We start from the raw sequence: 140,925 nt of genomic DNA, 5'->3' as shown, positions 1-140,925 counted from the left end.
TGGTTTTTTCTTATGCCTAAAGAATTTAAACAATGTTTTGATCGGTCAATTGTTTTGTGCCATAAGGGGAGAAGAAAAGAAATTATTCAAGGCTAATGTATGGCATGTATTGGAGATGTTTCTTTTGGAAGAAAAGAATTTTGGTTGTTCTTTATTAATTTGGTATTTACAAGGCTAATGCACGTTTTTTATGCTAATGTTTTAGGAGTCTTTTACTACGGAAAGAAACATATAAAAGGAAAGGAACTTGTTTGACTTAAGAAAACATTTGAGAGCTTTAGCTTTTAAATTAAAGGAATGTATTGTTCTCTCACATTACATAAAGTATTTCTAATATAAGTAATTGACTTCATAATGATAAGTATTGACATTCTTGTGGTGGAATAAAACTTGTTCTATATGTGATTAATCTCTTTCAAGTATGTTGTCAAGTTTTTTGAAATTAATTTAATGTCAAAGGGAGTCATGAAGGAATTAGTGCCATTTGTTGGCAAGACTCGAAGCTCGAATCAGGTTATAATAATTTTGTCACTTACAGTTAATTAATCCATGTGACATCTTGTATTGTTTCAGGGCAGAGTTGATCAATGTCTTGTCAACTAAGCAAGCCGTAACTTACAGTTAATTAATCCATGTGACATCTTGTATTGTTTCAGGGCAGAGTTGATCAATGTCTTGTCAACTAAGCAAGCCGTAACGGCTTAGTTGATGCTGGGACTATGGTTTTTGAGTTATTTCGATCAACATTGCATCTTAATTAGAATAAAAGCAATAATATTCAGCCCGTAGGTGTGGATTTTTTCTTTTAGTTTAATTATGATGGCATAGTATGGGTTTTATTTCGTAAGAGTAGTGAAAGCTTCATCTGCCCATAGGTGTTGTAGTTTTTCATGAAGGTACTCTTGAGAAATAAAATTTAGTACTAGAAACTAGTTAATTTTCTGCCTATAGGTGTAAATTAACCTAGTTTCATGAAGTTCATTGGGGATAAAGTTCCATGCCATCAGTTGCAAATATTTCCATTATCAGCCCCATAATAGATTGTGGTTTTAAGGCATGGAAATCGGTTGCATCATGACGTATTTTGTGTCTCTTCATGAGACTTGTTGATGCAAAGTATTGGACCCATGAAGGTTAATCAAGGATTGCTAAGGTACGCAATGTTTAAATCTTATGCTTGTAAATCTTTTCAATTTGAACTATGATGTCGGTTTAGAGGATGAAATTTGACTACTAAAGTTTCCTTTGGACATCAAAATTGAAATGATATGAAATTATGGATGCATAAATTCATGATAGATGCGCATAATTGTTTCTAGCAGATTACATGACTTAATTTAAATCGTGTGAATGACAAGTCTAATGGTCACCAAATGATCTAAATTTTGGATATGTTCAACATATAAATGTCTACTATGTGTCTGCAAATTTTCATAATTTTCTTCCATGTATGTTAATTATGGTGAATTTACTCGTAACCCATGCTTGTATAGACAGTTTTACTGGCAGATTGTGTTGGTCTTTTTGAGACATGACTTTTGACTACTATTTTGATCCAAAATGGCTCTATATTTTTATTTTATGAAGATTAGTATGTCTATTTTGATAATTATAAATTTGGTAGTAATCAAGCTTATAAATTAATTATGATTAATTCTAAAGTAAGTGTAACTCGTTGCTGAAATTCTATTTGACAACTTTATGTTAGTTGTAATGTCTATTTTATTATATCCAAAATATAAAGCAGTTTTATTCAGGTACATCTTTGAAAGAGTGTTTGCCCAAGTGGGAGAATTAGTGAATGAAAATTGGGCTTCACACTGGTTAACTTATTTGCAAGTATAAACTCTGAAAACTTAGTCGGAGTTGTTCTAAAATTTTGAGCATTAAGTGAACTTGCATGAATCTATTAAAGCGTTATTCTATCTTCCATGAATTTGTGTTACTCGAATGTCTATAATATGTGTAAGTTGCACGAATGGATACTTGATATATGCGTACATTTTTTTTGTTACTTGCAATCATTTGGATTTCTCGATTGATCATTTATTTTGAGGCTCATAAGGACTTAGCATAAATGTGGAATTATTAATACATATAAGATGGTTGTTGGATGCATGTTTTTTGTGTAATAGTGGTGAATGCTTCCATGCTTAGTTGTACCTTTCATTGAGGTAATATGCATTCATTGACTGAGTAAGGCTATTCCCAAAGGCATATTTTGAAAGGTATGATTTAAGTATTGATTTGCAAATTAAGTAATGATGTTGCAAATCAGTGGGAGCTTGAGTTTTGTGTTAGTAATGCCTTACATTTGCAGATGACCATGACCTATAAGGTATGTATAGAATCCATCTATTCAGTTTAATCTTCAGTTGGATTCATTAAGTCACATTTTTGTGTTCTAGTCATTTATCTGATGAAATATATGTTGGATATCAAGTTGTTATCAAACTGCATACTAAATGGCATGGTCTATGTGTCAGTTGTGAGGATTTCCATCTGCCCGCAGGTGTTGGAAATCACCATTAAAGTAATTGGTAAAGTGCATAGATCAGTGTCAAAAACATGTTAATTCATCTGCTTATAAGTGTTGGATTAGTTTGTTTTATGAAGCTTTTGGGTATTTTACTTGGACATGTGCCTATTTGGTACATTCAGTTGTGTTCGTTGGCTTCAAACATTGTCTGAGTGCTTGTTATTGGTCTAATGAAAGTGATGCGTGATTGTTTTGAAATGTATTCACGCCTACATGTTATGGTGGTTTCATTAGATGAAGGATATCTACATTGGTAGATTTAAGGCTTCGAAGAAGCATAAAGTGTAACTTATGAGTTACAATAAGGTGGACTTGAGATGATATAAAGTAAGACATTTTGGTTAATTTAAAGTTTCATCTCTTGATCATAATTTGTGTTTCATGTGAATGAGGATCTTAGCATGTGTGATTATGAAGGTTTCGGATTGTGTCAACCCTACAACCTTGTTAGTTCCATGTTGAGAAATTCATTTGACAGAAACTGCATTAAGGACGAGATGTAATCACTGTTACATGGCCACTAAAGAGACATTAGTCTCCAATCTCAAGTATAAACGTGAATATTACATTTTGTAGACCAAGTGGGAGAATGTTGGATTTATCCAATATAAATCAACCTTTAAGTGGTCTACTACATGTAATAGGAATGTAATATTGGAGAAATAATGTTGATTGTGATTCGATCTCTTAAAGATATTAATCCTATATCATGTGTCTTATATTGGAAATAGGATTGATGGAATCCTTAATTGACTATAATTATGATACTTAACTTAGAGGCTAAGAAAGTAAGTTTAGGTTTCCTTTATGGATGAAAACCCTAGCGTTTAGCCTATATATATAAACACCGGTTCCTATAAACCCTAGAACACACAACATAATACTTCCCATAGAGTAGTTGTATTCAGCTAGGAGTTTATAGAAGACATTGGTGTTGTTGTGCCCTTTCTCCTTCCTTGCTTGAGTACCATGATTACAATTGGAATCAAGTTTGTCACTTCTTCGTTTGTGTTTTAATTGTATAACCTTATAAGGCTAACGGTAAAGTCATAATACAATGGGAATATCTATCTTATTAGGTTATGAATGAATGGTCGTGTTAAGTGTAAATATTAAGAGTCAGTACTTTTTGTATGCATATTATAGATTGGCTAGGAGTGCATAAAGGCTTTTAGGAAAAAAAGAAAAATCGTTGCTACTTCGCCATTCAACTTTGATCATGTAAATCGCTTCTCACAATCAATACTTTTTGTATGCATATTATGGATTAGCTTAATATACACACTTTGACACACAAGCATAAATATACCATTAAAAGTATAAAAATAAAAACTTACATGTTATTATTTGGACCTGATTTGGCATGCATTTGACTCATATATTCTAAGTTGTTGGCTGTGAGAAATATAAGAATCAGTTGGTTTCAGGATAAAAGTTGAATCAATCGCATAATCCATCTAGGTTTACAGTCTTTGTCGAAGGCGGCGAGACTTGGTGGCGATAGATTTTTGGTCAAGAATAATTTCGAATATATTTAGAGAATATCCCAAGGAAATAGAATATTATCAGAATTTTATAGCTCAGCAGGCTTGGTCATCACGAAACTCTTCCCTATAAATAGAAGTGGTTTACTTTTCATTACAAAACCAATCAACCCAAAAAAGATGGATTATTTTGTGAAAGAATTTTTGGGCCTATAAAAAGTGGAATTTGTGCTTTGCAACGCAAAGAACCCTTCAACTCAACAAACAACTCTAAACGCTTTAAGGGGAACCTCGCTCTATGCTAAACCTTCTTACAACCTTGAGAAAGATACTAATTATCCTAACCTTTATGTAAGCACATAATCAGTTCGTTGGAACGTCACTGGAGCCATAGAACTAATCGATCTAGGAGTATCTTCAGTTTGGTTAACAACACTACTTCTAGTTTAGTTGGTTACCTATCCAAGTCTCAGCTAGCAAAAAGTCTTTGATTCTTTAGCCAAAAGAGGTCACTTAATTAGCTTCCTCGTCAAAGTGAAGTGTTCTATGATTGGTTACTCGCAAGTGCATTTCCGAGTTCGATATTCGGACGGCCAAACAACATTCATGATAAAGACACTCATCTCCTTTGAGTATATTTTCCCTTACAGCCTGATACCCATTTGGCAAACTTAAATTATCATGAATATAATTAAGATGTCGAACCTATTGCAGAAGATCTTGACTTGCCTTCAAGTTCTAAAACCCTACGCTAAGAGACATTCCTTCATTGGCCCTAGTTGCTAAGTAAAGAAATCAGCAACGCGTTCAACACCACCACCACATCTACTCTACTCGCCCAACTAACCTCTGTCATGAGTTGGCATGTCTGCGTTAACAAGAATGACGTAATTAGCTCAATATTTACTCAATCTACACGTCACATAGACTTTGTAATTTTTAAAGTCAACAGTTACATAGTTATTGAAATGTAAAAGTAGAAATGACTACTTTCAAGAGAATGATCAAAGTATTTTTCTTTGAATATCCCTTCAAAATCTGAAAAGGAGCCGAAATAGTGGTTTAGAGGTCATATACATTAATTTCGAGGATTAGTGAAAAGTTCCATTGTGACAATCCTTTCCCTTTGTCGTTCATTCACGTGCCTAACCCCCAATTTTGGCTACTAAACAAAAGCCATACTTCTGAGAATCCAAGGCCTTACCATGCCTCTCGGTTCTTGTCTATTCAGATTTTTCAAGATTTGATATGCGACAGTTGATAGTTGAATTTTTTCAAAAAAAATTAATTACTTGAATTATATTTTGTAGAACACATGACCTGGCAGTGATTATTGAATTTATTGTTAAAACATTAAAGAACATATATGATCATCAATCACCACATCATGTAGTGTAAAAACTATGGCTAAAAATATGGTCTCTCTTTGCTTTTTTAGGTACGAATATGAACGGCCCCATGTACAATTCTTTGCAAAACCAACAATTTTATTTACAAAATCTCTAGCCACATAACGATACAGTGCTATGTACACTCTAAATTTTTCATCATGCACTCAACATTCCTTAGTTGAATATAGAACACGATTCATTGTTGTATTAACATTTTATTAGTCCAGTTAGTTTAGCAATACCTCTTTTTTCAACGTTAAAAAATGGGATAAATGTGACAATAAAAACATGATTCATCCACAAAACAAGGACAACATACAAAATTTAATGCAGCAGGACCCGAGGATACGTATTAATTAAATGTAAGAGCATAGAGGATACAGTGAGCCACCACCACAATTTCACAAGAGTTTCTCTTCTTGACTAGTCTTCCTTGAGACATGCGAATGCAACGGTCCAAAACATTAACCAGAAATCATGGACGAACGACTTGACAGCAACTCTCTTGTCTTAGTCACCCACAGGCCAAAGGGGGCCTCTTTCAGTCAAGGACATGAGTCCCTCTCCAATCTACATTGCCCATCTATTATTGGTGATGCCTACAAACTTAGGGCTCCTAACCAAATTTATTTTAATTTTGGATTTTACATGTTTGAAACACTATGAGTTCAATTTGACTTCGCTCAAACTCACAACTCCACAACTCAATTTTAAAATCATCACATGAGTTCCATGTTTAGATTTTTCTTTAATTACGGTGAAGAGAATCGAACTATGTACTTATTCTAATTCTAACTTATTTTCGTAATATTAATTGTGATTTAATATGAACCCACCAATTTACCTATAACCGCCTCATTCATCCAACCAAAATATTCACTTATTGTACGTCTACTATGTCTTTTGGCTTTATCTTAGCCTTGACTCACCCTTTGTGGCTGAACGTTGCGGAAGAGTTTTTGGGTTTCCGAGGATTGGATTCTCACCGGGTTTCAAAGGATTGGGTTCTCACCCAGTGTTTGTGTTACTCAAGCTGCATTCTCGCTTCTACTAGGTCCAGCGCTGCTCATAGATGCTTACCTCTAGGCATAACACTCCACTACAAATGCATTTGTACATCCCACTGCTTTGATATATCATTCAAGAGACTCCAAATCTTTGAGTGTATTATTATAGGCATTGTCGAGAAGCCAATATGAGTCCATTGGGGATTTTTGTGTACCTAGAGACACTAAGTATGTCGATGTTCCCCTTAGCTTAGGAGTGAGTATTTGGTCTGGCCGTCACACTATAACATTAGACACACTAGGGTGGAAGCCACAAGTTCGTTAGATTAGCCACTAACGCCATCAAACTAGTATGATGCTCTACCAAAAGACCTTGACGTTAGTTGCGTGCAAATTGATGACTCCTTGCGAATACGATATGGATTACAAACATGACTCTAATCTAAGCTTACTTTTTCTAATACTCTCTCCTTTTCACTTTGCGGAATTGTGCCTGAAAACTACAAATTGGCATCCTTGTTTGTTTGTTACCCCATTTAACTATACAACACTATTTGTAAATGTCACATCCGAAATCTTTGATTTTCATATCAAAAGCGACCCAAAGTTTTTAGCACAAGTCGCATCAGAAAAACAATAACAACCGGAGAGGTATGAACAAATCATTCATCAATAACGTCAACAAAAAGCATTTCTGATACGCTCCAAAAATATAACAAAAAAAAAAATTCGATGTATTACTTGCAAGAAATCTGTACAAATTTGGTTTACAAACCAACCACAGAACCCTCTCTCTACTCTCTGATCCTCCATAAGAACTTTTATCGCGCAAGGGGAATGACATTGTGATAGTATATTAAGTTAATCAAGCGCTGCCACCGAGAAAGTTAAAACTTACGACAGTTACTCAAGCATCTGCTTGGTCTAGCCCATTAGTGGTTGGGAAAACCTTGCTAGTTTCCGGCCTATTTCTGCTCAGCATTCTCTTCAGTGAACACCCCACCATTAATGGCGATGACGATGAAGACGAAGGAGAAGACGAAGATGCTGAGTCGGAATCAGTACCCATCACTCCAACACTAACAAGACCACGATTTGAAACATACCCAGAATCCAAAACATCAATGATAACCGATTCCTCTTCGCCCGCAACCCGATCTGACGTCGTTTCAACCACAGTCGGAGCTCTGCAAATTGGACAGTTCGTGTGAGAACCCAGCCACATATCAATACACTCGACATGAAAACAGTGACCGCATTTTGGCAAACTCCTCCCCACGTCGTTGTCCTCGAACAGACTCAGACAAATCACACACTCCATCTCCAAAACCCCATTTTTACAACTCTCCTGCTCCGCCATCTCCGGCAACTCCCCTGTTTTGTACACGAACAAAGGAATGGCGGAGATGGTTTTCGAGTCGAGGCCTTTGGATGAACCAGAGCCCCAAATATTGTTAATGTTGGCTGAGTTTGTGTCCAATGTGAAGGTGTGGAAGTTCTGGAAGCGGTTGGGACCGAGGACCTGAGAGACGATGACGGAGCTTCCCCGGCGGCGGTGGTGGGCTTGAGCTAATAGCCACTTGGCGTAGATGTGGAGGATGAGGACGAAGAGAATGACGAGAAGAAGAGAGACCAAGGCGGCAAGCATGACATTGCCGTCGTATGAGAAGATGGTGTCGACGAGTTGTTTGAAGGGGTTGGTGGTGGAGTTGTTGGGACTGAACATTATTATTATGGATTGGAGTTTTTGCTGAGATAGTGCAAGTAATTGGAGGGACCGATGGGTGAGAAGGGAAAACTGAAAAGGTCGATATAATGGGTCATATGATTGAGTCAGCGAAGAAATGAATGAAAGTACCACAAATACCCAAAAAAATAAAAGAGAAATGCTAAGGAGAATATTTTAAAAGCAGAGGATTCTTCGTCATCTCATCTTTTTAACACATTGTTTTATAATATTGACACGGAAATTTTGTCACAAAGATAAGGTGGTAGGGAGTTAGAGTTTTACTTTTGAGAGTCGTCTTAGTATTTTAAAAAAAAAAAGAAAAATGGAGGAGTAATGCTAGACTTACTAGATTTTAGGGTAAATTACACAAAATTACCTCAACTATTAGGCTAGTCACATTTTCATACCTCATCTTTATAAAATGTCAATGTCATACCTCATATATGAATTTATTACAATTTCATACATTCTGTTAATTGTCTGTCAATTTTTCCATTAAATGTTTATGTGGCTTGAGTTGGTACCCACTTTTTATTAAAAAATTAATTAAATATTAAAAAATAAATAAAAAACCAAAAAAACCCACCCACACCCAGATTTTCCCCATCGACCTGTGTCCCCCTCCCCCCCAACTGGGATTAAGAACTTGAAGAAGAACAAGAAGAAGAAGGTTCCCCGGGGGGGGGGGTTTGGGGTTGGGGGTAGGGGGGAGAGAGAGATTGTGGGAGAGAGAGAGAGGGAGTCTTGACCCTCTGCGTCATCTGGGACCGGGACATCCACTCCGCCAACCCTCTTATCCGACGCCAGGAAGGAATCCCGGTCACGCCCTTCTACGACTTGGTGAACTCGACCACCAATTTCGTCCCTGCTGTCAAATCCGCTATCAACTTCCTCGATGACCGTTACTTCTCCAATGTTGACGGAGAGATCGAGGCGAGGAGGGGGACGTCGAGCGGTTACGCTTCCTGATTCGAGAGGGAGGAGATTGAGAATCGACAGGAGAAAGAGGGAGATAGGGAGTCCCGACCCTCTGCGTCACCTGCGATCGTGAGAGTGGGGTGGTGAAGGAAAGGTTTGGGTGGGGGGTTGGGGGGCGGACACGATGGGGAAGATTTGGGTGTGGGTAGGTTTTTTTGGTTTTATGGTTTTTTTTTTAAATTTATTAATATTTAGTTAATAGTTAATTAATTTTTTAATAGAAAGTAAGTCTTGCCTCAAGCCACGTCAGCATTTAACGAAGGAATTGATAGACAACTGCCGGAAGGTATGAAATTGTAAAAATTCGTAGATAAGGTATGAAATTGACATTTTTTAAACATGGGGTATGAAACTGTGACTAACCCAATAATTGAAATAGTTTTGTGTAATTTACCCTAGATTTTATTCGTCAACGATGTGTCATATCAAACACAATTATCTATGTATTTGTGAATGAGTGTTAGCCATTAATGCATGCAAATGAGATTATAAATATCAACGTTTAACAGCTATTTGCGCGCAGAGATATTAGTTGTTACCTCGACTTTTCAATTTACTCAAATTTGGGTTTACTATAAACCATATAGATACGATGCTAATGTATGTCTCGTGACATCATTTGGTTAGCAAACTTTTTACGAACAATGCAGTACTCTCTAAACTTTATGTTTGACTTGGTAATGTTAAAGACATTTCTATAGTTGATGCAAGTCAGTCTCACAATATATCAATGACTAACAATCACCTATGAAATTATTGTTGTCAGCACAATTTAGGCTCGTTAATGAAATCATTATCTTACACATCATTTAATAAGTAAATTTAAAAGAATAAATTTAACCAACATAATATTCTCCGTGAATGAATGTCATATAATTAGATTATAAATACACCCCAACGACTTCACCTTGAGTGACCTTTTGTTTCTATATTTCCGTGAGCTTGAGTAATGAGAAGTTGACGTGGAGATGAAGAAAAAAACCCTTGTGCCAATGGGATTAAAATGGTGGGTTTGCGGACACTTGGCTGCCCTACTCCTACGTTTGCGAGTAATGGTTGGCAAAAGTCTCAAGAGTTTTCAAGTAGATTAATGCTTTGAATACAATAATATTAAGGGAATGGGTGAAGTCGTGGTTTGAAGTCAAAGGAAGATCCCTATGTCCAAGGCCAAGGGGAATGTAAGGAATAGATTTTTTAGAGTGTTCGGAACATGAACACATACATTATATGTTATTATACAAGTGAAAGATACTCAGAAAACACTTCTCTCCACAACTTGATTTATATAATAATAGATAACGTATATGTCTATATTCTTGGTACATTACAAAATCTTTGAATAAAAAGGGAAACTCGATGCATGGTAGACTCGTGAAGGCGACGGCAGCGGAGGTGGGAGAGGATTCATGTGCTATTTCTTTAATGGAGGTGGTGGAATCCCGAGGGCCTTGAGATTTATCGAATCAATTAACCACATTTCTTTCATTTGATTTTTAGTGCTTTCGTATTTTGTTCTTTCGACAATAATTTATAGAAAGTTAGAACTAATTGCGCCTCACAAATGCGTCAACGCCTCGAAATCGCACGCTTATTTACGGACAATTTCTTCATTGTGATTCTGTCACCTAAAAGAGGCCTACTCTTTGAGAGCCTTTATTTAGATGATTGTCAATCGTTAATGTACGTGATTTAGAAATAACGTAAATATTTATTGCTAAATAGATTATTATTGTACTGTCACTTAAGCATTTTAACAGTACATACGCTAACTTACAAGAAATTTGAGTCTTTTGCTTTAGGATAATGTTTATGTTTTCCTGGTTGAGGAACCTACTTGTCCATCCACTAACACTTAACGTATTATCATTGTACGAACATCGTAATCGAAATGTTCCTAAAACATGAATTATTTATACCCTTCCATGTGTACTTGAATTATAATTGGAATCGTAATTGAATTATTTATATTCTTTCTGCGTTTATTAAAACATAAATACTAGAATTACTCGAATTTATGACTTCATATTTGTTTACTAACATATATGGAATTCAGAAAAGTGTGAATATCTTATTAAATTTCATAACCTAATACTTGAAAAATCAAGAATCAAAATAACTATAGAGGGCAAATTGGTCCCCATACACATTCCTTCTTTTCCTTCCTAATTCATGACTTTCTCCATTCTAATGCTATCTCCAATGCACATAGAAAATGACTCAAGTATAACTTTTGACTTCAAATTTGACTCAATTTTTCAACAAATTACGTTGTTAATTAAGTTCATAACTTTCATGTTCCTTGCAAATGTGCCATTAATAGATGGAACTATTAAGGAGATTCTCTCAAAGTAGAATTTTTCATGGACCTTCTGCCACTTCACAGTAATGTCAATCTCCGTGTCGACATTATAAAATATTGTGCAAAAGACATGAGACAACAGAGAGTCTATAAAAAGTCATACTTTTGAGAGCGTATCCTTAACATTTCTCTTGGTACATTAACTTTCAAACTCAACACAGATTCCCTCCCTTTTCTTCTTCTTTCATATTTATAGAAAACCTAACAAAATGAATTTGACTGATAAAATCAACCTAATTATCTCGAGAATTGTTATTGACACTCTAAAAATCTCATTCTACACTCCAAACTTTCTATATTTAGAAAGAAAAATACACTTGTAAGGAGTATAGAATGAGATTTTTGGAGTGCCAATAATACTTTTCATAATCTCAAGATAATCTCTTCCTAATAATCTTTTCTTGGGGTGTTTTTGTTCATGGCAGAAGACTGAGGACTGAAGAACTGGGGAAGAATCTTTCAAAGGGCTCAATTATTTCACAAATCAGGGTTCCCATGTGAAACCAAACAGACCTTTTTTCTGTTGCTTCCCACAAGTACTGTTTTGGGGATGGCTGGTCACTTTTAGGGTTTGGCCCTTTGGAGGTAGGTGCAGGCTCTGTGGCTGGTGACCTCTTTTGAGTCCTTCACCCATACACACAGAGTCACACACTTGGCCTTGTTTCATCATCACATTGTTCACATAGAGCAGGACCCCCACATTGCTAAATTCTGGGCGATTGCAGAGCCAATAAATCTTTTGCTACTAGGGCAGTGAGCCTAGAGAAGAGTGAGAGGGAAATTAGACCCGGTTGAAATCACTGTGTTTCGGTTTTAAACTTTTTTTCTTCAGCATAATATGGATGAATTTTGTGTAGATCCTATTGCTTAAAACCTCTCTTAATTTTTAAAATGCCAAGTTTTTGGACTATGTAATTCGACAAAGTTCCACTTTGGTTCTGGTAAACTATTGTCGTTTAATCCATATTGTTTACTAGTTACTGCAATTCAAGGACATTGATTTAATTTCATCACTTTTCAACGGCATTAGAATTACATCATTGTCTCTGAACTGCAACAATCAGTAAACTACAATCGTTTAATCACAACAATTCAAACCATATGAACTAAAGTGAAACTTCGCTTAAACCGCATAGGCTTTTTTGGTGACTAAACCAAAGACTAAAATCATAATTTAGATAACCAAAGAATTAATACAAGAAATCTTTACATATTTTGGTAAGATGGTAAGAATAACAGGAGCCAATAGTGAAATCACTAAGTTGCTAAGAGTTTGGATTACTTATTATTGTAGGTAGATATACAGTTGAGACATTTCTGCTAAGACTACATTGTGTCAACAGATGGAGATACGAACGGAGATTCGGAGAAAATAATTTTAGGCAAACGGAAATTTTCCGGAACCTTTTAAGTTACAACGAAAAGTTTCGGGTAGCAAATATTCAGTCCATGAGCTTGTATCTTTTCTCCTGTACACCCGTAACTCCCATTTGAATCTCTATTATGGTGTGAAGTGGCATCTGAAAATTGAAAAAATGGCTGTCAGAAAGACCTTCATGAGATCAGTTAAAGCAAACCGTTAAGTTTATGAACGAAGAAAGACAGATCTTTCAGGGCTCGTAGATCAGATAACTCATAAAATTCACGGTATGTCGAAGGTAGAGGTGATTGATTTTTATTTCGAGAGGATTAAAAAGGGATTAGACATGAAGAAAACTTATCCAAGCGTAACTAGAGCACAAAAGGGTAAAGGGCATTTGGCCTTTGGCCTTTTTTATTTCAAGCCGACAATAACCATGTGTAAGTAACTCGGAATGTGGCAATAGAATACAAGAAATGCACGAAACAGAAGCAATAACCTCAATGTGTGGAACCTCTTTCAGAGGCCTATCGGCAAAGTAAGCATATAATGCTCTCAAAACAGCCTACAAAAATGAAACAATAAACAAGCATTTAATTATACAGAAAGAAGAAAGAGAAGAAGACGATCATTAAGCATATATTAAAGCCATGTGTATCACCTACCTGGTGAGATATAACCACAACAGGTGCACGTTGTCGTTCGAGTTCAATGATTACTGGCTCTAGCCTGCATTTGCGGTGGAAGTTAAATTCTACTGAAGAGGTTGGCTTACAAGAAATTGTATATTGTAACTGTAAACTACAAACCTTTGGATAACATCTAAATAAGATTCTCCACGAGGATACCGATACCTCAGTTTGTCTTTCATACGTGCTCTGCAGTCAAACATATTAGCAAGCAACAAAGACCACTTCTAACTTAGAGAATAGTGTAACATACTCATACTCGTCCGGCATATTTTTCTGTATCTCTTCATACGTCATTCCATCACAGACTCCAGCGTTTATCTCATCCAGTGCACGCCATTGTATCTACCAAAATTGTAAAGAACCATAAACCAACTATGCTTAATTATATTTAAATTTCTGGGACAATTGGTAGTCTTAAATGTATAAAACTTGAGAGGCTACAGAATTTTATGACATTCTAAACGATGCACACTAACCTTAGGAAATCCTACAATGGGACTTGCTGTCAATATTGCTCGCTCCAGTGTGCTAGTCCAAATCTGAACAGCATTAAGAAAAGTAGTATTATTCATTACACTCACGTATTATGCATTCAGTCAAGGGACAGTGAAAGAAAAGTTGGAAAACAAATGAACAAAAAATCAAAATGCTAAACTTTCAAACAACAAAAGTCAAGAAGTGATTTCAGGGACATGGCTGCACCCCTTACATATGCTACATACCATGAAGAAAGGAACCCAGACATTAAAATATGTTCACTATTAAGATAATCAGTACGCATAAAATATTTGTTCGCATTAAATCCCAGTTGCATCTCCACCACTCATGGTCAATCCTCAATTATGTTGGTCTGATTTTGAAGTATTTTCTTTCTAGATTCTTAAAACAATAGTTAGTAAATGTACATTCAAAAGCGTACTATAGTTTTCCAATGTTAAACAGCTGATACTATATATCTTCTAATTAACATTTAGCTTTATCCATCACACCACCCATGGTCAAAGCATGTTTTAGTAAGAGAGAGATGTAGACTTGTTTTTTGGGATCAATAGATATATGTAGACTACATGAGAAACAAGGATCAACTCACAGCAAGCATTTACTTCATATGGAAATCAACAAAATTCAAACTGAACATTAGATATTGCTGAAGCTTACAGAAGCAGCCCGTTCTGATTTCAGTCGCTTTTCAACAAAGTTAGCAAGTTTCTTTGCATAAATTTCTCCGGTATCACTGTTGAAACAATTAGGAATATCATTTGGTAACTCACAACCCAGCATTGACAACCATCAAAAAACAAAATTTACGTGGAATTTAAAATGCATTATGAAGAAAGTAGAAAAAATCTAAGGAACATGTCTTATAACGAGGCAAAACCAAATTGTACAATAGGACTGAAATGAAACTGTGGCGGGAGCAACACCATTGTATGTTAGTAAATAGAAACATGAATAGCAGCATACTTACGAGTTATAAAACGAGAATAGAATTGAGGATCAGATAAGTTTGAGCGGTTGAGCGGTTACTATACTAAATGCATATTTTAACATGAATAAACCAGTATTATTATATCAAGATAATCAACAGCAAAGGCAAACCTCAAAGGATTGTCTCCTCCAATTCTGCCTCTAACATTATCCTTACTTTCTCCATGCCTAGTAAGTAATATTGGGCGGGGAGTGAGGTGTGTATTCACCTACAAAGTGTACCAGAAATATATGAATACATGACCAAAGAATGAAGAGACAAAATGACCAAAAAAGAGTGCCAAGGGAGCGCAAAAGAGGTGCTGGGGGTGGGGAAGGCGTTTGGGGCTTGGGGATAATCAACGTAAGATTTTGGTATGGTAGTTAAAGGTGCAATTTAAAAAAGGAACCTTATACTAAGATGGTTAACAGTTAACCACCATCAAGTGCAGTTCCAACAGATTATGGTCAGATTGTTATACTTATTATATGACAGATTGTTAGTTTTAAAACACAAAATGTAAGGTTTTAGAGTTTTTGTTTCAGCAACTCTCTCATCTCTATCTTCTCTTGAAACCTCTCTCTTCTCTGCCTTAAGAAACTAAGGACAATCTCTCTATTTCTTCTTTCTGTCTCTGTAAATCCTATCTTTTCTCTCTATTTTCCTCTCTATTCTCTGCTTTGTCATCGCCTCAATTACTGCTTCGACTCTGACAAAAGTCCCGGAGCTACTATCACAATCTAATGGTTGTATTGTTCATCATGGTGATTAGATCGTTACTTCAAATCTGAAGTTGGTGTTGGCGGATCTGGTGGTTATGTAAAAATATTTAAACATAGGTTTAAATGTCAGATATTCAAAAAGAAGTTTTTGAATAATTAATCTTGTATTTGCGAACTCGCATATTTAAGAATGATCGTAGTCTTTAAGGAGGATACCCAAAGGGCCCTCAGATTACCACCATTGTATAAAAGCCTTGAAAGAATAGGAGTATGAGTTATGCCAATACTGAACTATATTCTTCAGAGAATAACATACCAGGAAGAAAACAATTCGTCCGGGAAGATAGCCACTGATGTTGTTCACCTGAACCAAAATAGAAAGCTTCTGAGTGGATATGAATCAAAAGTCAAAGCTACACGTGCATAAAAATCTAGGCCAAGGATTCTAAAGGGCGAAGAACCTAGTTGCATTAAATTGAATTTACATATATGTAGGAGGTTCAACAATAACACGCTTAATAATTTCAGAAGATGTAGAAATGTCAAAATCCATTAGTTATATCTACCTCTTGAACATACAAAACACGACCATGTCCTAAGAGCATGTTCAGATATAATTACCGCAGTCCACTACTCTTCAAGAAAACAATGCAAAAATCATGTGAACTTACTTGTAGTTGGCCTCCATGTCCACTGACCATATCTATCATTTTGATGTATGACCCTTCTTCTACTGGCTCATAAACCTAGCAGTGGCAGAATAAATGTAAATCTAAATATATTAATAAGAATAGTTACAGACCAAACGTCACCAAACCATTAATAATATATGTTTAGGGAAGTACTTTTTCATAATAAGCCAGTCGATTTTTGAAGTCCTGTAGTCCAGCCTCAAAATCTGGCCTGCAGAGGGGCAACAATTAATGTATTGCAGAATCAATCAAGATAAAGAACTAATGGTACAGGTCTAAACCATACTGTTCTGCATAATCAGGGCTTTGCTGAATTTTAAGACATATATTTCTTTCTATAATGCGTTCATCGTTGCATAACGTTTCCAGAAAAATAATCTGCAGAGAATATATAAACATTAATACACAAACATATACTAGAAGAGCTTAAGAACAAGTTTTTACAATGTCATATGGGAACTGTCACTCCATGCAATACTCATAGTACCTTGCATTTTCCTTCAGCCAATTTCATGAGCATATTTCTCCGTTTCCTTGTACTGTTTGTGGCATCAAATATTCCTACCTATAATCCAGTTGGATTTGTCAAAAAGAAAGGATTAAGCAGACACCAATAGAGATCAATATCACTCATGTAGAAGGACTTACCTGGCCACCTTCTTGCATCCAAGAAACCATGTCATCGAATGCCAGGGCTGCTACCTGGTAGCACGTGATATATTAAAACTATGTACAAAGAAAAAGGTTAATATTGTGTTAACTTAGCCATTTGCCCAATGAAATCCAATTTCCTATAAACAGTACTATTCTCAAGCAGAAACACTCAGAGTTACAAGCATCTATAGACTGTGGTGCACTAAGACCTGACTGAAATACGCTAAAAGTGCTTACCCTCAAGGTGTTTTCACTTCATTAGGATCGTATTCTATTTCGTGTTTCATATAAGACCTCATCTATTTCACTTGAGAAACATCCGTTCAAGATGTGTCTTTTCTAAACAGGAGAATCTATCATGATTTATGAAGTCTAAAAGAGAGTAAATCCAAGGACATTCACCTCGTTACGTGCCTCCATGCCTTCAGGGTTGTCAGGTCGGAAAAAATCAGCAGTCTGCAAGAATAAAATATGGTGAGATTTTGCAGGGCACCCAAGAACTATTTGATTAAATAATTTAAACACTGTTTAAATTTATATCTCCACCCACATCTTCACTATTGTGGAACCATGTCTATTTTCTTTTGACACAGGAATACCACATGACATGTTTGCAAAAGTTTAAACTAAGATTCTAGTGATGAAAAAGTTAGGCAGCGAGACAAATGGATTGCATTTTGTAGGATGACTCATCAGTCAACAGATAACAAGTTAACCACTAATGACTTCTAAAATCTCTGCCAATTAATCAACCAAATCAAACTTTCAACAACCTACAGTTTTACCTGATTAACTCCATGCTTAAGACGGCGGTACTGCAACAAAAAAAAAACAAAAACAAAAAAGGCATGTTGGTGTCCATCTTCATATATTTCCAACAATGAATACAACAAACAATTGTCAGTCATAAAAAAGTAGTAACCTTTCCAACATTGAAGTGCTTGGTATCATGACCCAACCAGCGGAGATACCTTGTAAGCTTAGCTGCTGTAAAAGTTTTTCCACGAGCAGGCAAACCAACCTTAAGTACGTAAAACTTGTTAGAACTGTTTGTTCTAGTGGTCATGAACAAATTTTGAATCAACCAAAATAAAACCTTCTATGTTTCAGGTTTTAGGCTACTAAGTAATACATTCAATTTTACAATTACCAAGAAGCAAACTAAGAAACAACACTAAGCAGATGATTATATTTATCAAGTACTAAGCCGTGTGGCCAATCACCCAAGCAGGGCAATACCAGGACAATTGCCAAATGCCTATCTTCCTTTGGTCCAAGCATTTGATCAGCTACGGCTGCAGCTGCAACGGCTCCAGCAGCTTCTGGAATTGAATTCTGATATAAAACATAGAAAGATAGAGTTTCAGAACAACACCCACTGCAGATAGAAGATGAGTTAACTTTTGATAATCTTCGAGGCAAGATGCTAATCCATACAGACCTTTTTTTCTGTATCAAATCTGGACTCAGAGAAAGTACTAGTACTAGAAGATTTAACTAGCCTAGGAGATCCAACACCTCTATCCACAAAGAGACCCCTGTGACTATCTTGCTTTTGGAAAGGTGAAAACGTTCCCACTGACTTTGATTCAACCATCCCAGAGGAAGAAGACAGATTGGATGAATCTGGGATAACAACCTCCATCTCCTGCATAAACTTTGAATTAAAGGTATGCTTACGGTACAATGTATTAAATTCTCCAGAGTCAAATATTGTCCCAGAACCAAAACATGATTAGAGCCTCCTATTGTAAAAGTTGTTCTGCTCAAAATTGCAATAAAACAATGAGAAGGTAAGAATAGATAGATGTTAGATAGTGGTGAGAGAGAGAGGGTGAAAGAGAGAGAGAGAATATAATTTAGAAATAAATAAAACTAAAAAAAAGGCACACAGGTAATGTGATAAACCTTTTTAGTTGCAGGTCGATCATCTGAAACACCACTATCGTTGAAGGTATGTGAAGCAGTGGTAGAGCCATCTGCATTGGTAAAAACTCCAGAAAGATTTAATGACCTTGGAGTCTCAGTCTTGTTAGCTGCGTAAACATGACCTGAATTGGCAGAAGTTGAAGGAGCTGGAACGACATAATATTCAAGGTCAAGCTCCAAACTAGCTGAAGAGCCATTCTGCATATACAACAACCCCACTTTGAGCCAACCAACGGAAATGGTCAAAAGCTTCTTAAACAGGTATGGAAACAATCTAATAACCTCACTTTGAGCCAACCAGGACCACCATTACAACCGATAAAATGTCAATATAATGAATGAGCAATAAGAGAGATGCAAAGCTTCTGACTTGGAACGCACCTCGGCACCTATCTCTGGCACTGTACCTAAACTGACATCAGGAATTCCACGAACAGCAGAAGGCCTAAGGTTATCCTGATAAGCCCTCCAACTGGCTGCAAGATCAAACGGCGATACCCTATCTGCCTTAATGAACACCCGGTACTCAAGAACCTCATCACTGCTAAGCCTAAATATAGCCAGCCTTTGATCCCCTTGCAAGGCCCCTCCAATGAGTTGGCGGTTCGGACCCTCCTCCACAACACAAGGTGCAGGCGCATTGTTCTTTGGCTTCAAAAGGAACTTGAAGTCCAAAGTTTCTAGTTCGAATACAACAAAACCAATCATATCAGAAATCGAAAGCCAAGATCTTTCCACTCCACAATGGAAACAGAGTTAAACTAAGCAAATACTAGTACAGCAATTCAAGGCTCCGAATTACAAGTCGAAAATCGAAAGCGGAATCATAAATTACCATGATTCGGAGGAACAACAAAGCTCAATTCCCACATGGAAGTCGATTCCCGCTCCATTGAAAGCTAACAATCATTCAATACAACCAATTGCATCAATCAGCAATCAGAAAACAAAAACGGGATTAACTAATAGATAGTCAGCGAACTAATTGGATTGAATTTGTAGAAAGATTACAGCTTTGGAAGCATCCCAAGAGCCAACGAGCGGGACGGAGCCGAAGACGTGAGGGAGGAGCTCGCCTTTCTTGAGCTTGTAATTGTTCTCCATCTTCAGCGACACATAGAGCTGCCCACCTCCCTGGTCCAAATATTCCTCCTCCTCCGGCTCATGGCCGCCGTGTGAGCCGTCGTCCGTCCTCTTGGACGCACCGGTCCCCATTCTCTCTCTCCTCTCTCTCTGCTCAGAACGGCGGTGAGTGCGCTTTGTGGTGCGAGTTTTTGGGATTGGATAGAATGGGAGTGGAGAGTTAGATATGGAAAATGAGTGGGATTGGAAATATTTTGGATTGGATTGAATTTATAGGCTGCCGGCCTCGGGTTGGATTGGATTAGCTTTCTAGTTTGATGATGGGGTCACCGCCGCGGCTAAGGCCTTCCCCGGTACGTTAGAAGGAGAAGTTGCAAAATCAAATCATATTAAGTACACTGAAAAATTTGACTGTGATATTAATATATTGAATATATTATCAATATACTTGTTATCCTTGTTTTATTAAGATACATTCCCTTCTTGTGCGTGATACGTGTTTTGATCCTGGACTAACATATGTCATGATGTTTTAGGTTAGAATCGATCAGATTAGTGATTTGGATTAACGATCTAGCAATGCAATTATCTCAATCAACCATTTACGGAATTTTTTCTTCTAACAACTAGAAGATGATTGAAGTTTAAATCTACTCTTCTTGTTGATAAGAACAATATAGATATTATGTATTGTCAAACGCTTTGATTATGTTAGGCCAACTACTTTTTTTTTTTATCAGTGATTGACTTATTTATTTTCAAAAATAACGATTTCAAGTCAACAAGATTTTATGTTTTGCGAAAGTTGAAAATGAATCGACTTATTTATCTTTAATTTCCATAATTATTAGTTTAGTAGATTTTTTGGAGTTGTTGAAAGAAGTTTGGTGTTCGAATTCTTGTTCTTGCTTCTATATCAAATTTCGTAACAAATATCCTCCACAAAATTTTGATGAACGGCAGATTAATTAGCAACATAACCTTGGATATATGCTTGGGACCAATAGAATATTCAGGTAAATTACACTCCTTTTTTTTGGTAAAAAGGCAATTATATTCCGAGGAATTAGTATTTTGAATTCTCTAACAAGCATATTTTTATCTCATGTTGCGAGTAGTAATGTGCGCTTTTAGGGTCATTAGTATAACAATGAGGTGCTTTTAATGATAAATATACAAGTAAATTCTGAAAAAGTACTTAAAATGAAGTACTTCAAATATTTTTGAAATTAAAAAATAATTTCTCTGAAAGAATTTACAGTCATTTAAAAGCACATCAGTCTATTTAGAAATATTTTTAAAATAACTAAAAATGTTTTAAATTGTGACATCCCACATCGCCCAGGGCAGTGATCCTTAAATGTATATTCTCATCCCTATCTAGCACGAGGCCTTTTGGGAGCTCACTGGCTTCGAGTTCCATCGGAACTCCGAAGTTAAGCGAGAAGGGGGCTAGAGCAATCCCATGATGGGTGATCCACTGGGAAGTTGCTCGTGAGTTCCCAAAAACAAAACCGTGAGGGAATGGTAAGCCCAAAGCGGACAATATCGTGCTACGGTGGTGGAGCGGGCTCAGGAAGTGATCCGTCCCGGGCCGGGATGTGACAATTTGGTATCAGAGCCTAACCCTGGCCGCGTGTGTGTCGACGAGGACGTCGGGCCCCTAAGGGGGGTGGATTGTGACATCCCACATCGCCCAGGGGAGTGATCCTTAAATGTATAGTCCCATCCCTACCTAGCACGAGGCCTTTTGGGAGCTCACTGGCTTTGGGTTCCGTAGGAACTCCGAAGTTAAGCGAGAAGGGGGCTAGAGCAATCCCATGATGGGTGACCCACTGGGAAGTTGCTCGTGAGTTCCCAAAAACAAAATCGTGAGGGAATGGTAAGCCCAAAGCGGATAATATCGTGCTACAGTGGTGGAGCGGGCCCAGGAAGTGATCCGTCCCGGACCGGGATGTGACATAAATTATCGAAACCATTTGTATGACATAAAATGTTAGAAATGCTTCTAGGTTCAAACAAAGTACTTGAAGTTAATATACTTTTAATAGAAGTCTTTTTACTTAAAAGTAATTCTAAGCGGAAATACATGCAGAAGAAGTTGTTCCAAACCAGCTCTAAAGTTTCGATTTCCTCTGACGTATACAGTGATAATAGTTACGGGCCACGGCCCAAACAATAGCATAGGTCTAGCTATTTAGAAGATGGCCCACTAATGCCCTTTAATTCTTACCCGGCTCGAGCCCATGTCCGTCGGATTACATCCAACGGCCCGAAACACAGCTAGGGTTTTACTTATAAACGCTAACCTCCCCCTCACTGCCTCACTCCCACAACACAACACCCATTTCTCACCCGCCGGTTCTCATCGGAGGACCTCCAACAAAGAGCGCAAGGGTTTGCAGTCTCGCTTCGCCGCCATGAGAGCCAAGGTAACAACTCTAACCAGTTCACATTTCTGCATCCAAATTTTTTAGCTTTTCTTGAAAGTGCTTATGATAAGTTATAAGCTTTGCCAAACAAGGCCTTAGTCTCCAATCTTGATAGATCAATCTCATGTAATTGGTGCTGTTTAATTGCAGTGGAAGAAGAAGAGGATGAGGAGGTTGAAGAGGAAGCGCCGAAAGATGAGGCAGAGATCTAAGTGAGAGGAGCAGCTGCGTGGAGCTCGTTCGCATGGCGGTTCTTCTGTCCCCTAGGGTTTTGGATCTTGTCAGACTTAGCGGTTTGTTTAGAATTAATGTGAAACCTTTGATGTTGTTATCTTTTTACCTTTGCTACGTTTCTTACTATTCAAATGAAATTTGACTGCTTTTCATAATTTGGCTGCGAGGATTGCTTTGTTTGGAAGAAATTGTGATTTTACATGTTTGATTTGTTTTTGTTGATTTTTTATATTGGGGTTTATCTGAGTAAAACGTTAAATTTTGGGTAGAAATCAAATAGTTTAGTTAACCCTGAACACCCATTTGAATTTGGTGAAAAGTTTGAGGATTTTTCAAATTTGGGAAGTTTTAGGAAAGATAGAAGAGTTGGTTTTTTATTCTCAGAAAAATGGGGGAGGTTTTAGGGAAAGTTCTGGGTAAAATGTAACAACCCGTCCCCGTAATTTTTGGGGACGGGTCGTTACATAAAATCCATCATTGATCCTTCCTAAATTCTTCTCCAAACTAAAATTTGAAAAAAAAAAAAAAAAAGTCATCCAACCCTTTCTTAAGCTTCTCATTTGTAAGAAATTTCCTCAACTTTTTGTAGTCTTGAGGGTTCACAAATTATTCAGAACGTGGAACCTCTTTATCTTATTGTAGTCTTGCGGATTTGGCTGAGTGCTGCTATGTTCGCTACTTTTCCACCTATCTTATAACCAAAATACAGATCACAAATTCATGTAAGGTTGTTGTGCATAGCAATATTCATTCAGATTTGTTTAGGAGGATTATGTTTATCCAAAGCATGTTTTTAAGAAATGTTTGGTGACCAAGGAATGTGTGGTCATCCACCATTAGATTTTGATCATGGGTGGAGATTAAATGAATGAGCTTTTAAATCTCAAACTCTTGATATAAAATCTAAAGGGTGTTTGACCATGAATCCTTAATCTGTGACCAAGAGAATGAGGCACTTATATTTGTATCTTGATGAACTGGTATGCCTGCTTAGGTTTGGTTGGTGTACCACGTTACTGGTCCAACCATACTCATAAAAATCGAATCCCCTGCATTTGTGTTGGACAAGCATTTGGTGTCTGAGGAGGAAGAAATTCTACGGTTTTGCACCGGATCAGCTCAACCATATGGTCAAGACACAAAGAACCACCCTAACCCACCTCCTTGATTTTCAACTTCACACTTAACCCTATTTTTGATCCCACCCTCTTTCGTCCGAAAACTAGACTAGGACTGAAAAAATGGTGGGGTCAAAGAGTGGAGTAGGGGTTGGTCTAACAATCGAGGGTGTGGTGTAGGGTGGTTGTTCTGTCTGGGACATAGGGGTTCTGGTTTCCCTATGCTAGAATTTCTATCTTTTGTGACCCAAATAAGGAGTTATGCTCTTTGTGAGTTTGTGAGTGTGGTCGGACGGGTGACGTGGTCCACTGGCTTAATCTAGAACATGCACATGGAATTTTGAGAAAAGGTAGTGGATTCAGATTTAATGAAAAGAGGATTAACGATGATCCGCATTATGTTTTTATATCTATTAGTAGAGACATTCTTGTCTATGAGTGCTGTGCAAAGGATTCATTATAAATATTTGGGTCCGACGAGTGAACCATCACCTATTTGGCCACTCAAGAGAACTGAACTCCCTCCATTAGGGTTCCTCAAGTAGGAGTGTATAAACTTCCAATACACCGAATCATGTTCTTGTTAGTCCTTTGGATCCCAGAAGGTCTCGAGAGAATTTGTAATGAATGAGCAATTCTGCACTTCCTGTCTTCCTTTTCTTCAAGTAATGCTAGAAGCACCGACTTTTTTCTTAATTTTTGTTTCAACAATCTTACCTGGTTTGGATCCAATATGGTTCCGTCATGTGAGGGAGTTGAGATAATAGTTGGTAAAAGAGTCGGTGTGTCTAGTATTATTGATTTCGATTCTATGCATCCAGAGTATCGATCAAATTCTTGTTTACTGTTTAAGGACTCGGTGGTGTTCAGTGTGCATGCTAGTTGAGGAAGCACAAATGGTGGAACCCTAAAAGAAGGGATTACGCTCTTTGTGAGAGTGGTCTGACGGACGACGTGATCCTCCGCCAAATCGGAGAAGTTCCCTGAGTGAAGACCTGTCGCACCCAATTCAAATTAAATTAATCTTGTAGTTTTACCAGTATAATACTTTCAAACACATTATATGTTGGACATTTTACAAACACATTTTCTTCTACAACTAATCTGCTGACACCCCCATCGATCAATTTCTGGGTTCATGTACGTATAGAGTGAGCTAAATCGTGCCATTTCTTCTACTATTTGCGCCTATCTTCTTTAGTTCCTCAAATGCAAGTACCGTCTCCGAATCAAAACCACCTGCAAACTGAATTTTCTGTGTGTGAGTACCTGGTACAACGAATTAACAAGTAGGTCAAGAAATTTGGAACGGCGTTTGTGAAGTGCTTCACTACCTGGTGTACCCGGAAAGCGAATCGGACTCCTTGAAGCAGGAGATTTTCTTCTCTTGAGCATTCACTAGACTGCACTTCTCTGGTAATTCTCTTCATGTACTCCTTGGCTAGCTTCAGTGAGCTCAGTTTCATCTGCAAATAGTTATGTGTACAAGATATGCAGTTATTATCAATCGATGGTTTTGGGTGAAATGAGATGTTTTCGAATGAATGTGCGTGAATCCACCCCTTGCTTCAAATCCACTCCTCAGGTATTGTCGTTAGCACTCTGAAACAGTCGTAGAGTGAAGAACGATTATCTTAAGAGTGTTAATAACAACTTTCTTATTCTTCGCGAACTGCTATCTACAGTCTCGTAGAATAGTGTTGTCAATTCATGTTCACAATTTTCAAATTTTATAGCTTCCACATCATTGTTAATCAGTCGAAAGTTGAAACTAGATGGGGGTTTGCTTAGCTAGAAAGTGTTCAAATCTTTTGCCTTTATTTTGTGTGGGCCTTCCTGTGGCTCCTATCGTTGATTGATACGTGTCCATAAGTTTAACTCTCCTTAATTCTACTGTCATAAATTTAACCCTCCTTAACTCTGTTATCATAAATTTAACTCTCCTTAACTCTATTGACATAAACTTAACTCGTATCATTCAATGATAGAGACTACACACAAAATGAGTGCAAAAAAATTGATCTCGGCTAAAAAACATAGATATTTAGTTACTTGAGCTCTAATTAACCACAATTTAGTACCACTTTAATGGAAGTCAAAAGTAAACATAGGATTCATAAATTATTATCTGAATGATTGCCAAATTAAAGTTATTGGTAAAACATGGTTATCTACCTACCTGACCCATCAGCCCTGTGTCCAGCATCCATTCCCATGGGATCTGAAAATCCCTGTACCTCTTGCTGGCACTCTCCCTTGTTCTTTCTGTGCTGCTCACACTTCTTTCCAACCTGCAAAATTGGACTTCTAACATTAAACGAGACGATATTGTAAGCTATTACTCCAATCAACTGACCTGACACACATCTGCAATTTTCTATATCAATGGAATGGTAATAAGCTATTGTACTCCACGCTTACCTGTCTTGTAATGCTTCCATTCTTCTCAGAGCAAGGACTGATGGCTCCTTCATGTTGTCCTCAAATGATGAGGCTTCGTTTTTCAGATTCCTCAGGTCTCTGTAGCTGAAAGCGGCTTCTCGCAGCGTGTCCGCCTTTCGTTCCGGCCACTGCGGGAAGTGCTTCAGCACTGCTCTTTCATCAACTAAAGAAGATAGCTGCCGATCCAGCCAATTTACAAATGCTTCCACGTCTGCGATGTTTGTAAATTTTGCAGACTCCACCTCACTGATCAAGAAATTTATGAACTCTCCCTGCGTTTCGACCTCCGACTTTATCTGTCCATGAATGTAGAAATTAGTATCAGAAAAATTCTGATCGTATGAGTTATGGAATATGAAGAATAGGCTTGTGCGGAAATCATGTGCTATATAACGTACAGCTAAAACATAAGATGAACGGTTTTCGATTTCTCCGATCATGTTCTTAGTAAGTGCAAAAGCATGAACTCCTGCAGGGTTGGCTTTGTTCTCCATGTGTGCATCTTTCCTTGTAAGTGAACGGTACAGCTCAATTACTTCTGGCACACGTCGCACTCCTCTTGACCCGATTAACGATTTTGAGGGCGGAGGAGGAGGCGGCGGTGCTGGTGCTGAAGGCCCTTTATTTTCCTTTACCTCCTTGAACAAAGCAGGAGGAGGAGGAGGAGGCCTTGGTGTTGGTGGTGGTGCATCGGTTGGTAATAATTTTGCTGCCGGTCTTTCCTTTATGGCTTGAGATTCCGTGAAGTCTACTTTCGGATTCGGTCTCTCTTTCGCTGGACTCTGCTCCAATGTGCTTTGAAACTTCTTCCAGAGCAGAGATTTCCTCTCATTGTTGTGTGCTTTGAGGGAAGTTATTTGAGCTTTAAGACGACCAACTTCTTGCTTCAATTCATGGTTTTCTTTCTCCAACGAGCCGTTCTTTTCGAGAGAGGCTTCGAGTTCTTTCCTGAGAAAGATGACGATCTCGGAGCTTTCATCTTCTTCTGGCATCGTCCGAGTTTGCTATGCTTTCACTGGAAGGAGATAGCTAGAGGTGACAAATGAGTTGCTGGCTCGTTCCTCTTTTATGTTATGTTGTCTTACTTTTGATGCAAGGCTTGTTGGGTTCACGTAAACCTGACGATTGATGCTGATCTAGCGAGTCGTTTATTAGGGCATTTATAGTACATTAACATTCGTTTGCCCTTTTTTATTTTGATATAAGCGATAATGAGCAAGGCCCGGAGGGAAAACGGTACACATGACTTCAGATATAGGGTAGATGATTTTTTTTTTTTTTTCTTTTTCTTTTAGTGAGAGTGAGGAGAATCGAACCTAGAGACCTCAAGTGCAAAGCGTAGATGGTTTTCTCACTTGATCCAAATATGTTAACCTTAGTTTAGACAAGGATACTTTTACATTTGCAAGACTTTATACGTTAACATTAGTTTATTCTGTCATTTGTTTAATGGCAATGTTGAATTGTAGGTAAGGGACTTGATTGCAAGTACTATATACTAGTTGGTTTAGGTGCAACATTATATTCTTTGGTCAAGTTTACTATAAAACCCATCTTTTTCTTGAGTATTTAATACAATTATGTTAGAATATCATTGGCAAGGTAGTGTATTCATAATTCCAAAAGCTTGAGCATTCACGTAATGAATTAACAATGTATGTCAACTTTTACCTTAATTTGGTACATACGTCGACAGGTAGATCAATAGCAGGAGAGGTACAAACATATAGGTGAAGCCTAACTCTGTGCTTTGCAAACCAACAAAGAGGTGATCAATGAGAATCGAATTCAAAACCCCTACACTAAAGACTCGGATACCATATTAGAAAGCACTAGTCCATGTATCATGTACCAAACATGGTTATGGCTCCTACTAATCACAAGTGAGTGTTAGGTTTTTTTTTTCCTTCTTATGTCTTCTCGACGCCACTAAAACTGTGCATTGGATGCGTACGAGAGTCACTCTTAAGTTTTACTTGAGGAATGTCATTTCCATCACATTTTACATGTAGATTTGTGAAGCTTCGGCTAAACAACGAATGGTGCATGATTGATTGATTGCTAACTAACAACTTAATGCTCACTAACTAGCTTCTTGGACCAGTTTTTGTTGTCCAGGTGTCAGCCTCAGGCTGGGATGTTGAAATCATTAGGTAAATCTTAATTAGCATACATAAGTCGGTTGATATGCCGATTGATTTAGTCCTCCACGGGATCATGACAAAATTGAATACGAATTTTCAATTCTTTGCTTGCGAAGCAAGGCGAAAGCCATAAAAAAGGGGAAGGGGAAATAAGAGCAACAGAGAAGGATATATGCTGACAGTCGAAAATTAAAGAAAAAGTAAAAGCCTCGACATTTACAGCCTACCAGATTCAGATCTTCCCCTATTCTTGCTTTATTTTTCATGTCCTTCATGGAACAAAGTAAAAATAAAATGGAGAGCGGGTGTCATTTTTCTTTTTGAGGATCACATTTATGCAAAAATTCTTCATGACAACACAAATCTTGCAAGATGGTTGCAGAATAAGTGGCCGGCCATCCAGCTTTATTATGCCCAATGAGAAGCTACTTACGTCACGCAACTATCCAGCAATATATTTGCCGCATTAGACAAAACCCTACACTTATCTTGTGGTAATATAACAAGATCAATATTTGGATGTCATTGTTTATGACAACAGTTTAAATTACTCTAATTTATGGTGAGAGAATTTAAATATCGATATAAGGAACGAATACACTATCATAATCAACTAGACAATATACGTCAAATTTAAGAGGCAAAATTTGTTCTATGCCAATGAACCCCTAAGGAGAAAATCCTACAACTGTGAATAATAAAGCATTAATAGGCTGAAGCTGAAAGGTAGCTCACCTAGACCTGAGGTGTAATTACTTGGCATGAGCATAATCTTTAGATCTTTTTAAAGGGTTTATGTTCTTCTCACTGATTTTAGTACGGAATAGGATCCTCTCCTGACCAAATGCTCTGGATCCTCATGATCAACCAACATGGGTTGTTAGATTTTGATCTAACGGTTACAATTATTATAATTTTTAAAAGAACTTCCTGTTTGTAACCGTTGGATCAAAATCTAACCGTCTGTGTTAATTAATCATGAGGATCCCCAGGATTTACTCAGGAGAGGATCCTACTCCTTTTAGTACAAGTCCACTTCAAATTCAGCTTTAATTTCTAGGGGACCACATACCCTATATAGCCCCTAATCAAAGTACCCTACAGGTAAGGGAACCTTATTTTGGGTGGGGGGTAGTGCGTGTGTGTTTGTTCATAGATAAAACAACTTGAACGTGCAGGACCCTGTATTGATTTGAAGGACTTTAATTTGATGGAGACTGTGTGCAACTTTCTATATACGTGATATTGTATTGTATTATTAGTACGAACACTGTGATGATGACGAATTCCTGCCATGTAAAATACTTTTAAGTAAAAGAGAAAAAAAAAAAATAGGAGAATGACTTACAGGAAACAGGTTCACCATCACGTGATATTCCTTACCTAATAATGCAGTGCTATGTGCAAATTTTGATTCACAAGGTAATGTGTTATTAGATTAGAACGTCATATGATGGTAAAATATGTTCCATATAAATTGCTTTCAAAAGATCAAGGAGATTTTTTATTTGGTCAAAGAAGGTAAGATTGAGAAACTAGGTAGTAGTCACTAGTCAGTGAAGAATTCATTTGGCGGACAGACACGCCCATATCAAGGGAAACAGCAAAAATCAAATTTGACTACCCTACTTGAACAAGATCTTTCATTTGAATGGCCATCTGACATGTTTGGACGTACTTTATAGTACTGGCAATAGCTTGCACAGTAATAACTCAGTCTTCCCTTGGTAAGGAGATCCTTGCATACAACTAGTGACAAAAACTTGGATTACAAACTTATATGTCAACAAGATATGGACGAGTAAGTAATCAAAGTATCGATAATATAAATAATATTAGTAGTCAATAACGTGTGGGTATGCTTTTTAAAATTGAACGGACAAATTAACTACTTAATTTGACAGTCTGACTCAAATTGTTCTCATATTCTTCTAGCACTCATCATCTGAAAATAGCTAAATAGGAAAATACATGTATTTATCGCACAGAAAAAAAACAAAGATAAGAAGCAAGTCAATCATACAGACTTTTTTGCGCATCTTAACTTGCTATGTGGGTTAGTGGATTGGTATGTTAATTGGGTTGACCACATTTCAAGAAGCTTTTGGTGTCACAAAAGCAACACATTTCAAGGAATGCAACAACCTCACAGCTTAAACCTAGCTATACATGGATCTTGGAATTTATAAACATAATTAATTTCCATATCAAAGTCATGAAACAGCCTGACAACTTAAGCCTAACTTAGTGTTTGATACAAAATACTCACTTGAGCATCTCAACGTCCTTGATCGGCACTACTCTAGTGTCCCTTTTAACGTCCTTCAAGCAAGAAACACATAACTAATGCTTCTTGTAGAAAACACTTCAAGTGTTTTTTTTTCAGGATTAACTTACATTTTTACCAATAATTAGTTTCAAAATATTTTTTTCTGAAAACGCTTCAGTTATTGAAGATCATTTCCCAAACGAGCTCTTAACTATCCAACAAAACAAAATACACACCAAACTGCCAAAGGTTCCAAACTACAATGAGTGGAACCCAAATTTTCCTCTTTGGGTCATGGCAATTGAGCTTGTTTGACAAGTATTAAAAAAAAAAAAAAGGTTCAAAACATAGGAAATGATACGAATGAAGCAGAAACTAATAATTCCAAGTAAATGAATTGATTCCATCACGAATAATAGAAAATAGAAACACACTCCTAAGACATAATTTGCTCTTATTCTAATTTAAATAAAATAGTTCACTCTACCAAAGTACTAAGATCTTATTCTAATTTGAATTTCTTGAGATCATTCTAAAGGATGGCATTTTTCTATTGAGGATTTGGCGGGCGGCTATTGGCAGATGAGACCCTTGACCCCCATTCAAGCAGCTCTTTGCTTGTGTCATCCTTGTGAGCAATCACTTCTATGAAGCACAAGCAGTCTTTCTTCTCCTCCGTTGCTGTTGCAATTGCCTCCGTTAGCTCCTCCTCAGTACGAACCTGAGACCAAAAAAAAGAAGGAAAAACACATAAATTAGGTCCTGATTTACTTCTCCAACACAACATATATAGTCTAACAAAGCAAGTCCAATACTATTCACGCTCTCAGTTTGTCATCCTTCTTCTAATATGAGATGGAGAATAGCAGCTGCCTAATTCGTGCATGTTTTTAATCAAACACTAACCTTTGTTGTCCAGCAGTTTCCTTCGCCGTTGTGGATTGCGTCCACCAAACCAGTGTAGTTCCAGTTCTTGATCACATTGTAAGGGCCGTCATGGATTTCAACTTCTATGGTGTATCCGCCATTGTTTATGAGGAAGATGATGCTCTTTTGATTGCATCGAATCATTGTTGACACATCTTGTGCAGTCACCTGTCATAAAAAAAAAGTTATATATATAAGCTTTGAGACCAATTAATTAACCAACAATATTTCTCTAAAATGTTAAAGTTAAATCAAACGCTGGTCGAAGCATTAATTTGAACCTGGAAGCTCCCATCACCGATGCAAGCAATGACGCGCTTCTTCGGAACTGACTGTGCATAGCCTAGAGTTGCACCAACAGACCAACCAATCGATCCATATTGCATCTGGAATTCGTACCTGCAAGACCAACTTTTTTTCTCTAATGATACTGAAAAAATAAAAACCTCAAATCACATAGCCAGGGTTTTGTTGCATGCTCACCCACATCCTTCCGGCAGTTTCAATTTCAAGCAGTTAAACCAAGAATCACCGGTCTCAGCAATAACCGCGGTGTCAGCTGAGAGCATTTTCTGAATGTGCTGGAACAGAATGTTCACTCTAAGAGGCTCATTAGGCTGAGATTTGAGAGGCTGGCCGTCTGGGACGAAGATTCTGGTATAGTTTTCGTGAGCGGTTGTGTTTTTGGTGACACGCTGTGCAAGTGCCTGAAGAAAGTCCTTCATTAGGACACACCCGAAAGAAGGGCCATTGCCAACCACCACACGATCAGGCTGCACAATAATTGCCTTCTCCCTCTTGAGAAGAAGAGAGTATCCAACAGAGCTGTAGTCGTTGAAGATTGGACCAGCAAACAAGTATGCATCGGCAGACTCTACAATCTCACCACAGTAGGCTGTGCCGACTGCTCCCCAGTATGTCCCGATGTAGCGAGGATGGGTTTCGGGGAAACGCCCTTTGGCTGATGGCATCATGGCAACAGCATAGCCACTAGCATCAGCAAATTCAACAAAGGCTTCATGTGCCTTTGCCACTCGGATCTTTGGTCCGCCAACCACAACTGGCTTCACTGCCTTGTTCAAGAAGGCAGCTGCGGCCTCCACAGCGGCTTCTAGCCCCAACTTGTTGGTCATTCTGTATCACGAAATCATCAAATTGTCATAAACTAAATCTCATGTTAAAGAAAGAGAAAAAAATGTTACATTATCAAACTGTCAATCATAAATATCTTATCTGTCAAACTTTTATTTGATACTGGACATGGTGCGGGATCTTTTACATGTTTGACATACCTTACACAACTCAGATAAACCATGAAGATCAATTAACAAATAAGTTACCTAGGTGAGATGGAAAATTTAATGGGGTGTGTGCTAAAAGCTGGATGTGGAATGCCAGGCAAGTTGCAGCTAATGCTGATATAGACAGGCTTGCTTTCTTTGAGAGCAGTAGAAATGGCAGTATCAATTTGTTCATGTGCATCATCCAAGTTGTTTACCACAGCCTGCCACAGCAAATAGCATAAACAAGAATCTATGCATAATTACACAAGGAAAATAACACAAATCCAAATTTTCCCAAAACGCAAAATAACACAACAATATATTATAAGTAATAAATTCAAATCCTAATTAGGTCAAAGCACTAAAATGTTGTATATATATTATTATGCATGGTTCTACACTTAAAATTTAAAATGTGGCCTGCAATTTAACACTCCTATTTATTCTCCTTTTTGTGAGTAAAAAAAATGTCATCAAAGTGTATAATTTAAAGCTCAGATGGTTACAAATAAAATATTTATATTTAAATGTCATATATTATAAATAAATAAAGGCAAATCAAACACTTCAGCTTACTTGATAGCAAGTGACAGTCTGGAAGCATCTGAGTTCTTGGCTGAAATCCGGCAAGCCAATGGTGTGGTGAAGAATTCTGTTGGTGCCATAATCATTTGTGTTTGGCCCTCCAACAACACAAATAACAGGAAGGTTCTCACTGTAAGCTCCAGCAATGGCGTTGAGAACACTAAGCCCACCCACGGTAAACGTGACAACGCAAGCCCCAACGCCACGCTCCCGGGCATATCCATCAGCGGCGTACCCGGCATTGAGCTCATTGCAGCAGCCGATGTTGGTGAGCTTCCGCTCAGCAATGAGGTGGTCTAATAGGGTTAAGTTAAAATCCCCGGGGACAGTGAACACGTCCCCCACCCCTATCTCCACGAGGCGGCGCGCTAAGTGGCGGCCAAGAGTGGAGTCAGCGGAGGCAATGGTGGACGGAGGGTGGGAGGAGTCGTGGATGGTGGCAGTACCGTTTTGAGGAGGGCAGCCGACGTTGTTGTTGGTGGGTTTTGATGAGTCTAGAGAGCCAATGCTGGTGGCCATGGTGGAAAACGGGGAGCTCGAAAGCGGGATTCGGGATTCTGGTCTTGTAGTGGAGATCAAACACACTGTTGATCGAACAAAAATGGGAGAAAAGATTGGATCTTTGTGGCTGTTGGGAGGAGGAAGGAGAGTAAGAAAGATTTATATATAGGTTTGTTTTGTACGTGAAATAAGGTGGTGGGGTTTCTTGGGAAGGGTGAAGAGACACATTCGGGGTTATGCATGGTAAAGTAATAGAGCAAGTGCTAAACTAAAGGAGAAGGAAATAATTTGTCTTTTTATTTTATTTTATAATATCTATATGATTTTATGTTCTGGTAGAAAGAAATAATTTGTTTTGTGTATAGATACTTGAAACGTTACGTAATGAGATTGTTAATCTAGATCGTATATTCAAATAAAAATTGATTGTGTCAAATTATTGTCCAATTTATATTTCTTACCTCAAGTATTGTATTTTATTAGAGAATAAAATGGTCTATATTTCTCTCCCAAAAAACTGGGTCTAAATTTTGGTTATGGTATGTGTTTTTTCTGAACCCCATTATTAGAATCTTCAAGAACATTATATATAATTTGACAGTAATATTTTGGTAATATTACTTGGTATCCATTCACATTTTACCGTTCGAATTATTTTTACCATGTGAAGTTAATTTGATAAGTTAATTAGGACTAATGATGGTCATGAACATGCAGAGTTTGAGAAAATGTGTTTGCCAATGGGAGTATATCTCTGTGTTTATAGAGCAAGTCACGTGATGAGTGTTGTAGATATAATGAGTAATGTCTCAAGTTATAAGCTATAAGTATGCATGTTCCACTGCTAAACGTAACAATACTTTTTAAGATAAAACCCTACTGAAAGAAAGCATTTTAGCATGGCTTTTTCCATAGCTGCATGCTAGGTGAATCAGAATACACAAACTGTGAGGGTGTTAGTTCAAGGTATTTATTCGTTCTAAGATACAGCAATTTAAATTTTTACATTTCTCTGATACAAAGTTAACATAGATAAACCCGAAAAATCAAATCTAACTGTAACAGCTATCAGTTTCTGCAAGTCCCTCTAAACTTCCCACTGCTTAGTAAAACCATTGCGAGTTCGAACAAAGTATGAATTTACTCCGTCGACACATCCCAACATCACACGCAGGATCTTCCGATGGGTTTAGTACGCCTTCTTCCTAGAAGTCAGACGTAGTAAATCATACCAACTTCCAACAAAGAAGTATGCGGCACATTCAGAACAACATCCGGCTCTCTGCAGTTCTTGCTCAGAAAAGCATAGACGATATCTATAACAAGTTTCTTGAAAAAGGAAGATGACTTCTTAGCCTTTGCATGCGAATGCCCGAAAATGTATGTAACACCAGATTCTTTGGCTTCTAATATTCGCAGGGACTCGTCTTTGCAAAGAGAACTTTCCGCTTGCCTGATACCAGGTTTTATCACTTGAAGATCACATGAAAACTGCACCGTGTTTTCTTTTTTGGTCAAGTCCATGAAAGTGCCATCTGGAGCATAAAGGGGCTCGGAATCTGCATCAGTAAACTGTCTAGAGCACCCAGTTATCGGTCTCAAAGGACCTTCTTCCTCTGTTTCTACAAAGTGCACTATACTAGACACCAATATGTTCTCAAAATCACAGGTTTCCTGTTGAAGATCCTTATAACCGTACCTCACAATGCACCGGAACAGTCCATACTCCTTTGGGCCCACCCTACTAACAAGCAATCTTTCATTTCCACTAACATGGGGAACTTGAACAGATTTGACGCAAACAAAAACCAGCACCTTATGGAATGCAGGTAGATTAGTTACAAAGTGTCCGAAAACAGCTGGTACCCCAGTCGCCAAATTAGTGTACATGAGTCCAATTCCTGGGACCCGAACCATGCCAAGGCTCGGACCTAAGCACACTATTCTGTCGATTGAGACCTTGTTTTCAACATCAAATTGGTGTTTCATCATTGTTCCGTAGTTCCATATGTACATTACACCCATAAAGATCATAGAGAGCACAACCGGGATCCATCCACCTTCTGGGATCTTGCTGACGGATGCTGAAATGTAAACCACCTCAATTGATCCAAAGAGCATTAAAAACGCTAATGCAGTTATTATGCTTTTCTTCCAGACTATTATCATCACCAGAGCCATCAAGCAAGTTGTCACAAACATTACAGCGGTGACTGCCAAACCTACCAAATTCAACAACACGATCAAAGTATATTCACATAAATACCAAGAATATCCGAGAGATAGCAGTTAGATTTATACCGTATGCATGACCCATCATGTTTGTGTCCCTCAATCCAATTGTCACGCCTAAACAAAGGCACATTAACATCCAGTTGACCTCTGGAATGTATATTTGGCCGTATATTTTACTCGAAGTATGAACTATCTTGACGCGGGGAAAGCATTTTAGTGCACAGCACTGGTTTATAACAGAGAAGGTAGCTGAAATTACTGCCTGGCTTCCGACAACAGATGCAAAAGTGGCAACTATGAACACTGGCCAAAACACAGCTTCTGTAGCAAACCAAACAATTACGGCATACATACAAAAGATGACAATTAATGATATTAACCATTGGGGTACTATGATAAGTTATTACCTGGTATGCCTTTATAGAAACTTCTTTGGATGTCTTTGTGGTGCTTAGAAAGAAACGCAGCCTCACCCATGTACGAAAGAACTAGAGAGGGATATACGAGTAATGTGAAGGCCATCTGGGATTTGATGCCAGGTACTTTAACATCAGTGTTGAAATAAGAAAGAACTAACAATCGACTGCAAAGTTACCTTTATTGAGAGCGGAGAGAAATGGCCCAAATTAGCAAACATCGCCTCTACACCTGAGATAATATTCCGGAGGAAACTAGTTTCCAGTAGCTCTGTTTAGCAGCAAGTAAACCACAATTACTGCAACAGGAGTTTAGAAGAGATACCTGTTATTGAAAGAACAACTCCCGCCAAGGATACCCATCCTTCAATGCCCGTGCTTCGAAGGAACTTTAACATATAAACTGGAGAAAGGGCATGAAATATACATTTGTTCCACCGAAATATGTTGTATATTCCAATGCCACTAATACACAGAAGCCATGCTGTAACAATCGGAGCAAACATGAAAGCAACTCTGTGTGTTCCGTGATGCTGAAGGGAGAAAAGCCCCACTAAGACGACACATGAGATTATCACAACATAATCTGAAAGAAAGAAGCCAAAGAGAAGTTTTACAAATGGTGATGCATAGATATTTGAAAGGTTATTGGCGGTATGAAGAAGTTTGACGTACTGTCATGGAGTCCTGTGAATTTAAGCTTAATCCCGGAGACTGCTGAAAGAACTGAAAGAAGAAATACAAGTGAATCTCTGTCACAAATAATGTTACAAACTAATCGAGAACTATCAAACTCTAGTTGAATTAGAAGTCTTTCTAAAACACCAACAGATGCTTGTTTGGAGTTGGACTCGTAATTGAACAAGCTCTAAGAAAGGGAGGAATTTAGCTCTGTCATACGTGCTTTAGGTATAATGTGTATTTCTAACCATTCATATGTCACAAAATTATCATATATATCCATGTTCTGAAGGATATTATGCTTACTCAAAAGTCGAAACCATTATCTTGAAAAGTTAAGATGAGCTAGCCTAGGATTTGAAAAGTTCAGGGAACGGAACTTGTATGGGGAAAAAACATAAATATCACTATAGAGGATTTTGTTAGGACTAGCCCACCTGATATTGCAGGAGTGAGTACACCATCACCAATTGCCATACAGGTTCCAAATAGAACAAAAACCAGCAGCCCTTTGCGAAATCTTGGATGCTTGTCAAAGAATGATTTCAGAGCTGAACTCTGCCATGTTTCTGCGGTTCCTTCCGTCACATATTCAGACAACTTCTCATCTGTGATTTCTTGATTTGGCAGAATGCTTAATCTTGCATGACGACAGAGGAGGGAGTACAAAGCAAAGGTACCGCCTGCACCATGTGTACAAAACTGGTATTGAGAAACCGTCTTTTTGCCATCCAATTACATTTTTTTTTTTTCTACAAATCACTTGGAAAATTAGATGAGATCAAGAACAGTAAAAAATGACAAGAAAAAGGAGATCAGCAGAGTGTTTTTCTCAGTGTTGAAAACAGTATTGTAGAATGCAAAGCCGAACCAACCATTCAAAAGTGACTGGAAGGTTGAATGAACAGCCTAATAATTTGCATCATAAGATCAATCGGGTAACTTAGCATTGTCATCAGACAACATCACAATGAAAACAACAAAACTGTACCTTCACCATTGTCATCAGCCAACATCACAATGAAAACATACTTGAAGAGCGCAATTAGAGTAAACGTCCAGAAAATAAACGAAAGGACGCCAAAAATCTCTTCATCATCCTCATAAAGGCTCAACTTTCCGGAGAAGGTGGTCTTATAAACATAGAGAGGGGATGTACTTAGGTCACCATACACCACTCCCAGACTTTGATAAGCCAATGTGAGCACAGTTGTACGGGATACCCTCTGCAAGTCCCGATTCAAGACAACATTATAAACATACATTCGAAAAATTCAACAATTTAGAAACATCAAAGAAGGTCAATTAGTACAAAAGAGCCCATAAAAGTTCATGACCCTATGGTTCAGCAGCTACATTGAAGACTAAATTTATTTTTTCGGGGTTTTATGCGTGTCCCCAATATTTTTTTATCTGGCTGCTCAAATTATGAACAACGACGAATAGCGTAAATCCTTAAAGACCATTTACACTACTTCCCTTCGCCAAGATGTGAATTCCATTGAGAAAACAGTAAAAGATGCAAAATTTGTACAAATTAAAAGGAATTTAATTTACCCAAAACCCAGAAATAAAAAATTCAAAACTGGAAACCCCTCTTCTCACATTCTCAAATGTCCTGGTTCCACAGAAGCTGCTGCTCCAGATGTACATTTTACATTTGCATAAGAATTTGCAAAATCTCAAAAACTCTGAACAGAAAAATTTCACTAAAAACTATTTGTCCAAGAGAAGCTCCAAAAATGGCTGACATTCATAAGTCTGTCGATATCACACACTTAAAGTTTACCAAAATCACCATCATGAAAGCAAACAACTAATTATCAAAGAACAATATTAGGAAGAACAAAAGAGAGTGAGAGAGGATGAAGGATATATATACCCGTGGAGATATTCCCTGTTCCATTAGTTCTTCAGATGGGTTCATTGTAGAGAGAGAGAGAGAGAGAGAGAGAGAGAGAGAGAGAGAGAGAGAGGGAGATGCAGTGCAACTGTGCAAGAGAAGTGACTGACTGAAGAGGAAGAAAGGCTGGCAAAGCGTATATAACGCAGAGAGAGAGAGAGAGAGAGAGAGAGAGAGATGTCGAAAGTGAGGGGCAGTAAGTTGGACTAGGCAATTGTCGTGTTGTGCGTCCTAACTCCAAAGAATTTGCAAAAGGCGTTCAACGCTCCTTTACCTCTCTTCGTTTCCAAATTTTTGACCAAAACAACTCTGAATCTGTATACGTTTGAATGAAGTGTCGTACTCGTGTTCTTTGCCCAAAGTCTTAATCCTTACTCTGTATATTACAATAGTTTAGAATAAAAAAATATATCCGTCCTCTTATTTTTAGTTCAAATTTCTTATTCGCATACTAAAATAATATAAGAGGATGCATTCGAGTGAGATTTTGATGGATTTTAAAAGAGTTCATAAATCTGTTTCCATGCAATTAAGATTTTAAATGAATCTGCCAAATTCTAGTGGTATTCATTCTTGATTTTCAAAGAATTTGTAAAAATTTGGTGGTATTCAATCTCGAGTTTTCTTAAAATGTTCCAAATTTTGGTTGCATTCAAAATTTAATGAATTTAGAGGAATTTAGGAGTCAGAGGATTTTAGTGGATTATAGAGTGGAAAATATAAATATAAAAAATCCTCACAAACCATGCCTCTACCCTAATATTTCATCGTGATTCTTCCCTCTACAAAATATGATCAGACTTGGATATGAACGAACTCTTCTTTGAAGCAGAAATGTAAGGGTAAGACACCCAAAAATCTACAAACTTCTTTTTCCATTTTTCTGTCTTCTATGGCCAAATCTTTATCTCTTTTCTCTTCAAAGAAGACAACAAGTAATCAACAATTTTTTTTTGTCTTCTCCTCATGGCCAATTTTGATTATTATTTGTTTTAGAGAACCCTAAAATCTATATAAATCCATGAACGTCAATAATTCCAAAAGTCTATACAAATCCATTACAATTTATAGACTCCATGAAAGTCTATAATTCCATTAAAATTCATGAAAAGCTCAATTGAATTGCACAATTTGAAGGCCTATTGATTTTAACAACTGATTGCCGAGTTAATTATTTGGATAGTAAGTGTGGAGTTGTAATCCAAAAGGATTCTCTTCGGATCCTTATGGTGAGGATCTTTGAGATCCGTAAATTTATGTTCATCGTACATCCTACGGTCAGTTTTTATCAGATACTGCTTGTATTTAATTTTAAATAAAATATTTAAAATGATTTCTAATTGCACGATATACGATAAACAGATATAATTCACAGATCTCTAAAATCCTCACAAAAAGAATCCAACAAGAATCCGTTTTCGAGTTGGAATTCCATTCTAACTAAAGATTCATGTGGTTTCGGAGGATTCATCTCATAAAACAACGCATTATTAGAACCAATACAAAAAAACTCAAATTTACATCCTTTCATCCAATACTAAATAACTTTATATTTCTTCCTAATATTTTGAAACAACTCACTCTTCTAAACGAATATTTTATAATTTTTTGGCCACAGCTGTATGGATAGCTTAATGCTAAGTGTCAAAATCGGAAAACATCGTAACATGATTAAATAAAATATAAACCCACGAACACCCAAACAAAATATTTAAATAAGCAATGTGATAATCTAATCCACATCCATGGGTTTATTCATATTGGATTCCATACAAATCATTATTTTAATTTTTTGTTTATAAAGGGGAATAACAGACTGGTGACAAGTTACTGTTATCTAATTTTTTTGGATTTGAAGAGGTTATGAGAAATTTTATTATGCTCGTAGCCACAATCAAGCAAATTCACCAGCTCAGAGCATGAACGCGAGACCTTCCATATTTTCTTTGTTTTATTAGGAAGCTATAGTCTGCGCACTTACCATTAGACTACTTGTTGTGGTTCATACAAATAATTATTTAATTGTGTGTTTTAGCTTCAATATGACTAGGTTAGTGAAACTTAACACATATTATACAACCACTAATAGGTGGTTTAGTAGTTAGGGGCGGATTCTAGGCCAATTTTTACACAGCATGTTTTTTGTTCGATTCTTGACCTTGGTGAATCACACAATAACTCTTTGATTCTTCCTAACTCTCAAAAAAATGAAATGCCATCGCAAATCCTCCAACAGCTTATTTTTTTCCTAAAAGAGAAAAAAACACATATTATAGAACCATTAATTGCTTACAATCGTCATTTAGTATTACGGTTTAGAAGTATTTATCTTCATATGTAAGTAAGAGGTCTTAAGTTTGATTTTTGCTAAAAACGAATTTAAACCATATTATTGCTAGTTCATTATAATGTTAAACTTATCTCTTCTACCGACTAAAGAAAATTTCGTTTTTTTTTAAATAAAAAAATAAAGGCTTACAATTATGTGAGCGAGAGTAGTCAATTTCAGTCACCCTGGATTTGACTGACAAATAGCCATCATGATCTCATGGTGTGTACAGTTTAATTAGGTACAAAGTCGATTAGCCTACTTAAAATATATTTGTTAGTCCATGAAAAGTATGTGACTTCAAATTATTGTTGTCCGCATGAGAGTCGATCTTGAAGATAGAACAATCCAACACAACATTTCGGGTGCGTTGACGGATTTAGAATTCGAATATTGGGTGATTCTAATATTAAATATAAATTTTTTTTATAATAAAATAGAGCGTAAAGTGCACAAAAACAAATTTAGTTTATTTAATGACACATTTCGTTGAACACTTGGTGAACTTATTTTTATTAGTCAAATCATGTTGAGCACATGTTAACAAATATTCGCATATGCCGAAGCAAACTAATCAATGATATAAAGAGAATTTGTCGAGTGTTATCAACATACTATCGAGATATACCTAGCAGACATTACATTAAACACTTTCGCACAAAAAGATCCATACCAAATACTCAAAGGATCCTCAAATGATCTTCACGTGTATATTTTCCAAACTGGGTGATCTTGGAACCATTGGTTCCAATATCCATCCGTCCCTACTTGTGTGCAATAATAAATCTTTGGAGTCTCGTGAGCTACAAGCTCCTTGCATCTTCCAGATCACTGAAAATGAAAGATAATTAGGTGGGAACCATAATTGTCAAAATTAGGCATATCAATTTTCCTTGTCAAAATTCCGGTAATATGGTATAAGTAGGAAAATAGTTGGACTTTTATATTTTGAAGTAAAAGGTCCTTAAATAAATTCTTTACACAACCAAGTTTCAACTATCAGTTTAGGCACCTCCCATTGAATCTAAGTTTTGACTCACCAAGGCTAACAAATTAGGTTCAAATTGGGCATCCTCCCATACTCCTCAATTGACATCAACATGCCCTCTAAAAGATTCAAATCTCATGCGAAAGTATTTCACTTCTCACTTGCCAAGTGCATTGGTAGTCAGTTTTTATGAATAGAGACATTGGCAGGGCTAAAACGTACATGCAACGAGTTGTATATTCCTTTGTGTTTGTCTCTCTCTTCATGTAATAAGTAACGTGATAATCAAAATACACGCATAGAATATATATCCCATTCATAAGTCTATCTCTAGTTGGAAGTTGTATCCATTATTGAAGTACATTATCTTCTAATAGCATAAGATGCTAGAACATGATGTTACTTATCCAAAATAGGATGAAAAGGGAGATATGATGCTCTCTCTCTTTCTCTCTCTCAAGTTAAACCCAATGTTGACTAATCTAGGAAGATGATCAACTCCAAATTAACATAATTGTCCTATCATTTGGTGTAAGATGCATAAGTTTGAAGCGAGATATCATCTTTACCTTAACAACCAAATCCGATGGCTTTGTTCATATATCTTCTTGTCCAAAGTAATGGCAAAAGAAATGGATTCTAGCCGTACGATGTCACATTACATGATGGGAAGAAATGATAGTTAAAGCTCTTTTGGATTCAAAATATGAATGATTAAGAACCGTATATGGTCATCGTCTGCATGCCTTTGACTCCACAACCACCATATCTTCTTTGTTTGTTCCTTGCACCATTATTCAGTTCCAACCGTACATTGTCTTAATCATTGTTAGTACATACATTGCATGAGAACGAAATGGGAAAATAATTGGCTCATTAATCATTATGTATCAAGAGCAATTCTTGTTTCGGATAAATTACAATTTGACATATATACGTATCATGGTCAATTTTGAAAATATGCAAGTAGTATTATAGCACAGAACCCCAAATTTGGAAAGGCAGGCAGTTTCGAACCCAAAACCACTGGGTATGAGAAGGGTCTAATCGCCGCACTACACTTGACAGTTGCTTGGAGCTTCGCTCATGGCTCCCAAAATTCCAGGATCAGGCTTCGTATTTGTGATGATTCTATATGTATAGGGGTGTGTTCAGTGTTTGTCAAACTAAAATTTTCATGTAATTAAGCATCCATGATGCACGTAACGTCCCCTTAATGTGACAAGAGTCGTCAAGAATTAATATAGTCGGTAAAAGAAAGGTACAAGCATATGTTTGGTATGCTTTCAACGTCAAGAATTTATAGCTCTGTCATACAATGTGTGTCCCCTCCCCGCAATTGTGATTTGGATTGAAATATGCCATTGCCATGCTTGGCCTTTGGAGATTGGTAGGTCAATTGGCTTCTCCCGACTCGTCCCGTCTTCCTCTTTCAAAGGACAAGCACACGAGAGGAAGATGATGTTGATCTTACAATAATAGTATAATACCCTCATACTCCCCATATAATTACTCTATGTGTCTCAATTCAATGGATTCTAATAGTCATCATCATTCACTATCAAGCCCCACGTGCATATATCCGGCATAACTAAATTGATATTTTTGTACTCATGTTTTAGTGGACAAGATGTGGATTTTCTATCCATGTCTTTCAGGTTTGAAACTTCGCATCCTTTAAATTATTGAAATAATTTTGAACTCTCATTTTTTCCCTAATAATACTAAAATTTAAAAGAAAATAAAAGAACCACGATGCCTTGCATATACCATCGTTTGGTGATTAGTATTGAATTAGATATGATAGCTCATAAAATATAATGTAATTAAGACATGAGAAATTTTAGTTGAAGCCATTTGTCTCGTCTTTACCCCGGCTTCAAAACTCATTTAATAAAATTCCAAATGTGCCTTGAAATAAATAGAAAGAAATTCAAAACAATTAGAATTTGTATACTGTTTTTATCGATAATAGTCAAAATTTAACACCTAATTTCATAAATGTCATTTTTTTATAAAATCTTTCAAAAATAACAAAAAATCCACTTAAATAGACTTAAATACCCTTAGAATTAAAACAAAATAAACATAAAGTAAAAAAGTCTGGGTTAGCCAAGAACCAAGGACCATAAGCAATAAGATCTACCCAGCCCCTAACCACATCATCGTTCCCAACTTCCTTGTCGTAACCACCAGCAGCAAAAATTGCTGCCAACAATGAAGGTACCTATAGAAATTATGGCTTTAATTTGTGATGTATATTTCATATGTTCAATGTACAATGGTTCGGGTATATATGAGGAAGGAGACTAAGAAAAAACAAAAAAACATTCCCCTTAAAACAAGGAATAAAACAAGGAGTAAAACATGGAATAAAACAAGGAATAAAACATTCCTTAAATCAAGGAACTCATTATTTTCAACACTCCCCCTCAAGCTGGATCGAGGAGGTTCACTGAGCCAAGCTTGCCCAATAACCGATGAAACTGAGATGATGCTAGTGCCTTTGTAAAAAGATCTGCTAGTTGATCATGGCTTCGTGTGAACATGGTCCGGATGATTTGCGTTTGAACTTGAGCTCTGATGAAATGACAATCCACTTCAATATGTTTGGTTCTTTCATGGAACACAGGATTGGCAGCAATGTGCATGGCTGCCTGATTATCACACATAAGCGTCATAGGGGTAGAACTAGGAAACCCTAAGTCTGAAAGAAGCCCTTTAAGCCAAATGAGTTCACAAGCAGTGGCTGCCATGGCTCGATACTCAGCCTCTGCGCTGGAACGAGCAATTACCTGTTGCTTCTTACTCTTCCATGTGACAAGGTTTCCACCAACAAATGTACAATAGCCTGTGATTGATTTCCTATCAATTGCATTACCTGCCCAATCTGCATCTGTGTAGCCACTAATGACAGTGGACTGATTGTTATGCATTGTAATTCCTTGCCCAATTGAACCCTTAAGATAACGAAGGATTCTCTTAACAAGGTTAAGGTGATCAACAGTGGGAGAGTGCATGAACTGACTAGCCAAGCTCACTGCATATGTGATATCTGGACGAGTGATAGTAAGGTATATGAGCTTGCCTACTAATCATTGATAGTAGCTTACATCATGCATGGCTTCTCCATCTATGCTGAGCTTCAGTTTACAATCAACGGGAGTGATAGCAGGCTTGCAGTCAAGCATTTTTGCTTCTTGAAGGAGGTCCAATACATATTTCCGTTGATGTAGAAACAGTCCTTTTGAAGATGTTGCCATTTCGATCCCCAAAAAATACTTTAACCTTCCCAAATCTTTGATAGCGAAAACTTGATGTAGTGAGAGTTTTAGTGCCTCAATCTCCACGGTATTATCTCCAGTGATGATAAGATCATCAACATAGATGAGGACCACCAACTTCCCCTGGTGCCAGTTCTTACAAATAGCGAAGAATCAGCATTACTTCGCATGAATCCAGCCTTTTCCAGAACAGAACTGAGCTTGGCATACCAAGCTCTTGGTGATTGTTTCAATCCGTATATTGCCTTGTGCAATTTACAAACCATGTTGCCTTTAATACCATCATAGCCTGGAGGAGGTTGCATATACACTTCTTCCTGCAGCTCGCCGTGAAGGAAAGCATTCTTCACGTCCATTTGGTAGAGTGACCACCCACAATTGATTGCAACTGACAGTAAAACCCTGACTGAGTTCATCTTGGCCACCGGTGCAAATGTTTCCTTATAATCTACACCAAAGGTTTGGGTGAAACCTCGAGCAACAAGTCTAGCCTTGTGTCTCTCGATAGATCCATCAGCTTTGAATTTAGTCTTGTAAATCCAACGACTTCCAACAGCCTTCTTTCCTGGTGGTAGGTGAACTAGGCTCCAGGTGCAATTCTCTTCCAGTGCACGAAGCTCTTCTTTCATGGCTTGGTTCCATTGTGGGAGAAGAAATGCTTCTTGAAAGCTTCTTGGTTCATAGTGCTTATCAATTTCACTGAGAAATGTAGCATGAGATGTTGAGAACTTACTAAAGCTGATACATTCATTGATTGGATGTCGTGAGGCATATGTAACATAGTCCTGCAACCTGACTGGAGGTTTTCTGATTCGAGGAGGATTTCTTTTAATCACCTGAGACTCTGTAGAGGGCGGAGAATGATCAGAGTAGAACTCGTCTTCACTCTCACTGGCAGTAATTTGGTCAGTTTGAACTTCTTCACAATCTGGACTTACAATGACTGATCTATTTTCCAACATCAGATAATTAAAGTTTTGAGGGAGTGGGAACATGTCAACTAAATCCTCCCCCTTACTTGTAAAATAGGGATAGTCTTCTTCGAACTTCACATCTCTTGAAACTGTGCACTTCTTAGTGACTGGATTGAAGCACTTGTATCCCTTTTGAGTGGTCGAGTATCCCATAAACACACATTTGGTTGCCCTGGCATCTAGTTTGTCACGGTTCAAGGTTTGGATGTGAACAAAACATACACAACCAAACACCTTGAGATGTGTCAAATCTATTTTCCTCCCCTTAAGAACTTCATATGGAGATTTAAACCCTAGCACACGACTTGGAAGTCGATTGATGAGATAAGTGGCAGTAAGGATGGCAAACGACCAAAATTTCTTTGGAACGTGCATGTGAATCATGAGAGCACGAGTTTTTTCCAAGAGATCTCTATTTTTCCTCTCGGCTACTCCATTTTGTTGGGGAGTCCCCACACAGCTGGTTTGATGTATGATACCCTGAGAACTTATGTATTGAAGCATGTTGTTGGATAGAAATTCAGTGCCATTATCTGACCTTAAAACCTTAATGTTTGATTGAAATTGCGTTTTAACATGCATGTGAAAGTCTTTGAAAATGGTAGGGACTTCACTTTTTGATTTCATAAGATATAGAAAACTTGTTCGAGAGAAATCATCAACAAATAGAACAAAATATTTAAAACCTTCCATTGATTCAGTTGCAGGTCCCCATACATCGGTGTGTACCATTTCAAAAGGTTTACTTGTCCTAGACATTGAATTACCAAAAGGTAGCCTAGTAAACTTAGAAAATTGACAAGTATCACAAGTAGGATAAGGGTTACAAAAAATTGGAAACAGTTTTGACAAGACAAGTTCAGAGGGGTGAGCTAATCTCCTATGCCAAAGTTGATTTTCATCTATGGACTTTGATTGAGCTTGAAGAGCCTGAGTGAAACATGCATTCTTGCACAGGTAGTAAAGTCCATTTATGAAGACCCCTTCACCAATCATCTTCATGGTGAGAACATCCTGAAACATCACTTTATTTGGTGAGAAAATAGCACGGCAGTTTAGGGTGTTGGTGATCTTTCCAATTGACAAAAGTTGGAAGGGAAAGGTTGGTACATAGAGGGCAGTGGAAGGTGTTTTTTGAGAGAGTAAGTTTATTTCTCCTTTTCCCAAAACTAAGACATTTTTTCCATTTGCAACAGACACATGTGAGGGGCTTGAAAATTTTTTAAAATGATGTAAATTTGTAACTTTGTTTGTCATATGATCTGTGGCGCCTGAATCAATTATCCAACAATCAGTTTCAGTACTAGTTAATAGGGCAGTAGTAAAGGCTTTGAGTATACCTGATGCTTCTCCCTTTGGAACTTTCTCATTTCCAGCAAGAAATCCGGCAAATTGTCCCAACATAGCTGTGTGACTACCCTCTTCATTGCCTTGACCATGTGTGCCTCCTCCGTGTCCCTTACTTTGTAGGTAAGCTGCAAATTCATTGATCAATGACAATGGATTGGCAGTGAACTCCATGGATCCTTGTGAGATAGTAGGAGCGTGAGCATTAGCAAGTTTTGCCTTGAAATGAGGTTGAAATTGTTGTGAGGACCTTGGTATCATCCTTCCATCTTTGCTGAACTTAGGCTTGAGTTCAGGATGAAGTTCCCAACACTTGTCTTCCTCATGACCAACACCATTGCAATATTTGCATTTTAGATGTGTGTTTCTTCCCTTGTATACCTTGGCTTCTGAGTTCTTGTAATTTGATGCATATGCCCGAGTCTCCGTTAATCTAGGATTGGGATCAACATTCATAACCTTCTTCCTTGCTTCTTCTCGTTGGATAGTTGCACAAACATTGTTGAAGGTAGGCAGGTCTTGACTCATCAAGATGTGACTCCTTAGGTCCTCGTACTCAGAACTCATACTCCCTAACAGCTGATAAATTTTGTCTTCCTCAGCTCGTTTTAGGAGAATGGTAGGATCTGTGGTATGAGGGAGATATACATCCAACTCATTCCACATGGCTTTGAGACTCCCAAGGTGTTGAACAAATGCTTTCCCTTCTTGTTGAGCACTGGCAATGTCCTTCTTTAATTGGAAGACCCGTGCATAGTTGTTTTGATTTCCATACATATCCTGCAAAGCTTTCCAAAGATCATGGGCGGAATTGGAGTAGCTAAAAATTTCAGCAACATGTTTCTCCATGGTGTTGAGCAGCAAGGACATGACAAGTTGATCTTTGCAAAGCCATGCATTGTATGTAGAGGAAGAACGATCTGGAGCTTCCACGCTTCCATTTACAAACCCTAGCTTCCCTTTGCCTCCGAGAGCTAGGGAAACAGCTCGAGACCAAGGAAGATAATTGAACTCGTTCAAGAGAACTGAACATAAACGTTGATTGGTGTTAACCTCAACGTCTGAGGAGTTTGGAGAGAGATTGTGCCGGGTTTCCTTATCATGGTTGACAGAACTTTCTTCAGTCATGACTTAGACCTTGAAAGAAAGAAAAATTCGCAGCAGCAAGAATGGCAGAGACAGGTTACAAATGAACCTGCTCTGATACCATATAGAAATTATGGCTTTAATTTGTGATGTATATTTCATATGTTCAATGTACAATGGTTCGGGTATATATGAGGAAGGAGACTAAGAAAAAACAAAAAAACATTCCCCTTAAAACAAGGAATAAAACAAGGAGTAAAACATGGAATAAAACAAGGAATAAAACATTCCTTAAATCAAGGAACTCATTATTTTCAACAGTACCATTAAAAGCCTTTCTCATGGGTACAAGATTTTTTTTTTGGGGGGGGGGGGGGTGGTTGGGGAGTCACTCTTTTTCTCCTACTGTCTTCATCGTTGGCTCAACCATATGCCAGTATGGGATCCCATATTTGATCAATGAATTGGCCAGATAAAGGCCCAACGTTTTCGAAGCGGTGTCCCAAGCAACCAAACTTCAACACCAGCAACAACAACGGAGATCGATCTCGTGGCAGAAGGTAAAAGCAAGAAGACAAAGTGCACTACGCCCAAGTCCGATGATATCCATCTCAAGCTTCTTGTCAAGCTGTACCGTTTTCTTGTCCGAAGGACTAGAAGCAAGTTGAATGCAGTCATTCTTAAACGTTTGTCAATAAGGCACCCTTTCTCTCTCGAGGTTGATTAAGTATATGTAAGGAAAGGACAACAAAATTGTTGTGGTTGTGGGGACTATCACTGAGGACATTAGAGTTTATGAAGTTTTGCAATTGAAGGTTACAACATTGAGGTTCATTGAGATTGCGGCAGTAGGAGAGTGTTTGACATTTGATCAGCTTGCTTTGAGAGCACCATTGGGTCAGAACGGGGTTTTCCTTAGAGGTCCTAAGAATTCTCGTGAAGCACTTCTATGCAAATGGTTTTGAATTTTGAGGATATTTAAGTCTATTCATGTGAGTTTTCTAATATATTTGAATTTTTTTTATAAAAAGTGATATTTATAAATTTGAATATTAAATTTTGATTATTAATGATAAATATTCATGTGTATATGCTCCAGCCAACCCCATCGGGAAAATGCAAAGGGAGGCTTTCACGCTCCCCGAGAAGCCACGACACCCTTTTTTTGTTTTTTTTTTTTCGGCGAACACGGTTGAAGCTCCAACAATCCAATTAATGCTCCCCTTTATCTCTTTTTTGTTTCCCTATGCGAACTTGGGTCCAATCAATCGGGAAAGAGAGGTAGGTGTGAATTGGTGTTGACGGAGAAGTGCGGAGTCATGTTCGACGCCGCCGATGGCACCAAAAGGGAAAGAGAGGTGGTTACGATACGAGGGAGGAGGAGAGAGAGAAAGAAAAGAATGGAAGGAGTTGACAGTTGTTGATGACCTTGGGGATAAGTTTTGGCGGAAGAACTCCGTTCAGCAACAGGCGGAGCAACAGCCCGTCCGATGTGAAACCCAAACAAAACTAAAAGAAAGAAGTAAATGTCATCATAAGAGCATGCGATTTTTGCACTCCTTTTTTCTTCCGTTCAAAGGAAACGAATCTAAAGTGCGTTTAAGTAACTATAATAGGAATCAAAACACGAAATTAAATTCCGATTACGGGTAGGAAATGAATCGGTTAGTCTATGGCGCGTTTACGTTGCCATAGATGAAGTGTTTCTAAAATTTAGACCAAAGTTTTTGGCAAATGGTAATGAGCTTTCTAGATAATATATATATATATATATATATATATATATGTGTGTGTGTGTGTGTGTGTAAAATGGATTATCATGCATATTCCAGATGAAGTGTTTCTAAAATTTAGACCAAAGTTTTTGGCAAATGGTAATGAGCTTTCTAGATAATATATATATATATATATATATGTGTGTGTGTGTGTGTGTGTGTGTGTGTGTAAAATGGATTATCATGCATATTCCAGATGAAGTGTTTCTAAAATTTAGACCAAAGTTTTTGGCAAATGGTAATGAGCTTTCTAGATAATATATATATATATATATATATGTGTGTGTGTGTGTGTGTGTGTAAAATGGATTATCATGCATATTCCAGATGAAGTGTTTCTAAAATTTAGACCAAAGTTTTTGGCAAATGGTAATGAGTATATATATGTGTGTGTGTGTGTAAAATGGATTATCATGCATATTCCAAAAGGATAAGGAATGAAGTAAAAAATTGCCCTCTTAGGTGTCAAAGAAGTCAAATAAAAGTAGAAGCGTGAGTTAAATTAGTTGGCTTATACTATCTTATTAAATTTGATTCTCTTCTCATAAATTAGAGAGTAATTTAAAATATCAACACAGTAAATCAAAAGTTAAATGAAGTATTAGGTGAAAGATAACAAAGTGAACCATGTGCAGAAACTTCCAAACGTGCAGCCTTACAATTTGGTTTTTAGTCATTCTATTTAGTTCAGTTGTTTGTCGGAGAGTAGTGCTGGGTCCAGTCAGTTGATGGAATCATTTTTCATGTTATTTTAATAGGTTTGATGAGGTTAAAGACAACATTTACTTACGTTTCTCTTTTCTGTTTGAGTAAATTGTAGCAATGATTTTTCAACTTTAACTTAATTAGATCAATAATCTTTTAAATAAAAATTCATTATTATTGGTTCCTCAATTCATCAAAACGTGCAGCTATGGTCCCTCAACTAAAAATTCATTACTATTGATCCATCAACTTTAATCCAACTAGAGAAATTGTCCCTCAACTTTAACCCAATTGAATTAATTGATCATCAACTTTAACTCAATTGTAGCAATTGTTCTTCAAACATAACTCATTTTGACAAAATTCTGACGAAATTGATGAAAATGATTATAGCTACATGTTTTGATGAGTTGAGAGACCTCAATTGTAGCAATAGTCATTCCAACATAATTTATTTTAACAAAATTTTAACGAAGTTAATGAAAAGAATCATAGCTACCCATTTTGATGAGTTGATGAACTAATGATAATGAATTTTTAGTTAAGAAATCATTGTTTCAATTTGATTAAAATAATTGCTTAAATTTACTCTTTCTATTTTATCCATCAAATATTAGACTTTTGGCGTTCTTGTTGATGAACAATGAACAGTGAACAATCAACGACAAAAGGTTGGACAGCGACTATCCATTGTAGTTGCAAGCATGGCAGCATGCAAAGGAAATGAAATGACTTTTCGGGGAGGGACCAGGTTGTCCACGTTGGATTTCCCGAAAAATCCCAAATTTTCATGATTTTCCCCACTTTTCTGTTTCTTTTTTTTTTTTTTTTTTCTTTCCAAAATTCCACTTGTTTTGTTTAAAGTTTCTGTTGTTTCTCTCATCGGCCCCAGTTTCCTTCTTTCTTTCCTCTGAAACCTCGACACTTCTCTGGCTGACTGTAACTAACATGGTTCTTTTGAGTAGTCAGCTGCACAGATTGCCGCTCTGCGTTTTGCCTCCTCGGTTCCGATCTCCCACCGTTTTTCTTCCCCAAAAAGGTATTCAGAATTTCATTTCTTCATCTTTTCAATTACCAAAAGTGATTGTTTTTTTTTTTTTTTTTGGTTGTTTGTATGGCATTGGCATTGGCATTCATATGGGTTTTCTTCGCATTCAAGATCAAAGGATTTAATTTTACGAAACTAACGAAAAGTCTAAAAAAAAATCTTTAGCTTTAATAAAAAATGACAAATAAAGGTGCAGTGAATAATACCAAACGTAAAAATATTGTTTTTTTTATTAAAAATGTACAGTACGGCGTGTTTCAACAAAACTCTCTTTATTTTATTGATTGGTTATGGACTAGTAATGCTATATTATGCCCTCTGTCAACAATAATCTGGCTTCATTGTAGAAGTCGTCCTTGCATTTTCGTCTCTGAATTCGAATGTTAGATTCTTTAGCCTTCAAATTTAGTCCAAGGTTTACACTCTTGGTCATGAAAGCAAACTAATTTGGGGCATTTGGTTGGTCGTAACTTTTGAAGCTTTGTTTTTGGGTTAATCTTCGTGTGTTTCTTAGATATTTGTGAACTGGCTGGTGCTTGAAATTGTGAACTGTTGATTGTAATGTGAACCGAGAGATTTCAGGTTTTTAACTAATTGGGTAGTGCCAATTCTTTGATGGAAGTGTGAACTTGTTGGTAGACAAAGGGGCCGCGTATGGAGAGGAAGTACGGTGCTAGGGGAAAGGGAGTAATCAAGATGAGTACTTTTCGTGAGGAATTTTTCTGGGTTTGATTCGCCTTTCCTCTTCAGACTGGCATACTGAATTTCTGAGATTCTATATACTTTGGCTCAAATTTTACTGTTATTCGTATCTTCAATGAAATGGTCTACTTAAAGTAGTAATAAATGGCTTTCGCATGCGTTGCTTGTTTAAAAGTATGCGTTCTTCCTGTAGAGTAGGAATTTACTAATGAAAATTAGTTGATGTCCGATGCCCTATACATAAGTTCTCCTGGCTGAGCTCCGTTTCATAATCCTTATAAACTGTTAGGCAGGTACGGGACCAAGATACAGGATTATCAACATTTAAGTTTTGAACGCAGCATATAATATTTTGTATGAAAAGCTTCCGACTTCTATCTGAAGCATATTGTGATAATACCATACTCTGTAACTGAGGGAAATTGTAATTTGTAGTACATTTGCTGATGTCTGTATTTGTGCAATGTACTGTATGATACATACATGGGGCAAGTGTTGAAGCACGGTTATTCTGAATTTTAGTGTAGATGAGCCATATGATGCTAACGTTGATGATACTTACCAGGAAATTAATGCCATGCCAATTTTGGTGGATCAAATCTTCGTCTTTACATGCAAGTAGTTTCATGGTACACAACAAAGGTGAGAATATTGTATGTATGCTTTATCATGTGTGAAAGCAAGGTATTGGTAACTTATATTCTTTCATGTTTTACTTACGTTTATTCTTTTTACAGCGAAATGTGAGGCCAGTTCTCAAAGGGCAGAAAATAAGCTAGATTCCACTGTGTATATAAATGTGGCAGATGATTTGAATGACCAACTCTTTTATATGGACCAAATTTATTTCTTAGGTGAGCATTAGATGGAAATTTATTTATTTATCTGTTTAATTTCTAACAAGAGCATTAGATGGATGAATCTGCATAAGAGATTGTAATTTATTTTTTTAAATCTGAAAAAGAACATATCTTGAATTAGAATTGATTAAATCGGATAACAGCTTAAACCCCTTTCGATGTTCCTCTATTTAGTGGTTTCACCTGTTTACTCTCTGTTATCAAGTATTTGTATCCATGATAACTTCAGATCTTGCATTTGACTCATGTCATGGCACTTCTAGTATTTAGAAAATTTCTTGACAGAATTTTCTGTATATGCAGGTTCTCGTAGCTAAAGTCACGATGGGATTGCTGTCCTTATATTTCTCAATTAGGCTAGGACTGTCAAATGTTTTTCATACTTTCATTAAGATCGTCCAAGCAAAACTTCCCTCCATCATTCAAACTTTCCGGGCTGCCACCTTGCCCTTTGTCTGCATTTCTAATTCATTGAATAAACCTGTGCCTCTTCAGTTGGATGTGTCTTTTCTTTCATTTCGAGACATTAGATGGGGCTTTGCACGGTTACTGTATCTATTTAACATCCAACTTGAAAAGAATGTTGCCACGTAAGTGAACATATCAGATGGAGCTTTGCATGGTTTTTATATCTATCATTTCATGCTTGTAATTTGTTTGGTCTATGTTCTCATTTAGCTAAGTTCTTTTGTAAATGTTTTTTAGGTTCTTTCTGGTGCTCCTGGTAGCATGCTTCTCATTTGTTGTCATTGGTGGTTTCCTATTCTACAAGTATAGGTAACCTGGTAACCTATAATCCTTTCTCAGAGCAGTTCGAATTACTTTCTCTGGCATATTCTGCTTCATGTTGCTTTATCGTATTTCATTAAATAGCATTTTTTTTTCCTGGTGTCTAGACTATCAGATTGATACAATTATTGGCCCATTTATAACAGCTGAAGTTTTCTAATATGGTATCACCATATCAGAGCTTTGGTGGTAGCAGCTTAGCAGGGGGTCCTGGATGCAGAACCCTCAATCCATTCCCCACTTCTTTGGTGCAGGGTGGGGTTTCATCTATATTTTTCTTTCTGTTTGATTTTAACGTACAAAGAAAGAACGCGTTTGTGTGAGGGACAGTGTTAGATTGATATACATTGCTGACCAATTCCCTAGCAGCTTAAGCATTTGGGGTCCATAGTTGTCTAACACAAATGAATTTCTGAAACAATATGGTTTCATCATTTTCTTGCCGTCTTCTTCACAAGGGTCTCAGCATCTTAGACCAACAATTATTTTGTATTCTAACACTCCCCGTACTATTAAAGCCCAACATCTGGAATTCAACTTATATTGGTTACACTTGCAGGATTTGACCAGGATTTCCTGCTTTGATACCATGATAAAGTTTGTTGTTACCACACTATTCCGAAAAATTTAAGTTGTTACGATGTGGGCTGACAAATATTTGATATTCTAACGGTCAAGCAGTCTTTTAATAATATTTTTATCAAATGAATTAATTACTCATGTTTGTTTACAATCCGGATGCATTTCAAATTACACAGGGGTAGTAATGAGTCTTTGGAGGACTGCTTCTGGGAGGTTTGGGCATGTCTGTGTTCATCATCAAGACATTCAAAAGTGTGATTTCGCTTCCTAATTTTATCATTTCGTTCATTCTAAAAGTTTTCACTAATTCTCTATTTTCTTGGATGATTGTAAATAACATGCTTTGTAAAATGTACACTGCAGCAAAGAAGACGCATTGGACGTGTTATTGGTTTTGTTCTTGCAATATGGGGCAAATTATTTTACTCTCGCTTGTTGAGCACAATGAACGAACAGTTCAGGGTAAGTTCTTGGATCATGGAACATTATCGTACATCTAACTTATATGTAAACGGCATCCTTATGGCCATCATTTGCTCGGAACAATATGTACAGACTAAAAGAAGGCGCACAAATGCAAGTTCTGGAGACTGATCGTATCATTATTTGTGAGTGAACAGTCATCTTTCCTTCATACTAAAGCAACTAAACAAGTATCATGAACTTGCTGTCCGCTTACATACTGCTACAGCTAGGTAATCTATTTCTTATACTCGAATGGAGGTTTTTATATCAGGATTGTGTAGTAAAATTACTGAATTGTGTTGTTGTTTGCTTATATGTTCACAGGAGGTAGAGAATTCTTCTTACGTCCAATCTCCCAAGAAAGCAGATGGACAAGCTCTCAGACAATTTAGACAAAGATCTTATACATATTGATATCCTTACAAAGAGGTAGGACTATAAGAAATCATCTAACACATCTGCGTCTGATTTTATAAGGCCTTGGTGCAAGAAAATAAAAAATTATCAGTAAGAAATGATGTAATGGGTAATTTGATTTGATAATAAAATTGAGACTTTTTGTGCTTCTGATTCTTACTTTGAGGCTCTACACTTACAGTTGCAGCCTTAATTTAACAAAATCATTTGAAAGAGCCGCTGCCAACAAGGCACGTGCAATAATTATGCTGCCAAGGAAGGGAGACCGGTGAGAACTTGATCTACTTTTACTTCTATGTGAGAAATTATATTAGAGTATACAAGGTTTTCGACAAAGTTTCTTTGGAATTTCCTAGTATATTAGAAATTTCTCATCTCTCAAATGTGTTTTGACTTCACATCCTCATCTGTTTAGGTATGAAGTTGACACTGATGCTTCTTTGTCTGTTCTGGCTCTTCAACCTATTCGCAACATGGAATCTGTCCCCACAGTTGTTGAGGTATATCACTTATCTAGTCTTCGTACTGAACTTTGTTACGAAGTTTGCTAAAATCATGTTAAATTTTCCGTCCCCAATGAATGCAGGTTTCATTAAACCGCATATTTAACTATGCCTGCTTTTTTTTAGGACAGGATATCAGCCTCTACATTAAAGAAGGAGAAAACCCTTCATTCTCTGAGCTTTCTGAAAGAGCAAAACTGCGGAAAGAAGTGGCGATAGGTTATGTGAAAAACAACAAGAATGTAAAAACGTCTTGATTTGGATTCGGCTCTTAAATTGCTTCAGACTTCTCATTCATATCTTATGCCATGTTGCAGGTTATTAATCCAGTTCCCAAGTCCGAACCCCTCTCCCTTGAGTTGACAGATTCATTGATGGTTATATCCGAACTTGAAGGAGAACAACCTATCATTCTGGAGAACCAATCAAGTTGAAACAACGGCCCAAATTTTGCTCGTGAAAGTTTGAATCCCATGCTAAATGGAAGTACTCATGTTTTGACAGTGAAAGTGTTCTCCGAGCTTGACCATAGAACCGGCATTAAACTAGCAAATCGGTGAAGAGACTGTTTTAGCTTCTTTCTTTTGCAGTATTAGCCTCTCTTTTGTTGTTAAGACCGTGCCATTGATACAGACACCACAATAATTCATGGAAATTTGTCCAATAAAGAAAATCTGGATTAACAGTAATAAGCATTGTTAGCCATGTTAATTATACCTTGATATTGTCCTTATGTTCGAAATTTACAGTTCCGTCTAACTGTTGTAGTAATATGTCTCTTTCCGACGCTGGAAGACATCCTAAGTTTGTGGGTAGAGTATGCCGTAAGGTACGCATTTTAGTAAGAAGTTAACTATAGCTGGCCACTTGTATAATGCTCTTTTAGCAACAGATCAAAGTTTGAATAGTCTCGTTCTTTTGGTCACCTGATGACGAAGGATTGATGGTCACTCACCTTTAGATTTGATACCAAGAATTGAGATTAAAACAATAAAAACACGTCCATTTAATCTCAACGTTTGGTATCAAAGTCAAATGTGAGTAAGCATGAATTCCTTGGTTACCAGATAAGTAAGAGAAGATTTTTGTGGTGACCAAGAGAACATTCTGAGTCTGAGTAACAAAGGGTGATCCAAATCTGAATGCTTGATCCATGCACCACTATATTGTCAAATCTCAAATAAGACCATGTCTAATGTTACATGTGTTAAGAATGATATGAGTTTCATGAGAATACAACTAAGCTATTTGCTTATAATAATCAATCAAATTCCACATAAAACAATAAAATCCGATTAAAGAACGTCGTTACTAATGAAAATATTAAGCATTCCAAGGTTTCAAAATGATATGATGCTTATTATAGGGATTCAATTCGTATATCGTAATACGCTTGAAATAATTTCACTATGAAATTGTTTGGCAGCTCATATAAGAGACTGGATATGATTAATAATACAGACTCGGTTGTTTGGTAGATTTATATTCAAAAGTACTTGGATAATTTAGGATATTGCTATTCATGGTATTTTTACCCTCTACACACCTTTTTTTTTTTTTTTTAACAAACAATAGTATCTATACTAAGGATAGAGGAGTGAGATAAGTCTTACAATGTGTTTGTCATAATCATGTGATGCAACTTCACATTTGGTAAGAATCGAACCTAAGACTTTTCACTTACAAGTGAAAATGAATACCACTAGACCGTAGTATTAAGTGGCCCCACACTCTCTTGTTAATCATTAATTTTCTTCAATTAATTCGATCAGACAGCTAGAAATTGAGAGAGTATGTGAGAAGTAAAAATAGGGGTGTGGATAGCACCACCCAAAATTATATTTAAAGAATTATAAATATTAATGAGTGGTTTCATTAATTTTAACAATGTATTTCTTTTATATAAATTAATTGCGAATTCATCATTTATAAGGTTCGAACATTAGACATCTTACTTACAAGGAAATTAATGAAAAATACTTGAAACTTTTGAGTTTTAAGGAGAATGACAAAATAAAGGGTAAAGTAGTATAAGATTGACATTTTAGTGTAAAAATGTGATTTTTTTTGTTAAAATAAATACTACCGGAGCTTTTCATTAAAGTTCTTTAAAAAAATAATCCAAATTGTAGACCAATCTCTAAATGGGGATCAAACTATTAGTTACTACATCCTGTGACGTAAATACTGGAATGGCCAGTTATCGGGTGCCACGCGTGCCACAGTACAATGAACTCTTCCATCCTCAATACGTGGCGAATTTCAATTAGTCGTTCTCAAGATTCAAGGACACCGGCAGTGACTTATATCATGCCTTACCGTTGAGAGAAGAAGCGCTTATTTGAGCGTTGCACGACGGCCACAAAATCGAAGATAATCCAAACCAGAAATGGCGGTGTGCTCTTCACTCTCGGCTGTCTCTCCTTACGCAGTTCCCAAACTGAGCTCGAAGCTGTCGGAATCTAGGGCGATGGTTTCTCGGAGTACTCAGACACATAGGACCTCCGAATTGTACAGAAACTCGGGGAAGACAAGGTTAAGTACTAGGCTGAGTGCAGCTGGGTTCGCGGAGATTGAGCCCGATCTCCGCGAAGACCCCCATGACCGTTGGGAGACTAACAGTATCAGCATGGTATAAACTATAAACGCTCACTGACCGTACAAGTTCATGTGTTCATATGAATTTATCATGATTAGTGATTAATTAAGTATGGTTAATTTTTCAGGATGATTTTAAGTTCGGGGAGTATGATGACCACCACACTTACCACGAAGGCGAAGAGAAGAAAGGTACCCTGTTTCTATTAGTTAGCGCACTTAGTGGCGGGTATTCTAACATGTTATGTTATTAAATTATTCGTGCTCAGAACCGTGATTTGTTTCTGCAAACTCTCTTATCCAGGAAGCTTTTGGGGATCAATAGCAGAAGACATTGAAGCGGTTGGAACCCCTACAGGTTTTCAGGGTACATGCGAATGCTTACCAGACAACTTTGATCATTCACTAACCTACATTACAGCAAACGAACATTATCTGTTTTGGTTGTTTCGGCAGGTCTTATATCGTGGCTTTTTCTCCCTGCAATTGCTGCCGGAATGTATTTCAACGCTCCGGTAATGCCAATTGTTTTGCATTCGTTAACATGATGGTCTTGTTCATCGTCGCATAGGAAATCATATCGCAAATGCATTGTTTTCCAGGGGGAGTACTTGTACATTGGCGCCGGTCTGTTTACAATTGTGTTTTGCATCATTGAGATGGATAAGCCGGACAAACCCCACAACTTTGAACCCCAGATATACAACATGGAGAGGGGAGCTCGTGACAAGCTGATAGCGGACTACAACACCATGGATATATGGGATTTCAATGAGAAATATGGAGATCTGTGGGATTTCACTGTGACTGTGAAGAAGGAAGATATTATGAAGAGATAAAAATTCATGTGTAGTAAATTCAGCCGTAATTAATATGGGATTTCTCAAGTTCTCAACCAGCTTGAGCATGAAAGGTATATAGCTATCAATTCAGTCCTCTTTCTGTTGCTTCCTTTCTTTCTGCATCGGCTTTTCTACTTTCTTGTTTACATATTAGGCTTAGGAATTGAAATTTAGTAGGGAATGAGAACATATATATAATTTTGTCGTATATTATTGGATGGTGTGTTAAAGAAATAATGTGGCTCATCATGGTGACCATGTAGAGCAAAATCCAATAACAATGATTAATTATGTCATGTTCTGCTCACCAAAGAAGCTAAATAGAAATGTGTAGTGGACACGAGTTTAGCCAAGTTAGTCATGCTTCTCTTCTGCATTCGATTTTGACTTCCCTTCCTTCCTCATATTTTAATTGAATTTAGTGTAGAATGATAGAATTAAATAGGCACGAACAGGTTATGCACACATTTTTTCGACGTTTACACTTTTCATTACCAATAGCCAGAATTAAGATGGTGAGCAAGAGCCATGAAATGAAAATTAGCGTATAAAAATCATTACCGTGGTCAAACTAAAAAATAAATACTTAACTCCATTAGTTTATATTAAGATTTATTTCTAGTTGCAAGAAGCTTGTGAGTTGGTTAAGAGCGTTTTTGCAACCGCTTGCAATAAGCACCCAAATTTTAGACCAAACTCCAAATAGGGATCAAACCATTAGTTACTACATCCTGTGACGTAAATACATGAATGGCCAGTTATCGGGTGCCACGCATACCCCAATACAATGAACTCTTTTCATCCTCAATACGTGGCGAATTTCGATTATTCAAACCACGCCCGTATGACAAAGAAATATATCATCCGGGGGTTCCATCATCTTCCTTTAGAGGTGCATCATCTTCATGCCAAAAATGCTTAGGAAATTGATGTGAGATAACATCTGTTGCCTCAGACAATTGCCTCTTAAGTTCCACAATAAGGACCCTGCAGCAATGACGCCACCATGTTCAAACCAAATAAGTCAGTGCAGCACATATACAAGTGAATTACGCATTTGTGTTTGTAAAGAAACTCATCCGCACCAACATAAAAGCTACCATATTCAAACGAAATCAGAATGATAAAAAAAAAAAAAAAAAAAAAAACCATCGTCCACGTGTTACCTACATGATATATCTCTTGCACCAGCGTGAAGATCACTAGGACATCGGAAGAAAACTAGAAAAGCATGCCACAGTTGTTTACTCTTGCCAGACAGGCCCAGTAATTGATGCAAGCCAGCATCTGTTCCATTGGGTAATTCTACTTTACAGTTCCACACCACAATTAGCTCGCTGCTGCATCCACAAGGGCCATAAATGAGTCTGTCCTGGCACATTGTATTAACATATACTTAGGATTAATTTTACACAAGTCTTGATAACCAATGCTGATTCACGCAACCGAGAAATGGTAAAAAGAATACAGAACAGTTGAATAATGCATCAATAATACACATGAGCTACTGAGTCTGCAACTTTGATTCTCATAACTTTCGAAAACATTTCTTCTCTTTCTCTGCCCCTCCCTCCCCACTCACTCTCTCTCCGTCTCTCATCAAGAAGTTTATGTTGGAGATAAATAAAAAGAATGAAACGAAAAGAAACATCAGAAAACACAAACTACACACATCTTTCCATTTATCGGCTGCGATTATATGATCGGAACCACAAGGGCATAAAGTATCAACGCAAGCTTCAAGCTGGTATCTGAATAAAGAAAACGAGACAGCCTGCCAATGGAGAAGGGAAAAAGTGTGGATGCAAGTTTGTGCCGCCTATGTCAAAAGTAGGCTTCTGCAGACCAAAATAAGCGGTATTGATGGTTTTTATTATTTTTGATATAAGAAACAAGCATGCTTTCAATAAGTAATCAATGAAGTCTGAAACCGGAATGCGGATGCAGCGACGTTAACATATAACATCACCATTTTTACCTGAAGTCCAGGAATAAAACATATTCCAAAAGTTCTTGCTCAAAAAATTGTGAGTTTTCGAACTACTATATATTCTATAAGTGAGAAACAAATTGACAATTGCAAAATTTGTAAGAGATGAGAAAGAAAATGCAGAGATGAGAAACAAATTGCAAAATTTGTAATTTCTGAAACGTTAATACATTATTCAGTTATGAAAGAGTACCTATACATGTTGCACTTTTGATGCTTACTATATATGCTGGATTGATCATGGTCATACCATCCGAAAATGTTGAAGATGTAGGGATAATTTGTCTTCTTTGCTGCAAAGAAAAAATTGATCAATATGCTATGATTCTTATTTCTATTATGTCTATTATTTTTCAAACTATTGAAGGTAATTAGATGCAAAATACCTGTGAGACACAGCTCATATGATATGATGACTTGTTTGCCTATCTTTATCAAAGGAATGTGTGATATCTTGGCCCAATCTTCTCCCGTCTTATTCTCATACCTTTTTCTCTAGGGTGGAACAAGAGTAGATCTCCAGGTAAGAAAGAGATGGCAGCAAACCGTTTTCTGGCATGAATTGGATTTTTGGACACCCAGAAATTCGTAGCTCTTGAAGAGAAGTCCCTCTGCTGGAAGGATTTTTGGACACTCATTACTAGATGAGTAATGTTAGGGAGATTAAATTTTTAGACAAAATTTATAAATTAAATGATGCGTTACCAATAGGAAATGAGCACATTTATCAACACTTAAGTAATAATCCAATCATCAACTTCCATATCATTTAGTTTACAAAATTTTGTTTACAAATTTAGTCTCCCTAGCATTACTCCTTAATAGATTCAATCAAATATGGAATTAAGAAGTGTATGCCCACTTACATAGTTTGTCAAAGTGAAGGTATAAGATGAATTAATTATGACAAAAACTTGTTCCTCCTAATCTCCACAAGATTGGTAGGTTTGGAATAGACACAAGCAAGTCCACCTGTTTTAGGAGGGCAAAGACATGTAAGTTACCCTTAGTATTCATTTTGAATAGCACTTGCCTTTGTGCAACTCCACTCATTTGAAAAAATGAAAATTAATGAAAATGGTTTGAAAACTTTGAGTTTTAATGATAAGGATAAAATAAAGGGTAAAGTGAATAGTATGAGGATTGACTTTTTAGTATAAAAATATGGTTTTTCGTTAAAGTGAACAGTACCGTGGGCTTTTCGTTAAAACTCCCTTTGAAAAATGGTAACGGTAAGTACTGTTCACAAATATATATTTTTTTATGCTTTTAAAATAAAACAATTGTTTAATTCCAATAAATTATTTCAAATACAAGAAAAAAACATGGCATAGCATTTCCAATAAATTATTTTAAATCAATATCAAATGAAGAAGTGGATGTACACTTTGTACAATTTGTCTAAATGAATGTAGAAGATAAATTAGTCATGACATAAACTTGACCCTCCTAATATACACAAGATTGACAGGATTGGAATAAGAAAGTTCTTTTTGTGACGAAATCATTTTTTACCTTCACTTAGTCAAAATGTTCACAAATCACTTAACATTTATTGAATTTAGAGCATTATCCATTTCAGACGAACCCATCAAACAAGGCCTAATTGTTCTATCATTTGCACTGTACTTATAAATCATCATGTGTAGGAAGGCAAAGCTATGAATTATGGAGATGTCTATCTGTTTGGCTTTGGAAGACTAAACATGTGTGGCTGCCACTGCCAGGTATCGGTTTTTCATTGGAGTGTGCTATCCACACATTTATTTTTACTTTTCACATACTTTTTGTTAATTTCTGTCCTGTGTTTACAACCTTAACCTCTTTCTAGGTCAAACAATTAGTGTGTCTGTAATGTAGTGTTCCCCCTTCAATAAGTTAGAAAAATAGTTATTATTGAATTATTAATCACATTCTGCGTTACGAGCACATTTGTATTTGTTTTCTACCCAAAATACCCATGTATAGTCCTGAAACAACTCCTACCTTCATCGATCACTCCCACAGCACAGACCACCCCACCTTCGCAATCTGAAACAATGCCGTAGCACTAAATGACGAACTCTACGATTTGGAACAACAATTGCCTGGGGTTTGAAACGCCGCCACCAGGACCAACATGATCTGCAACAAGGAACATCCAAATCCTCAAGGAAATTGCGATTTTTGTTTTTTTTTTTTTTTGGTTTTTGTTTTTGTTGATGGGGTGGGTCGTGGCTACATGGTTCCTCTTGAGATTGGATGGTGGGATGTGGATACCGCGTACTGGGGAAAGAAAGGGGAAATAAAGGGGTTGCAGACAAAGATTACGGATTAGTAAACGCATCCTAAATTCATAGGGTTCCCTTGCGTCAAGGGTATTTTGTAACAGAGGCAACTCTTTAAGTATTCGTGATGCAGTAATGGATCGGATGTGTTTCATAAATAGAAAAGCCATGTTTCGGCACCACATTTGCCCACAAATAAAATTCAAGACCCTAAAAACAAATCAAGAAATTATATCCAAACAAAACGTCCTCGGTTTATATCAAGTTATTTTCACTGACCTGTAACTTACTCCCAAGTAATCAAATAGGATGGGAAACTCCGTGACAACAAAACCATACTGAGAGTAACACACCACTCTTCAACCTTCAAACATGACCCGAAAGTCTAACCCGACTTTTGACGACGACGTCAACGACACCAATTGGACAAAACTATAGACCCATAGAAAAATACCGTCACTCTTCACTCTTGATTGTCTTTCTTCTCTTCCTTGGCAGCAGGTGCCTTTTCTTCTGCCTTCTCCACAGCAGGTGATTCTTCTTTTACTGCATCGCTCTTCTTAGCTGCAGCAGGTGCCTCTGCCTCAGACTTCTCCCCAACACTCAATTTATCGAGAAGCCCAGCAGCTTCAGTGGCTTCTTTGCTTTCTTCTTCTGGACTCTGGGATTCAGCAACTTCTTGAAACTTCTCCATGAACAATTTGTTATCTGATAAAATAAAAATAAAAACAATCAAACATCAATAAGCTACTTGCGTGATGATGGTTGGGACCTTGTACCAAGATATGCTATAAACACATTTAACGCTTGACGAGAGATGAAAATGAGGAAAAGGAAACTGAATGGATGATGCTGCAGAGAAAGAACCACTGCAAATGCATCATGGCTATAGGAAAAGTTTTAAATTGTATCCATTCAGAAGGTAGACATCTCCCAAAGCTCATACTGAATCGTATAATATCAGTAACGCATTACCAAATAATTGAGATGGTAGGAAGAATCTACTGCCAGAAATAATGCAATCAATACACATGCATGTCAAAGAAAGTATGGCAGAGGATGTCACCTCCTTATTATATGCTTAAGAAAAATAATGCTCTAGATCTATGGTTCTATACCCACTTAAGAGAAATAATACAACTTGAGTTACAATTTAAATCAAGATCCGTAGGCAACATATCTGCTAATTTATGATTTCCACTATATCTTGACAACGCTCCTGAAAGCTAAGATTTATTTACTCATAAAGAGAAACATCTAGGACCTTGAAGTCACAGAAACTGATTACCCTATACTTTATACAGGCAGCACCACTACATAGAAGCCTTTGAAGAATTGATGCTGACTTTTCCTAATATAAACTCAAGTCAAATCAAAGACCATAACTCTCTCTAATCAACGAAGAACTCGAATCTATTTTGTTCACTCTGTTATTCCCAAAGATTCATATTCCCACGTTCCATAGTACGTAAGGGAACCTAATTCACCATGACTACGTGCACTACTGAGAGATATTCAGTAAAACATATTTTGGTCCAACACTGACTTCAAAAGCTCTAAAGTTCATAACCTCTTCAATTTGCAAGCAACATTAGTGCAAGGAAGCCAAAAGGTATAAATACTTACATGTTCCAACATGCAGGTAAAGTTTCTAAACGGTAAAAATGTGTGCTTTAAAGCCTAATTGGAACACATCTCCGTAAGTTTTAAGCTTAGTTAGAATGTACTATTCCTCATTGCGGTGAGGTGATCATAGCTTTACAAAAAAAAATTAAGGAAAAAAACCCACTTTATATATATGATTAACACCAACACATTCTGTAAAAGAGATGTTTTCATTCAAGTATCAGCAAATTACTCACATACGAGAAGAAACAAAAAACAACATCCATACAAAAGGGTTAGACCTAAACTCTTAACATTCAATAAAAAGAGAGCAAGTCATGGTGTCCCACATATACACATGTCCAACTACTACATCTTTTCAAAGTTAGTAATTTCAATGTTTAAATGTGGGTTTTGTATTAGTTAACTTTTTTTTGCCAGCAATGTATTAGCTACTTACTGGAGAGCATCAATTGGTACACTCTCACGTCATACCAAATACATAAATAAATTAACTCAAATGTACATCATCAAATAATACATAATACAGATATACATGTAAGTATTATGACTGAATCTAGTCAGACCACTCATCACACACAATTTCAAATCAAATTGTGATATCAATTGCATCCCTCTTCAAAGCCACTATTCAACTCTAAACATTAAAAAACAATATCTTATTGAACTAGGACAAAGGTAACTAGAAGTAACGAAAATTTATTAAATTTGGATATTTCATGAGTTCAAAATAACTACAGATTACATACATAGACGAAAGTAAGAGATAGTACCAAGTATACTACCATCTAATATCAAGCAAAACCAAAAATAACGATTAAGAAAAGATAAACTTATAAAGTAGATAAAAAAAAAAACTAACTCACTTTCAATTGAAGCAAATCTAATGCAGAAAAGCTCCTCCTTCAATTCCCCATCAGCAAAATCGGTTGCATGCCAAACACAGGACTTCTCATTCCCTGCGTGCTCCTGGACTGTCATCTTCGGTAGAACTGCAGTTAACAACATAACAGAGCACGAGCAAAAATATTCAAAACCCTAAACCCAAAATAATAACCTGTGTACAATTACAATGGAATACATAGACTATGAGAGACTAACCAAGATGATTGGCGCAGATCTTTAGGGTTTTGGATTGCCGCATGACAAGGCGGACTTTTCCAGTCTTCTTGTGCTTGAGAAACTTGACAGTGCCGGCACCTCGCTCCTTCCATTGATTACCGTCTTTATCAAATCGGTAAAGCTTCGCCTTCCTATTTACACAAACACAGCAGACAGATTAATAAGAATTTAAAACGTTCAGTGCGCTAATCGAATCGAATCAGAACAAAACCCTAGCTACGGTTTTCCAGATCAGAGTAAAAAGCGAAAAACCTGAGTATTCGACGAGAAATGAATCGGGGTAAGAGACTTACAGATCGAGGATGGCGTCTTCCTCTTCCTCACCGGTGGTGACGGCGACCTCCTCCAGCCGAACGATCGGAGCGACCTGAGCTCCGGTGTCCTCGTCGTCGCCGGCGAGTGGTGCCTCCTCCTCGTCTCTGTGCCCTGGATCGGCGCTCGACATCTTGTAGAGAGAGAGAAGTAGGAAGTAGGAGTAGTAGGTATGGGAGTGAGAGAGAGAATTGGGGGAAGGGGATCAGGGTTGAGGGTTATGGGGGCTTTTATAGTAAAAGGAGCGTGAGTAATACGCCATTCAACACATGGACGACCAAGGCCCAAATTCTTAAACCCAAAATAATTTTAAATTCCCTACCGTACATTTTTTTTTAATTTAAAAAAATATTAGTCCTATCGTTAAGTACTACGGTCTGGTAGTATACAGTATTCTTATTTATTTGTAACTATAAAGTTTTAGGTTTGAATCTCATGTATGGGGAATTCGATACCAAATTAGATTGCTCATTGTATGACTTAACCGAACTCCCCTCTTCTCCTAATGTAACATATATCTTTGTACTAAAAATAAAAAAAAAAATAAAAAAAGAACAACCAATAGTTCTCTAGAGATATTTAAAATAAATAAAAAAAGTTTTTAAAAGTTTTTATTTTTGGTCAAAATGGTCTTTGTAGGTATAACTCCTCACTTTGGTATCTGAGATTTAAAATTGACAAAAATTGGTAGCTGAATTTGTCTACTATTCATCATTTTAGTCATCCTGTAAAAATCTCTCCTAAACAAAGTATAATGACAAAAATACCCTTGATTTTTGTTAAATCATTTTGATCCATTATTTGCTAAATTGAGAATATTTTTGTCATTTTTGTTTTTATTTAACAAAGACTTTAAATGGAATAACAAAAATAATTGATACTGGACAAACTCTAAGACCACTTCTTTTGATTACAAATATTAAGGAAGAGTTATATCAATTTCAAGAATCATTTTGATTAAGATGTCTTTTTGAAAAGATTAAATTTGTTTACATTTACTAAAATATGCGTATGAAAATCATTTTGTTGCTTAACATTTTTCTGCATTTACTTACACCTAAAAAATCGGAAAAATAAAAGTTTCCTGTAAAAAAAAAAAAAAAAAAAAAAAAAGAGAATCAGATCGGAGGGAACACTAGCTGATTCAATGCCCTTTACTTTTCATATTATCCGCTAGTTAAAAGAGTTCCAAAACACTGCAATGACGGTGGGGTTTGCCACACCGTTTCAGGAGTATGGAATATTCCCATTGGAGATTCCGCAGCAAGCTCTGCAGCCACCTTATACTATGAGAAAACAGTTCTTCGAACCGCTGGACAACCTGAGCACGACAACCATATATTTTGGTTTCAATATCTACATCACTACGTACTGATTTCCGCAGCATAAGGGGAAAGACATGCACCGAAAGAAAAAAAACACACGCACGCACACTGTCGTTACTGTCTGCAGGCCAGCGGTTTTGATCAAACTAGAACACGAGATGAAATAATTGCCATTGATATATGATAATCATAATCGTGACGAAAAAAGAACCGTGAATCCGCGATTATTTCTCATAAGCTTTGTAGTGAATACAAGCTGCCAACAAAACGTCTGTCCACTGATTTGATGAAACTAAAGCAATCTTAATTATTGAAATCAAACGGAAAACCAGAACGTCTTCACACTTCAAACATATATTTTACTCTCCCATGAGGCCCTAATAATCAAGCAGCAGATGGGCCGGAGATGAATTCGACAGCGCCAGTCTCGGAAAACGCCGCTTCGGATGGATTCACGTTAACTTGGTCTGTGCCCTTCTCAACCTCAGCTGAAGTCAGAGTCTCCTTGTAGTCCAAAGAGTCATCACTGTATATTTCCTCCCATTTGTTCACCAGCATCTTAACATCTTCCCTCTCCATGTTCTCTTCCTTCCCAGTGTAAGTCCATGGCTTAGACCCCTGAACCAAAAATATAAATGTCACACTCTCGATTTAATTGATTAAAAAGAACGGACGTGCATCAATATTACAAAACTCATTAAGGATGGTAACGAGAACTCACATTAGCACAATAGTTAACAACTTTGACCCTGTCAAGCTCAACGGCCTCTGGGTGACGCCAGAGCATGGGCAGCAAAAGGTTGTAATGTGGAGCCAGGGCCACCAACTTGTCCTTGAAAACCACGTTCAGAAGATCCTGCAGAAAAACAAGCACAAAACTGCAGTGTCAGATTTTATAACCCGATTAAGCAAGCAAATAAATACAAACAATGATTCAATAAAAGTTTTCATTTTTCACGTACTGTCAAGTGTCGAGGTTCCTTCAACTTGTCCTTCTTCGTAGGGATAATAAAAAAATATGGCGAGAGAGATAAAATTACCTGCTCTGCAAAAGCGGTAGTACGAGAAGTCTGCAGGGTCTTGACGAGGTCACGGTAGGTCACCGAGCTGGGCTCAAACACAAACATGCTAGCATTGAAGTAAAGAGGAGGCTTGGGGCCCAATGTGGGGTCCATCTGGACCATGTTTGGCCATTGCTGGCAGTACCCAATCTTGTGCTGTGGACTGTGGCTCCAAGACTTCTCGCAGAAGCAGTCCAGCGTCGCATAGAAGTAGGAGTCAGGGTAATCAAACATGTGGTCAATGTTCTCAAAGACTTGGACGAAAACGTCCAAGTAGATCATTTTGTCATACTCCTCAAGCTGAAAGTTTCAATCAAAAGGTAACGTAGGACTTAAATCACATGCAAAATCTATCTACTAACAATTAATAAAATATTAATGAAATAAATAAATACATAAACCTTTACCTCCCAAATGCGAAGCTTGGAGTAATCTGTGACATATGAGGCCATGATCACAGGCTCAATCTCTTTCACTATGCAGCCATGGGAGGCCAGAAGCTTGCGATCTTTTTCAGACACATCCGGCAAGACAGCCACAACCAGCGGGTATTGGCTCGTCACTTTTTTCAAGCCCTTGACCAACCCAACCGCACCGATCAAAGCCTCGTCATAGTCTCCAGCCAACATGGTCACATAGGCCCTCCTACCTTGAGCTTTCCTAATGACGAAACACATCAGAGAGAGAGAGAGAGCCAGTCAAGTTAACCATATAAAACAAGAAAAGACGAAAAACAATTGGAGCAAGAGCAATTAACTTACGGATCTCTGTGCATGATGGCAACCAGACGATAGGTTTGAGATCGGATGTCATCGTCGTCGCCAGCGAGTGGGGACTCCACGAGGTCTCTGTGTTTGGGATCGGTGCTCGACATCTTTTAGGGACTATAGCCGATGGCTTGGAGAATGTTGAGATTTTGAGGTGGGGGTGGCTGGGTTTATATAGGGAAGGAAATGAAGAAATTTTGAATTTCAGTCACGTCACTGGCAGAGCTTTTTACTAAGTTACCAAAATTGCCACTGGCAAAACTTTTGCGGAACTTGTCAGAGACCGGATTGTCTGCCTTCTCACTTTCTATGCCTCTCGTACCCTTTAGTGTATTTCTATTTGTGTGGTCACGGTTAAGTCACGTCAACATTTTATATTACTATTCATTTTTATCTTATTATCTTTATAAAAAATAATATAAAATATTGACGTGGCTTAACCGTGATCACACAAAACAGAAGACACATAAAGTGAAAGGAGAGACAATCCTTGTCCACTTGGTCGACCTTTTGGTCCGTGAATTTCAGTTTATTTACAAATTTCACCAAAATTTATTTACAAAATTGGCAGCACCAAAAATTGCCATTGGAACTTGGACTTTTGTGGAACTTGGCAGCACCAAAAATTGCCATTGGCGGAACTTTTGTGGAACTTGGACTTTTGTGGAACTTGGCAGCACCAAAAATTGCCACTGCCGGAACTTTTGTCGAACTTGGACTTTTGTGGAACTTGGCAGCACCAAAATTTGTGGAACTTGGTGTTTATTTACAAATTGCCACTGGCAGAACTTTTGCTGAACTTGGCAGACCTTTTGGTGCGTGAATTTTAGTTTATTTACAAAATTGCCACTGGCAGAACTTTTGCGGAACTTGGCAGACCTTTGGTGCGTGAATTTCAGTTTATTTACAAAATTGCCATTGGCAGAACTTTTGTGGATGAATTTCAGTTTATTTACAAAATTGCTACCGTCAGAACTTTAGGTGAATTTCAATTTATTTACAAAATTACCACCGCCTCTTTCTTTTTTTGGAAACCCAGGATTAGAGTAATATGGGCAGGGATGCCAGAGTTATACAAGATGGCCTACAGACACGCAAGCAAGGCACCAGAAACAGGTAGTGGAAGGAGCTACATGGAGCTCGACGTTGCACCTAATGCTAAAACGTCACTCATACTACCCACATACAAACCTAGTGTGGACAAGGAAGTAACTTGAACTAGGAAAGATGAAGTTCTGTACAGCCAAATCACATTGCACATTGCACATTGCACATTTCCCTACTTCGCCGTGACGCCAAGAGGTGAAGAGGGGGAGAAATTGCACTGTACAAATGAACAGTGGCTTTGGGTGAATTTCAGTTTGTTTACAAAATTGCCACCGTCTCTTTGTTTTGATATTATTACTTTAGTCTAAAAAAGGGAGGAGGAATTGGGATCCAGCTCATCTCTGACTCTCACCGTGGGGATCCAGCCTGACGCCTTCATTATATCCGTCGGATGAGATCGTGCGGCCACAGATTAATTGTTTTTTTTTTAACTCCTTTCCGCAAATTGAGGTCGCCTAATTTACTCCCCTTCCGTTCCGGTTTTCTCTCTTCAGTCTTCCCCGTATCGTCTTTGTTAGGTTCATAACACACTTGCACCGCTCTCTGCAATATTTTGCCCATATTTCTCTGTCGCCGCTGCTCTCTTCTCCCTTTCCATCTCCATCTCTGCACAACTTGCCAAATCTCTCCTGGGAAACCATGCTCAGGTAGATTCGGCTTCAGCACATCCAACAAAAAGGCTGTTGCCTCACCGATCAAGTTCCTCTGAAAGATAAGAGAAAATACACAATGATAAAAAGTCCCAAAACTCATGTTCTTCAGAAAAAAACAACAAAATGAAGAACATGTTCCAACCAAAATAGTTGACACAACATAAAAGCATATATTTTATCCAAACCTGAAGGAACAGATCGGTGATGGTATTGTAGTCAATGGGACAACCTCCCTCCATTTGAGACAACATTAGAGCAAAATTAACAGCCCCCTGCCATCAAGATAGTTGAAGTTGTTTCAATGTCAGACAATTTAGCTCAACGCATAAGAAGAGCAAAGTACACTAGTTACAGAAACGTTGTAAAGATAAAATGCCTCAAACTTTCAAGATAGATGCATGTAGCTGGGGATCCGCCGGCAAAATCGTTTGGAGAAGGAACAAATAATCAGGTTGATATCCAACCTGTGACAATTCAAAAATTATAATAGGATAAATGTCCAGTAAGAGCCGTTGACCAAGTTAGTAAAAATCATAATAACAAAATTGACACAGTAATAGTTTTCAGCCAAGATAATAATGCTGTTCAAAATGATAGAATTTGAACAATTGTATGTCGTTATGATCCTAGCTTGTCCTCTGCTAGCCAATTCTCCAAAAGAATTTACAACTAAACTAGACAGTTCCAATGATTCATAAGCATTGAGTTTTCCTCTAGTTAAAAGAGTTCCAAAATACTGCTATAACGGTGGGGTTTGCCCAGCTTGCACAGGAACACTCTGCAAAGAATAAATAAAGTGCGTAAATTAGATCCTGATACAAAGATTACAGTCTTGTAAAGGAAGCACAATGTTTCCAAGGTAATCTAAAGGTGAAACTGAGAAGCACAAGAACTATGAAGAATATATGTATATAAGCTGACACATGAATAAAATATCAGAATACTATACCTGAAATTTAGCAACAGTATCAGGAGTACGGAGTATTCCATTGGAGATTCCGCGGCAAGCTCTGCAGCCTCCTTATACTTTGTTTGAGAAAACAGTTTTTGGAACCGCTGGACAACCTGAGCACAACAGCCATATATTGTAGCTTCAAGATATCAAAGTGCAAACAGAAAACAATTATGCATCATATTCTCATACTTTTTGAACACTCACAAAGATGTAAACTAGGAAATGCACCATAGAACTTCCCAGGAAAGGTCGTTTCCAGAGGGAATATAGGGATCCAGTTTCTACATATGTGACATACTGATTTTCGCAGCTAAGGGGGAAAGACACACACCAAAAGAAAGGAGGAGGAGGATTCTCTGCCCTCCTAATCTCTATCCCCTTCACTCCCCTCCTATTTGAACGGTTATGGTTTAGCCATGTCAACGTCTTATAACCACACTATCATTACTGATCTCATTCTTCGACACCACAAGAAGTATTGGCAACAACTAAGATAAACAAGCCAATTGTCAGAAAGCTATGACAAAAACCAACTGTGCACTAATATATTCTTATATATTCTAAATGGAATCCGGTGAAGAAGCAGTGTACCTGGCTGGGCACCAAGCTCAATTACATGCATCTTTCCAGGGTGGGCACTAATATATTTCCTTTGACAAGTTGTGGCCTCTACAGTCATTTTGGCGGAAATTGTTAAAGATGTCACTAAATCTGGTAAACCATAATCAGTTCCAGTCTTTTTCTTCTTCTTCAATAAAAAAAAATCAGCTCCAGTCTTGTTAAATTATAAATAATGAAATAGAATTAAATAAATAAAATGAAAATAATCTTATTTCCCAAGATTAGTAAAAATAAAAAGGATAAAATGCTGAAGTATAATGAGTACAACTATAACATCTTATCTAATCTCGGCTCCCATGAATTGAAAACAGCACAACATTTTGACCACTCTTCTAAATTTTTAGCAACTTCACTAAAGTTAAAAAGAAAATAGCAATAATGGATCATGTCCAAAAATATTAACCATCTAATAAAAATTATTTTCACACAGTTTTGTACAATTATGAAGGTGCCTGTTCACACTCCAAATTTTGAGGATCCATTGACAGGATTACAGAAGAAGCAGAATTACGGCAAAAAAAAGCAAACAACAAGATAATCACTCACCTCTGCTGAACCAGGAGCAATTCCAATTAAGACCAACCCCTTTTCCGAAGGATCACAACGGTAGTTGATTATTTGATTGTTTGCCAAATTAGCTGTCCGCTCAAAGACCTTTGTAGGCTCGGAATCACTTGAAGGTAAAATATATTTAAAACATGTGCAAAAATATAAGAATAAAAAACCTCGGAGAGATGAGATGATGAGAAGAAAATATCAGAATGCTACACCTGAAATTTGCCAAATTAGCTGTCCGCTCAATTCCCTTTACTCTTCAAATTTTCCTCTAATTAAGAGTTCCAAAACAGTGCAATGACGGTGGGGTTTGCCCAGCTTGCACAGGAACACAAGAACAAAATATCAGAATGCTATACCTGAAATTTAGCAACAGTATAAGGAGTATGGAGTATTCCCATTGGAGATTCCGCAGCAAGCTCTGCAGCCTCCTTATACTTTGTCTGAGAAACAGTTCTTCGAACCGCTGGATAAAACCTGAGCACGACAACCATATGTTTTAGTTTCAAGAACTACATCACTACGTACTGATTTCCGCAGCATAAGGGGAAAGACATGCACCAAAACACACACACTGTCGTTACTGTCTGCAGGCCACCGGTTTTGATCAAACTAGAACACAAGATGAAATAATTGCCATTGATATATGATCATCATAATTGTGACGGATAAAGGAACCGTGATTTTATTTATCATAAGCTTTGTGGTGCACACAAGCTGCCAACAAAACGTCTGTCCACTGGTTTGATGAAACTAAAGCAACCTTAAGTATTGAAACCAAAGGAAAAACCAGAACGTCCTCAGACGTCAAACATTGTGCCTCCCAAGAGGCCCTAATAATCGAGCAGCAGATGGGCCGGAGATGAATTCGACAGCGCCAGTCTCTGAAAATGCTGCTTCGGATGGCTCCCCGTTAACTTGGTCTGTGCCCTTTTCAGCCTCAGCTAAAGTCACGGTCTTCTTGTAGTCCAAAGAGCCATCATTGTATATCTCCCACCATTTGTTCACCAGCATCTTAACATCTTCCCTCTCCACGTTCTCTTCATTCCCAGTGTAACTCCATGGCTTAGACCCCTGAACCAAAAATATAAATGTCACACTGTCAAGTTAGTTGATTAAAAAGAACAGACGTGCGTCAATAATATTACAAAACTCACTAAAGATTGTAACGAGAACTCACATTAGCACAACAGTTAACAACTTTGACCCTGTCAAGCTCAACGGCCTCTGGGTGACGCCAGAGCATGGGCAGCATAAGGTTCTAATGTGGAGCCAGGGCGTCCTTGAAAAACATGTTCAGAAGATCCTGCCGAAAACCAAGCACATAACTGCAATGTCAGGACTCGGATTTTATAACCCGATTGAGCAAATACAAACAATGATACAATAAAACTTTCTTTTTTTCACGGTAGGTCACCAAGCTGGGCTCAAACACAAACATGCTAACATTGAAGTAAAGAGGAGGTTTGGGGCCCAATGTGGGGTCCCACTGGACCTTGTTGGACCACTGCTGGCGGTACCCAATCTTGTGCTGTGGGTTGTGGCTCCAAGACTTCTCACAGAAGCAGTCCAATGCCGCATAGAAGTAGGAGTTAGGGTCGTCAAATATGTGGTCAATGTTCTCAAAGACTTGGACGTTTCCATCCAAGTAGATTATTTTGCAGGGAACCAGATCACCTTCTAAGCTTAGAAGGTTGAACCTCATGAGCAAAATCACATAGACCGTTGAAATTTGATCTAACGGCTGCAAATCACACCCACCAACATCATGCCTTAGCCTCCATCTCCATCTCCATCTCTCTCTCTCTCTCTCTCTCTCTCTCTCTCTCTCTCTCTCTCTCTCTCTCTCTCAGTTCGGTTTTTTCTTAGGCATCGTTGTCATGTACAAAAGTTGGGCATACGGTCGGTCGGTCAATCAACATATGTATTAATTTGTCTCTGATATACCAAAGCAAAAATAAGACAAAACAAGAGGAAGTTTTTTTTAACCATGTTTCAGTACGTGTTATGCAACTGAAACTAGATTACACTTCCTTCCTCTAATCCTGTTGTAGAAGATAAAAACGGAATTTGTGAGAAGCTGATGAAGATAAAAATGGAGCATCCGACAAAAAAGTTTCAAAAAAACAAAGAATAAAACATGTTTGAATATAACTGACAGCATACCACCCTGCCACCAACCAGAAATTGATAGCCTAACAAGTAACCTCTCCTCCTGTCCGTGTCCTTGCCGCGTGAATGTTGACATCACCACTGTGCTCATGCTTTGCCATGTTGTATATAAGACACACAATTAACTCGTAGAAAATTAGATGTTACTCTCCATCAAAGATCTTTCTTAAGTATAATTTTTTTTAGGGTCCATTAGATTTTACCCCTTGCAATTCACAATCCTAAGACTAAAACCCTTGTATCTATAAACATCTAATATAAACCCAAATTTAAAATGTGTAGCTCAATTGAAAAACAATTGACCTAGTAATACAATAGTATTACACCTATGCCACTCATCCTCAGCATGCGTTTCAGAATACAACCCCAGGCGTTTCAGAATATCATCCCATGACCATTTCAAATCCAGTCATTTTGCAGAAAACCATCCATAACAACATCATTGATTTCAATAATTACCACGTTTATGGGGGAGAGATTGACAATCAGAAAATCGAACCGTTTTTGAGATTTGAATCGCACCATTCAACTTAAATGGAGATACTTTCAAACAACATGGTGTGTAGTGGTTCTTCAATGAATCCGATCATAATCTGTGCATTTAAACATGTGATTATGATACGTTTTTACCCATTTATTTATGAAAATCTGTGTGGATTTCATAGTATTTAATTTCGCTTGTTTCGTAGGTACATTATATAATGAAATCGGTAGGTAAATTATAACGATGTATAATAAATATATAACGATGTAGGTAAATTATAACGATGTATAATAAATATATAATGAAATCGGTAGGTAAATAACGATGTAGGTAAACAACATTGTAGGTAAATTATAACAATGTAGCCACAATTATAACGATCAAACAAAATAAATAACGATGTAGCTAAAGTATGACGATGTATAAAAAATATACAACGATGTAGGTAAATGAAGATGTAGGTAAATAAATAACAATGTAGGTAAATTATAACGATGTAGGTAAATGAAGATGTAGGTAAATAAATAACAATGTAGGTAAATTATAAGCTTGACCCAATCCTACATTTATGAAAATATTACATTCCAAAAAAAAAAAACAATTCTATTACATTCCTCAGCTACACGCCTCCTTTGTGCATTCATCTCCATGATCTTGGCCCTAATTCCATCAAGCATCTGGTATATGGGCAAAAAACGTTGATCGACGATCCATGCATTGAAGGATTCAGCTACGTTTGAACACATTTCGCCGTACTTTGGGCCTGGAAAATGAGCGGCTGCCCAATTTTCTTTTGGAAGCGTTTTCAAGAAATCCCTCATTACAGCACCACCTTCCTCCATTAACGTCCTCAGATGCATTTCGAATGCATCCTCGGTAGGAGCATATGTACATTTCCCAAAAAGCTGAATGATCCAGTCGCGATACGACTTACCCAGGGAGGATGGGTACTTAAGAAGTATGTTTTGCTTCAAGTGGTGGTAACAAAATGCATGCGGTGATTGTGGAAATACTGATGCCACTGCTTCGATCAACCCCTTTTGTCGATCAGATATGAATGTAATGGTTCTTCCTTGAGGAGTGACGATTTTTGACAAGTTTTGGAGGAAACCAAGACCAGTTCTCTTCATTTTCAGAGTTAACAACCGCAAAGGCTAAAGGATATATCTATATACACATTAATTTCGCCTCTTGTGCTTTCATCTCCATAATTTCGTACATTAATGTCTTTTGATTTATTATTTTTTTTATTTCTCAAAGTCATTAACTCTCCCATATAATTTGCATGTAATTAATTTTTATAAATCAAACATACAATAGGGGTATTTTCGGCATCCAAAATATGTAAAATGTGTCAAGTTGAATGTAATTAATGAAATCGCTTATGTGGATCCTAGTCACTGGGTTTTTCTAGAGTAAAAAAGTCACGTTGGGTTTTTTATGTGTAAAATTAAATTCTAGGGACTAAAGTCATATTTTCAGTTTTTTTTATACTATTTACAATTTTATAGTAAGGGGATGATTTAAACTGAGAACGTATTAGGATAAAGAGAAATACCCTATTGACCAGGGCAATCCACCTTTTGATTTTTTTTTAAGTGTTTTAATAACAGCTTCTTCCCACCTAGTACTATGGTTTAATAACATTCCTCTTCACTTATAAGTGAAATGTCTTAGGTTCGATTCTCGTCAAAGGCAAATTTAAACCATATTATTGCCAGTCCATTGTGAGGCTCAGCTCATTCCCCCACCTCTTAGTGTAGATAATATTGTTTATTCAAAGAAAATAGCAGCTTCTTTGGTTTTTATACTAGAATATTGTGAAGTGGATTTGAGTCAAGTTACATAAATTGTAGTCATAAACATAAATCGAACTTGGTATTATTTATTTATTTATTTTATTGAGTTGAGCTCGAGACCTCTTACTTACAAATGAAAAGAAATAGTATTAAATTGTGACATTATTTGTTACACTCTATGAAGATTTTTTTAATATATACGATATTATCTACACAAAAGGGTGGGGGAGTGAGTTAAACCTCAAAATGAGCTAGCTATAATAATTTCGCTCGAATTCGCCTTTGGCGAAAATTGAACGTAAAACCTTACAAATGAAGAAGAATATCACTAAACTCTAGTACCCAACGACTAAACTCTATGAACATATTAGCTAATCATATTTTTCATATTGAAAACTTAATATTTATGTCATCTTTTTAATTAAAGTGTGATCTACTTAAATCATAGGCCGTATTATTTTTTTTTTCTTTTTGAAAAAGAGAAAAATGTGATATAGTTTGGATATTATTTTAGTACCACCAACACAAGAAATATATCCAACCATTGTATATTGATTATATTAAATACATATAAATACTGCAGTCATTCTTCAATTAAAGAACAAAAAATATTACCTTTTAACATGAAGATGAATTGGTTGTTGGAATTTACCTTTGATCAAAGGAATGAGAGATTTTTCAGTGTGACCATCACACGGGATGGTACACTACATTTTACTATATAAATGGTGGAATATATGTGTTAAAAAATTAATAACTTAAAAAATAAAATTTCTCATTATATAAAAATATGTGATGTACCACCCATATTCTCATCATAACTAAAAATTTCTCTAGAAGAATCTACGAGAACAAAAACTACATTTTGGGTTTGGGATATCGTGGCAGACGGTCGACCTTCCTTGTCCTACAAGCAAACTAACTCCCTTCAAATGCCGCCAACATTCCCATTTTTGTTAATAAAAAAAGTGCAAGCATATGAATTCGTTTTTTATCTAGCCCCTTTAATTTAACAGTTACCCACAAAGTGCAAGCATAACAAATATAACTTTCTGCCGACATATTACTGCAGTGAAATGATTTTTTTTTTTCACTTATAAGTGAAAAGTGTTCGGTACAAATTTTGTGGATAATGAGTTCAAATCAATTTATTCTTATTCCTAATATAAATATATCGTTGTATTAACAAAAACAAATATAACTTTTCTTGATTTTCAAATGGATGATGCTATGGAGACATTATTTTAGCGGCACAAAATTGTATCTTAATTAGTTTCACATTTATTTATTATTAGTAACATGATGATATATTCATATTAAAGGATGTGAGAATAAATTGATTTTGAACTCACCATCTACGAAATTAAAATTTAAGACTTTTCACTTATAAGTAACAATGAAACCAACAAACGATCATAAGTAAGTGAATAGTTTCAACTTATTAGAATAAAACTTTCATGATAAATTGACACAGAATGTGACGCATGTATGACACATAAAGCCATGGTACAATGTCTAACCTCCAAAATGTGGCACGGAGAAAAGAAAAGAACAAAGAAGCCGATTAGGTGGTGGAAGTGGTGTAAGAAAAAAGAAATAGGAAGAATCTAGTGAAACAGGTTGTATAGTATGGCCAACCTAATCTTATTTTAACTTTGTGCTTAATATGCTTAATTTATATCAATTTTATATCAATTAGCGTGTTAGCACACGCTCTGATCTTTTTCGATTAATGTATAATAAATAACTAAAAGACTCGTCATTTAGTACTATAGTCTAGTGTATTCTTGTTCACTTGTAAGTGAGACATTATTAAATTTAGTAGAAAGCAATATGCAGGCATACAATCTTTAAACAAAGTGTCGTAGATTAAATTTGAAAGATGTTCATCATAACAATTATCAAATTAATAAACATTTGCGAAATTGCGAAGAGAGTTTGAGAGAGGCCCCGCCTAAGGGTGGGCATGGTCCGCTTCGGTTCGATTTACCCTTCAAACCGGGATCCAACTGGATTTTTTACGGTTCCAATTTGGTTCAAGTTTTCCTAATTTTGACTATGAAAACTTTTTGGGTCGATTTTCTGCCGTTTTGGGCTGAGCCCATTTAACTCTTTCCTGTCTTTTGTATTGGGCTGTAAGAAATCAAAATGCAGCCCAGAAGTCCATGTAACTCTTTTTCTGTCTTTTTTGTACTAGGCTTTGAGAAATCAAAATGCAGGTCAGCAGCCCATAAAACAAAACTGAATCAAAATGAATCAAATGATACCAATCAAAATGAGATTTTTTTTTTTTTTTTTTTCATATATGGCCAAATTTTAGACCCCAATTTTATAAATGTCAACTTTTATAACAAATTTTATACATAGCCAAATCACTCTTGAATAGACTCAAATACCCTCAATTAAACGTTTTTTCTGTAACTTGTGCTAGCTTTTTCTCTTAATGAATGAGCAGCAAATATGCAAAATTCATAGGCTTACAATAAATATGCAAAATTCTACAACCATGACACACCTATGAGAAGCAAGTGTCAGACCATAAATACCACAAGTCAGTGCCCATGTTGAAACCCCAAAATCTTTGGAATGTACAATAAAAAAGAAGAGAAGCATGCCTAATTTCATCACCAAGCAAACAGACAAAACAGAAACAAGAGGAAAAATTCAAAAAAAATTCAAAAAAAAAAAAAAATCAAGGGAAAAACTTCCTTACTTGAGGAAAGTCTTGTCGCATAGCAAGGAAAAGCATGAACGGAATGGCACGATCCAACACAGAAAATGGGTAGAGAGGAATTTGAAAGAAAAAGTAGTTATGAAGAATTTGAAGAAGGAATAAGGATTAAAGGAGAAAAGGGAGGAGGAAGGACAAATTAAATACTTTTCGTAGGTAGAAGAGCAGTTTATGACGGTTACCAAGTGGAGGCGGGGGATACCCAGAGTTTCTTTGTGTGATTGGACGTGCACGGGAAGTGAGAGAGCACAACACCAATGAGTTATTAGCTACCACGCGGGAAATGAAGAGTCTCATCAAGAGGCCATGTTCAAAGGGAATCCCTTGGGCCTGGGATTGATTATTTAGCCCATTCAAAGTTTCTCATAGCCCAAATAATCAAGGGGCTAATGTTGAGGGCCAAAAATGTCATACACAAACCCAACGAAGTCTTAAGGCCCAATTGTCATGCAAGTCTTCATTCAAATCCAAACACATGCCAAGGTGTAGGATCGAGAAGGAAATATATTTATACAAATCACGCCATGCTCATGCCTATTCATCACGCTAAGCTTTTTCATGCTAGTCACTATTCATGCTAAGCCCAAGTCACATGCTCGGGACTTATCAAGTGAATTGTGGTGTGGATGGTTGCAGAAGGTTGTTTAGCCTACGCGAAATCAGGGTTATAAAAGACTTTGCTGCTTGGGGCTCAAAGATTCAAGCCTATACCCTTTGCATTTCACGCAGGCAAACATTGAGAGAGAACTAGCCTAGTTTCCCTTTTTCCTAGCAAGTCAACCCTCTTAGTTATGCTAAACTATATTCCAGCATTAAATGCACACTAAACCCAGCAAGTCTGCATTTAATACTAACATTTCCTTTCTAGCTTGCATAGGCAACCAACGCGCAAAAGCCACAGGGCGCGCTACTTGAAGTAACGTCTGCGGAAGGCCACGCCTCAAGAAGAAGTCGAATGCAGATTTCAACCATGCAGCTACCTTATACCAAAAAGGAAATAGTATGAGAGTTAGTGAGAAAATGAGGGGAAGACCAGGTCACAAAATGAGATCTTTTGAAGCCTAGAAAAGAACCCTGCACTTACAAAAGGGAGGAGAAGCCATTAAGCAATGGGAAAGAAACAGAACCAAGAAGCACCACCTAGGAAACAAATCCAATGAACCTCATTAGCCCAGAATCATCCTTGAATCCTCAAGAATCATCATTCATGCAACCTTAGTATTTCCCACAGCCTTCCACTGAAAATCCCAACCATTAGAAGCCTTGTCATCACCCTAGGAAAGCCCTAATCATCTAGCCAACTTTGTCATGCAACCATGCAAAACCCTTTCTCTCTCATGTTAAGCTAGTGATCTTCCATGCAAACCCTTTATCTCTCATGTGTAAGCTAGTGATCTTCTATGTCATGCAACCATGCAAACCCTTTCTCTCTCATGTTAAACCAGTGATCTTCTAGCTTTCACACTATGATTCATTTGATCAAGTCATTATTTTGTTCAATCATGCTATCTTCGAGTCATTGATCTCACTAAGGTATTTCCTAAGACAAGCTAACTCTTTTGTGATATTCTGGGACTTAGTACGAATCTGAACCAAGGGAGACGAAAGGACGTTCTCAAAGTCCAAGTCCACCTCGACCTAAAAGTCCCTTTACACCGTTCTTACTCATATAATTTTTTTGACATCTCATTCATTTAGAGATGCTTAAAAATTTGTTTTTGCTATCACAACAAACAACCAATTAAATAAGGCTTGCTGTTTTATCCTTCTGAATCTTGACATTGGAAGGGAGAAGTTCAACACGTTGCTTCTTTATTTGAACAAGACTTTACCGTTTCATTATTTTAATTTGAAATTAAGAAAGAGACCTCACTAGTTAGGTGGTCTTTGTGGAATCAGATTTTAGAGTAAAAGTCGTCCAGAACATACGCTGGTCGAGGGTTGTGAGATGTGACGTCACTACCAGTCCGTGTCCTCTCCACGTGACATCACGACTTTACCCAATGCTTGATTAAAATAAAGTTTTCATCAAAAGGAGAGGCCAAAACCATCGGTCATCGAGAAGGAGGTCAGTATCCAAAATAGATTAAGTATTGGACACATATCCTCTCCGGATTTGAGCCTAGGAATCTGTGTATCAACAGATCCACGATAGATCCCGACCCTTAAGTATTAACAGCTGTTGTGACTGGTTGGCTGGTTAGAGAAGAATTAGGCAGAAAAAACAAATTTCTAGTATTAACAGCTGCCGTGACAGAAAAAACAAATTTCTTGTATTAACAGTTACCGTGACTGGTTGGTTGGTTAGAGGTGACTGGTTGGTTCGTTAGAGATGACTGGTTGGTTAGTTAGAGAAGAATTAGGCAGAAAAAACAAATTTCTAAATGACCTATCTCAGTAATATCATGCATTTTAATTTAATTCTTTTGTGAATATTCATTTTCTTTTCATTATTCTAACTCTAAAAGGAAAAATATATTGCACAAGCCAAAAGAAATTAACTAAAGGTCAAAAAACATAAAAAACTCTTTGGCTAAAACAATTAAATCACAAAATCTTGCACAAAAGTTTTAAGTTTTCTTTGAAAGCACTGGTGGGATGCATCTGAGCACATTCACGTGGTGATGTCACATTCACCTATAGTAGATGAAATAAATAAGAAAATAAATAATGATTTTAATTAATACTTTTTAATTAAGTAAGACTTTGCCAAATTTGAACACACTACTTATCTATATCAAACAAGGACAAGTCCTTGCTTCCAAAAAAATAAAAAAAATAAAAAAATCCTTTTGGTTCTATTTCTTTTGCGTAATAGAAAATATATAATTTATTTAGTTCGACCAAAATAAAATAAAAAGATATAATAAAATTCAATAAGCTTCTTGGCCTGAACGCTAACGTATACACACACTAATATATTTATACGTGTACAGCTTCATGCTTAAGTTTTCATTCTTCTACCCCTACAAAACCATAACAAAAACCATATGGCAACAGAGACTAAAAGGTCAGGGCAATAAATGGAATAAGATTCTCTCCTCTCTTATTCTCATTTTCTTTCCTTCCCTCTCATCCTCTTACATATTATTTTTTTATCTATTAAAAAATTAACATAAAATATTGATATGACTTAACCATAACCGTTTAAATAGAAGTGGAGGAAAGATCAAGAAAATTAAGATGGGACTCCGCAATAAATACATCGGACAGACCATTGCAGTGAACTGCAGATACATTGTCACGGTTAAATTATATTTAGTTGAATGAAAGAATTCAAAAAACTTGGAATGGAATGGTGTGGCTTTTTACCGTTTAAAAAAATTGGAAGGTCAATTTGACAGGATTTCCCTTATTTCATTCCAATTATTTGTTAATTGGCATGTGAAGACGAGTTTGGTTCAATTATTTTAGGGTAAAATACAAAAAACGACCTCAACTATTGGTGTCATGACATTTTCATACCTCATCTTTTTTAAAATGACAATGTCATACCTCATCTTACGAATTTGTGTCAATTTCATACCTTCGTCAGTTTTTTTGTTAATTTTTCTGTTAAGTGCTGACGTGGCTAGATACAGGGACTGTCACATCCTGGCCCGGGGCGGATCACTTCCCGGGCCCGCTCCACCACCGTAGCACGATATTGTCCGCTTTGGGCTTACCATTCCCTCACGGTTTTGTTTTTTGGGAACTCACGAGCAACTTCCCAGTGGGTCACCCATCATGGGATTGCTCTAGCCCCCTTCTCGCTTAACTTCGGAGTTCCTACAGAACCCGAAGCCAGTGAGCTCCCAAAAGGCCTCGTGCTAGGTAGGGATGAGAATATACATTTAAGGATCACACCCCTGGGTGATGTGGGATGTCACAATCCACCCCCCTTAGGGGCCCGACGTCCTCGTCGGCACACCACGACCAGGGTTAGGCTCTGATACCAATTATCACATCCTGGCCCGGGACGGATCACTTCCCGGGCCCGCTCCACCATCGTAGCACGATATTGTCCGCTTTGGGCTTACCATTCCCTCATGGTTTTGTTTTTTGGGAACTCACGAGCAACTTCCCAGTGGGTCACCCATCATAGGATTGCTCTAGCCCCCTTCTCGCTTAACTTCGGAGTTCCTACAAAACCCGAAGCCAGTGAGCTCCCAAAAGGCCTCGTGCTAGGTAGGGATGGGAATATACATTTAAGGATCACACCCCTGGGTGATGTGGGTCTGACGGAATATTCCTGACGCCGTTGACAGAATCTGTTAAATCTGACGGAATATTCCCTACGACGTCAGTTGACGCCGTCAACGTGCCAGGCACGTGCCTGCTCGTGGCCGGCGCGTGCGGTGGTGAAAAATTATTTTAAAAATATGTGGATGTTCCTGAGGTTCAGTAGATCACGTTGGTGTATTCATACACCCCATTTGAGCATTGTATGAGAAGTTATTTCAAAAGGTTGGTTATGTGTTTTAAAATTAACGTTTTTGTAGTTGTTTCGCATATAGGTGATACCTATCCCGAGGACGAGCGTGGACACTCGAGGCAGGGGGGCTACGACCCTTCCACATACCAGTGAGTAGGCTTTTGGTTTTCCATATATACCTATATACTTATATTTTCCCAGAAATTGATTTGAATTGTCATTTGCTATATGCCATGCATTATATTATCATTGTTTGTGCATCATTAGTCGCATTATTAGTTGCATATATATATATATACATATGCATATTGGGTGCTACGGACGCACAGGTAAGTGCCAGGTAAGTGTTATTCATGTTTACATTCAGTGGTGATTAGAGATGCTTAGAAAGCTCATAACCTGCACCCCCGGTGTTAGTGCTCCCGCCCAGAGTTGGGCACAGTCCTTCACGTGATGTTCACCTCCCGCACCACACGCTCAGCTTGGATCCAAGTTAGGTGCACAGTCCTGTCGTACAGACCACTTTAGGTGGTTCCGACTCGTAGGTGACCCGCGATTATTCGCACAGCCTTCACGTGATCGTAGCACTAGAGCGTTTATATGTATTACACCCAGGCCTGTCGTACAGACCACTTTAGGTGGTTCCGACTCGTGGGCAGGTTTAGTTATTAAGATTGAGATTTGAGCTCTAGATTCAGCCGTACAGGTCACGTTAGGTGACTCTGGCTGCCAGATTATATGTTATTGATATGATTTATACCTGAGCACTTGCATTTCATTCTGAGGTTCCGACATGGCATATTCTTGAGCATGATTGGTATATCTATATCTATATGTACATATGTTTATTTTCTGGGAAGTATGTAGGTTTTACGGCGAGGGGTTAGAACTTATTTGTTAAATGGTTTTCGAAAAGCTTTGTTTTTGCCCACTCACGCTTTTGTTTTGCGCCCCTCCAGGTTCTAGTTGTCTAGCAGGTTCGGTGGTTTCCCAAAGGGCTTTTCTGGCATTTCTGACAGACGATCACCAGCGTAGGGCCCCCTTCGGGTGTACTGTTGTTGCGTCATTTTCGTTTGGACTGCTTTAGGCGTTATGCTCTGAACTCGTGTCTCACTTACGCTAGCACTTGTTTCTATTACCTTATGTATGCTAGTTTTTATTTATTCGTATTATTTCTTTTATCATTTTATTAGCTTCCGCACTGTGCACGTGGCTACGTCACTTCCACGTGACGGCCAGCATGCCCTGATCTCGGTCAGGGTGTGTCAGGGACCACTCACTAATCCAAATGGATTAAAATATAATTAAATATATATTTTTAATAATTAAAAATTAAAAAAATTAATATTAAATCTATCTCTCTCGCGTCTCTCTTTTCTCCCCATCCCCAAAACCCCTTCCCACCCGGCCCCCCCAACCTTCCTCCACAACCTTCTCTCTCTCTCTGGACACCCACTTGCATCCCTCAAACCCTTCCCACCCATCCCCCCCCCCCAACCTTCCTCCCCTTCACCCTTTCTTCCCCTCGCTCCCTGTCTTCCCCAAAGTCAAAACCAGAACCACCCAACCCAGATCCCACCCCACTTCCGTCTTCTACGTAGGGGTGGGCATAAAAACCGTCAAACCGCAAAACCGCATCGAACCGTAAGAAAAAAAATCGTGTTGACCGGAAAAGTCAACTTTGAGTGAAAAACCGAACCGAACCGTTCAAACCGGTTCCGGTTCCGGTTTCGAATGACCAAGAACCGACCGAACCGAACCGTTTTATTAATAATAAATAAATAAATTATATATACACACACATGTCATGGTATAATAGGTTGAAAAATAGGTTGAAAAATTGTGTACAGGAGCTGCTGCTTCTTGCTTGCTCTCTGAAGTCTGAAAACCTGCAATTTGTTTCATCATTTTTTTGTTTGTTGACTGATTGACCAGTGCATATGTATTTTAGTTGTCTCTTTTTGTTGACTTGGTGTCACTACCAAAGACATTTGCATTAAAAAAGATGTGTTGTCTGCAACTTTATGTAATCAGTTTTAGAAGATGTATTTGAATGCATAATGATTTGGTGTTCAAATAATTTATTATTAGGAACCGTAAACCGGCAAGAACCGAATCGGAACCGGTGTAGACCGAATCGTAATGTTCTAGTCATAAATTTAAGTGGAACCGCACCGAATCGAACCGTTAATATATTTCGGTTCCGGTTCCAGTTTAGGGGTGGAACCGCACGAACCGCACCGTGCCCACCCCTACTTCTACGTCTTCCCCGAACGGTTTGAACCACACCTAAATCCGACAATCCGTCAACCTGGTGTACACCGTCCCGTCGTTCGACACTGCCAACGCATTCACGACGCCCTCATGCGCCTTGACCGACTCGACACAGCGAAGATTCGAGTCCCGCCAAATCTTCAGGCTCGATGCAGCAAAGATCCAGATGCATTTTTCGTGGCTTGATGCAGCGTAGAAAAGGTTGTGGTTGACGACGAGGCATGTGATTGAGAGGGAGAGGCGGTGGGGCGGGAGAGTGGCGAAACAGAGGTGGGAGATAGAGAGGTCGAGGGGCTTTAGATTGGAGAGTTTTTGGAGGGAGAGGTTGCACAGAGAAGATGGGAACAGGGGGAGGAAGGTTGGGGGGATAGGTGGGAAGGGTGGGAAGGTTTTGGGGATGCAGGTGGGTGTCTAGAGAGAGAATAGAGGTGAGAGAGAGGATGGATCCACAATTTTATATTAAAAAATAATTTAATTTTTAATTTTTAATTATTAAAAAATATATTTAATTATATTTTAATCCAGTTGGATTAGTGAGAGGCCCCAGTATATAGCCACGTCAACACTTAATAGAAAAACTGACGGATGTATGACATTGGCACAAATTCGTATGATGGGGTATGACAATGTCATTTTAAAAAGATGAGGTATGAAAGTGTCGTGACACCAATAGTTGAGGTAGTTTTTTGTACTTTACCCATTATTTTATTCCAATTTTCCCCCAGCTACACAACGAAAGTTAAAACTTTGATGTCAAAAAAAATAAGTTAAAACTTTGAGAGGGCGTTTGGTTGCCTTCTTCAGCTTTTACTGAACTGTATTGGACTAAGGGTTAGTCCAATCTTATGTTTGTTCACCGTTAGGATTAACTTTAATGATGCTAGCCTTTAGTCACATCGACTAACCGTGGGATTAGCCGATCTTAACGAAACCCCTAAACAACAATGGGATTGCTATTTCCTTCACAAGATCTCCAAGCTCTTCACTACATTCTAGCTTGTCCTCTTCTAGCCAATTTTCCAAAAGATTCTTTTTGTTCTGATTTACAACTAAATGTGACAATTCCTATGAGGCTTATTTACAATACATACTATATGTACAAAAGTGAGTTAAACTTCAAAATCGACTAATCATAATAATTTAATTTAATTTAAGGAAAACTAATGAAAAGGGTTTGAAAACTTTGAATTTTGACGATAAAGACAAAATAAAGGCTAAAGTGAATAGTACCAGGTTTGACTTTTTAGTGTAAAAATGTGGCTTTTCATTAGAGTGAACAGTACCGCGGGCTTTTCGTTAAAACTCCATTTAATTTAACTGTTATATATGGACCAAGTGTAAGCATAATAAATATAACTTTATGCCAACATAGTACCCGCCGGTAAATACATTGACATATAATATATTAATCTCAATTCTGAATTCTCCATTAAAGGCGACTAGCTAGCCAGAACAAAAAAACAGAACACGGGGACAACAACAACCACTGTTGGATGAAATAAAAGCACTCCTTAACCATAGAAATCAAACGAAAAACCAGAAAATGGGGACTTAAGAACATCTTCACACTCGAAACCTTTATTTACAAACGTGCCTCTCATGAGGCCCTAATTATCAAGCAGCGAATGGGGCGAAGGTGAATTCGTCAGCGCCAGTCTCAGGAAATCCAGCTTCTGACGGCTGCAAATTAACTTGGTCTGTGCCCTTTCCAGCCTCAGCTGATGTCACAGGCTGTAGGTTAACTTGGCATGTGCCTCTTCCAGCTTTAGCTGAAGTCAGAGTCTTCTTGTAGTCCAAAGAGTCATCATCGTATATCTCCCACCATTTGTCCACTAGCATCTTAACATCTTCCCTCTCCATGTTTTCTTCCTTCCCAGTATAACTCCATGGCTTAGACCCCTGAACCAAGAATTTAAATGTCACACTTTCAATTTAGTTGATTAAAAAGAAGGGGCGTGCATCGATATTACATAACTCATTAAAGGTTGTAACGAGAACTCACACTAGCACAATAGTTAACGACTTTGACCCTGTCAAGCTCAACGGCCTCTGGGTGACGCCAGAGCATGGGCACCATAAGGTTGTAATGAGGAGCCAGGGCCACCAACTTGTCCTTGAAAAACTCGTTCAGAAGATCCTGCCGAAAAACAAGGTACAAAACTGCAACGTCAGATTTTATAACCCGATTGAGCAAATACAAACAATGATTCAATAAAACTTATATATGGAGAATAAAATAATATGGAATAGAGATAAAATTACCTGCTCTGCAAAGGCGGTGGTAGAAGAAGTCTGGAGGGTTTTGACGAGGTCACCGTAAGTCGCCAAGCTGGGCTCAAAGACAAACATGTCAGCATTGAAGTAAAGAGGAGGCTTAGGGCCCGATGTGGGGTCCCACTGAGCCTTGTTGGGCCACTGCTGGCAGTACCCAATCTTGTGCTGTGGGTTGCGGCTCCAAGACTTGTCACAGAAGCAGTCCAGCGCCGCATAGAAATAGGAGTCAGGGTAGTCAAACATGTGATCAATGTTCTTAAAGACTTGGACGTTTCCGTCCAAGTAGATCATTTTGTCATACTCCTCAAACTGCAAATTTCAATCAAAAGGTAGGGGTCAAATCACATGCAAAAACAACCTACTAACAATTAATAAAATAAATAAATAAACGTTTACCTCCCAAATGCAAAGCTTGGAGTAATTTGTGCCATATGAGGCCCTGAACACGGGCTCAATCCTTTTCACGATGCAGCCGTTGGAGGCCAGAAGCTTGCAGTGCTCTTCAGACATATCCGCCAAGAAAGCCACAACCAGGGCGTACTTGCTCATCACTTTCTTCAAGCCCTTGGCCAACCCAACTACACCGAACACGGCCTCGTCATAGTTTCCAGCCAACATGGTCAAAAAGGCCCTCCTGGGTTCACTGGCTGCCGAGAACGCACCTTGAGGTTTCCTAATAACACAACACAGCGGACAGAGAGTTAGTCAAGTTACACCAAGCCCTAGCTAGCTAGGTTTTTCCAGATCGGAGAAAAAGTGAAAGCTCCAGGATAATAATCGTTGACCAAAATAAAACAAGAAAACAAGAAAGACGATTGGAGCAAGTGCAATTAACTTACAGATCGGGGATGATGATGGGGATCCCCTTGAGACTGCTGGCACCTCGACCATCCATCTGAGATCGGATCTGATCGTGGTCGCGGGAGAGTGGGGACTCCTGGAGGTCTCTGAGTTTGGAATCGGCGCTCGACATCTTTTGTAGATTTGTAGAGGGAAAAGGGATTCGGACGTCTCGAGCTCAAGGTTTTTGTAGGCTGATGGAGTTGGACAGTGGGTGTGCGTGAGGGTGTGGGAGTATTTAGAGGGGAAGGACGACACTGCAAAAATAGCACATGGTTTGCACTTTTTTAATTTTTTTTAATTTTTTTAATTGGGTCTTCTCACAGGTTGACACGTTATCAACTTGGAGTTCAGAATGGATAATGTTTTAGGAAGGCAGATTCTCTGCTCTCTCACTTACCGTGCTTTTCTGTTTGTGTGGTCATGGTTAAGCTACGTTAATATTTTATATTATTATTTCTTTTTGTCTTATTATCTCTATAAAAAAATAATATAAAATGTTGACATGAATTAACCGTGACCACAGAAAACAAAAGAGCACGGAAGGGTACGGAACGTGGGAAGGCAGAGAATCTGCCCCCATATTTTAGAGATCACTAGCCTCTCTGCACGCACTAGCGTGCGTGCGAGAGGCATTTTTGTATCACGGGCGCTACGCGCCCCAAAGATGTGTTGTTTTAGATATTCTTATATTTCTTAAGTGATTATTTTATAAAATGTGTTTGTGTCCATCACAACAATTTCTTATTATTTTCAATTTTTTATTATATTCAATCATCTAACTTAGTCTTTTTGCACCTACCCATTGTACCCAAAAATGAAATTTATGAATTGTACACTAACCAATCCACCTTTTTTTTCTTTTTTTTTTTTGCTTGCTAATTATTATGGTGTCTTTTTTTTTTTTGTTTGGCTGATAGAATTTGATTTCACGAAATGAGCTATGCTTGATCATTATTATGACTTTGGTAATTAAGTTACTCAGTCTAGTTAGAATTTTGTTATCTCCATCAGTACCATTTTACCCTTATATATTGTACAGAAGATCAAGAGTTAGGTTCCTTAAACTCTCATATAAAAAATAAAAAAATATGCTTAATTATTTAATGTTGTATAGAAAATATGAAATGATCAATATATTTTGTAACATGAGGATTAGTGGCTGTATTAAAAGGGTGCACAACAACATTTTTTTTATTATGGTGGACAAAAAGGTATTATGGGCAATATTTGGCGTCATTCGAGCAGGTTGGCAGATCATTTGTTCAATGGTTGTGTGAATGGGATAGTTGATGCAGTTAGAGGAGTGAGTACATAATTATGGGTGTGCCATTTTGGGTTGGGACTGAGATGTTCAACATTAGAGCATGGGCCAGGCTACGTAGTTCCAATTGCTTGAGTTGAAGAAAGGTTGATGAGATAATGGTGTTACCGTACAATCATCCCATCATTCCAAAGTGATAATGGTGTTATCGCATGCCATATTGTCATATTGCCACATTTGTTGAATAATTTAGGAGCATATATTCCATCCAATTTGCACATATGTGAGTAATCTCTCATACATTTTTTACTATTTTTTCTTTAAAACAACAACGAAGATAAAATGGGAAACATATACTATTTATAAATAAAAAAATTTGAAAATATGACATGTAATTTGATTTCTAAATACATATTGACAACACTTAATGTTCTTAAATCAAAATGTTTCAGATTCATAAGTTTTCAATCAAAGTTATAGGCTAGCTAGGGATGGACTCCTAATATATGAAGCAAAGCAAAATATGGACAACATGTACATATGTAAACATAGCGCCTACGTGTGAAATCAAAGCCATGCTTGCCACCCATTTGCTTGAACTTGATGCTTTAGATTTTCATGGTTAATCTGCAAGCAATGATGATAAAATAAGAAGTCTAACTATAATGCACAATCCCAACTATAAAGATTGTAAGAAACTTAACCTAAATACCTTTAAGTTTGACAATTTTCTCATGGCAATACTTTTACTCCAGTTACTTGTAGAATACAGAAAGATAAATATATTTGTCAAGTTTGAGGTAACAAATTGTAACAATATTTACAAAATTAAATAATAAGAAATATTACCTTAATCTTGTACTTCAACATTTGTACTTTGAGACGGGTGTGATGCTTGTAAAACTGACAAAAAATGCAATTTTATTTATATTTGAAAATTGAATGCAATTTGAATTTATAGTATACTTTTGTGTGAAAATAAGAGAAGACTTACCGTATTTAGAAAAGTTGTTTGGCCACTGTTAATCTTTTTTCTGCACCCATAAATTGTTTTATTTTATTTTATAATTTGAGATAATTAATTTGTAGAATGATATAGAGAATGCCATTAAAAATAAATAGGTAAGAAATGGTGTTGTACCTTATTTGTTGGACTTTATTCCAAATACGTATGATCTGAGGAGTTGTTGAAGGTTTTAATTTTTCCACAGCCTTTTTCATGCGCCACCTATATATTGAAGGTATATATAATGTTAGATTTCTTGTAACAAATTTGTATATAATTTAGGATACATACTGCTCATGCTTCTTCTTTTTCCACTCTTTGAGAATCAGTTGGCTTAGATCAGTAGTTTTTACTCCGACAGATATCTCCCAACCAGGTGTAAAAATACAGACACGTCTGTTTGAGATCTTATCAATAGGTTCCTTCTTCATTTTTTGTGGGTATTCTTGTAAATATCCTAAGAATGAAAACAAATAATTTTTCAAATTGCCATAGCACACGTATAGCACATTAAGATAATCAAAATTGAAATTCACAATCTGACCAAAATTTAAAAAACGCACAATGAAGATTTCAAAGGAAGAAATTAAAAAACCCAACTGAAGCTAAATCTGGGAATCATACAATTACATATTATGCTTACATGGAAATGTGTAAAATGAGTACAACCATGCAGGGAAAGGAAGTGAAAACCCACCAATCTCGTACGACCGTGCTTCCATCACCATGCTTCTAGTATCCAATTAATGACAGCATGCATGCTAAAAATTGACGGAGATGGGGATTGAGCTCATATCATTTACAAACACAAAATAAAAAAGATCAAAGAAAAAGAACAACTTAGAGAAGTGAAGGCAGAGCAAAAAAAAAGGGGAGTATAAGATTTGGCCACATAATCAAAGGAGATGGGGAGTACATATAATAATATTGTAGCCGGAATGGAACAAATGGGAATGTAAGTGGGAACTAAGAAATTACTGCTTGGTAGTGGGAGAAGTTCACCGTTTTTTTTTAAACTAACGATAACCTCTATCCCTTTTCTCCCACATTATTATTATTATTTTTAATATAATTTTGTTAGATATTAATATCTCCTCCTAAAATGGAGGAGATACGTTCCTGTCCATTTATTTTTTTTAAACTTTTTCTTCCTTTTTTTTTCCAATAAAACAAATTTAAATTTTATGTTTAATATTTGTCTCCTAAAATGGAGAGCAGTTACGTTGTTTTTGTTTAATATAATTTTGTTAGATATTTTTAATACAATTTTGTTAGATATTAATATTTCCTTCTAAAATGGAGGAGAAGTTATTCACAACATTCCTGTTGTTTTATTTGTTTTTTCGTTTCCTTTTTTTTTTTTTTTCCAATATAACAAATTTTAATTTTTCTGTTTAATATCTATCTCTCCTAAAATGGAGAGCACTTATTCACTATGTTGCTTTTTTTTTTTTACTTAATTTTTTAATATTTCTCTCCTAAAATGATGTTCAGTACAATTATCTCTGACTTTAATATCTCATCCTAAAATGGAAGAGTTATTCATCACGTCCCCTACTTTTATTTGTTTCTTTTTGTTTAATATAATTTTGTGAGATATTAATATCTCATCCTCAAATGGAGGAGTTACCCATCACGTCCCTTTACTTTTATTTGTTGTTTGTTTGTTTAATAATCTAAAATATAGCAAGAACCGTACTAATCAAAATGGAAGCATAAACATTCTAAGAAATATTTGTTAAAAATCATGCATCAAGAAATTAAGGTGAATAAAAGAGAAGAATAACTAAAAAAGAAACCCGGCTAGTCAAAATTTTTTTGAGGCGCTTTCCCATAGATATCTATTTAAAAAACCACACGATAAATGCTCATAGCAGTTTCAAAAATGACGCCACATTCATCCTCTTCTCTTCCGAACGGTTTTGCCATTTTAGTTTGGATTATCTATTTTTTTTCTATTTATTTTAATTTGTTTTATTTTTTTTTGTTGCCTTTTTATTATTTATCTCTCTCTCCTCTCCATAACTACTAACTTTTAGAGGATAATTATTGTAACATCCCGTCCCGAAACTAACGAAACGTACGTGTGAATTTACAATTTTACCCCCCCTAGTTGTTATTTTACGTGTATTTTTGTGTTGTGTGGTGTTGTAGGACCACACACACACTCATACACTTTCTTTTTCTTCCGGGATTCCCTCCCTCATTCCCTCACTCTGTCTTTCTCTGTCTCTGTCTCTCTCTCTCTCTCTCTCTCTCTCCCCGAGTCCATTTTCTTCTTCTTCTTCATTCTACATACGGACACACACACAAACAAACTCAAATCTTCACGAATCAAGAAACCAAGACCACCCTCGTGCTCGTGAGGCTGAGAGGAGTCCAGTGGTGCCATTTCCAGGTAAGAACTTTGACGTTTTCACGTCGATATCACCATGGCCGATTTGAGCACTGTTCATGCAAACCTAATCTAGCTTGTTTTAGGAGATTCTAAGCTTGTAGTTGTGTTTGTGAGGTTCCCAGGAGCTTGGGAGTAGCTCGTTGAGTGAATGTGGACGTCACGATCGTTGGTTGTAAAGTTGGCCGAACTTGGATCGTTGTTGCAGGTATGATCGTGTGATTTTTAGCCCTTGAAACTAGTCTATCGTGATTCTACTAGTCCTAAGCTTCATTTTGGCGTTTGAATCGTGAAAAATGGTTGAAAAACGAAGGAGAAAACTAAGTTTGAATTTTTCCCAGTTTTCCGGCGCCGTCGCCGGCGCCGGAGAAGAAAGGGGAATATTCCGTTAAGTCTAACGGAATATTCCTAACGGCAGTGACGGCATCTGGTTAGATTTAACGGAATATTCCGTTAGTTGACAGAATATTCCTGACGGCGTCAGCTGACGCCGTCAGTGTGCATGGCACGTGGCCGCGCGTGGGGGGCGCGTAGGTCCGTGCCTTGGCCGGCGCGTGGGGGCGCGTGCGTGGTCCAAAATTTTTTCTAAAAATATGGGTGTGATCCTGAGGTTGTGTAGAGCATGTTGGTATATTCATTTGTCCAAATTGAGCAATGTATGAGAAGTTATTACGAGAAGTTGCTTAGGTGCTTTTAAATTAACGTTTTCGTAACTTTGTCGCGTTTAGGTGATTCGTACTCCGAGGACGAGCGTACACACTCGAGGCAGGGGGGCTACGACCCTTCTAATTATCAGTGAGTGGGCTTTTGTTTTCCGTATATACCTATATACATATTAATTCCCAGAAATTAAATAGAAAAGGTTATTTGTTTTATGCCATGCATCATATGAATGTTGTTTACGCATCATTGCATGTATTAGTAGTGGCATACATATATATATGTGTATTTGGTGCTGTGGACGCACAGGTAAGTGCCAGGTAAGCGGTATTCATGTTGTTATGCAATGGTAGTTTGAGATGTTTAGAGAGCTCATAATCTGCACCCCCGGTGTTAGTGCTCCTGCCCGAGGCCAGGGCACAGCCTTCACGTGTATGTTCACCAGCACCGCATGCTCGCCTTGGATCCAAGTTAGGTGCAAGCCTGTCGTACAGACCACAATAGGTGGTTCCGACTTGTAGGTGACCCGCGATTTATCGCACAGCTTCACGTGATCGTAGCACTAAAGCATACATATATATATTACACCCAGCCTGTCGTACAGACCACGTTAGGTGGTTCCGACTCGTGTGCAGATTCAGTTATTGAGTTGAGAGTGGAGCTCTAGATGCAGCCGTACAGGTCACGTTAGGTGACTCCCGGCTGCCAGATTATATGTTATTGATGTGAATTACGCTTGAGCATTTATATTTGATTATGAGATTCTGTTGTGGCATATTCTCGAGCATGAATGGCATATTGTGAGCATGAATGGCATATTGTGGAGCATGATTGGCATACCTATACATACGTATATATGTTCATTTTCTGGGAAGTATACAGGTTTTACGGCGAGGGGTTAGAATGTATTTTGCTAAAGAGTTTTCAAAGAACTTTGTTTTTGCCCACTCACGCTTTTGTTTTTGCGCCCCTCCAGGTTCTAGTGGTCTAGCAGGTTCGGTGGTTTATCCCAGAGGGCGTCCCGGCATTTCTGACAGACACTCACCATTGTAGGGTCACCTTCGGGTGTATTTATGTCGTATCTTTTCCTTTTGGACTGTTGTAGACTTGCTCTGAATTGTGTCTCACATACACTAGTACCTTGTATGCTAGTTAGTTCTTAATTATTAGTACTTTTACATTACTATCTTAATAGCTTCCGCACGTGCACATGGCTACGTCACCTTCGTGTGACGGCCAGCACGCCCTGATCTCGGTCGGGGTGTGTCAGCTTGGTATCAGAGCCTAGTTTTGGCAGTCCTGTGTCTTTGTGAGTATTCTAATAGTTGGTGTCTTCTGTCAGAATCATGCCGCCTCGTCGGGAACCACGTCGCTCTGATGAGCCTAGTTTCCCTGATCTTACTCAGTTGGGGGAAGTGATTGCTACAGCCCTTCAAACAGTGATGCGCCCTCCCCAGAGGACTCCTCTGGAGACTATGTATAATTTGAAGTTGGATAAGTTTAAAGGTAGTGAGGGTCACGAAGGCGCAGAACGATGGTTGGAACACATAGAGAAGACTTTCCGTGTGTTGCATAACCAAGGGAACCTTCCTATGGAAAGGTGGGTTGAGACAACCTCTTGGTTTCTGGAGATGGAGTCTGCAGCTTGGTGGGAGCAAGAACTTCGTAGGTTGACTCCAGCTCAGAGGACCGATTGGAATGTTTTCAAGGACGTGTTTCAGAGGAGATTTGTACCCCCTGAGTATATTGACCGTAAGAAACAGGAATTCACTGAGTTGAAACAGCGAAAGATGACGGCTAACGAGTATTATCGTAAGTTCACTGATTTGTCTCGTTACTATCCTGATGTCGCTGGTAATCCGGCGGAGATGCTTCGTCGTTTCCGTTTAGGCACTAGGAAGAGATGGCGTTCTATGGCCACTACTACTCACTGTGAGTCCTACCAGGATTTTTACGAGATACTGTTGAGGATAGAGGACTCAGAGAATATGTCGAGTGACAGTGACGAAGAGAAAAACGGCAATCAGAAGAAAGATGACAAAGGGAAAAGTCAAGTGTCGCTTGGGCCTCGCCAAACTCAGAACTTTAAAAGGGGTGGTGCTAGTTCGAGTTCGTCTAGTGGTGGTTTTAGTGCCTCTGGACAAGGACGTGGAGGTAGGTTTTATGGAGGTGCTCGAGGCCAGAGACAAGGTGATGGTGGCCGAAACCGAGTCCCATTTTGCCGTAGGTGTAATAACCGACACTTCGGCGAGTGCAGGCAGATTAGCGGTAGTTGTTTCACGTGTGGACAGGTGAGACATAGAGCGGTGAATTGTCCCCAGGGACAGCAGCAGAAGCCGCAGCAGACCTTTATGCCGCCACCTGCACCAATTCGGCAAATCCAGGGTCCGAGTAATTATGGTCAAGCAGGTAGAGGTGGTGCCTATCACTATCAGGGTGATGTTGTTCCCTATGCTCCGGGACCGTATCAGTACCCCCAGGACCCGTATTCACAAGGTGGTTATCCCCCGTATTCCAGCAACTACATGCCGTATCCTCCAGCTCCAACGGGTGGTTCTCAATGGTACCAAGGAGGACAGTATCAGCAGGGTGAGATTGCCACTAGTAGTGCAGGGTCTTCGAGACAGTTGGGTCAGCCCAGTCAGGGGCGTGGAGCTCAAGGTCGCGGTGTTCAAGCGAGCAGAGGTCGTGGCGGACGACAGCAGGGCCAAGGGCGTATTCACAATATTTCCCTGCAGGATGCTCAGAACAACCCGGACTTGATTATGGGTACGTTAAACATTCTTGGTTATTTTGCTAGAGTCTTAATTGATTGTGGAGCTACACACTCCGTTATTTCTCATACATTTGCTCAAGTAACGCAACCTCGCCCCACACCTCTAGGGTACGATTTAGAGTTCGCTATGCCTAGAGGAGAGAGATGTGTCGTAGATTGTATGTACCCAGGATGTCCAGTGATAGTAGAGGGTGTTGTTATGCCCGCTGATCTTGTTCCGTTAGATATTTTCGATTTTGATGTGATTTTGGGCACAGATTGGTTGCACTTCTATCGTGCCAACATTGATTGTTACGGGAAAGTAGTTATGTTTCACCGTCCTGGATTACCTGAGGTTACTTTTGTGGGTGAACAGAGTGGGGTAAGACACGGCGTTATTTCAGCTTTGCGAGCGAAGAAACTGCTGACTAAAGGTTGTCAGGGGTATCTAGCTCATGTGGTACTAGAGGAGACCGTTCCTAGCAGAATTGAGGATGTGAGAGTGGTTAGACACTTCCCTGATATTTTTCCCGAAGATTTACCTGGTTTACCCCCAGATCGAGATGTGGAGTTCACTATTGAGTTACTTCCAGGTACCAATCCTATTTCTTTAACTCCTTATCGTATGGCTCCCGCTGAGTTAAGGGAATTGAAAGTGCAGTTACAGGAATTAGTGGATAAGGGATTTATTCAGCCTAGTACTTCACCTTGGGGCGCTCCAGTGTTGTTTGTGAGAAAGAAAGATGGGACCTTGAGGCTGTGTATCGACTACAGGCAATTGAATCGGGTGACGATTAAAAACCGTTATCCATTGCCTCGTATCGATGATTTGTTTGATCAGCTGAGAGGTGCTTGTGTATTTTCTAAGATAGACTTGAGGTCTGGGTACTATTAGCTGAAGATTAGTAGGGATGATGTTCCTAAGACGGCGTTCAGGACTCGTTACGGTCATTACGAGTTTCTGGTTATGCCGTTTGGGTTGACGAATGCACCAGCAGCTTTTATGGATTTAATGAACCGGGTATTCCAGCCTTACCTGGATAGATTTGTCATTGTCTTCATTGACGATATTCTGGTGTATTCTAAGTCCAAAGCGGAGCATGTTCGACATCTTACTTTGGTGTTGAAGAGGTTGAGAGAACACCAATTGTATGCTAAGTTTAGCAAGTGCCAGTTCTGGTTAGATCAAGTCGCGTTTTTGGGGCACATCATTTCTGCTCAAGGCATTCTGGTTGATCCTCAGAAGGTTGCAGCTGTGGAGAGTTGGGAGCAACCACGAACCGTCACTGAGGTGATAAGTTTCATTGGTTTGGCGGGATATTATCGGAGATTCGTTAAGGATTTTTCGGTAATTGCCTTGCCACTGACGAGGTTAATAAGGAAAGACGTTAAGTTTGAGTGGAATGATAAGTGTGAGCAGAGTTTCCAGCAGTTGAAGCATTGTCTCACTCATGCACCTGTTTTGGCACTCCCGGACGATAATGGTGATTTCGAGGTTTATAGCGATGCTTCCTTGAATGGTCTGGGATGTGTATTGATGCAGCATGGTAGGGTGATTGCTTATGCTTCGCGGCAATTGAAACCCCATGAGATGAATTACCCTACACATGATTTGGAGTTAGCTGCTATTATCTTTGCGTTGAAGTTGTGGAGACATTATCTTTACGGAGAGAAGTGTAGGATCTTCACAAATCACAAGAGTCTTCAGTATCTCTTCACCCAGAAGGAACTTAATCTTCGTCAACGGAGGTGGTTGGAGTTGCTCAGCGATTACGATTGCACGATTGATTATCACCCTGGTCGTGCGAACGTAGTAGCCGATGCACTTAGCAGGAAGTCACATGGCCGTATCAATGCGTTGTACGCTAGTCGTATTCCTCTTTTGGTGGACTTGCGTGCTACGGGAGTAAGGTTAGAAGCAGAAGATCGAGAAGTGGCATTACTTGCTAATTTTCAAGTTAGGCCAATCTTGGTGGATCGGGTGCTTGAAGCTCAGGTAGCTGATGAACAGATTCAAGAACTAATTCGAGCTCGAGATCAAGGAAGGAGGCGAGATCTCAGAATTCGTGATTCTGATGGCATGTTGATGTTAGAGGGTAGAATGTTCGTGCCTAGTAATGCGGAATTGAAGAAGGAAATTCTCGATGAAGCACATATCTCGGCTTATGCCATGCACCCATGGGCAACCAAAATGTACCATACAATTCGACCATTTTACTATTGGCCGGGTATAAAAAGAGAGATAGCTGAGTATGTGAGCAATTGTGCTGTTTGTCAGCAGGTTAAAGCAGAAAGAAGGAAGCCGTTTGGATTGTTGCAGCCGCTTCCCGTTCCAGAGTGGAAATGGGAAAATATCACTATGGATTTTGTGTACAAGTTGCCGCGTACACATAATGGCTTTGATGGCATTTGGGTGATCGTTGATCGGCTCACTAAGTCGGCACATTTTATTCCAGTGAGAGAGAAGTACTCTTTGAACCGGTTAGCAGAGTTGTTTATCTCAAAGGTTGTGAAGTACCATGGTGTCCCTGTAAGTATCGTCTCAGATCGTGATCCACGATTCACATCGAAGTTTTGGGTAGCTTTTCAGGAAGCTTTGGGTACGAGACTACTTTACAGTACAGCGTATCATCCACAGACGGACGGACAGTCCGAGAGAACTATTCAGACCTTGGAAGATATGCTGCGAGCATCGGTGTTACAGTTCAGTGATGCTTGGCACCAGCGATTAGATTTGATGGAATTTGCTTACAACAACAGTTTCCATTCGAGCATTGGCATGGCGCCATTTGAAGCCTTGTATGGTAGATCTTGTCGCACTCCGTTATGTTGGTCAGAGGTTGGCGAAAGAGTCTTGGTAGGTCCGGAGATTGTCGAGGAGACTACTCAAAATGTTCAGGTAATTAGGTCTAACCTGAAAGCAGCTCAGGACAGGCAGAAAATTTTAGCAGATCGGCATGCTACGGACAGAGTGTATGAGGTCGGAGATTGGGTATTTTTAAAGCTTTCACCGTGGAGAGGTGTTGTGCGGTTTGGAAAGAAAGGGAAGTTGAGTCCCAGATACATCGGACCATACATGGTCACAGAAAGAGTTGGTGAGGTAGCTTACAGATTGGAGTTGCCTCCGGAGTTGGCTAAAGTGCATAACGTTTTTCACGTGTCTATGCTCCGTCATTATGTTGCTGATCCGTTGCATGTAATACCTCCTCAACCGTTAGAGATTAATCCAGATTTGACGTACGACGAGGAACCGTTAACGATCTTAGATTGGAAAGAGAAGGTTCTGAGGAACAAAACGGTGAATTTGGTGAAAGTTTTGTGGAGGAATCACTCGGTTGAATAAGCGACATGGGAGACAGAAAATAGGATGAGGGATTTGTATCCTAGATTGTTCTTTGACCGTTAGGGGTGTAATTAGTTATTTTGAATTTCGGGACGAAATTCTATTAAGGTGGGTAGGTTGTAACATCCCGTCCCGAAACTAACGAAACGTACGTGTGAATTTACAATTTTACCCCCCTAGTTGTTATTTTACGTGTATTTTTGTGTTGTGTGGTGTTGTAGGACCACACACACACTCATACACTTTCTTTTTCTTCCGGGATTCCCTCCCTCATTCCCTCACTCTGTCTTTCTCTGTCTCTGTCTCTCTCTCTCTCTCTCTCTCTCTCTCTCCCCGAGTCCATTTTCTTCTTCTTCTTCATTCTACATACGGACACACACACAAACAAACTCAAATCTTCACGAATCAAGAAACCAAGACCACCCTCGTGCTCGTGAGGCTGAGAGGAGTCCAGTGGTGCCATTTCCAGGTAAGAACTTTGACGTTTTCACGTCGATATCACCATGGCCGATTTGAGCACTGTTCATGCAAACCTAATCTAGCTTGTTTTAGGAGATTCTAAGCTTGTAGTTGTGTTTGTGAGGTTCCCAGGAGCTTGGGAGTAGCTCGTTGAGTGAATGTGGACGTCACGATCGTTGGTTGTAAAGTTGGCCGAACTTGGATCGTTGTTGCAGGTATGATCGTGTGATTTTTAGCCCTTGAAACTAGTCTATCGTGATTCTACTAGTCCTAAGCTTCATTTTGGCGTTTGAATCGTGAAAAATGGTTGAAAAACGAAGGAGAAAACTAAGTTTGAATTTTTCCCAGTTTTCCGGCGCCGTCGCCGGCGCCGGAGAAGAAAGGGGAATATTCCGTTAAGTCTAACGGAATATTCCTAACGGCAGTGACGGCATCTGGTTAGATTTAACGGAATATTCCGTTAGTTGACAGAATATTCCTGACGGCGTCAGCTGACGCCGTCAGTGTGCATGGCACGTGGCCGCGCGTGGGGGGCGCGTAGGTCCGTGCCTTGGCCGGCGCGTGGGGGCGCGTGCGTGGTCCAAAAATTTTTCTAAAAATATGGGTGTGATCCTGAGGTTGTGTAGAGCATGTTGGTATATTCATTTGTCCAAATTGAGCAATGTATGAGAAGTTATTACGAGAAGTTGCTTAGGTGCTTTTAAATTAACGTTTTCGTAACTTTGTCGCGTTTAGGTGATTCGTACTCCGAGGACGAGCGTACACACTCGAGGCAGGGGGGCTACGACCCTTCTAATTATCAGTGAGTGGGCTTTTGTTTTCCGTATATACCTATATACATATTAATTCCCAGAAATTAAATAGAAAAGGTTATTTGTTTTATGCCATGCATCATATGAATGTTGTTTACGCATCATTGCATGTATTAGTAGTGGCATACATATATATATGTGTATTTGGTGCTGTGGACGCACAGGTAAGTGCCAGGTAAGCGGTATTCATGTTGTTATGCAATGGTAGTTTGAGATGTTTAGAGAGCTCATAATCTGTACCCCCGGTGTTAGTGCTCCCGCCCGAGGCCAGGGCACAGCCTTCACGTGTATGTTCACCAGCACCGCATGCTCGCCTTGGATCCAAGTTAGGTGCAAGCCTGTCGTACAGACCACAATAGGTGGTTCCGACTTGTAGGTGACCCGCGATTTATCGCACAGCTTCACGTGATCGTAGCACTAAAGCATACATATATATATTACACCCAGCCTGTCGTACAGACCACGTTAGGTGGTTCCGACTCGTGTGCAGATTCAGTTATTGAGTTGAGAGTGGAGCTCTAGATGCAGCCGTACAGGTCACGTTAGGTGACTCCCGGCTGCCAGATTATATGTTATTGATGTGAATTACGCTTGAGCATTTATATTTGATTATGAGATTCTGTTGTGGCATATTCTCGAGCATGAATGGCATATTGTGAGCATGAATGGCATATTGTGGAGCATGATTGGCATACCTATACATACGTATATATGTTCATTTTCTGGGAAGTATACAGGTTTTACGGCGATGGGTTAGAATGTATTTTGCTAAAGAGTTTTCAAAGAACTTTGTTTTTGCCCACTCACGCTTTTGTTTTTGCGCCCCTCCAGGTTCTAGTGGTCTAGCAGGTTCGGTGGTTTATCCCAGAGGGCGTCCCGGCATTTCTGACAGACACTCACCATTGTAGGGTCACCTTCGGGTGTATTTATGTCGTATCTTTTTCTTTTGGACTGTTGTAGACTTGCTCTGAATTGTGTCTCACATACACTAGTACCTTGTATGCTAGTTAGTTCTTAATTATTAGTACTTTTACATTACTATCTTAATAGCTTCCGCACGTGCACATGGCTACGTCACCTTCGTGTGACGGCCAGCACGCCCTGATCTCGGTCGGGGTGTGTCAATTATCATGATTTTTTTATTTTAATTACCATGTTTTGTTTCCAATACAGTTTCTGATAAGTTAAATTCTTTTTTACATTTTTGTCCTTGATTTTGGGATTTTTTGGACTTTGATTGTGAAGGAAACAAAGGGACTTTTTTGGTATTTCTAAATGCTTTACCAAACTGGCCTTCTCCCTTTATATATATAGATGGATCGAATGGATAATATTTTGATGAAGATTGTGCCGACAAGAATCAAGATTATGGAGGAATGGAAATCTGGGAACCAATCATTTGCCCATGTTCCCTTTCAGAGGATGATTCCAGGACATTCCGTTATTTGGTTAAACCTTACTTTCTGCACAGGTGGAAAGGTAGTCAATATGCCAATTGAAAAACATTAATTCAATACCAGATGAACTAAACATTAGTTTAATACTTAGTTTAAAAGAAGTACCATGTTAAAATTCAACAAAAAATATGAAGAAAAACATGTGCTACCTTTTGTTGAAGAATTGGATCCTCTTCTAAGCCCAAGATTAGATTCTTCTGACCGATATTTTGATCTAACGACTAAAAATAAGAAAATCATTTAAAAGTTATAATAATTATAATCGTTGAATTAAAATCTAATGATTCTTGTGTGTCAGTCAGAAAGATCATGAACTTGAGCTCAGAAGAGGATCCAATTTCTTTTGTTGGTATTGAAGTTCTTTTTCTTTTTTTTTTATTTTTCTTTTTTATAATTGGTGTTATGATTTAGTCTAATACTTGCTCGGCGGGGAGCCAACCGACACCGAGTTAATCGTCTACAAAGTCGAGAGCCTCTAGGAAAAGATAATAATTATTTGTTGGATGGTACGGAAGTCAAGATTGGATGGACCCCACGGTTGCATTGCAGGCATGTGAATAATTCTTCCTATTATCAGTCAATTAAGTTAGCTCTTGGAGTCTTGTGGACCCCACCATTTGACATTTTTGCCAACTGTTTTGAAAATGTTCTAACTTCTAAGGGTCTTTTTCATAACTTAACTCGTGTGTTGTAATGTTTTGTTTTTTACCGTTTTATGATTTGATCACGGAGAAAGTATACAAGTTGTTATAAGAGGTCAAGTAGGACCCATCTTGAAATTTTGAAGAGTTCTGTTGTCATAATTTGTACATAGGAAATTCCTTTTCTTTTTAATTTCATAGATTATAATACACGTAATAAAAATAGTGTGCACAATGCACAAAATGTATTGAACAGAATACCATGCAAATTAGCATTTCATCCAAACCAATAGTCGTACAGACCTGCTGCATACACATGGCCAATTAACGCTAAATATAACAAACTAATCAAACATATCAAGTAAATTATATATGTTATAAATAAGATTTATTATGGGGCCGAATATATAATATGTAAATAGTGCAAGCATTTTGGCCCTTGGATTCCGGACCTTCCTTGTCCTACAAGCAAACTAATTAACTCCCTTCAAATGCCTCCAACATTCCTTTTTTAATCTAGTCCCTTTAATTTAATCGTTATCTATAAAGTGCTAGCATAACAAATACAACTTTCTGCCAACATACAACCGCAGTGAAAGGATATCATTTTTTTCACTTATAAAAGTGAATTGATATTATTTTTTTCACTTATAAGTGAAAAGTGTTCAATACAAGTTTTGTGAATAATGAGTTCGAATCAATTTATTCTTATTCCTAGTGTAAATATATCGTTGTATCAACAAAAATAAATATAACGTTTCTTGATTTTCAAATGGATAATTCTTTGGAGACGTTATTTTAGCAACACAAAAGTGTATCTTAGTTTCACATTTATTTATTATTATTAACATAATGATTTATCCATATTAAAGACTGTGAGATTAAATTGATTTTGTTCATCTTAAAAAGAATTCATTTTTTTTTATTTGCCACTATGATAGATGGCCAAATTTCTAAACAAAATGATTTGGATGTTGATGATTGAATTATTATTTAAGTGTTGATTAACGTGCTTATTTCATATTTATGACAATCATTTGATTTACAAATTTGGTTTAAAAAATTAATCTCTCTAATATTATCCATGTTTAAAAGGTGTTTGATTGTGTGTTTAACTAGAATACCAGATGTCTTCAATTAGTGGGCCAAATAAGCAAGTCATCATATTGAGTACTCACTAGCGAGTACCAAATATTTTTCTTTCTTTATAAGTCATTTACTGACACATGCGGCCAGCAAAACATCTATTGGTTTGATGAAATAAAAGCACTTCACTTTTGTACTCGTTGTGAATAGTTGGAAAACCAATATTGTCTCTTCGCGATAGCAAAAAAAAAAAAAAAAAAAAAAAAAAAAAACTAAATTCCCCTCTTGCCGCCGACTCCTGCTCTTGGGTGGGGGTTGGTGGCAACCGCCATTTGTCTTGCCAATGCTCGTTACCTCTTCCTCTTCTCCTTCTCTTCTGCGTTTCCTTTGCCTTCTGCGTTTCTATTTATCTTGGCCTTCAGTTTCTAATGTTTTTTGAGGCTTTGTCTCAATTTTCCTGGCTTTTACGTCCTTTTCTTCCATGGATATTTCATCCCATCGTGAGTCCTTTACCATTGACCTCTGTTACTTGGCCCATCATGTGTCTCCTCGGCGGCTCTTTAGTGTTAGGCGATTGTTAAAGTGTTATTCGCACTATATGGTAGGATTATGGGAGTGTTTTTTGCGCAAGTGGTTCGTTCACCCTTATTTTTCATTCATTCAGTTTGTTCGTGGATTCTTTCTCCTGGTGGTGATGGCGGATTTGCGATGGCATCGCATGTGCTGTGGTGGAGGCACTTGTCTTCTAAATTTAGGGTTTTCGTTGTTAGGCTTGCTCACTTCGGCTTTATGTTGTATTTTCGGTTGGGCTGTACTTGTATTTAGTTTGCCTTTTAACTTTTTTTATCTCTTGTACTTCCTTTTTTTTGGGGGGAACAATTGTATTGCCTTTTTTAATTAATGAAAGTTATCAACTTTGACCAAAAAAAATAAAAAATCAATCCACTATTGAAATTCAACGAAAAAAAGGGAACATGGGGACATGATACATCAGTTCGTACAAAAGCAAGAGTTTTTGTACAAGTTTGTTCTGAAACTTAAGCCTCCCATGAGGCCCTAATGATCAAGCAGCAGATGGGCTGAAGATGAATTCAACAGCGCCAGTCTCAGAAAATGCTGCTTCTGACGGCTGTAGGTTAACTTGGCATGTGCCCTTTCCAGCCTCAGGCTGCAGGTTAACTTAGCCTGTACCCTTTCTAGCCTCAGCTGAAGTCGCAGGCTGCAGGTTAACTTGGCCTGTACCCTTTCCAGCCTTAGCTGAAGTCACAGGCTGAGGTTAACTTGGCCTGGACCCTTTCCAGCTTCAGCTGAAGTTAGAGTCTTCTTGTAGTCCAAAGAGTCACCATTGTATATCTCCCACCATTTGTTCACCAGCATCTTGACATCTTCCCTCTCCATGTTTTCTTCCTTCCTAGTGTAACTCCATGGCTTAGACCCCTGAACCAAAAATTTGAAGGTCACACTTTCAACTTAGTTGATTAAAAAGAACGGACATGCATCAATATTACAGAACTCATTAAGGGTTGTAACAAGAACTCACATTAGCACAATAGTTAACAACTTTGACCTTGTCAAGCTCAACGGCCTCTGGGTGACGCCAGAGCATGAGCAGCGTAAGCGCATCTCCAAAAGAGATATCAAATTGTTTAAATCAGCAATAACGGTAACAAAAGACAACATTAATGTTTTCCAACCAAGAAGCTAAATCTGATGTGGCTTGACATGGATTTACATATCTCCCCCTTGCTGCCAAATTTGACAGCACCTTCCGATTTTTTTAGTTAAGTATTAAATGCTTTTTATTAATTTTTTATTGGTTTAAAGCATTATCCTTTTGTTTCTTTTCATTCCCAATGCAAAGAAAATACATATGAATTATTATTTTATATTTAAAATTTGACATATCGGTTGGAGAGCAAAAGTTTAAAAAAGTCCCACGTAAGCCTTCAAATTTAAATTTTAGATTTAAAATTAGGAAAACTAATAAAAAGGGCTTGAAAACTTTGAGTTTTAACGATAAGTACAAAATAAAGGGTAAAGTGAAATAGTACCAAGATTGACTTTTTAGTGTAAAAATGTGGTTTTTCGTTAAAGTGAACAGTACTGATAGCTTTTTGTTAAAACTCCATTTAAAATTTGACATCTCCTTTGGAGATGGTCTAAGGTTGTAATGTGGAGCCAGGGTTGTTTGGGTTAATATTTGAATATTGGGCTTAAATAAAGGAAAGCCCAAGGATGTCAACTAAAGGGGAAACTTGCCTGAAACCCAGCATCGAGCCCAGAGCAAGTTAAAGCCTTCTCAGCCAAAATACAAGCCATGTGTCTATGGGCGAAGTGACAAGTGATGGAGGCTAACCTACTATCTGCCAAAGAACACTTTCTAGTGGCATCACAAGTAAAAAGTTGATAACTCACTACCCTCCAAGTGCTTTCGGGCAATAGCAAAAGCTATAGCAGTCGGGCCAAATTGTCCATAAAAGGAAGAAGAGACAACGAGGACAAGGACACTCAACCAATCAAACAAAACAAATATACAAACTCTGTTCTCAAGTCAGATTTTCACCCAAAAGTTGAAATTAACCCAGTTCAGCCCTTTTAGCGATAGTTCTTTAGAAAAGCTATCTCTTGTCTAGTTTAAAAGCTCTGTTATCTCTCTCAGTGTTGTAGCATTGATTCCCTCATGTAAACTTGTTTACCATCCATCCTTTTTAGCCTACAACCCCTGGAAATACAAAGAGAAGTGTCTACAAGAAGTTCAACCTTGCCAGATAAGGTGAAATCTTGCCCGAAGCTCTTCATTTGTTTTCTAAATTAGTAAATCTATTATTTAATGCATTCGCCAGTATGTATTCGAGTTATCTCCCCCTGTTTTTCTATTTTAAGAGTCTCATTTGCATCTGAATCTGGTTAGTTTAATGGATATGTTTTCATTAAGCGCAATCTAGGACCAAACAAATGACTTAAGGGGCTTTGAACCCTCTTCATTCGAACATACAAGACCATGAACTAAAAGTCCTTGTTTACAAGGCAAGAAAAAGAACTTAATGTGGATTTAACCCATCCACGATAATCCTTTGATAACAAGAAGTTTAAAGTAACTTGAGGCGCAAGTAATCGACTTAAAACACACTTGTTCTACATTTGCTATACTGAGATATCAGTGGCACGCCTAGCACTTAGTTAGTTTTGATTGCGAGCCTCACGGCCTACACCTAAGGCCCCACAAAGGCACCTTTCAAAACTAAGTTTGTCCTCTTCTTGTAGCACATCAACAAGTAAGAGCTCGACTACACATCTAAATCGCCAATCCCTTAGGGAGCTGTGTTGAGGTCTGAGGAGCCTTTTCCAGAGAAATCTTTGCCCAAACATAGTTTTGCATGCCTGGTGGGATTCCATTAGTCTTGTATGCCAAGAAGAAAAAAGAAGGAACGAACCTTCAGGTGGAACACAGAACACATGCCACCCCAGTGTCTACCAAGATCAAGCATGACAGATTAACCAGAAGATTTCCCCTCCCTATGAGGTCCAGCTATTCTAGAGAACATGACTTCATCTGAGAAGTTAGGAGGAAAAGTGACCAATGAAGACTTGTAAGCCACCATGATGCAAGTATTGAAAACTATGGAAAAGATTACTCTGGAAACCAGAGAAGAAGTGAGTAGACTCTATTCCTTAACAGGGAGTTTACAAAAAAAGATTAGATCTGGAGTACTCTACTCCAAAAAATGGTTATGTCAAGGAAATTATGAGAGGAACAAGCCATGAGGAATAACCAGTTATCCCCCTATTTCCTTTGCTTGAGGAAAAGATGGATAATGGGAAAAACAAGGAGGAATTTGGAAAGGTCTACATATTTTAAACGAATAATTACAAATTTTTGAACTTTGTAACTCAATAACTAAAATTCTAAAATTAACGAATTTAAAATAAAATTAAAAATCACGTAAACAAAACACGAATTTAAATAATAAATACGTAAATAAATAATGAAATTTCGGGGACGGGATGTCATAGGGGAGGCCACGACGCCGACCCTAGGCCAACGTCCACACCGGAAAAGCACGACATCAATTCGGCCTTTAAAGAAGAAGGATCCAAAGAATTCGGTGGAATTGGGTCCAGAGAGATCCATCAATAATTTGTTAATGAAGTTGGCTCTTGAAATCTTGTGGACCCCACCATTGATGTTTTTGCCAACTCTTTTGGAAGTGTTATAAGGACTCTTGTGAACCCATCATGCATGACACGTGACACATCGAAAATTTCTTATTAGACGAGGTATACTTTAAATCTATAAGGGAAATGGACATAATATAATAAGAGAAATTGAAGGGTTTTGTTGTCTTAAATTGGACATAGGAAATTCTTTTTCTTTTTAATTTCATAGATTATAACATAGGTAATAAAAATAGTGTGCACAGTGCGCAATATGTATTGGACAAAATAACATGCAAATTGGCATTTTATCGAACTTTGGTAGGCATCTAATGATAGAAAAGGGACCAATACGGTTCTAAAAAAAACATTAAATTTAATTCAAAGATCATATGATTTCAAATTTTGATGATTTTTTGTAGATATAATCTTTGAGGTGACACATAAAAAATAAACGTTTAGATCGTTAAAATATATTGAGAAATGGACCCCGCAAAAAACATTTGTCAAAAGCATGAGTCTCCAAATCCTAGCCCATCATTATATTAAGTTATTAACCAAACCTTGTAGGTATTGATTATTGACCAACTAAATACATTTTTTGTGCCCTTCAGAGTTTAGGGGCCCCGGGGGTTGGGGGACAATCTTCAATAGTAATGGACAGAAATGCCTTGCGCACCAAGTGAGAAATGTTACTACAAGAATTTTACCAATGAAAAGTTTCTTGACACTAACAAGACCAAGTTCAAAAAAAATTCCTATACAGGTAGTAACAATGTTGCCACAACCATGGCCATGAATTACGTGCAAGCTCGGTTGCCATCCTACATCTCTCAAAAGGCCAAACAAAAAAGAATTGATACTGTAAATTCAAAAGAACTTCTAAAAACGTGACCATAAACACGCTGCATACGAAGATGTTGAACCGGCAAGAAAGTGGGGGAATAACTAGCTCAACCCTTCATTTCCCTCAACCATATGTGAAGTGTGAAAACGAATTGCCTTCAGCGTGATTGGAGAATTGCGGAAATTCTAGCTTTTAGCCAGTAGAAGTTGTTAGAGCACTCGTAAAACCTCAATCCGCCTCAAAATTTAGTAAGAGGGGCCCATTTGTGGCATTCCAAAGGGGGGCATTGGCGGCATTCCCATCCCTCCCATTGGTGGCATTGGTGGTGGAGCATAACCTCCCATTCCCGGTGGTGCAGGCAAAGCAGGAAGCAACTGAGCATACATATTCTGCAGATCGTGCAAAGACAATTAGTTTAAGAAATCCTCTCAACAAAACAAGGATAAAGCAAATAGAAATACCTGCTGAGCAACGAGTTCCTTCTCTTCTTTCTCTTTGGCTTTCACCTCGTTTTGAGCTTCAATTTTGTCCTTGATAAGTTCATCCACCTTGCCTGTGTACTCTCGGATAAACTAGAGAGAGCGAGAAGACTGAGTGAGGACCAATTGAAAGGTAACCAGTGGATAAAGGACAACAGAAATAAAAACATTACCTGCAGGAGGTATGGTAAGGCAAAATCAATTATATTGTTCATCCACGCAAGCTCAAGAGCAACATCTGGCCGGATCATATCATAACAAACAAATAGGCATGCAGCAAAACACTCTTTCTTTCCCTGCATATTCATTACAGAAGAACATGATCACAAAATCACATCAAAAATTAATACTTTACAAAGAGAAAGGGATGGAAGCATGGACTGAACCGCCTTCTTTAATTCACGAGGTGGGAAGAAGGAAAGAATAAATGAGTATGTTTGAGCAGTAAAATCCTTGCCTTATTTGGCGTGCATGAGCACTCTTAAATTAGAGCATAATTAGTGCATAAAAAGAACACAGACCTGCTCAATGAAATAGATAAGTAGTTCCTCCGAAAGTTCATGATCACCAGACTGTGAGCACGTCTCCATGCAATCTTTGTAATGATTGTCTTTCTTTGACAATGCAATGGATTGCTTCCATCGACCAGCTTTCTTGTAAATGTATGCAGCAACGCGTCTCATCTCAAGAAGCTCATGTTTCTCAAGCTGTTCATTTGCATCAATAACAAATAATTACATGTCTCAGTCAAATACTTCCGATGTATGAAAAACTTCAATCTCACCTTTTGAGCAAGACCTATCTGATCAAAGCTGTCGTGCAAATCTATTGATTCACGAAGCCTGTCATAGTCTTCCTCCTCCGTGTATATTTCATTTAGAGCTTCATTCACAGCAGCTACATTGTTGCTCTGAACTGCAACCATGTATGGCTTTATCAGACGGATGTGACCAGCCTGAAACCCAAAGGGATTGAACATGTAAGCACGAAAGAACCATTTACAAACCCTGGCAGAACAGAAACTTGGTAGCAGAGACCAATATAAAGGACGTCATGTGACAGAAGCAAACCTTTCTCATTATATCCACCACTCTGGTGTGATCCACACGAAGCGCAATCACATTAAGAACATCATTAATAACATCAGGATGTTCTTCCAAGTAGAAGTGCACAGCCCTATAGTAGAGTTCGACGCTCGCAACTTTGACAATAACATCCTTGAATTGCATGTGGTCCCATGCTTCAGGGGAGTGGTTCATTATGGTAGTTGCAGCATTATCAAACTCATCGTATTCGATATACAAGTATGTTAATTCTTTCCAGTGCTGCTGTTCATCACAAGCTCTAATAAGCTTAGGAATGTTGAGACGGGTACAGAATAATTTAATGTGCTCCATAAGCTTCTCAGGACGGTATCTTGCATATAAAACTCCTAATTCTGTAAAGATGCCCATATGTGCACGCTCCAATCCTAGCCCACTCTCCATGAGACTAATGAGCTCATTAAAGCATCCCCTGTTCTGGTAATACTCACAGACCTCTTCCAGATCATCCACCTAAAATTAAACATGCTGAAGTAAGAAATAATCAAAAGTATAATTGAGTAACTAATTAATTGTGTCCTATGGCACATAGACAGGTGCGGCAATCTGCAGTGCTTACAACTTAACAAAAACTTATTCAAAGAATACGCACCACCAATCTTGGGAGACATCTTAATAAACAAAAGCATTTCGTGAAGACAGGTGAAATTAACATAAACAGGAAATGCTACCTGGATAATGATGTTGAGTCCACAAATCTGAGCTAAGCGGAATTCCTCAGCATCCACACATGCAAAGCAAACAAACTTCCACGTTTTTGAGCTGTTAGCTTTCCGAGCTGCATCAACAGCACCTTGAAACTGATTTAGCTTCACAAGAGTGCATGCTAGTTTACCCCAGTTAGAAATGAATGCAAATATGATCTTGGCTGCTTCATATAGGGCTTCATCAAACAAGCGATCCCCAACATTTTGGAGATTGGCAACATTTGGCATAAGAATGAACTCTTCAATATCACCAAGCCGATCAATCTTAGCATAAGCATAAATAAGTTCACTGTCCACCTTCGGCTCCTTGGTCTTCTGCCTGACCATCAGAAGGTATCTTACCAAGTCATGATATACATCTGCATCCTCAGAAGCACGTATGACCTCCAAAAAGTGGGTGGCATCATCTGCATGGATGAATGACTCGATGGCATCACTCACTAATCCCTCTCGCAGTTGAGCCTTGGCCACCTGGCTCCAAACAGCATCTTCTTCAACCCGGAATGCAAACTCTACAGCTCGGTCAATGCTCTGTATGTTATCCAACAGGACATTCACTGCATCAACATTCAAATTGAACTTCTTGAAGATTGCAAATGCTTCTTCATACAACTGAGCTTCTACGGCCATTACTCCAACTGCAGGTCCATCGAAGTTGTCTAATCTATTGATGTAGTCCATGACTCTGGATGGATCAGCTTTGATGGCAGTCAGAATCAATAGATTCTGCAAATTGAAGTTCCCACTAAAAGCAGAATTTTGAAGCACTATCTTTTCAAGAAGCTCAATCAACTCGTGTGGAAGGTCTGCAGTCATAAATGCTTTTACAGCTGATGATACTTGCTCAGGACTCTTGCTTTCAGGCAAGGCAGTAGATACAACTTGATCGATTAGCTGCCTTCTATATTCATTTTCAGGATCAAGGACCTTAGCCCAGAGATCATCATCCATTCTTTCCACAACATATCTGACATGCACATATCAAGTAAATAGCATAAGGGAGCCACATAAAATCATGATCCAACATCTTACCAGCAAACAGAAACACACAAACCTGGCCTGGAGTTTGAACAAAGAATTTTTATTTGTAACGTTAACGAGTTCATCATCGCATTGCCCTCTACGGTATGCAACAACAGCAAGGGTAGGATCCCTTTTTTCACAATATTTACCAACAACACGAGAATCATAGTATGGGTTAGTTGTGAGAAAATGCTCAGGATTGTTGCCGCTATCTATGATGATTTTACCCAGAGCATTGTGGACATGTACATCTTGGCTTCCCTCACTCACAAGATGCTCCAAGAATTGGGTGAGCAAGCGAAGAAGATTCCTGCAAATAGAAATCACAGAAACGATAAGCAACTAATGTGAATGATGAAGGATAAACAGGGTCATAAAAGAGATCACTACACCTCTTTTCGCATTCCTCGACAAGGGGCTCAACCGGTAGAAGAGAACGAACTGATAGAATAAGACCTTTAATGAAATCTTCAGGGCATTCATCATCCAATAGCTGCCCTACAACTAAAGGAGCATTTCCTGGATTGACCTATCAAACCATAAAAGATATATAACGATTGATGCTCAATTTGAATATAACATTGACAAGGCATGAGAAAGCTAACAGGAAACCTGCAATTGGAAAGAAAGAAAGAAAAATGACATAAAGCCTCCAAGTATGAATACCTTTTGGACATAACCTTCAATGTAACGAAGCATATTGTTCGTATACAAATAATGGGTGAGATCTGGAACAAAGCCAAAACGATCACAGACATTAATCAGAGGACGTGCGTCTGGAAGCTTTGCTTCCATTAAAAAGTTCTTAGCTTTTTCAGGGTCATAAAAATTGGATTCCCGTGTCACACGCTCCACCTCCTTAATCTGTCCAGTTTTTGCAGCTGCTTCAATGTACTTGAAATGGATATCAGGATCCTCACTGTCCAGAAATGATGAATAAATGAAAGGGGCAAAGAGAAAAGAATCTCATAAAACTTGCGGAACAAATGAATGTAATCTTTAAACTTCTCTTCCACTTAAGGAAACTGATACCTGGAGCTCAAATATGCGCCTAGGAAGAAGTACAGCCCCTCATAGGACTTGAACTGCTCAAACAATTTTATGCATTTATCTACACCCAGTTGCTCAGAATACTCTTTGGCAGTCTGCACAAGATGATCAGGTAAGCCTCAACTTAATAAACTATGAAAGAGCAATACTGGTTAAAAAAAATAAAAAAAGCACTTTACCTGTACAATAATCTGAAGATTGCCCCTAAGATTGACCAGCAGAAGATCTTTCATGCACTCAAGAGCCCATTCTACAGAAAGAGTTCCAAAGAACTCGACAAGAGCCTAACACACATGGTAGTTAGAGATATACTACATCACATACTATCAAGTTACAAAGAAATTTAAGTGCCAACCTGAGGGTCAATTGCATGTGTGTTCACGATGACACGCTTGATATCAGGCAACTCAGTGTAGTGCTGCGCATTAAAGATACTATTGGTTAGGAAAAAAATTATCATTTTTAAATGAATATTCATTAGAATCCAAGAATTACTATACCTGTAGGGCACGCAAATACAAACCAGCTTTTTCACAAAGTTGACCAATACGTGGGCGATCGTAATGACTGAACATACCATTGGCCAATATAGCATCGGCAACATTTGGAAAAGTCACAAGATTGATTTCCAAAACCTAAGAAAAACATTATATGGAGCAGACATGTGAGTAAAAAAAAAAAAAAAAAAAAAAAAAAAAAAAAAAAGAAAGGGAAAAGAAATCAAAGTTTAGGAAAGGGATTATGAACCTTTGTCTGTAGGAATCCATGCTCAGGTAGATTCGGCTTCAGCACATCCAACAAAAAGGCTGTTGCCTCACGGATCAAGTTCCTCTGAAAAATAAAAGAAAATACACAATGACAAGAAGTCCCAAAACTCATTCTTCAGAAAAATAACAAAATGAAGAACATATTTCAACAAAAAATTGTTGACACAACATAAAGCAATATTTAATTTAAACCTGAAGGAACAGATCGGTGATGGTATTGTAGTCAATGGGACAACCTCCCTCCATTTGAGACATCATTAGAGCAAAATTAACAGCCCCCTGCCATCAAGATAGTTGAAGTTGTTCCAATGTCAGACAATTTAGCTCAACCCGTCAGAAGAGCATAGTAAATAGTTACAAAACCGCTGTAAAGAGAAAAGTGCCTCAAACTTTCAAAGAAATGCATGTACCTGGGGATCTGCCCGCAAAATTGTTTGGAGAAGGAACAAATAATCGGGTGTATATCCAACCTGTGACAATTTAAAAATCACAATTAGATAAAAATCCAGTAAGAGCTATTGGCCATGTTATTAAAAATCACACTACCAAAACTGACACAATAATAGTTTTCAGCCAGGATAATATTGCTGTTCAAAATGAGAGAATTTGAACAATTGTATGTCATTAAGATTCCAGTTCAAAGAAAAGCAAAGTTGTGTGACCTGCTTTGAGTATATTAAAATCTTGTCAAATTCCCTTCTCTCAGCAAATGCTGCAACAACTTTGGGAGTTGCCCGGGCTTTGATGTATATTTTCAAAGCGAGGTCATTATCCACTGTCTGCATTGTAAATATGTTTCATAATATTAGAATGACAATATAACTCATAAAAAAAATCAAGCGGCAGCAGACTCAACAATGCCATTGTTGAGTAAAAGTTGAAAAGAGCCCTCTAACATGATCCTCTCCTTTCTCTTTTAAGGTTAGCTCAATTTTGTTTCAAACCTTCACAAGATCTCCAAGCTCTTCACTACATTCTAGCTTGTCCTCTGCTAGCCAATTCTCCAAAAGATTCTTTTTGTTCTGATTTACAACTAAACGTGACAGTTCCAATGATTCATAAGCATTGAGTTTTCCTCTAGTTAAAAGAGTTCCAAAATACTGCAATAACGGTGGGGTTTGCCCAGCTTGCACAGGAACGCTCTGCAAAGAATAAATAAGGTGTGTAAATTAGATCCTGATTCAAAGATTACATAGTCTTGTAAAGGAAGCACAATACTTCCAAGGTAATCTAAAGGTGACACCGAGAAGCACAAGAAGTATGAAGAATATGTATATAAGCTGACAAATATCAGAATGCTATACCTGAAATTTAGCAACAGTATCAGGAGTACGGAGTATTCCCATTGGAGATTCCGCGGCAAGCTCTGCAGCCTCCTTATACTTAGTCTGAGAAAACAGTTCTTGGAACCGCTGGACAACCTGAGCACAACAACCATATATTGTAGTTTCAAGATATCACCAAAGTGCAAACAGAAAACAATTATGTATTCATATTCTCATACATTTTGAACACCCACAAAGACTTAAATTACTAAATGCACCATAGAACTTCCCAGGAAAAGGTTGTTTCCAGAGGGAATATAGGGATCTGATTTCTACATATCACTACATACTGATTTCCACACATATGGGGGAAAGACACGCACCACAAAAACCCACACTATCGTTACTGATTTCCTTCTTCGACACCAGAAGTAGTGACAACAACTAAGATAAACGTGCCAATTGTCAGAAAGTTATTACAAAAACCAACTGCAATCGTTACCAGGTCCTCGGCACCAGGAAGGTTTCCTCTTTTCGCAAGACTCACTGCAAGCCCCAAATTGTTCAACTGCAAAATCCCCAAACAATAAATTAAAGACCTAACACTTTCTTTCTCCAGTAGTCAAATGCACAAAACGACTCAAAAGCATACCTGACCACTAACAAAAGGTACAATTGTTTGTTCATTTACAGTGGCAAGTAAGACCTGGCCTCGCCTATTGACTGCATAAAAACCCCCAACAGTTGAAGCTTCAGCTGTCAAAAATATAGGATCTGGACTGATTCGATTTCTATAAACTGCAGTTGCTGTCTCTAGGTCATATACAAATAAAAGTCCAAGCTTTGTGATAACATATATCAACCCATACTTTTCCGATATCTGAAATTGAGAAGAGAAAAAAAGAATGTAGTTTGATTGATAGGTAAAACATATGGTCGAAATCAAAGTAATAACAGCCAAAAGTACGACCTGCATTGATACTGGAAAGTCATCAGCAAAATCCGGAGGAAAGAATAAATCTGCTTGCTTCTTAGTATATGATGGTTTTCCTGATGTCAATTCACAGTAAACGTTGGATCTGTGCGATGTGCACTAATATATTCTCAAATATTCTAAATGGAATCCGGTGAAGAAGCAATGTACCTGGCTGGGCACCAAGCTCAATTACATGCATCTTTGATGTAACCTGTCCAGCATTGGAGGACTTTGAGGCAAAACTAATAAGAATTGATGGATGCTCATTCCCAGGAACCTGCATGTAACAGAAAATTAAGTAAGAGAATATAGCACAGTAGTAAACCGCATATATTTAAGCCAAGAGAAAGTGAGAAAGAAGTATGGCACCGCACTTTATATGTGGCAAACGATGCAGCATGTGCTTCAAGAGCCTGACTACGTTTCTGTTCCACAGAAAAAAGCTGCATATTTCCTTTGACAAGTTGTGGCCTCTACAGTCATTTTGGCAGAAGCAATATGTTAATTGTTGAAGATGTCACTAAATCTGGTAAACCATAATTAGTTCCATTCTCGTTAAATTATATAAATAATGAGATAAAAGTAAATAAATAAAAAGAAAAAAAAAATCTTATTTTCAATAAAGCAATTACATACTTCCAAGTATCAGTGAGAATAAAACGGATAAAATGCTGAAGTATAATAGTGCAACTAGAACATCTTATCTAATCCCGGCTCCCATGAATTGAAAACAACACAACATTTTGACCACTCTTCTAAATCTTTTAGCAACTTCACAACAAAGTAAAATGAAAAAATAGCGATAAGAGGTCATGTCTAAAAATATTAACATAGAAAAATTATTTTCATACAGTTATGTACAATTATAAAGGTGCCAGTTCACACTAGCAAACAACAAGATAATCACTCACCTCTGCTGAACCAGGAGCAATTCCTATTAAGACCAACCACTTTTCCGAAGGATCACAACGGTAGTTGATTATTTGATTGTTTGCCAAATTAGCCGTCCGCTCAAAGACCTTTGTAGGCTCGGATTCACCTAAAAGTAAAATATATTTAAAACACGTGCAAAAATATAAGAGTAAAAAACCTCATGTGGAGAGATGACATAATGAGAAGAAAAAAAAATAAAAGAAACCAGATTCAAGGATTTGTAAAGACGTCTTACCTTCAATTAACCAATGATATACTGAGGTCTGTGTGACCAGACCCAGCATCTTTGGAGTAATCCACTTCCAAAAGACAATCTACAAAGAACGAAAAAAAGAGCAAACAGAAAAATTTAGGATTACAACCAGTTACCAAAATAAAATTATAAATAAAGATCTTTCACAGCATCAAATTCGACATTGTGAATGCCCTAAAGGGACAAGATCATCACCTGCTCAGGCATCTGATGTGATTTCATCTTTGCTTTCATTTCAATGTTAAATATTTGTAAATGGTCCTGAGTTGTTCCTTGAACTTGAGCTACACATTGAATTCAGCCATTGTAAGCAGGACAATCACCACAACAACTAATAATAAGAGAAAAAGACAATAAAATCAACAACTCAACACAAACTATGACGGTTTATAAACAATTCCACGCAAATAAAAAACGATTTCAATAATGCTCCACGCTCGCCAATTTACCAATCACAAAAAATGGAAATGCATCCAGCATATAACAGAAATCACACAGTTCCAATATACATTCAATTTCACAGTGATAAGCTGAAATTGCATTACTACACATTGGAATTGCATCACTACATTAATTTCAAGAATTCAAATCATATACCTTTTAAAGCAAGAATTCTGGAATTGGGATTCATCAAAGCCGAGTCGGCGGTAATGGGTCGACGCAATGGCTGCATGGGCATGCTCATATCGATGATAACGACGCTATTCTGCGGCGATGTCTCCCTAACACAAATGTACTTATCCGATTCCATAGTCACATGCGTAAACGTGATGAATTGGGGATTGATCCCAATACTAGGCAACTGAAAAACCACACAAAATTCAAATCAACAATCACCATCATCGCACTCGATCACTCAAGCGCATTGCCAAAAATCCAACAAAAAATACACAAACTTGCACAGATAAACGCCGGATTTATACATAATTCGCAAACGGGTCAGTGGGAAACAGAGTGAAAATGCAGTTCTCAAAAGGATCTAGATCGATCCAATGAGGCATGACCGACTGACGAAAACCCAGAAATGGTTTGATGAAATTAGGATCGAGATGAAGGTGGCATTACCGTTAGGGCCTCTTTCATCGTCATGGGGGCGTTAGCGGCGGCCATGGTGCCCGGGTCGGGGCTTCGGTAGGAGGACCCGATAAGCGGAGAAGAATGTGGCACAGCAGAACCTTCTGCGTGTGGATTTGCAGAGGAGGGGGAGGGGGAGAGAGAGAGTCTGTGCGGATCTTGTAGTATGGGAATGTATGCAGAAGAGGAGGAGCTATCGTATGCGTTTTTTGTCGCGCAAAATTTGTGAATCGATTGCTAAGTGGGGTTGTACGTTGAGAATGTCATGGGTTAGTCAAGTGCACTTGTCAACGTACAATACCGGATTGCATTTTTTGTATACATAATGCAACGGGTGATGTGTGCATGTCATATCGGTTAATGATTTTAATCTATTGTTTTTGTTTGTTTGTTTTATAAATACGTGTTTACATAATAAGTCATACAAATGTGATACATAAATATACTCTTCTTAGCATTACTTTAAATTATAAGAAAAAATATGGATGAGACGCTAGGTGTAGCGCTGTTTGGCAAGCCCATCTGTTTTGAAGAGTATACATGATGTTTTTCAGGTGCAATATATAAATTAAAATGCCTTTCGGGTTAAGTTATTAGGAATCCCTTTAAAGTGCTGATAATTGATTAAAATATGGAAGGAGAAAACCATTTACGATATGAAAGGATAATAGTAAAACTAAATGCACGTGTAAATTAGACCATTTGATCAATGCAATGCTAAGGGATGCAATGCTAAGGGCGTGTTTAAGTACAGTTAATGACACGTTAGGTAGTATTCAAGGTATGTTTACTTAAAATCAAATTATTAAGATATAGTACCATGCATTCCATATACATCATACATTCCATGGTTATTGGTCAAACATATTCATCATCGTTTGGTAGCAATGGGGGTCGTGGAATGTGAATTGTCAACCAATAGTAGCCAAAAATTGTTTAACGTTGAACAATTAATACATAGACTTGCTACTTAAGAAACCTCTAACCACTTTGTAGCTAAGAAACCCCACAAAACGTCATTTTTGTTTTGTTTTGTTTTGTTCTTTGAAGTAACTTTGTCAAACCGTTAAAAGAAGTTGTAAAGCAATGTTACTGTTTTAATTTTTTTGAGAGGGAGGAGAGAGTTGAAGAGGCTTTGTTTGTCAATAAATTGAGATGTATTGCGCAAAATGCAGCTATAACGTAAACAGTTAATCTAGTTGATCAAGATAGGGTGGTCATCTCTTCAACCTGGATTCGAGTCACTTCCCCAAAGATTAGTTTAGAATGTTGCATTATGAAAGAGGTTTTTTTCAAGAAAATAAAATATTTAGGGGAAGTTGGGCTTATTTCACAGGCCGATTGATTTTGCTGTGTGGGCTTTATGACCACTATGTGGGTACTCTTATAGTTTATGGGGTGCCCTTCTACGAAGTACGAGCTCATTGGGCTAGTTGTTTTTTCTTACTTTTCCGTGGCCCTTGGAACTATTTTTCATTTTTATTCAAAATAAATAACAGAATTGTTACAACAGTTTGCAATCAAATTAATTTACAGAATAGAGTAATAATTATTTTGGAAATATTTTTAAAATGATTGAAAACGTTTTTTTTTTTTTTTTTTTAAATTGAGTTTCAAAAACACTTGAAGTAATTTTCCAAGATTCACTTATATTTTTGCTAAAGGTTGGTACTAACAACATTTTTATTAAAAACGCTTTCAACATTGTAAAACACTTCCAAATGAACTCTAAGTGTTTGTCGTTTAATTAGTTAATTCTTTGCACTCAAAATTCCTAGCTTTAATCCCAGTATCGCCAAGAGAACATGCACACGAAACAATAATTCATTTAAACTTTGGTGTTTGACTTCAAAGTGTAGTGTTAACCGTTTCCAAAAAAAAAAAAACGTAGCGTTATCCAAACTGTGACATTATAGTGTTTGCAACCCATTATTAGATTGGAGAAATGATTTAGACGCATCATTTTTATCTTTTCTTGCACTTGTTTCTAGCCACATAATTCCATTGAGTCAATACACAATCATGGGAACTTTCATGGCCAAGTGAACCATGTCATACGTCAACAAGCAGTCATAGTCCTTGTCCAACTGTTTTGAAAAATCAAGTCGTTTGTTTGTAAATTGCAGTGCATCGTCTGCTCATTTTCCCACTTGCTTCTTCATCCTCAGGCCTGCTTCCATCTGTTGTTTACGATATATTAGCAAAATCCCGTCCTTATCAGCATCTGATAGCGTAACCTTGCTCCGATTTGCAACCAATTTTGAACCACTTGCAAACTCAACTCATCCCAATTGCTCTCACACTAGTCCACAAAAAACAAAAGGTACACAATATGATGATCTCTTAGAGTAGGCCTCGTAATTTCAGCACGATTCTTAACCTGACATGAAAATATACGAGAATAATAAATTTCAGTCAATCGATTAATGAGTCGAGTTATTATCGGATCACATGTTAAGATAACGGGTTTGCATGTCACAACCCATTAAAATAACAAATATATCATGAAAATGATACGAACATGATAAATACGACTTATTTGCCAGGTTATTTTTAAAGTACAAATACGTATTGAGCAAAAATATTTAGAAATAAGTCAATATTGCCCGGTGGTTTAGAGACTACTTAGACGTAGTACGCTCGTGAAGAAGTAGTGCTACACTAATAAAAAAGATTATGACCCAAACCAAAAAATAAAATTTAACAACATGCTCCATGCCAGGATAATGATATATAAAGAATATAACAAATAAATAGGATTCGTAATTTATTAAGGAATATCCCCAAATAATATAAAAATAATAATAATCTGCTTCTACACAAATTAGACAAGCTTTGACAATCCCTTGCTCTAATTTCTACCCTTTCCACCGCCATATATTCCATTTTCGAACCGCTGGCGTCAACCGCGCACCAGCCACAGTAATTAACACCCCGCTCCACTGAACCACCGCCACTAAAGCTCTCAATTTCCAACTCTACCCCTCCACAATCCGAATTTTCCCCGCCGCTTGTCCCTTCTTCCTCGCAAGAGCTCCCGCCACCTGAATAATTCCTCACCACCGTCCATCCATCCGATTCCCAGTTTGCCCCTCCCATCGTCGCCAATTTACCTATTCTATTCATGGCAGAAACCTCGTACTCCTCATCGTCCTCGTCATCCTCAACGTCCTCGTTTTGATCACCGAACTCGGAGTTAGGCCAGTCGAGAACGCAGCGAGGTGACGAGTCGGCGGCGACCGCATTTGGAGAGAGGGAAGCCAAAAATGGATGCTGCAGCAACTGATCGCAGCTCCACCGCTCCTTCGGGTCCCTCCTCAGACACTTGTCGAGAAAGTCGCGACCAGTTTCCGATAACCGGCTCGGGAATCGGGGCAACCCGTCCGAAACCCCGATCCGAGCCAGCGTCTCCAACCCGCGATCCTCCCACGCAGGCTTTCCGGTCACCATCTCGATAACCGTGCAGCCTAACGACCATACGTCGGACTCCGGTCCCTGATATTTCCCGTTAATCACCTCCGGTGCCATCCAAAGCGGACTTCCTCGTCGTGTGATCCTGGCCGTACACGTGTCCTCCGACAAGATAATCGCAGAACCGAAATCGGCGAGCTTGGCTTGGTTAATCGCGGGGCCCACCAGGACATTTTTACCCTTGACGTCGCAGTGAACAATGCCCTTCGAGTGAACGTCCCTCAGCGCCGCAACGACGCACCAAACGCGCGACCGCAGCGTCGTTTCGTCCACTTCAGCATCTACTGCCGTGCCACCTGGCAAGTACTCCAAGTGGAGGTTCCGAAACGACGTCGCGGAACCGCTCCCCGGTTCGCACGACACGTCGTCGCAGAGGTAACTGACGACGTTCGGAGAGGATAGCGACCGGAGAATTCGAATTTCGTTCTCCAGCGCCTCTAGCTGGCCGGGAAGACACGCGGCTTGATCGACGGATTTGACGGCGAAGACACGACCGTCCGGTTTGCTGACCCCGATGCTGACGGTGCCGAACGACCCTCTTCCTATGCATTTTCCTCTTACCCAAGAAACCGTGTCGTGAGAATGTTGAGAGTTTGAGTTCATTTTCCCCATGTCGGAATTTTTTTTTTTGTGTTTTTCTTGTATCTTTCGATTTGGGTCCAACTGGGTATTTATATGTGCGGGAGATCCAAACGAACGTTCGTAGCTTTTTAATCTTTTAATTTTTAATTTGTGGGAAAAGATAAAAGGAGAATTTTTTCTGTGAGGGTGACTAAGGAGAAAGTTTTCCTTATGATCGGAATACGGAAAGTACATAATGTGTTTTTATATGAGTGGTGTGAAATTTTATTTTTTAAGTTATTAACTTTTTAACACACATATCTCACAATTTGTATAATAATACGTGATGTATCATCCTATGTACCGGTCCTATCAAAAAATCTCTTGTGACCAAGGGGTGTGCGATGACGTCAGTGAGGCATCTTTGCCTCTTGGTTTGTGTTCACGTAGAGTATGGATAGTGGGGTGGGGGAACGTACTAGGATTGGGGAGGTTTATCCTTATCCAAATAACCGAATTTGTGTCTGTTTTGATCTCGGGCCAAGTGTTTAATCTCCAATTGCATACGTCGTATGTGGATGCCTCGAAGCCAATTCATGTGGTGAATTTTGATCTTGGACTAGTGTCGGTAACCAAAGTTAAAAATTTGTGAATTTTCGTTGGACTTACGTTTAAAAATGGTACATGAAGCACACAGATGAAAGCAATAGACACACCTTAAATGATATTTCTTCACCATGTGCCAGGAAAAAGTCTTTTTTGTGGTTGAAATTGGTGATCGGTCTATTTAAAAGTTTTAAGTTTTGGCCTAGCTAATGATGAGATGATGAGGTCACACTCGGTTCGTCATTGTTTGAACTCCAAACCGAACCGAATCAAAATTGAATTGAATGCAAATTGATTTGAAAAAATTTTAAAAAAATAAATCGAACCGAACTTTATAATAACTTTAGTTCAATTTTTGATTTTGATAAAAAATGAAACCGATTGGAACTGAATTCCGTAACTACCGGGCCTCGCCGCCAACTTATTGTTCTTTTTGTGTTTTGTTTTCCTAACGAAAAAAGAAAAAGGAAAAATAGAGTGGGGGGTGATGGGGTGGCGGAAGGCATTGTGGTTAGGTGGGCAACAAAATCCGGACCCTTTGATTCGTTGACTTAAAACTATATTCCCATGGTCTTGCTGTTGCAGCTCCATTGAGTATTTATCCAATAATACTTATAACTGCCGAGGCTGCATGGACATTGATGCGGACGTGTTGCACAGGATGACAATTAAACAAATAGTTCCTTTCTTTTTTTTCTTGTTTTTTTTTTGTTATTTTGTGAACGTTAGAGAGGTGGAAAATTGGTCGCCAAACGTATTGGGAGCGGGTGGGCGCTCAACGCATCACGGAGACATGGACAACTTCAGAAGAGGCACAACTGTTTTGACGGTGACGTGGTGGGAAATCGTTGGTCCACGACGGCACGAGATAACTTGGTCGGCAACAAAGAAGAGGAATGAGGATCATTTCCGGATTTTCTTTGTGAGATCTCGAGAACCCTCAAATTATATATGTTTATCGTACATCGTATGGTTAAAAATTATTTAAAATATTTTTATTTAAAATTAAATATGAGTAGTACTTGATAAAAATTAACTGCACAATATACGATAAACGAACACAATTTAAAAATCTCTAGAATTTCCCGAAAAATATCCAGAGACGATCCTCGTTCAAAGAAGGGATGCTTGCGGGTGGCAGCGAGAAAGAAAGTGAGGGAGGAGTCTGGTGATGACGTGTCGTTATCGCGGTTCATGGAAAATACTTTGGATTAAAATAATGTGGGGAATGACAAATTGGCATAAAGAGAGCAGCCACCAGCCAGCTATCCATATCAAATCGAATCCTGTGGAAAAGGACGAGGGGAAGGGAACCCATAACATGAAATGATGAAACACATTCTGTGGCTTTTGGCACTTTCCTCATCTTTCTATCTTTCTAACTTGTTGGCACCATCATTTGGGACAAACTACGTCAAAATTAAAAATGAACAACAATTTAGCAGACAGTTTGTAATTCAGTTGATTAAACGGTTTTGTTTTTAAGATTTATTTGTAGTTGAGATTTTACAACACGGTATGTTTAATCAACATTGCTTTTATCGAATCAAAAGAAATCTTAACTATTCACAGTGATATATATTCCGGACTGTATACAAGATTCGCCCTTTTTGTTTCATAGTAGAAGGATAAGGGCCAAAATAGTAGACAACAGTATAAATTTGGTGATTGACAAATATGGGGAAGCTTCAAAAACAGAAGAAATCTCACACGGAGTTGGGTTCTTTTGATAAACTTTAGTTCATCAAGAAGTAACCGAGCAAGTAGCAAGAAGTTTCGTGAGCAATCTTTTTTGGTGTCACATGTGACATGTTAAAGCTATATGATTAAATTATTCTTTTTACGAGAAACTTTTTAGAGCGTTAGAAACACAGCTTGAAATATTAAATGTCATACACTAAATTAAATTTTTAATCAATTATCCTATTATATGTGGTTTTTTGGACCGTATCTCTAATACATCAAAAAATCTTATTATATGTGGTTTTTTGGACCGTATCTCTAATACATCAAAAAATCTATTTCCTCTTACAATGAGGTTCATGGGTTTCCAGCCACGTGTTCCAAAGTTTGGTTCAATGTAAAAGTTGGTGCAAGCTTTTAAGCATAGGAGAAGTAGGTGTAGAAAGGCAAGGCCAAAAAGGGAGTAAGGATGTAAAGGTTCGTCGATGAAACTTCAATTTTTGGGAGATTGCCTTAAAGGGAAAGAAAAACGTGTCCTTTTTTGCTTAATGATATATGGCCAGCAGCTCATGTGTAACATCTCTCCAAAGTGTCCAACCAAAACCATACACGGACCCAAGAATCATTTCTCCAAAGTGTTTCCTTTTGCTTGGCCGTTGATTGTTATTACGTGTCAGAAAAATCGATGATTATGAGAACAATTAATTAAAATTATCATGATAGACCGTACATTGACTTAATACATATATCGCCAAACAATCTTTGATCTGATTTATCATTTTTTAATACATGATCTGATAGCTAACAGAGAATGAATGGTTTTGATCATAACATGTGTATAATAAAAATTCGTTAATTACAACATAGTCCACAAGGAGACACACCTCTAAAATAGTGAAGGAAGTTTAGGATCTACCATAAATCAATTGACCATGGGGAGTAGCCTAACATAATTACTTAAAAGCTCATGTAAAGTCCCTCCTTTTATATGTCGGATTCATCTCAACACAGCCTCTCACATGTTTCGAATTTTTAAGCGAAACACGCGTACAACACAACTGAGGTGACACATAGCACATGCAGCCGTTAGGCTTTGTAGATGGTACAACTTGCTCTTATACCATGACGGAAGTTGAGGTTTCATCATAAAACCAATTGGTATAGTAGCTGGAAGTGTTGCATATTTGTTTGAAGCCGATGATTAACCACCATAATGCCAATTTTCGACTTTAAGATTATACAATCTAGTTATAGTAGCTGGAAGTGTTGCATTGTTTATAGCCTATGATTAGTTGTATATAATTATAATTAACAAAAACGTTGTGTTTGTTTTTTCAATTGTTTTTGAAGTGGTTGATAATCTGATACATACAAGGTTTAGTTTAAGTCCAAGTTTGTTCCGATGGTTCGGACCAATGTCGTTCAAGTCGATGACAATGCAACATGCATGAACCCAAAGACGATTCCATCTTTTGCGGCTGGCATGCAGTCCTCACAACTCACAATACTTCCTCTTCTTTGTCATTTCATAGCTAATGAGGTTCATGCATGCACGCATTGTGTTAATGAACCCTACCAATTGCCAACAGAATCACAATCCCCACAAACCCCAAGTTTTGATTTTGACAGATGATAGGATATTTAGAAAGATGCTTTATGACGGATCGTCAATCCATTCACAATAATTTACAATTTAATACAGAATATATCATAAAAATATCGTCTTTATATTTGCGTGAATGAACATAATATCTTACACAATCAAATGAAAACTGAGTGCTGTTTGGGTACTTGGTCATGTGTCACAACATCCCCCTAAGATCCAAATTAACGTTTTAAAGACATGAACTCAAGTATAGGCTTAATTATACATATGCCCCTTAACTATATCTCGTTTCATGTATGTTGTTTGAAACTCAATTGACTTAGTTTATTTGGTTCCAAAGGTGACATTATGTTAATGGTGATCCTAAATAGAGCATTTATTTAAATCATATTTTGTAAATCACATGATGTGGCAGTTGATGATTGGACTCATTCTTAAATTTTTAAAGAAAAAATCCAATCATTAACCGTCGCATCCTTTGACATACACAATATGAAACATTTTTCTTCTAATAACCATAAACATTTTCCGTTAGAATTGATGATGTGACACATACAACAATGGTAGTTCTTCATTGCCCCAACATGTAAAGTATGAACCAATGAATGATCCGCATGTAGATCAAGAAACCAAAGCGAGTCAGTTTCAATTGACTAAGAGAAGCACGAATTATAGTTCAGACCTCGTCAAAGTGTAATTAAGCCTTAATTACGTGAGTACTTGAGAGTTCGTGCATTTACTTAACAGTTCATGCATCTTTTTCCTTTCTAGATACGAAGTAACTAGTAAGTACATGACATGATCTGGCTGCATTAGAGACATATACAATGCATGTAATTAGGATTTTCTAGTGGAATTTGATTGATAAATTAGGTATGATGTTTGGTACAACAAAATCACACCGTGATTGGTACTGAAAAGTCCAAGGGGAAGCCAACCTGGGCTTTTTCTAGGAGAGGGTACCTACATTTGTTTAGCTTTTTTTTTTTTTTTTTTTCCTAAAAATGAGGGGACAACTGGTGGTAAGTTACGGTTATTCATCCATTCTGGGGACCGTGAACACTCACAGAGGCATTTCAGCCTCCCCCTGGCCATAACTCTAGCTTCCACACCAACAGTGGGTTTCGAACTCGAGACCTCCAATTTTTAGTTTTAAGGAAGTCTCGTAATCCGTCATTTACTACTAGGCCACCAGCTCGTAGTTCATTTGTTTAGCTATTTGATTATCTACATTTTTGTTCAGTTTTATGATTTTTATTTAATGAACTATAGTAGCTTGCAATTTTTACCGAATCGGAGTTGATTCCAACTCGTTCTAAGTTCAATTTTAAATCGATCTGAGTTTGTCGTTCCTTTGTGGATCCTCTAGTGAGCAAATTTTAGGTTTTGGTGATAGCAACATCGTAGATGGGGTGAGTTTAAAATAATGAGGTATCCAACACATTGATAATATCTATTAGCATATCAACAACATTATGAACATATAGATGTTTACACATTATAGACATCGTGTGAACAATATTTACACTGCATGTCAATACTATATATATGGTATTTACGTTATATCAATTATCTATGTAAGGGTACTTTAGACATTTTACTCTTTCAACACTTTGTCGTTCATGTCTTTTCCATCTTTCTTTCTATTTTAACACTTTGTGTTTGAGATCCTTGTATTATAGCTAATTTCCTTATTAATATTTATACACGACTAATAACATGAGGAAATGTAACGACTGTTTTGGATCTCTTTTACTGATCACCTTGAAGACTGCCGCTTTAATAAAGGTGGGTCTAATTTCTTCTTCAAAAAGATAGATATAGGATCAATGAAGCCGTTATTTACACGTACGTTTTGAAAAGACATATATAGAAAAGAATCATGATCCTAACCAGTCTTATTTAGGATAGGAAACCACAATTTTGCCTATGAATATAATATATAGCAAGGTCCACACTTATTAGACAAAATGTGAATAATTGCGGTACAAATAACATTATTCAAACGTAATACACTATTTGTGCAACAATGAGTCCCACTTCGGGGTTTATTGGAATTTCAAAATAGTAAAAGAATTTTATAAAAGTAACTTGAAAAAATAAATGAAGATTAGCATTACTATACTCTAAAGTTGAGGGCCTAATTTTGGATTATTTACGATTTTGCCATTCCTCGGAAAAATGGTCTTGGGTTGCCGCAGTTGGGCTGCATGTGGGCTGCGCACAGGGTTTTGGAGGCCTGCACTCAAAATGGCCCAAGGCCTGTAATCATCTATGTGAGTATCCGTACTCCTCTTTGTCTGAGTATCTGTACCAAAGGGTAAGCTTTTTGCTTTAGCACACTATGTACCCATTTTTCATTTTTTTCACGTATCATGGTACATTTGAAAAATAGAATTTAGTGGTACCTTTTCCTTTTAAAGGATAGTTTGTATTGGGTACATTTCAATTTACCATTGGTACGTTTCAAGCCGATATATTAGTATGTTGCAAGTTTGAATGGTACGTTTCAAGTTGAAATGGATACATTTCAATTTGAAATTGTTACGTTTTAATTTGAAAAATAAATTGTATCTCTGTTTTGATGAATTGGTAAGAGAAACGAAAAAGTAAGAAACGTGTGTCTCTGATTTTTAGTGGAGATAATAAGAATTAATAAGTGATATCAAAAGGATAATCATCTATGTGAGTATCCGTACTCCTCTTTATCTGAGTATCTGTACCAGAGGGTAAGCTTTTTGCTTGAGCACACACTATCGACCCATTTTTCATTTTTTTTTCACGTACCATGGTACATTAGAAAAATATAATTTAGTGGTACGTTTTCCTTTTAAAGGATAGTTTGTATGGGGTACATTTCAATTGAACATTAATATTGTTGATGCACATTTCCGCCGTCTTCACTATTGACAAAAATGCACTTGCAAAACAATCAACACCTTTGATCAAAGACCTGAGCCTCATGCGCCCACAAGATTTTTTTTTTGGGGGGGGGGGGGGGGTGGGGGGGGAGGGGTTGGGGGGGTTAGGTCAACAGATCTCTGATGCCTAAGCTAGTTTCTCTGAGAGAGTAAGGTGTTTAGGGCTTTTTTTAAGGATTAGCCAAAGCTCTCAAAATTTGGTAGAAATATGGGGTATTTATAGAGATAGGGCCGGCCATAGTGTTTAATGGAGAGATATATTCTAAATATTCCCAAGATATTAAATAGGAAATAACATCTTGAGATAATGGTGTAATTATCCCTAATTGATTTAAATTAGGATTACTTACTTGATTGGAGTCAATTTTCAATTGGGAATGTATTAAAGATAGGATTTGGGTAATTAATCCTTATCTTTAATTCCTTGCCAGGGGCAGGTAAGCTGTGGGCAGTCGTACTCAGTTGTTGAGACCTCTAGGGATGTGAGCATCTGAGAAGCCTGCCCATTTATTGGGGTCAATCTTGTCTTTCTTGAATAAAAGTCCATGTATTGCCTTTAGATTTTTTGGGATTATTTTAGGTTCCACAAATGCCTCCACACTTACTTTGCTGCATGCAAAAAAAGGATAGTAGGTGTAGGAATCCCAAGCTGCTTAGGCTTGTAGAATTGTTTCCCAATTTGAACTTGATATTCTTTCTTGATTTGGATATAGACTTCTTCCAGGAAAAGAAAAATAATTGCCCCCAATACCTATTTAATTATACCTTAAGCAGGGGATTAAATAAATTTGGAGAACAATCATTATTCCAACAAGGAAGAGAAGCCAGAGGAAATTTTTATTCCCTCTCCCCTAGCGTTCTTCTTTTCTTGTCCTTGCAAAGAGTCGTTTCTCATTGTTCTTCTTCTTCTCTGCGCCGCACCAAGGTAAGAAAAATTTAAATTTTCTTTTTCTTGAATTTTTTGGAAGTCTTGAGACTTAAAAAATTGGCTCAGTGGGTGCCAAAAAGGTGTAAATGGTGTGGCAGGGATGCCACGGGGCTGCAGGTAGTGCGGCGAGAGGGTCGGCTCGGCTTGGTCGAGGTGTCGGCGTCACTGGGGTGCTAAAAGGTTGGCACATGCCGGACCTTGTAGGCTGCTGGGCAGGGGCCTGTCAGCAGAGAGGCGAGAGAGAGGGAGAGTTCGGCTTGGGCCGGCTCTCGGTCTTTGGTGGCCTGGTTCGCATAACTCAGCCTTGCTTCTTGGGGCGTCTAGCGCGCGAGCGGAAAGGGAAGAGGAGATGTGGGCCTCCCCCCCGCGTTGGGTCAACCTGCATGCAAATGAGAGAGGGCCGAGAGGCTTTGGGCCTCACTAAGCTGCTTGGCGCGCGAGGAAGAGAGAGGGGAAGGAGGCGCGGGCTTCCCCCTATGCTGGGCTGAAACAGCTTGGGCCGTGGAGTGTTGGGCGCGAAGAGAGCATGAGGGCCATGAGGCCTGGCACGGGGGTGCCGCACTTGCGGTCCTTTTTTTTTTATTTTTTATTCTCTTATCGTGTGCTGCCTTCTAAATATTTTTCCTCATACTTTTTGCAGAGACTTTAAGATGTCTTCCTTTGATCGCAAGAGTGGCGAATATCCTCCACCCTTGTACCGTCAAGGTGGTTCTTTTGGCAAGGTGGGCTATTTCAAAGCTGCGCATGTCAAAATTAATTCCGACAAGCTATTTCAGGATTTTCTTAATGCATACAAGCATGCGATTCCGTTTGGTTTCCCATATTTATACCAAACAAATGTATAATAATAGAAAAAATTAGTAAACATCATACATCAAATTATATTTGCCTATAGTGAATTTCTGCATACATTCATTGTTGGAACCCCCAGTCCCACATCAGACAGAGGGAGAAGAGAAGAGTGCTTTAAATAGAAATACCCCTCTCTAATTAACACCGAGGCCTTTTGTGATAAAACCCCACACCTGAGGATTGTGCAGGTGGTTAAGTGGGGACAGTATCGGTGTTGTTGGAGTAGGCCCTCGGCCCGTCGACCTGAAAATTTCCACTTGGTATCAGAGCGTGTCTTATCTAGTTCCATTCCTGATATTTCTTTTAATTTTGATTCTCATTGTGATGTCTGTCCAGTAGCCAAAAAAACAAGGTTACCTTTTCCCTTAAGTTCTACTTTTAGTCTGCAACCTTTCGAGTTAATACATTGTGATATTTGGGGTCCGCATCGTTTGCCATCTTCATCAGGTGCTAAATACTTCTTAACCATAGTTGACGATTACTCCCGATTTACTTGGCTCTTTCTCATGAATTTAAAATCTGAAACACAAGAGAAAATCAAACTGTTTTTTGCTTATGTCAACACTCAATTTCAGCGTCAAGTTAAACAAGTACGCACTGATAATGGCGCAGAATTCATATCCATGCGTTCATTTTTTGCCAACTCAGGCACTGTTTTTCAACATACTTGCCCACACACACCTCAACAAAATGGGGTGGTGGAGCGTAAACATCGACACCTCCTTAATGTAGGTCGCGCACTTCGTTTTCAAGCAAACCTTCCCCTCAAATTTTGGGGAGAAAGTCTTCTCACTGCCACTTATCTTATCAATCGCACACCCACCATCGTTTTATAAAAAAAAAACACCTTATGAAATGCTCTACACACGCCCCCCCACTTATATGCACTTACGGGTTTTTGGGTGCCTTTGCTATGCTACACACACCTCCCCTAAACACAAGTTTGATGCTAGGGCTCACAAGTGTCTCTTTGTTGGTTACCCTTCTGGACAAAAGGGGTATCGTCTCTACAATCTTCACACTCATCAATTTTTTACTAGTCGTGATGTGGTTTTTCATGAAAACATCTTCCCTTTTGCTCATCATCCTCCCGACACCCAACCTGATGAAGTTGTGCCCGTCATTCCTCTTCCCCTCACCAATACCATATCATATTCTTCCACCTTTCCACAAGAACCCTCATCTCCCATCATCTCTAGTCCGCACACTTCTCCTCCTTCACCTGCCGTAACTGTCGTCCCTTTCTCACCATCACCTGTGTCGCCATCATCACCTGTGTCGCCCCCACCACCAGCTGCCCTTGGTCGTGGCCTCCGCCCCAAGCAACCTTCTATCTTATTAAAGGATTATGACTGTTCACAGGTCACCACGGCGCCTTCCACGTCCACTTCTTCTTCGCGGTCAGGTACTCGCTATCCCCTCTCTCATTATCTTTCTCCTTCACATTTATCACCATCTCATCAAGTGTTTATCAATAATATCACTCGTAGCATCGAACCTACTTCTTTTGCTCAGGCCAACCTTGATCCTAATTGGCAAGCTGCCATGCAGTCTGAACTTGCTGCACTTGAACAGAACCATACCTGGACACTCACTTCCCTGCCTCCTGGAAAACGTGCTATCGGCAGCAAGTGGGTTTACAAGATCAAACATCGCTCTGATGGCTTCATCGAGCGCTATAAAGCGCGTTTGGTTGCTAAAGGTTACACGCAAATTGAAGGCCTGGACTATTCTGAAACATTTGCACCCGTGGCCAAACTTACCACTGTTCGTTGTTTATTGGCCGTGGCTGCTCAACGCCACTGGCCTCTCCATCAGCTCGATGTCCAGAATGCTTTTCTCCATGGTGATTTGGACGAAGAAGTTTTCATGTCTCCACCTCCTGGACTTCGTCGACAGGGGGAAAACTTGGTTTGTCGACTCCATAAATTCCCTCCTGGCCACAAGTTTCACGGGAAGGACGTAAAGCCTCCCAACAAAACCAGGCGCGCAGCAGCCAATAATGCCCACAAAGAAGAGGCCAAGTCGAGCACTACCAAAGAACCTGTTGATTTGAAATTCACAGTGGATGAGATCAACAAAATCAAGGTTATTCTTCGTGGTGATGGTAAAAATCAGATTTTTGCAAATGCAGCAGGTATACCTAATACACGATGCTATTCTTTTTCCACAAACAGTCCAGATTCTTGGATTATTGACAATGGGGCTACAGATCACATTTCTTCTTCTTTAAATTTACACGACAAAAGGAGACCACATTCTTCCTCTGTCAATCTGCCAAATGGGTCACAAGCACCAATTTCTTGTCTTGGTTCAATCAAACTCACTCCAAATTTAAACCTAAAAGATGTCCTTTGTGTCCTTGGTTTTCGAGTTAACCTGATGTCAGTTAGCAAAGTTACTCGGGGATTAAATTGTTTGATCATTTTCTTCCATACTTTTTGTCTCTTACAGGATTTGGCAACGAAGAAGATGATTGGATTGGGGAAGGAGCGTGATGGCCTGTATTACCTAGTCCCAGTCACAGAAGACTTCGTCTTTCAACAGAATAAGCCTGGGGTCGTTGCTGCTTCTGCATCCGCATCATCCAATGTCTGGCACCAACGCCTTGGACACCTTTCCACTTGGTATCAGAGCCAGGGGACGGGCCCGTACTGCCACGTGATTGGGTGGGTCCCCATTGGCCCCGCGTGATTGTCCACGTAGGCCAAAGATGCCACGTGTTTGGGTGGGTCCCCATTGGCCCCGCGTGATTGGGTGAGTCCCGACATGGCTCCACGTGGTTGCCGATGTGTGGAAATTCACGTGTGACCCATAAGTGGAGTCTCACGTGCGGGGGAGTGTTGGAACCCCCAGTCCCACATCGAACAGAGGGAGAAGAGAAAAGTGCTTTAAATAGAAATACCCCTCTCTAATTAACACCGAGGCCTTTTGTGATAAAACCCCACACCTGAGGATTGTGCAGGTGGTTAAGTGGGGACAATATCGGTGTTGTTGGAGTGGGCCCTCGGCCCGTCGACCTGAAAATTTCCACTTTCATATTTGTGAATTTTGAACATGCATATCCTTGGATCTGCTCTCCAGACCTTGCTGAAGCCAAATCAGCACACGAACCCAGTATGCTTGATATTCTGAATTCACCAAAAAGCCAAGAAGTTGGAAAATTTGCCTAACCCATTTCTTCAATTGGGTTCGAATTTACAACGTACCCAACTCAGGATCTTTGCAATTCCTGTGAAAAATGCGCATGAGAATCTAGGACATGAGAAATTATTATGTCATTATTATCATTTTTTGAACAAGGAGACATGAGAGTGTTAAAATCGTGATATTTTCAAAAGTGTCAAATCTGTTGAATTTTCAAGAGTTGAATTAGTTGGTAATCAATTTACACTGGACAACAACACATGAAGTATCTAGCATTTCAGACATACAAAACAAAACACATTTGTTTTGTGCATTTTTTTAATATAAGTGAATACCACATATATAGGGAGGACAACGGTTTGGTTTAAGATTTCAAAAAGTTGAAATGACAAATCGCTTAAAATTTTAATACATATAACAAATTGATAAAAATGTATAAATTCATATGACATTTTAAAATTCTCTCCTAAACCTTAATGTGAAGTATATTCAACCTTATGTTGTATAACCATTTTTTTCTCGACATTTTCATATTTTCAATAACTATGTATACCAGTTTTCATATTCAGCATCGGCGCACACGACATTATCTGAGTATTGAAGGCATCATTCGACTCATGCAGTGCAGCAAAACCCATTCGCTCAGCCCTCAGAGCTGTCTCAGTAAACATCGCTCTCACCTCTGCAGGCAACTACTACTACATCTGCAGTTTTGGCCTACATCACTCTGTTCCTCGTCATTGGTGTAGTTTTCGGCATACTTGTTATGTCTGACCTCCTACGATTTTTAATTTTCCGACGATGACGAAAAGTCAAGTCCTTTGGCTCCAACCATGGGAAGACAAAGTCCACAAAGATCCCCGAGTCACCTTTACTGCCTTATCTGTGTCGTTATTTTTCGTTGGCTGAGATTAAAGCCGGCATCCAAAACTTCAATGATACTTTCATTATTGGTGTTGGCAGGTTTGGCAATGTGTACAAAGGATACATTGGCGGTAGTGCCACTTTTGTTGCTATCAAACGGCTGAAACCCGAGTCATCATAGGGGGCCCGCAAGTTCAAGATAGAGATCGAGCTGCTCTCCCAACTCCGCCACCGCCATTTGGTTTCACTCATTGGTTGCTGTGCCGATAAAGGCGAGATGGTCTTGGTTTACGATTACATGGCATGTGGCACTCTCAGTGACCATCTGTATCGCACCGGTAACTCTAAACCTCTTCCCTGGAAACAACGGCTTCAAATTTGTATTGGCGCAGTGCGAGGGTTACATTACCTTCACAGCGTTGCCAAGGGCTCCATTATTCATCGCGATGTGAAGAGCATAAACATTTTATTTGGAAAAATGGTGGCCAAGGTATCAGATTTCAGGTTGTCAAAAATGGGCACGACCAACACGTCCAAAACACACATCAGCATGGTGGTGAAAGGTAGCTTCGAGTATTTAGACCCGGAGTACTACAGACATCAACAGCTGACTGAGAAGTCTGATGTGTACTCATTTGGGGTGGTTTTGTGGGAGGTATTATGTGCGAGGCCAACTCTAATGCATAAGGTGGAGGCTAGGGAAATCAGCCTAGCTGAGTGGGCCAAGAGTTGTCATGGAGACGAGACACTTGATCAAATCATTGACCCAAATGTGATAGGGAAGATTGAAGTCGAGTGCTTGAACAAAGTTCGTTGACATTGCTATAAGTTGCTTACATGATAAAGGAATCGAACGATCATCGATGAATATGTTGTGAGGGGGCTTGAGTTGACATTGCAGCTTCATCAAAAGAGCATTCGAAGTCAGGGCGGCAATGGGGTTGCCTTTGTCAATGACTGCGGTGATGACAAATGTTCCGAACAATGTATATCTGTGATAATCTTCTTTGAGATCAACAATACGGATGAAAGATGATGAGCAACATTTTACAAAGTGCGAGTAATATTCTGGAAACGATATCTCAATAGGATATAATGTATATGTTGTATGCTTTTCGGTGACACTCCAGATTCAACATCAACAACAATGGAACTGAGGAGATCCTCAAAACATATTAACTGAATGCCGCAACCACAAGCCAGCAAAGAAAGGAAGTATGAAACTATATTGTCAATTGATTTTTGAAATGCATACACGAAATATTTCAGAATTTGATGTTTTGAATCACATTACAAAGACTACAATGGGAAAATCGACTTTAACCACCGTAACATATTACAAAAATGAAATACAAAATATTCAGAACAAGCAAGACTTTTCAAAGAAAATGAAAGTAAACAAAGCTTAGTTAACTTAGCAAAGCTTGTAATTTTTGAACCTTTCCCTTTCTCCTCCATGCGACGATTGTTCTTGTAGAAAAACGAAATGTTATATACAGTGGTCATTTAACCCTCCTCTCCCCTGGCAATGATTGGCAAACTTGGGAAGCTTGCGTACGAAAAGCTCTCCATGAGAAGCCATTGTGTCCTGCGAAAAAAAATAATAATTCAGAACTTAAGACTTGTTAAGATTCACAGAATGAGAGTCTAATGTCTGCCTATACGATGATCTGCAAAGTATTTGAAACAATATGCATGCTATGTTTCTCATATTTATTTCTTTTTCTTTATTTTTATATTTGTGCAACCATGAAAGTTAATTGGACGCAAACTATACCTGACTTCGATTTGAGAGTTGAGAGGGAAATGTCAGAAAACAAAGTATTTCCGAAGAAAAGAGCTCTCTTATGATCAGGTCTCTGCCTATCCATATGCA

The 140,925-nt window shown here is 38.2% G+C and overlaps 13 protein-coding genes and 2 long non-coding RNA genes across 32 annotated transcripts in view; 3 read left to right on the top strand and 12 right to left on the bottom strand.

Moving 5' to 3' along the window:
- Positions 1 to 7,139: 7,139 nt before the first annotated feature.
- LOC137743928 (RING-H2 finger protein ATL63-like) lies at positions 7,140 to 8,227 on the bottom strand. The gene has a single exon (XM_068483859.1). The coding sequence runs from the start codon at positions 8,145 to 8,147 to the stop codon at positions 7,329 to 7,331; it is 819 nt and encodes a 272-aa protein (XP_068339960.1). The 5' UTR covers positions 8,148 to 8,227; the 3' UTR covers positions 7,140 to 7,328.
- A 4,419-nt stretch (positions 8,228 to 12,646) lies between these two features.
- Positions 12,647 to 20,499, bottom strand: LOC137742068 (6-phosphofructo-2-kinase/fructose-2,6-bisphosphatase-like). 2 transcript variants are annotated; one of them, XM_068481814.1, is made up of 23 exons: positions 20,016 to 20,499; positions 19,840 to 19,903; positions 19,386 to 19,684; positions 18,984 to 19,202; positions 18,517 to 18,723; positions 18,315 to 18,410; positions 17,998 to 18,096; positions 17,861 to 17,890; positions 17,478 to 17,531; positions 17,070 to 17,123; positions 16,909 to 16,986; positions 16,708 to 16,799; positions 16,575 to 16,632; positions 16,401 to 16,475; positions 16,046 to 16,093; positions 15,139 to 15,236; positions 14,698 to 14,773; positions 14,016 to 14,078; positions 13,790 to 13,881; positions 13,657 to 13,725; positions 13,513 to 13,576; positions 13,347 to 13,412; positions 12,647 to 13,007 (listed from the first exon to the last, which is right to left on the bottom strand). In XM_068481814.1, the coding sequence occupies exons 1-23, from the start codon at positions 20,217 to 20,219 to the stop codon at positions 12,930 to 12,932; spliced, it is 2,283 nt and encodes a 760-aa protein (XP_068337915.1). In that variant the 5' UTR covers positions 20,220 to 20,499; the 3' UTR covers positions 12,647 to 12,929. The 2 variants fall into 2 exon arrangements, with proteins under 2 accessions (XP_068337915.1, XP_068337916.1); XM_068481815.1 differs by having other exon boundaries at positions 13,796 to 13,881.
- Positions 20,500 to 22,407: 1,908 nt separating this feature from the next.
- On the top strand, positions 22,408 to 22,908 carry LOC137743361 (uncharacterized). The gene is made up of 2 exons (XR_011069458.1): positions 22,408 to 22,519; positions 22,670 to 22,908. It is a non-coding gene; the product is annotated as an uncharacterized lncRNA (long non-coding RNA).
- Positions 22,909 to 24,907: 1,999 nt separating this feature from the next.
- LOC137743360 (INCREASED PETAL GROWTH ANISOTROPY 1-like protein 1) lies at positions 24,908 to 27,411 on the bottom strand. The gene is made up of 5 exons (XM_068483245.1): positions 26,712 to 27,411; positions 26,293 to 26,609; positions 26,051 to 26,162; positions 25,206 to 25,337; positions 24,908 to 25,117 (listed from the first exon to the last, which is right to left on the bottom strand). Exons 1-5 carry the CDS (start codon positions 27,303 to 27,305, stop codon positions 25,028 to 25,030), a joined length of 1,245 nt encoding a protein of 414 aa, XP_068339346.1. The 5' UTR covers positions 27,306 to 27,411; the 3' UTR covers positions 24,908 to 25,027.
- A 3,773-nt stretch (positions 27,412 to 31,184) lies between these two features.
- Positions 31,185 to 34,040, bottom strand: LOC137743696 (pyruvate decarboxylase 2-like). Its single transcript, XM_068483629.1, has 6 exons — positions 33,513 to 34,040; positions 32,994 to 33,157; positions 32,137 to 32,787; positions 31,935 to 32,052; positions 31,633 to 31,821; positions 31,185 to 31,447 (listed from the first exon to the last, which is right to left on the bottom strand). Exons 1-6 carry the CDS (start codon positions 34,038 to 34,040, stop codon positions 31,277 to 31,279), a joined length of 1,821 nt encoding a protein of 606 aa, XP_068339730.1. The 3' UTR covers positions 31,185 to 31,276.
- An 824-nt stretch (positions 34,041 to 34,864) lies between these two features.
- On the bottom strand, positions 34,865 to 39,398 carry LOC137742257 (potassium transporter 1). Its single transcript, XM_068482075.1, has 9 exons — positions 39,237 to 39,398; positions 38,346 to 38,580; positions 37,792 to 38,037; positions 37,349 to 37,399; positions 36,999 to 37,259; positions 36,853 to 36,905; positions 36,665 to 36,779; positions 36,324 to 36,578; positions 34,865 to 36,244 (listed from the first exon to the last, which is right to left on the bottom strand). The coding sequence occupies exons 1-9, from the start codon at positions 39,279 to 39,281 to the stop codon at positions 35,235 to 35,237; spliced, it is 2,271 nt and encodes a 756-aa protein (XP_068338176.1). The 5' UTR covers positions 39,282 to 39,398; the 3' UTR covers positions 34,865 to 35,234.
- Positions 39,399 to 52,603: 13,205 nt separating this feature from the next.
- Positions 52,604 to 57,840, top strand: LOC137742233 (putative ion channel POLLUX-like 2). 8 transcript variants are annotated; one of them, XR_011069369.1, is made up of 12 exons: positions 52,604 to 52,784; positions 53,416 to 54,137; positions 54,233 to 54,945; positions 55,061 to 55,132; positions 55,291 to 55,399; positions 55,903 to 56,188; positions 56,282 to 56,421; positions 56,516 to 56,620; positions 56,790 to 56,876; positions 57,024 to 57,108; positions 57,238 to 57,330; positions 57,429 to 57,840. XR_011069369.1 is itself a non-coding variant. In XM_068482043.1 (10 exons), the coding sequence occupies exons 6-10, from the start codon at positions 56,559 to 56,561 to the stop codon at positions 57,434 to 57,436; spliced, it is 330 nt and encodes a 109-aa protein (XP_068338144.1). In that variant the 5' UTR covers positions 54,562 to 54,945; positions 55,061 to 55,132; positions 55,291 to 55,399; positions 55,903 to 56,188; positions 56,282 to 56,421; positions 56,516 to 56,558; the 3' UTR covers positions 57,437 to 57,840. The 8 variants fall into 8 exon arrangements, 3 of the variants coding, with proteins under 3 accessions (XP_068338147.1, XP_068338144.1, XP_068338146.1); XR_011069368.1 differs by having other exon boundaries at positions 53,376 to 54,137; XR_011069370.1 differs by lacking the exon at positions 52,604 to 52,784 and having other exon boundaries at positions 53,054 to 54,137; positions 56,790 to 56,905; positions 57,243 to 57,330.
- A 1,627-nt stretch (positions 57,841 to 59,467) lies between these two features.
- LOC137742079 (photosynthetic NDH subunit of subcomplex B 5, chloroplastic) lies at positions 59,468 to 60,797 on the top strand. Its single transcript, XM_068481825.1, has 5 exons — positions 59,468 to 59,743; positions 59,838 to 59,901; positions 60,014 to 60,076; positions 60,166 to 60,224; positions 60,312 to 60,797. Exons 1-5 carry the CDS (start codon positions 59,501 to 59,503, stop codon positions 60,546 to 60,548), a joined length of 666 nt encoding a protein of 221 aa, XP_068337926.1. The 5' UTR covers positions 59,468 to 59,500; the 3' UTR covers positions 60,549 to 60,797.
- Positions 60,798 to 61,235: 438 nt separating this feature from the next.
- Positions 61,236 to 61,891, bottom strand: LOC137743758 (uncharacterized). The gene is made up of 2 exons (XR_011069526.1): positions 61,722 to 61,891; positions 61,236 to 61,538 (listed from the first exon to the last, which is right to left on the bottom strand). It is a non-coding gene; the product is annotated as an uncharacterized lncRNA (long non-coding RNA).
- Positions 61,892 to 64,936: 3,045 nt separating this feature from the next.
- Positions 64,937 to 68,066, bottom strand: LOC137742359 (ran-binding protein 1 homolog a-like). Its single transcript, XM_068482209.1, has 4 exons — positions 67,850 to 68,066; positions 67,536 to 67,687; positions 67,301 to 67,426; positions 64,937 to 65,516 (listed from the first exon to the last, which is right to left on the bottom strand). The coding sequence occupies exons 1-4, from the start codon at positions 67,999 to 68,001 to the stop codon at positions 65,272 to 65,274; spliced, it is 675 nt and encodes a 224-aa protein (XP_068338310.1). The 5' UTR covers positions 68,002 to 68,066; the 3' UTR covers positions 64,937 to 65,271.
- Positions 68,067 to 69,577: 1,511 nt separating this feature from the next.
- Positions 69,578 to 71,128, bottom strand: LOC137743714 (galactinol synthase 2-like). Its single transcript, XM_068483660.1, has 5 exons — positions 71,017 to 71,128; positions 70,662 to 70,924; positions 70,234 to 70,554; positions 69,915 to 70,049; positions 69,578 to 69,811 (listed from the first exon to the last, which is right to left on the bottom strand). The coding sequence occupies exons 1-5, from the start codon at positions 71,126 to 71,128 to the stop codon at positions 69,578 to 69,580; spliced, it is 1,065 nt and encodes a 354-aa protein (XP_068339761.1).
- Positions 71,129 to 90,208: 19,080 nt separating this feature from the next.
- Positions 90,209 to 92,113, bottom strand: LOC137743432 (galactinol synthase 2-like). The gene is made up of 5 exons (XM_068483321.1): positions 91,900 to 92,113; positions 91,457 to 91,733; positions 91,049 to 91,369; positions 90,789 to 90,923; positions 90,209 to 90,685 (listed from the first exon to the last, which is right to left on the bottom strand). The coding sequence occupies exons 1-5, from the start codon at positions 92,031 to 92,033 to the stop codon at positions 90,401 to 90,403; spliced, it is 1,152 nt and encodes a 383-aa protein (XP_068339422.1). The 5' UTR covers positions 92,034 to 92,113; the 3' UTR covers positions 90,209 to 90,400.
- A 20,491-nt stretch (positions 92,114 to 112,604) lies between these two features.
- LOC137742571 (clathrin heavy chain 2-like) lies at positions 112,605 to 122,601 on the bottom strand. The gene is made up of 30 exons (XM_068482477.1): positions 122,402 to 122,601; positions 121,934 to 122,138; positions 121,532 to 121,620; positions 121,319 to 121,397; positions 121,062 to 121,189; positions 120,525 to 120,623; positions 120,319 to 120,427; positions 120,145 to 120,224; positions 119,827 to 120,054; positions 119,677 to 119,742; positions 119,214 to 119,330; positions 118,854 to 119,051; positions 118,572 to 118,688; positions 118,320 to 118,379; positions 118,102 to 118,188; positions 117,890 to 117,973; positions 117,643 to 117,777; positions 117,498 to 117,560; positions 117,322 to 117,426; positions 117,125 to 117,237; positions 116,759 to 117,011; positions 116,485 to 116,621; positions 116,124 to 116,402; positions 115,034 to 116,036; positions 114,330 to 114,815; positions 114,044 to 114,214; positions 113,781 to 113,966; positions 113,433 to 113,555; positions 113,242 to 113,352; positions 112,605 to 113,169 (listed from the first exon to the last, which is right to left on the bottom strand). Exons 1-30 carry the CDS (start codon positions 122,444 to 122,446, stop codon positions 113,026 to 113,028), a joined length of 5,100 nt encoding a protein of 1,699 aa, XP_068338578.1. The 5' UTR covers positions 122,447 to 122,601; the 3' UTR covers positions 112,605 to 113,025.
- A 2,503-nt stretch (positions 122,602 to 125,104) lies between these two features.
- LOC137743270 (mitogen-activated protein kinase kinase kinase 18-like) lies at positions 125,105 to 126,634 on the bottom strand. Its single transcript, XM_068483138.1, has one exon. It carries the CDS (start codon positions 126,491 to 126,493, stop codon positions 125,111 to 125,113), a length of 1,383 nt encoding a protein of 460 aa, XP_068339239.1. The 5' UTR covers positions 126,494 to 126,634; the 3' UTR covers positions 125,105 to 125,110.
- A 13,622-nt stretch (positions 126,635 to 140,256) lies between these two features.
- Positions 140,257 to 140,925, bottom strand: part of LOC137743713 (putative disease resistance RPP13-like protein 1) — a 7,663-nt gene continuing 6,994 nt past the window's right edge. For all 10 annotated transcript variants that reach the window (XM_068483650.1, XM_068483654.1, XM_068483652.1 and 7 more), the window contains 2 exons: positions 140,827 to 140,925; positions 140,257 to 140,637 (listed from right to left, as the gene is read on the bottom strand). The exon at positions 140,827 to 140,925 is cut by the window's right edge and continues 486 nt beyond it. The gene's annotated coding sequence lies outside the window, so the exon portion shown is untranslated. The remainder of the gene's footprint in view (positions 140,638 to 140,826) is intronic.

This window comes from Pyrus communis, chromosome 8 (genome assembly GCF_963583255.1).
Source record: "Pyrus communis chromosome 8, drPyrComm1.1, whole genome shotgun sequence".
NCBI lineage: Eukaryota > Viridiplantae > Streptophyta > Magnoliopsida > Rosales > Rosaceae > Pyrus > Pyrus communis.
The sequence above is the reverse complement of the archived record's forward strand: the minus strand, read 5'-3'. Positions and strand labels throughout refer to the sequence as shown.

What these genes read in the sequence shown, in the direction of transcription:
- LOC137742571 (XM_068482477.1), bottom strand. Translation starts at nt 122,446, where the DNA reads ATGGCCGCCGCTAACGCCCCCATGACGATGAAAGAGGCCCTAACG. An exon ending in TTCCTGGTGCCGAGGACCTG is followed by an intron (nt 119,331 to 119,676) that starts GTAACGATTGCA and finishes TGTTGTGCTCAG; the next exon opens with GTTGTCCAGCGGTTCCAAGA. An exon ending in AGGAACTCGTTGCTCAGCAG is followed by an intron (nt 113,170 to 113,241) that starts GTATTTCTATTT and finishes CACGATCTGCAG; the next exon opens with AATATGTATGCTCAGTTGCT.
- LOC137743270 (XM_068483138.1), bottom strand. Translation starts at nt 126,493, where the DNA reads ATGGGGAAAATGAACTCAAACTCTCAACATTCTCACGACACGGTTTCT.
- LOC137743714 (XM_068483660.1), bottom strand. Translation starts at nt 71,128, where the DNA reads ATGTCGAGCACCGATCCCAAACACAGAGACCTCGTGGAGTCCCCACTC. An exon ending in CTACCGCTTTTGCAGAGCAG is followed by an intron (nt 70,050 to 70,233) that starts GTAATTTTATCT and finishes GTTTTTCTGCAG; the next exon opens with GATCTTCTGAACGTGGTTTT. An exon ending in TTGTTAACTATTGTGCTAAT is followed by an intron (nt 69,812 to 69,914) that starts GTGAGTTCTCGT and finishes TTTTTGGTTCAG; the next exon opens with GGGTCTAAGCCATGGACTTA.
- LOC137742068 (XM_068481814.1), bottom strand. Translation starts at nt 20,219, where the DNA reads ATGGGGACCGGTGCGTCCAAGAGGACGGACGACGGCTCACACGGCGGC. An exon ending in TGTTGTTCCTCCGAATCATG is followed by an intron (nt 19,685 to 19,839) that starts GTAATTTATGAT and finishes TATTCGAACTAG; the next exon opens with AAACTTTGGACTTCAAGTTC. An exon ending in GACGAATTGTTTTCTTCCTG is followed by an intron (nt 15,237 to 16,045) that starts GTATGTTATTCT and finishes TACACTTTGTAG; the next exon opens with GTGAATACACACCTCACTCC.
- LOC137743928 (XM_068483859.1), bottom strand. Translation starts at nt 8,147, where the DNA reads ATGTTCAGTCCCAACAACTCCACCACCAACCCCTTCAAACAACTCGTC.
- LOC137742257 (XM_068482075.1), bottom strand. Translation starts at nt 39,281, where the DNA reads ATGAACCCATCTGAAGAACTAATGGAACAGGGAATATCTCCACGG. An exon ending in ACTCACTCCTGCAATATCAG is followed by an intron (nt 37,400 to 37,791) that starts GTGGGCTAGTCC and finishes TTCTTCTTTCAG; the next exon opens with TTCTTTCAGCAGTCTCCGGG. An exon ending in ATTCACAGGACTCCATGACA is followed by an intron (nt 37,260 to 37,348) that starts GTACGTCAAACT and finishes TCTTTCTTTCAG; the next exon opens with ATTATGTTGTGATAATCTCA.
- LOC137743432 (XM_068483321.1), bottom strand. Translation starts at nt 92,033, where the DNA reads ATGTCGAGCGCCGATTCCAAACTCAGAGACCTCCAGGAGTCCCCACTC. An exon ending in CCCATCATCATCCCCGATCT is followed by an intron (nt 91,734 to 91,899) that starts GTAAGTTAATTG and finishes TTGTGTTATTAG; the next exon opens with GAAACCTCAAGGTGCGTTCT. An exon ending in CCAAGCTTTGCATTTGGGAG is followed by an intron (nt 91,370 to 91,456) that starts GTAAACGTTTAT and finishes TGAAATTTGCAG; the next exon opens with TTTGAGGAGTATGACAAAAT.
- LOC137743696 (XM_068483629.1), bottom strand. Translation starts at nt 34,040, where the DNA reads ATGGCCACCAGCATTGGCTCTCTAGACTCATCAAAACCCACCAACAAC. An exon ending in AGACTGTCACTTGCTATCAA is followed by an intron (nt 33,158 to 33,512) that starts GTAAGCTGAAGT and finishes TTGCTGTGGCAG; the next exon opens with GCTGTGGTAAACAACTTGGA. An exon ending in TCGGTGATGGGAGCTTCCAG is followed by an intron (nt 31,822 to 31,934) that starts GTTCAAATTAAT and finishes TTTTTATGACAG; the next exon opens with GTGACTGCACAAGATGTGTC.
- LOC137742359 (XM_068482209.1), bottom strand. Translation starts at nt 68,001, where the DNA reads ATGTCGAGCGCCGATCCAGGGCACAGAGACGAGGAGGAGGCACCACTC. An exon ending in GAAGACGCCATCCTCGATCT is followed by an intron (nt 67,688 to 67,849) that starts GTAAGTCTCTTA and finishes TTGTGTAAATAG; the next exon opens with GAAGGCGAAGCTTTACCGAT. An exon ending in TAGATTTGCTTCAATTGAAA is followed by an intron (nt 65,517 to 67,300) that starts GTGAGTTAGTTT and finishes TTATTTTATCAG; the next exon opens with ATAACAAATTGTTCATGGAG.
- LOC137742079 (XM_068481825.1), top strand. Translation starts at nt 59,501, where the DNA reads ATGGCGGTGTGCTCTTCACTCTCGGCTGTCTCTCCTTACGCAGTTCCC. An exon ending in CGAAGGCGAAGAGAAGAAAG is followed by an intron (nt 59,902 to 60,013) that starts GTACCCTGTTTC and finishes TCTCTTATCCAG; the next exon opens with GAAGCTTTTGGGGATCAATA. An exon ending in AACCCCTACAGGTTTTCAGG is followed by an intron (nt 60,077 to 60,165) that starts GTACATGCGAAT and finishes TTGTTTCGGCAG; the next exon opens with GTCTTATATCGTGGCTTTTT.
- LOC137743360 (XM_068483245.1), bottom strand. Translation starts at nt 27,305, where the DNA reads ATGCCAGAAGAAGATGAAAGCTCCGAGATCGTCATCTTTCTCAGGAAA. An exon ending in ATGGAAGCATTACAAGACAG is followed by an intron (nt 26,163 to 26,292) that starts GTAAGCGTGGAG and finishes CCAATTTTGCAG; the next exon opens with GTTGGAAAGAAGTGTGAGCA. An exon ending in TCGCTTTCCGGGTACACCAG is followed by an intron (nt 25,118 to 25,205) that starts GTAGTGAAGCAC and finishes CAGAAAATTCAG; the next exon opens with TTTGCAGGTGGTTTTGATTC.
- LOC137742233 (XM_068482043.1), top strand. Translation starts at nt 56,559, where the DNA reads ATGGACAAGCTCTCAGACAATTTAGACAAAGATCTTATACATATTGAT. An exon ending in ATTGATATCCTTACAAAGAG is followed by an intron (nt 56,621 to 56,789) that starts GTAGGACTATAA and finishes CTACACTTACAG; the next exon opens with TTGCAGCCTTAATTTAACAA. An exon ending in CTGTCCCCACAGTTGTTGAG is followed by an intron (nt 57,109 to 57,242) that starts GTATATCACTTA and finishes TTTTTAGGACAG; the next exon opens with GATATCAGCCTCTACATTAA.